The 141,935-nt window shown below is 39.3% G+C and overlaps 10 protein-coding genes, 2 long non-coding RNA genes and 1 pseudogene across 17 annotated transcripts; 9 read left to right on the top strand and 4 right to left on the bottom strand.

Moving 5' to 3' along the window:
• The first annotated feature begins 23,934 nt into the window (after positions 1-23,934).
• On the top strand, positions 23,935-28,136 carry atf3 (activating transcription factor 3). Its single transcript, XM_085247435.1, has 4 exons — positions 23,935-24,075; positions 25,246-25,504; positions 25,636-25,743; positions 25,915-28,136. Exons 2-4 carry the CDS (start codon positions 25,247-25,249, stop codon positions 26,215-26,217), a joined length of 669 nt encoding a protein of 222 aa, XP_085103561.1. The 5' UTR covers positions 23,935-24,075; position 25,246; the 3' UTR covers positions 26,218-28,136.
• A 16,948-nt stretch (positions 28,137-45,084) lies between these two features.
• batf3 (basic leucine zipper transcription factor, ATF-like 3) lies at positions 45,085-47,382 on the bottom strand. Its single transcript, XM_085245781.1, has 4 exons — positions 47,184-47,382; positions 46,739-46,843; positions 45,716-45,760; positions 45,085-45,539 (listed from the first exon to the last, which is right to left on the bottom strand). The coding sequence occupies exons 1-4, from the start codon at positions 47,256-47,258 to the stop codon at positions 45,396-45,398; spliced, it is 369 nt and encodes a 122-aa protein (XP_085101907.1). The 5' UTR covers positions 47,259-47,382; the 3' UTR covers positions 45,085-45,395.
• Positions 47,383-48,256: 874 nt separating this feature from the next.
• nsl1 (NSL1 component of MIS12 kinetochore complex) lies at positions 48,257-56,363 on the bottom strand. 2 transcript variants are annotated; one of them, XM_085245779.1, is made up of 6 exons: positions 56,113-56,363; positions 54,473-54,545; positions 54,235-54,368; positions 53,924-53,978; positions 49,137-49,204; positions 48,257-49,042 (listed from the first exon to the last, which is right to left on the bottom strand). In XM_085245779.1, exons 1-6 carry the CDS (start codon positions 56,302-56,304, stop codon positions 48,785-48,787), a joined length of 780 nt encoding a protein of 259 aa, XP_085101905.1. In that variant the 5' UTR covers positions 56,305-56,363; the 3' UTR covers positions 48,257-48,784. The 2 variants fall into 2 exon arrangements, with proteins under 2 accessions (XP_085101905.1, XP_085101906.1); XM_085245780.1 differs by having other exon boundaries at positions 54,235-54,365.
• Positions 56,364-56,414: 51 nt separating this feature from the next.
• tatdn3 (TatD DNase domain containing 3) lies at positions 56,415-62,727 on the top strand. Its single transcript, XM_085245778.1, is given in 10 exon segments — positions 56,415-56,561; positions 56,709-56,741; positions 56,964-57,037; positions 57,471-57,555; positions 58,605-58,667; positions 60,496-60,605; positions 61,015-61,070; positions 61,139-61,251; positions 61,342-61,422; positions 61,510-62,727. Coding segments are annotated over 10 exon segments (807 nt in total). The 5' UTR covers positions 56,415-56,504; the 3' UTR covers positions 61,645-62,727.
• Positions 62,675-65,976, bottom strand: spata45 (spermatogenesis associated 45). Of its 2 annotated transcripts, none has more exons than XM_085245783.1 (2): positions 63,925-65,976; positions 62,675-62,813 (listed from the first exon to the last, which is right to left on the bottom strand). In XM_085245783.1, the coding sequence occupies exons 1-2, from the start codon at positions 64,163-64,165 to the stop codon at positions 62,794-62,796; spliced, it is 261 nt and encodes an 86-aa protein (XP_085101909.1). In that variant the 5' UTR covers positions 64,166-65,976; the 3' UTR covers positions 62,675-62,793. The 2 variants fall into 2 exon arrangements, with proteins under 2 accessions (XP_085101909.1, XP_085101908.1); XM_085245782.1 differs by lacking the exon at positions 62,675-62,813 and adding an exon at positions 63,422-63,523.
• A 190-nt stretch (positions 65,977-66,166) lies between these two features.
• Positions 66,167-81,652, top strand: flvcr1 (FLVCR choline and heme transporter 1). 2 transcript variants are annotated; one of them, XM_085245776.1, is made up of 10 exons: positions 66,167-66,850; positions 67,317-67,461; positions 68,205-68,345; positions 70,991-71,058; positions 73,048-73,151; positions 74,081-74,191; positions 74,594-74,699; positions 75,029-75,140; positions 75,289-75,356; positions 77,194-81,652. In XM_085245776.1, exons 1-10 carry the CDS (start codon positions 66,167-66,169, stop codon positions 77,290-77,292), a joined length of 1,638 nt encoding a protein of 545 aa, XP_085101902.1. In that variant the 3' UTR covers positions 77,293-81,652. The 2 variants fall into 2 exon arrangements, with proteins under 2 accessions (XP_085101902.1, XP_085101903.1); XM_085245777.1 differs by lacking the exon at positions 77,194-81,652 and adding an exon at positions 76,619-77,174.
• A 990-nt stretch (positions 81,653-82,642) lies between these two features.
• LOC146558374 (uncharacterized) lies at positions 82,643-94,442 on the top strand. The gene is made up of 10 exons (XM_085247785.1): positions 82,643-82,688; positions 83,747-84,076; positions 84,517-84,834; positions 85,474-85,750; positions 89,868-90,000; positions 90,855-91,153; positions 91,722-91,903; positions 92,062-92,163; positions 92,241-92,269; positions 93,807-94,442. Exons 1-10 carry the CDS (start codon positions 82,643-82,645, stop codon positions 93,888-93,890), a joined length of 1,800 nt encoding a protein of 599 aa, XP_085103911.1. The 3' UTR covers positions 93,891-94,442.
• Positions 94,443-94,447: 5 nt separating this feature from the next.
• LOC146558373 (uncharacterized) lies at positions 94,448-98,376 on the top strand. 2 transcript variants are annotated; one of them, XR_014888456.1, is made up of 5 exons: positions 94,448-94,940; positions 95,355-95,418; positions 95,777-95,929; positions 96,296-96,386; positions 96,981-98,376. It is a non-coding gene; the product is annotated as an uncharacterized LOC146558373 (long non-coding RNA). The 2 variants fall into 2 exon arrangements; XR_014888455.1 differs by having other exon boundaries at positions 94,448-95,418.
• A 116-nt stretch (positions 98,377-98,492) lies between these two features.
• On the top strand, positions 98,493-106,096 carry LOC146558372 (uncharacterized). The gene is made up of 8 exons (XM_085245787.1): positions 98,493-101,344; positions 101,689-101,997; positions 102,440-102,721; positions 102,860-102,973; positions 103,235-103,263; positions 103,457-103,498; positions 104,728-104,799; positions 105,081-106,096. Exons 1-8 carry the CDS (start codon positions 101,299-101,301, stop codon positions 105,165-105,167), a joined length of 981 nt encoding a protein of 326 aa, XP_085101913.1. The 5' UTR covers positions 98,493-101,298; the 3' UTR covers positions 105,168-106,096.
• Positions 106,097-106,124: 28 nt separating this feature from the next.
• On the top strand, positions 106,125-109,889 carry LOC146558371 (uncharacterized). Its single transcript, XM_085245788.1, has 5 exons — positions 106,125-106,189; positions 106,940-107,245; positions 109,070-109,180; positions 109,261-109,289; positions 109,711-109,889. Exons 1-5 carry the CDS (start codon positions 106,144-106,146, stop codon positions 109,789-109,791), a joined length of 573 nt encoding a protein of 190 aa, XP_085101914.1. The 5' UTR covers positions 106,125-106,143; the 3' UTR covers positions 109,792-109,889.
• Positions 109,890-110,617: 728 nt separating this feature from the next.
• On the top strand, positions 110,618-119,445 carry LOC146558370 (uncharacterized). The gene is made up of 3 exons (XR_014888457.1): positions 110,618-112,389; positions 116,489-116,557; positions 116,768-119,445. It is a non-coding gene; the product is annotated as an uncharacterized LOC146558370 (long non-coding RNA).
• Positions 119,446-122,403: 2,958 nt separating this feature from the next.
• Positions 122,404-127,604, top strand: LOC146558369 (uncharacterized). Its single transcript, XM_085247784.1, has 9 exons — positions 122,404-122,460; positions 122,665-122,885; positions 123,696-123,760; positions 125,248-125,337; positions 125,441-125,469; positions 125,608-125,655; positions 126,452-126,508; positions 127,075-127,135; positions 127,328-127,604. The coding sequence occupies exons 1-8, from the start codon at positions 122,404-122,406 to the stop codon at positions 127,090-127,092; spliced, it is 585 nt and encodes a 194-aa protein (XP_085103910.1). The 3' UTR covers positions 127,093-127,135; positions 127,328-127,604.
• Positions 127,605-129,620: 2,016 nt separating this feature from the next.
• On the bottom strand, positions 129,621-133,746 carry LOC146558368 (cytochrome P450 2K1-like; annotated as a pseudogene). Its single transcript, XR_014888686.1, has 8 exons — positions 133,538-133,746; positions 133,269-133,431; positions 133,017-133,185; positions 132,944-132,950; positions 132,375-132,516; positions 132,026-132,207; positions 131,540-131,681; positions 129,621-131,466 (listed from the first exon to the last, which is right to left on the bottom strand). The product of XR_014888686.1 is annotated as a cytochrome P450 2K1-like (transcript).
• Between the last annotated feature and the right edge of the window lie 8,189 nt (positions 133,747-141,935).

Below are 141,935 nucleotides of genomic sequence, written 5' to 3'. Positions count from 1 at the left end.
CACGAGCTGTGGGTAGTGACCGAAAGAACGAGATCGCGGATACAAGCGGCAGAAATGAGCTTCCTCCGAAGGGTGGCTGGCCTCTCCCTTAGAGATAGGGTGAGAAGTTCGGCCATCCGGGAGGGGCTCAGAGTAGAGTAGCTGCTGCTCCACATCGAAAGGAGCCAGCTGAGGTGGTTCGGGCATCTGACAAGGATGCCCCCTGGGCGCCTCCTGGGTGAGGTGTTCCAGGCATGTCCCACCGGGAGGAGGCCCCGGGGCAGACCCAGGACACACTGGAGAGATTATATCTCTCGGCTGGCCTGGGAACGCCTTGGTATTCCCCCGGATAAGCTGGAGGAGGTGGCTGGGGAGAGGGAGGTCTGGGCCTCTTTGCTTAGGCTGCTGCCCCCGCGACCCGGCCCCGGATAAAGCGGATGAAGATGGATGGGATGGATGGGCTTCCGGCTGTACTGCGTAAACCAGCAAGCATGCAGGTTCAGGACATGCTGTTAAAACAACAGTGGGTCATATGACTCCTTGTATTATGTAATCTTCTAAAAAAGGAGTAAAATTCAATCAGGTGTCTTGGAGAATCTTTTACCTTCACCTACATCAGCAGGGTGGAGTTTATAAAATAAAATAAAAATAACGAAATAGTTTAAAATAAAAATCCCAGATTTACTTTTATATATTATACATTCCTATCATTGGAGCAGATCACCACTGCTGGGAAGAAAAAAAGAGGAAAATTTAGGAGTACAAAGGAAAAACATGAAGAAGAAATGAAAGGGAATAAAAGGAGGAATCACACACTGGGAAGGAAGAAAGGGAAGTACTGTTAAAGTACTCTAAACCTTTCTGTGTGGCACTGACATGAAGTCAGCTCGCCAAGTTTAGAGTCTCAAAACCACAAAGTCACCGACAGCATTACCAACAAACTATACTTACATCGTTGTGCCAGTGTTTGTGTTTTCATATACGAAGACACAAAGACAGAGTGCAAATGTCACAATTATCCGACTGAGCTCAAAAACACACATAATGACGGCAACATGTGCAAGAAATGACTTTCATGCAAAAATAAGCAAACATAAAGAAGCCAGAAGGACACAGCAGTCACTTGTTTCTGGTTTACTGCTGAACTTTCTCACTGAATTAGTACGCTGATTATTACAGAAATTTAAAAAAAGATGTCCCTAATAGGAGAAAAGAATGTTTTTACTCCATGTTTATCAGCTTTTACTTGGTTTTGATTAAAATTATTATTTTTTCAGCAGTTCAACAGCTAAAACACTTTCAGATTATACAGTTTAAAGCTTTGTTAATGATTACGCTTTCTTTAAAGACTAGGGGAGAGAGGGCTTTTGCTGTGGCTGCACCCAGACTGTGGAACAGTTTACCTCCTCACATCAGATTCTCCACAAGCCTAGAAACTTTTAAAACTGCTCTTAAAACTCACCTCTTCTCATTGGCTTTTAGCAAGGTTTAACTTACTGTATTAACTTATTGTTTTATCAGTGAGGTGTTTTATGTACTTGTGTTTTATTGTATTTTATATTTGTATTTTATTGTACAGCACTTTGGTCAGCCTCGGTTGTTTTTAAATGTGCTTTATAAATACATTTGACTTGACTTTAAGGTCCAGCGTTTCAGATTTAGACTGCTTTTGAAAGAACTGATTGGAATGACAAAGTATAACCTGTCTGACTGCTGATCAGTGAGTGCTGTTAAATACATTTAAAATAATGAAAATAAAAGGTGGTGATTACACAATAGGAAGATATGTCCGTGAAGGTTCTCAGTCATCCAGGTCATCGTAGTCAAAGGAGCTTGCAAAGAAAAGCGTCTGGACTTCTTTAAGTTACTTGAAGACGTTTCACCTCTCATCCGAGAAGCTTCTTCAGTTCTAAGGTCAAATGGTGGAGAGTCCCAGATATAAACCTAGTGGGAGTTTCCCCCCACAGAGGGACAAAAGGACCCCCTGATGATCCTCTAATCGCCTGAGCCAAGGTGTGAAACTGGGTGTGGGTCCCAATCAGCCAGAGTTTCGGGTGTGTTCATTGTGAAACCTGGCCCCACCTTATCATGCGAATTCCTGAGATCAGATGGCCCAGGATGTGAGTGGGCGTTAAGGCGTCTGGGAAGGGATCTCAAAACTGGATTATAGATGGCAGAGAGTTGGTGTCGTAAACCCCCGCCTCTGTTCAAAGATGGTCGCTCACAGTGGACATAGATGGCTTCTTTCACTCCTCTTTCAAACCATCTGTCCTCTCTGTCCAAAATGTGAACATTGGCATCCTCGAAAGAGTGACCTTTATCCTTAAGATGCAGATGGACTGCTGAGTCTTGTCCTGTGGAGGTGGCTCTTCTGTGTTGTGCCATGCGCTTGTGAAGTGGCTGTTTAGTCTCTCCAATGTAGAGGTCTGGGCATTCCTCGCTGCACTGTACAGCATACACCACATTGTTAAGTTTGTGTTTTGGCGTTTTGTCTTTCAGGTGAACCAGTTTTTGTCTGAGCGTGTTACTGGGTCTGAAATACACCGGGATGTCATGCTTGGAGAAAACCCTCCTGAGTTTTTCTGATACACCGGCTACATAGGGGATGACAATGTTGTTGTGTCTGTCCTTCTTATCCTCCCTCGCTGGTGTCTGATCTTCTTTTCTGTGCCTCTTTGCTGACTTTAAGAACGCCCATTTAGGATAGCCGCACGTTTTGAGTGCTTCCTTTACATATGTGTGTTCCTTCTTTTTTCCTTCAGGCTTAGAGGGAACATGTTCTGCCCGGTGGTGTAGGGTCCTGATTACTCCAAGTTTGTGTTCCAGAGGGTGATGGGTCACCTGGGTTCAAAATCAAGACACAAGAAGTGGAATCCTTCACTGCGCACATTAACGCTGTGGATAAAAACATCAAGTTCACCAGGGAAGACACAAAGGACAACTGTTTGCCTTTCCTGGACTGCGCTGTGCACATTGAAGAGAACGGCAACCTCAACATCGAAGTTTACCGGAAGCCCACACACACGGACCAGTACCTCCTGTTTGACTCCCATCACCCTCTGGAAGCACTCAAAACGTGCGGCTATCCTAAATGGGCGTTCTTAAAGTCAGCAAAGAGGCACAGAAAAGAAGACCAGTCACCAGCGAGGGAGGATAAGAAGGACAGACGCAACAACATTGTCATCCCCTATGTAGCCGGTGTATCAGAAAAACTCAGGAGGGTTTTCTCCAAGCATGACATCCCGGTGTATTTCAGACCCAGCAACACGCTCAGACAAAAACTGGTTCACCTGAAAGACAAAACGCCAAAACACAGACTTAACAATGTGGTGTATGCTGTACAGTGCAGCGAGGAATGCCCAGACCTCTACATCGGAGAGACCAAACAACCACTTCACAAGCGCATGGCACAACACAGAAGAGCCACCTCCACAGGACAAGACTCAGCAGTCCATCTGCATCTTAAGGATAAAGGACACTCTTTCGAGGATGCCAATGTTCACATTTTGGACAGAGAGGACAGATGGTTCGAAAGAGGAGTGAAAGAAGCCATCTATGTCCACTGTGAGCGACCATCTTTGAACAGAGGCGGGGGTTTACGACACCAACTCTCTGCCATCTATAATCCAGTTTTGAGATCCCTTTCCAGACGCCTTAACGCCCACTCACATCCTGGGCCATCTGATCTCAGGAATTCGCATGATAAGGTGGGGCCAGGTTTCACAATGAACTCACCCGAAACTCTGGCTGATTGGGACCCACACCCAGTTTCACACCTTGGCTCAGGCGATTAGAGGATCATCAGGGGGTCCTTTTGTCCCTCTGTGGGGGGTTACTCCCACTAGGTTTATATCTGGGACTCTCCACCATTTGACCTTAGAACTGAAGAAGCTTCTCGGATGAGAGGTGAAACGTCTTCAAGCAACTTAAAGAAGTCCAGATGCTTTTCCTTGCAAGCTCCTTTGACTACACAATAGGAAGTGTTAATATGGTGAGGAAACAAAACAATTGCAGAAAAATGTGGTTATTTATGAATAGTTTAATATTTCCTTGGTAATGATAAATTAAATGAACCCTACTATTACAATATAAATACTTTTTCCCCATCTTTAATAGTCTGGGGGGGGGGGGGGGGGGGGGGGCAATCTCCTTCCCCTGTGAAAATATACCACTACGCCTCCCATCTTTTATAACACACCATACAGCATATCTGAGAGACCCTGTCCTCTGTTCCCCGTCATCATGTTTTACCATTACTTCTTAAAATATGTAATTTCTTCATTTCATGTTCTGATACTTGCGCCAGTTAAGTAAATAAGTGAATAAAGCCAGAGAGACAAATCTAGCTTTAACAACTTGCTGGTGAACAGTTACCACGTGGATAAATTATGACTTTGCAGTTCCTGCTAGGAATCTTGCATACTTTGCATGGACAGTCAGTAAATGTCACTGCCACATCTTGCTCTTCTTCTGTGGCTTCATACTGTCACGATAGCAGAAAACATTGAGCCAAAATGGAGAGAATGATCCAGGTATTTCCTGCCCTCAGGATGTTTATGCATAACTGAAGATGTATGCTTGTGGCTTTGTCTATATGTGTGTGTCTGTGTTTTTTTTTTTTTTAACCAAGTTATTTCTGACTCCTCAGCTGTTTTTAATTAACCTATTAACCTACCAAATTAAGTCAATCACAGCTTCACTGCTGTAAGGTCAGCCTCTGTGGAAAAGAGAGACTTGGCTCAAACCACACAAGCCTAGAGATCATCCTTCAGACTCCTTAGCAACCACAAAAAATAGTGTAAGAATAGTTGCCTGCAGACAAGTTTGTGAGTTCCATGCAATCTACTGCTGACAGCTGCAAGCTGCTAGCAATCAAAGAAATCACTAGAAGACTTTCAGTGCATTAGCACAACTGCTTTGGGACTGATTACAACCAGGCGATTGTGGCTCAAGAGTTGGGAGTTCGCCTTGTAATCGGAAGGTTGCCGGTTCAAGCCCCGGCTTGGACAGTCTCGGTCGTTGTGTCCTTGGGCAAGACACTTCACCCGTTGCCTACTGGTGGTGGTCAGAGGGCCCGGTGGCGCCAGTGTCCGGCAGCCTCGCCTCTGTCAGTGCGCCCCAGGGTGGCTGTGGCTACAATGTAGCTTGCTATCGCCAGTGTGTGAATGTGTGTGTGAATGGGTGGATGACTGGATATGTAAAGCGCTTTGGGGTCCTTAGGGACTAGTAAAGCGCTATATAAATACAGGCCATTTACCATTTACCAATGGCAACCATTCACTGACTGGTTGGGGACTACACAGATTTCCAGAGCAACTAGGGATTGTCAGTGGAGTCAGTGGCCAGTCTCTAGGCCTTTGCAAATCGGTTCTTATCCATCCATCTCAACTGGAGGGAGCCTTTCGCCAGCTGAGAAATATAATAATTCCAGCGAGTTCTGAGTCTTCCTTGGGACCTCCTCCCAGTAGAGCATGCTCAGAATACCTCAGGAGGCATCCAGGAGGCATCCCAGTCAGATGCCCAAACCACCTCAACTGGCTCTATTTGATGTGGAGGAGCAGCGGCTCTACTCCAAGTCCTTCTTGAGCTCTTTATGTACGGACAATGTTTTCATTTTGCTTGTTGGGAGTGTGATTTGAAAAACTTCACTTTCACTTTAATTAAAATAAACAATAATAATAATAAAAAAATTATCTGTGACCCTTTATAAAATGCTTTAGATTTATCTCATCTAGAACTGATGAAACACAAATGACCCACACAGTAGTAGCAGGTTTCCTCTTCAGCAAATATCCCTTCAAAAATGGCATCAGATGGATTTAAAAAACAAAACAAAACAAAAAACAAAACAAACGGACACAAATGAGGATCTAAGGAAAAAAGTTTTTAAAAATCTAATATTTCCTGGTCTTTCCCTTTGGATTTTTTTTTTATTTTAAAAAGCAGTGAAACATCAAATAACTTTAGTTATGCTGCATAACTCACGAAACTGATGTAACTGACATAAACCACATAATGATCATAAAAAGATTCATGCCCATGCAATGCTGGTTCCTGTCTCTGCCGCTGCTGCCCACAAACACACAAGCTTACACACAGAGACATACATGATTTTACTGTGTTACGCAATCGACATAATTACATGTCTGTAAGCACGGAGTTTTCACTGTTGAGGAATTAGGCCAGATGAGTTCAATTCTGATTACAAGTCAGCACTTGTCACTTGAAATATTTTACTGCCAGCTTCCACTCCAACTCAGTTCAGTTGCATTTATATAGATCCAGTTCATAACAACAGCCACCTTGTCACACTGTGAGGCAAAGACTCTACAATAACAGAAAGAAACCATAGCAAATCACATCAAAGGTCATTTGCATTTTATATTGACTCAGAGAGTATTCAGTCCATTAATCAACTTGTATATTCAATTCTAAATGGATGAAGTTGTTTTTTGTCAATCAGTACACGTTAACACATAATAATATGTAAGGATGCAAGTGTACGCATGATTGTAGACATTTATGCATACCTTGAAGTTGAAGGTAAAAAAATATTGATTTGATAAAGATCTTATATATCTTTTGTATGCTGTTAACAGGTAAATATAAGTCATGTAAGTCATTATTTTAACTTGATATGTATGTATAACCAAAAACAAAACTTTATTAGCAAATTCCTTAAGTTATTCTGCTTAACAGCTATACTGCATGTTATGTCATGTATTCATTAACCTCAAAGTTCAAGGTTCCTTAGTTGCCAGCAGTCGAGCCACATTTGAATTTTTGTGCCCAGCATCTAATCTGTCCAGGATTATTCCTGCCATATTTTCAACAATAATAAATAAGGTGTGAAAGATTTAAATGCAGCATCAAAATGTCCTTGAAATAGTTTGTTGAAAATGTTTTTTACGAGCAATGGCATGTTACCACATGTATATCATCGTTAAAATGTCAGTTGTTTTCCTCATTAACATTGCTCAACATGAAATGTCAAAACTTGGCATAACCTTCCACTGAAATAAAAGCAAGGAAAACACAATTAACAGTGACTGGCATCAGTTAAAACATCGCAGGTGAGTTCACCTACGCTCTGTCATAAATCACTGAATCCACTTGTTGGTTTAATAAAAAATAAGCAGATGCAGGAACAAGTCTAACGAGAAGTTTCGGGCCCAGAGGCGATCGCAGCAAAAGTGTCTCCAGCAGGAAGGTGGTGTTTCCGTTTAATCAACTGACATGAAATATGAACATCAGGAACTTCCTGTTTGGAATTTTATTTTATTTTTTGCCTGATTGGTAATGCATGGAGAGAGAGGGGATGAGAAGAGTGAGAGATGAAACATACATGAAACTTTAATCAGCCCTCAGGGGAAACGGTGTCACTATTGCAGAATGCACCTCAAAGAAAGAGAGGTCTTTCACATTCAAGCTGCAGAAACTGGTTTGGTTTTCACTTCCTCTCTGGGACATTGAAGAGACAAATTACTTCTAAACAAATCATGTAGGACACGTCTCTGATAGAATAGAGATCCATGTTGTTCTTGAAGACTGAATACTAAAAGGAAAAAATATGCAATAAAATATAAATAAAATGGGCAAAAACACTACAGCTCAACCTGGAAACACTGATTTAGTCATTTGCACGTCAGTAAAAGTCTAAAAGAGCAGCTTTTTTATTGATTGTATAGAATTCAAGAGCACCACTTCACTGTGAAGCAGATTCTGCCAACACTTTGTATTAAAGTAATTAAAAACAAGTTGATTTACTGGATTAAGATCTGATGACTCTGGAGGCCATTTGAGTACAGTGAACTCACTGTCATATTCAAGAAACCACTTTGAGATGATTTGAGTTTTGTGACATGGCCTGCTAGCCTGTTGGAAGCATCCATCGGAAAATGGGCGCACTGTGGTCATAAAGGGATGGACACGGTCTGCAACAATACTGTGGTGGACTGCAAGGTGGTTAAATGATGCTCAATTCGTACTAAGGGGCCCAAAGTGTGCCAAGAAAAATTAAGACGTCATTACACCACCAAGTGTTATTACAAGGTCGGATGGATTCATGCCTTCGTGGTGTTTACATCAAATGCCGACCTTACATTCAAACTTAAGACTCATCAGAGCACGGCTGACCTTTGCTGACGCCCAACTCACAGTCACGTTACCTTAACATCCACGGTCAGCTCTGTCACAGAAACACAGTGTTTTCACCATAATGAAAAAGGCAGAAAATGAGGAACAACAAAGAGATGTAGGAGGAAAGACTGGCAAGGAGAAGGAAACAATGATGAAAACCAAGAACAAAGGTTAAGACTAAGAGAGAGAAGGTCATAAAAGGATTTCATAATGGAAAGTTTGAGGAGTAATGTTCAGTAATGTTGTATTTATAAGTATAGGTAATAGGTAATAGGTAATATCCACTTCAAGTGCAGTTGCAGCTTTACATCGTACAAACTGCAATGAGCAAATGTCAAACTTTAATTCATATAATGCCAAATCACAACAACAGTTGCCTCAAAATTTATTATATTTTAAGGCAAATACCCTAAAATAACACAAGAAAAGTGAGAAAACACCAACAACAGTGAAAACCCCCTATGAGCAAGCACTTTGGCGACCGTGGGAAGGAAAAACTCTCTTTTAAGAGGAAGAAACCTTTAGCAGAACCAGGCTCAGGTAGGGGCAGTCATCTGCCGCGACCGGTAGGGGGTGACAGGATGTAAATAGTACATAAAACAGTACATAAATGTCAAACTCAACACGTCAGTTTCGGAGCATGACTGCAGTGCATGTCATTTTTTTTTATTTTTTCACATTTACCAGCATGCTCACAATGAATTTATCATCACCTCAGGGTCAGAATACCCTGATGTGTCTGAAAGGGGACATTCACACTTGAAAACTAGTTCATTGGCCATGCTAACACAACCTTTGCTCTCTACCAGACTTACTTATTTGTGACTTTGTCCTCTACCCCGAAATGAAACTAAAGGTTTGCTATTTTGAACCATAGATGTAGTAATACTTCAATACTTGAAGTGTTACTGTGCTGCCACAATAGTACCTATAGGAAGAAACTGGACAAGTGTTCATGATTTGCAGTGAGAATGTCTGAAGAGGCCAAAATGAATAGTTTCCTTTTGTTTGATGTTTGTGTTCGGCATGAAGGAAACAAGCTGAAAGGCTCTCTTGTAATTTTCATGACCTTGAATCCAGATAAAGACCACACAGTAGTATTTGGCAGCTTCATATCAGGCCAGATTTTTTGTCTGAAAAGCAGCCTTCCAGACAAAACTTGTTAGTCTATCAAAAAAAGTTGCTCTATGTACTACAAGTGGAGTATATAGAACGGATGTAGCGGGTGTTTCGGCCTCTTGAGACTTTGTGCAAATTTAAATCAGTTAAGATTTTAGATTTTTTTAATGGGTGGAATCATTAAATTTGCATTGAAATCATATAAGCCACAAACAAAGTCTTAAAATAACTTTTATAGAGCCTGAGTCTGAGTAGATTTGGGAAATTGGATATAACATGGAGTAATTATGCTTCACAGAAACAACACAAATGACTCCTGACTTTTAACTTGCAAAACATTTAGATTTCCTTTGCGTTGGCCTCTATGGACTTCTATGTGCTGAATTTTTATTAGTTACAGGCATGAGTCCAAGTCAGCAAGGGCATTACAGTAAACATGAATTGCGCACAAGCTTCCTGAGTGTGATAAATCACTTTTCTTATCTTTGCTGCCGAATGGAAAGATTAAACTACGGCACACGGCAGCACAGCGACGTTGTTGTTTTTGTTTCAGTGAACTTTTGAAGAGGTGTTAGAAACACTGGGAGAAGACCAGGAACACACCTCACACGACCTGTTCAGGTGTGGTTTGATAAAGAGAAACTCAAACAGTTGAACCCGTCTGGGCAGTGAACTGAACTGGGATAAATGCACAAACAATGAATCACACTGCTTGTCCTCCATGACCTTAAGCTTACATTAGTCTGTGCAATGTGGTTGCTCTATAATGATAACAGACTGTACCTTTGACCCATTCAACTCCATTCATCCCACAAACGACGCCTTCGCAACCATAACCACCCACGGCTTCAAGTTCAGGAGCAGGACAACAACCTCTAAAGGAAAACCTTTACTTCTGATCTAATGTTTTCGGGCAACTGGGGTTTGTTTACTGCATGAAAGAATGCCTCAAGGTAGCAAAAAGTATTTATAAAATAGAAAACAATAATAATTAATTGGATAGATCAAACACATGCTGTAAGCAGGGAAGTAAAGAACTAGTACAAGGACAGTTCGTTAGAGTGCGTTGGCTCGGGATTGCACAGTTACCTCTGGAATCTGAACAAGCAACGCTGCCGCCCTTGATAATGTCAAAATTATAAATATGTCCAATCGTCCATCCAGCTTCTTAAACATCTTTTTAACTAAGGCTCCACAGGGGCTAAAACCTCAGCTGGCTTTGATTAAACCCCGGACATGTCTCCAGCCTGTCACAGACTGAGAGACATAAAATAACTTAAACAAGACGCAGGCTGATCACAAAAAGTGATAAATGATCATACAGACTTAAAAAAAATGTCTGGAAGGAGATGAAGGGCTCAAAAAGACTTAAAAAAATGGTCACATATAAAATGACCACAAAGAGACAAATGACACACAATTTTAGAAAAGTGACGACAGAGACTCTAAATGACCACAAAAAACTGAGAGTGACTTCAAAGAGACAGAAAAAATCCCACATAGGCGCAAAATTTAAATAAAAGACAAAAAAACAAACATCCACAGACTAATTGACCGAGCAAAACAAAGCATGAAATTACCAGAAAGAGACTGAAAATGACCACAAGGCAAAAATGACCATGTAGAATAAAACAATGGCTACAAAGACTGGACAAATGACTAAAAAGAGAACAAAGACCATGCAGAAAAATGGCCACAGAGAGTCAGAGCATGACCATAAAGATCTAAAAGAAAATGCCAACAACAAAGAAACACAAAGAATCCCCAATCAGATTGTGTGACTGCTCACATGGACCTAGTCCTAAACATCATACAGTCAATTTGTGATTACATCAGGAGACAGAAGAGAGTCAAGCTGAATAAATCCACAGAACGGTTGTGACATGTTCTAAAAGAATGCCAAACATGCAACACCTACAAAGTCCTTTTGAAGAAAGTGCTACAAATAAGTCAGACATCAAGGTTAAAGTTCACAAAACACTGCTTGTCATCTCTTGTCACGTGAAACTGCTCACGTTAGCACCATAAAAACTGAATCATCAGCCTGCTTTTTGCCTTAATGCATTGTAATCATGACGAATCATAACCACAATACAGTTTCACATAGGGCCTGATCTTTGTCTCTGCTTTCTGTGGTGAATGTCACCGTTCACCACAGAAAGAAATCTCCACAGATATCAGTTCAAAACCTGAACGACAGAATGATCATTGAATCTCAACAGAAAGATAGTTTAAGAACAACCGAGAGTAAAATTCAGTGAAACACAGACAAAGGAATGACGTATGCGCAAGGGTATGATATCACTGTACTTTTATTATTGAATTTCAAACCAAATTATAAACACTGTGATAGCAAATAACAGTCGGACTATAGGACCATAAAAAGTGAATGACTACACATATACACACACACAAGTCTTTGGTTTCTTTTCAACTTTTGTAAGAATAAGAAACTTTGCATATTTTTCAATTCATACAGTAAATGCACAGTTGGCCTAGAGCCACAGAATCACTCCAAAAATCAAATTTACTGCATAATCAGGTTATTTTGATCTGTTTTAATAACTGCAAATAAGTCTGCCGCATAGTATAACATCAAGGCAGGTCCTTCATTTATACCCAGAGTCTCTGCAGAATGTTCTGCAATCTTGTGTTTATAGATTTTGGGGTAGGTGCTCTATCAGTCTACACTTGGTCACACATCATGACAACATGAGAGCACCGAGAGGGTTTTCAAAAACTTTTACTTACAAAACATTTGCTAAAATAACATTTTGCAATTCAAATTGGAGTCACTTGTTTAGAACAACCTGTGGGAAAGTGAAGGTATTGGGCAAGTTTTTAAATATTCTCATTACATGTCAGGACAAAAATCTAAGCTGTGAAGATAAATAAACTTTCTGCATACCCCAGCATAAAATTTAGTGAGGGCAAAGGTAAGAAAAAATGTGACATGAAAGAAGTTTGGAACAACCAGGACTTTACTTAGAGTCGAGCATCTGGCCACACTGACTAGCTTACTTGGAAGGGGCTTGGTGAGTGATGTGACCAACCCAGCAGTCCCTCCAAGCAGCATGCCATCAACTGGGTTAAAACCTCACAGAGCCCTGAGCTGCAGTCAGCCCTGAGAAAATAGGATGTTCAGCAGGATGTTCAACAGGGTGTTTTACATACAAGTTAATGCTGATTAAGAACTTTGATAAGAGAAAACACATCTCAAAACCTGTTGCACGAATCCCTAGAATGATGTTCAGCTCAGAGACCATAGCCAGAAGTTCACATGTGGTTCCACTTCTCAATGTATTCCAAAGAAAAGGGAATAAACACAGCGAAACAACTGCCACAGCTGTACTTCTGCCGTGCAGCTGTGGCACGAATTAAAGGTCTAAATGTTCTTTTATAATGTTTAAGAAACTTGCAGTATTTTAACTCCAATGTTCGTGTAGCTTGATGGACAAAATCTACAAGACATGGAAGTGTGCAAAAATAGAAAAGAGGTGTGAATATTTTGTGAAAGTCTTGTTTTTTGTAACGCTTTCATTAACGCTCTTCAACAGGTGGCACAAAATAGTGCGGCGTGTCTAACAGAGTAATGGCAGAGTAATAAATTCAATGTTCTGGCAACAAAACATACTCTTAAATCCATCACTTAAATGCTACAAACAGATTTGCATAATTATATAGAAACTATGTAGAACTGTTCATGTGCAGAGGCCTGCAGATGGAGGGGCAGTAAACGTGTGAGCAAAATCACCACAATAAAGGAAGAAACTTGGATTTAACACAAATCACATTTTAAATAACCCGTTTTTGCTTTATATAATTCCTTTTATGTTTGCATGCAAACATTTCCTGTTTCCCTACAAAATAAGGTTTAGTAAGGTTAACAGCAGTCAATCGATTTAATACCAAAGTTAGTAGTTTTCTGTCTCTCAGCTAATTTAATGACTAATCACATCAGCATAACAAAAAAAAGACGCTCGTATCAGCTCGTATTTTCAAAGCAAGAATGAGATACTATTGTGGAAATAATATTACACTGTATATCCCTTCGTGGTTACCTAGCATGTGGGCCACAGGCTAATATTACAGGATAATGTAAACTGGCTGAAATCCCTTATTAAGAAAATTAAGTGAACGATCTTCCGTTTAACAGGAAAGTAGGACAGCTGATGTCAGATGATGTTATGCCTGTTTCTAGAAATAAGCATGAATCTGCACGGTTCGTGATGTAGCTCTCGGGCATCCGCTGGTGCCGCAGTTCCATTTCAGCGAAATGCAGATTTACCAGAATGCGTTGAATCACTCAGATCGAAAGTGCAAATGATCCGGGCCGGCTGCCGTAAACTCGAAAACCCGTTTACCACATTAACAATATACTGTAAGCCTCGCATTAAGCATCCACCCAACCGCCGTGTTTCACGCCCAGATTCTCATCAGTGGGAGGAGGAAGAGGAGACCAGAAGGGCGGGGGGGATTTCCCGGATACCCCGTGAAGATAATGAAGAACACGAAACAAAAGACGGGGAGGAGGAGGGCGAGGAAGAACTGCAGCTTCCCGGAAAGAAAGGGAAGGGCAAAATGAGGACATGATGAAGAATTAAATTAAGCAGATTAATAACACAAAATAAAGTTGGGTTGTTTTTTCTTCTTTTTTTTTTTGTTCTTCATTTTAATTCACTAAGAATATAAAATGTCATGAATTATGATAAAATATATTGTTGTGTGCTAAAAGGTATATGGTACGAATCTCTACTATGAGCTGCATATGTAAGTCTATTGCGTTTCTTTAAATATTAGGGATTCTACTGTATCCTTTCCGTTAAATTATAGTAATGATTATAAATAAAAAATAAATGCAAATAAATACAACGCAAGCAAGTTGATGAAAATGACTCCAGTGGAAATCTTGTATAAATTAATATTGTTAAATTATAAATAATACACAAAAAGTAGTTCATGTTTCTTTAAAGATAAATAAATAAATAGAGTACAATTTTTAGAACAGCTAAATAAGGCTTTAAAAATACAATAAAATGTATTGTGCTTGTTTTTGTGTTTTCTTCAGAATATTTATTTATTTATTTATTTCCCCCTTGTGGTGTAAAAACTGTAAACAAAAGCTCCTCCGCCTCCTCATCTTTTATTATTCCCTCCAGGATTACGTCACCCTTTCCGGGAAATAATGCCCCTTATCCTCCCGGTGGCTTTACCAGGCAACCAGCTGGGAACCGGGAAGAGACACCGGCAGGATAAACAGCCTCCTCCTGTTCCAACACTTATCGTTTTCACCATAAATACTTTTATATTATTATCGGAACATTTTAAAGGTGAAACAGGAAACAGGAAGGCTGATCTTCCCAAAAAACAAATCATTTGTTCCTAATCTGGAAATTTGAGTGAGGAGGTGTATATTACGTTATAATTGCTATATATGTTACTGTTTTAATATAGATTTTTTGTTTGTTTGTTTGTTTAAATTGAGCTTTAAAACTGCAGGTTTATATGGGTAGATTTCTCTGATACATATGCAAAGATGAAAACGATGTCCGATCATGCTCCATGATTCAATTAAACAGTGCGGGACTCTCGTGAGTTGTAAGTGTCTCTGAAAAGTGTTCAAATAACTGAACGTGGCCTGTTGTTGGAACAAAGGGATTTTTTCATCCCACTGTTATAAAGGTAATAAGCATTCTATGTGATATCGCTATATCAAAGTTATGGACTCATTTTAGCTTTTGCACCTCATTTAACTTTAGAAAATAATTACAAAACCTTTCTGTTTATTGGTAACTTTCTTGTGGACAAGCATACTATACAGACACAATCCACCACATATATCACAGCATCATTAAACGCCAATCATGGGTTTGTGCTTGTAAAATACCCTGTAAATAAAGGATGGATGTCACCAAGTGATGTTACCAAATAATTTCATAATTTTTCACCTTTCGAAGTGAGAATTAATCATATCTCGACAAATGGGTGCTAAGATATCAGTTAACACAGAAATTTGTCAGATAATTAAATTAAAAGTGGTGCGTGTTCAGTGACTCCATTCAGCACAGGTAAACCACTGCAGGTATGCTCACAGCTTCCTGATCAACACACCTGCCTGTCAAAGCAGTGACACATTGATGTGTTCAAAACAATATCTGTGTAGTTGTCATCGAACTTTCCAATGATGCGCAAACTGTCTTCTGTACCAGGCAGTGAACTCACTATTTATTGCTTCACAACTGGACATTTGAAGTTGGGAGGAATGTCAGGCTCCATGATTTCGGTCCTGAATACAACATATTCATCTTTTCTCTGAGAACAGTGTTTGCTGTTGGTGGACTGTGTCTTTCAGCAGCTGCAAGTGGGCCGGTGGGTTTCTGGTTCCAGTTGAACAAATTCAGCCTGGAATAACTGGTGGGTGGATCGTCCTCTGTATGAAGGAGGCTGAAAAACTAGGCTCTCCCTTCCAGATAAAGAAACTCTCCCGCATTCTTCTTCTTTTTTCTTTAGTTTCTTTCTTTTTGAGGGCAGATGATTAGTTTATTTTCCTCATTTCTAGTTTACATTATGCATCATTTAAGTCTGGGAGCTCCTTTTCCCCAAAACCTCAAAATCATTTAAATTATTTTTTTCTAGTATCATCTATAAATCTAAATCAAATGTTAAGGAACTGAATTTAACATAACCTCTTAGTGTTGCTGTTACAGACAGTTCCATTTAATTTTATTTATATACCACTAAATCACAACGACAGTTGCCTCAAGGTGCTTTGTACTGTAAGCTAAAGACCCCCCAACAATCAGATGACCTCCTCTGAGCAAGCACTTGGGAAAAACTCCCTTTAACAGGACGAAACCACCTGCAGAACCAGGCTCACAGAAGGGCGGCCATCTACTGTGATCTATTGGGAGTGAGGGGAACATAACTGATTGAGCCCTAACTATATTCTTTAGCAACAAGGAAAGTTTTAAGCCAAATCTTAAACGTAGAGATAGTGTCTGTCTTCTGAATCCAAACTGGAAGCTGGTTCAACATAAGAGGGGCCTGAAAACTGTAGATCATGGATCTTTTCCTTTGATTGTTGCAACACTGCTACTTATATTAGTTATTGATTATGACAATTTCCCCATGCCTCACTGGGTCTTGTGAAATTCCAAATTGTAAGACTATGAAGCTACCATTTGTTCAATCCAAGTATTGATCTCAAAGAGTTTTTAAAAAAAAAACTGCAGCATTGTCCGGTGAATGCGGAGGAAAAAAACAAAGAATTTATAAATGAGTATCACCACATGGATATATAGATGGTGCTGAATATGAGGCGTGTCCATGAGTTTTCTGTCTGAGCTAAAATTACACATGTAAGGGTCGAGATAGGATCTGAAGAAGATTTCATTCTTCATACAGTTCAGATTAGAGCCAGAACTATTGTTTTATTGATCTGTTCTCCATGTCTATTGAAGTTATACTAATAACAAGACAAGGGAAAGCAAAAATCCAGACCATGAGACCAAAAAACAAACAAAACAAGGAAAAAACTAAAAACTAAAATAAATAAATAAATAAAATGGGGGTAAATAAAAAAAACTAAAATGAAAATAAAAATGCCCAAACAAAACAACCCTGTTTCAGAAAAAAAGTATGCCATCAAGCATGTGAAGCTTTTTATTTTAATTGAATTTTCCCATCTCCTACACTCAGAAAAGGAAAGCTAAAGTGGTTTATTCCCTTTTTCTATTCCTTTTTTCTGTTACAGTAACTGTGACAACCGTTAACGGTCAGTTACTTTTCTGTTTGCTAACCGCCTTTGAGTTTCAATAGCCATAAATCACATTTTCAGCCACAAGTTTCTTGTGACACGTGCACTCTTGTTGGTAAAATATAGAGCCACTGAACATGCAGGACATTGTCTCAGTATGCGGCGTGCTGTCACACAGCAGCAAAAGCAAAGCCAGCCTGTAAAGTCCTAAAAGGAACCCCCGTTGAATCATTATTAGGGCTGCAGTGAGTTTTTACTGCTATTTAACTTGATTCCAGTGCAGTGGGTTTGATCCCTTTCTTTGTAACATTTTCTTACATTTTGATTAAGTTAATCCAACATGTAGCCCTTTGTTTACTTTGTCTGTGCAGCCATTGCCCCAGTTCTACTCACTGCCCCACAACCCCAGTTAAGGATCTGAGGCTGTTAACCTGCTCACGCGGAGGTCAGTATTTCTGTCATGTAGCTTGAACGCAGACGCTGACACACTTTAACACTAAATCTTAAAATCAATTCCAAAACGTACAGGGTGCCAATGGACAAGAGCCAGGACATGTGACAGCATGTGCTAAAACCATTAAGAAGCTGCTGCTGCATTTAGAACTGGCTGGAGGCAAGAAGGTGACTTTTTTAATAAGACACAGTTGCAGTAGGGAAGCTTTTACTAAACAGAAGCATGAATGAGGTGTGAGTTAATGTGCAGCCTGAACCACGAATTGCAGGGTGTTTAGTGTTTAACTGAGGGTTTAAAAAGTAGGCTTTGCTTCTCTAGACTGCTGCACATGGGCTTACGAATTCTTCTTTGGTTTTCACTTTCTCTTCCACTGAGAGCAAACTCTCAGAATGAGAAACTCGCTCTTATTCACATTCCTTTCTGTCATAGTGAAACCCGTCCTCTGTCCTGTTTTCTTTATCAGCTCACATCAGGAACTGTTTTGGAGATTAGGTAGGAGTCCAGGATGTGAACTGTAAGCAGAATAGCAGGTGAAAGTGAGAGTTTTGTGGCGAAATCCTGCGGTGCCCTTATTTACAACTTGTAAGAAGAACTGTTTTTTTTTTTTTTAGGTTAAACTGAATAGAAACAAAATGATTTATTATCACAAGGAAAAGTTATGGTTAACTGGCCAAAGACCCACTTACATATTATACATCACCCTATGTACTTTCTGGGATTAATATATTTGTTTTCATATGTTTTTGTAATGTGTTTACACCAGATTTATTTAGAAACCAGCTAAAATTCACTGTTTATCTTTTAATTTAGCTTTTTAAAGTCCACCTGTTTCCATTATTGGATTTTATATTTTAAAAAGGTATGAATTTTTTGAAGTTTGACATTAAGAAAGTTAATCTGATAGACTGTATTTTCCTTTTTAAAAGCTGCCCAAAGAGCCTGCTCCTCCATACTGTATGTGGATATGAGCACACGTAGCTCTTTGGCATGAAACACTTGAAACATAAAAATAGAGAATGCAATATTTAGCTGAGGAGGGTTAGCACTCCGATCATATGGTATTAATAAGCGACAGTGTCAGCAATGACTTCATGTCGCAGCATCAATCTGGATGACCACACTGACCTCATAAACTTTTCAACACTCGTCTGGCTGCTCGCGGAGAAAGACAGAGGAGTGGAAATGCGAGCGTGAGCATTTGTGCCATTCAGCTCGAGCATTTTGACGATTGTCTGGCGTACTAAAAATAAAAACTACAACTCCAAGCGTGTCAGCTTTTAATTAGATGCAGTGTAACATGGATGTATTTTGAGGCGAGGTCAAGCATGCGCCACAGTAGATCTGTGAAGTGATAATCAGCACAGGTAGCATTTCTAAAAGGCACAGTTAACTAATGGTACGGTTTAAAATCAGAGCTGGGAACAAACGACACTGGACTTTATATGTCGAGTATTTCTCTGGCAGATTCAAGACAAGTTGACAGAAATTCAACTAAACTAGATGTGAAAATAGCTCAACTAAAAATATTTTAGTAAAACCTATAACATCTCTATTCATAATGTTTGTATATATTATTGTGAATGACTGTGATGTTCTGCTCTTACGTTAGTTGTCTGGGCTGGTGACCTTTTAAAGGAAGTTGTCAGCTGTAAAAGATTAAATATGTTTCTTTGGAAAACTCTGGCGCATTTATGTTGGAAACACCTCCCTCCTCCCGAGCACCTTTCCAACGTCAGGCTGAGGAAGGGGAGTACTGTAACTTTCCAGAACAGCGTGCACACCCGGGCCTGAAGTTCTCCATCTGGGGCTCTGAGCTATGAGACATCACATACTATAGGACATAAACATATTTTGACAGGTGGATAACCAGAGCTGGTGGGAGTTTGCAAAATGTGTTGCAAAAGCCAAGGCTCCGCATTCCACTGAATGTATTCACTTTGATAGCAACAAACTCAAAACGTGCGAAAACACTTTTCTTTTCTATTTTTTTTTGCTTTTGTCAAGATAAAAATCATCTTTATTTATAGGTTTTGTTGGTTACGCATTTTTGCTTTTTATCATAAGAGTTGTTCTGAATTAAGAATAAAAATATATAAATAAATTTCCCAATGAAATGAAATCATCACTACAAGCTTAATGTTTTAAAACCATCTAAACAGTATTAATATAACCAGTTAAACGGGGAAAAGTAAACTGAAACCAGCGTACCTGAGTTAACTGAAACTACACTGAATCAAAGCATACATTGAGTCTCTGCATGACTCACTGTTATAAATGTAAGTGATGGCTAATTCAGATCATGTGACTCTTTATGAGGTTCAGAACTGGACGTCATTTCATTTCCTTCAGCTAAATTCAGACGAAACTTGCCACCAGGTCGTAGGTCACGCTGAACAGATTCTCCCACCGGCTGCTTCTCGGCCTGAAAATTTCAAGCTGGTTGCAAATTATCTTGAAATCTGATTTAATTAAAACCTAAATTTCGAGCACCACATTGTGAGACTAATGCAGTCATGCTTTTATCATCTTAAAAATTAAAAAAAGATGTCATTTAAGATTTAAAAGTGTGCTTTTACATGTGTCAGCCTTTTTTTCTTTCCTGAACTAAAACTCTATTTGAATGACTGTAGACTATAAAGAAGTCAGCAGCCTCCCATCACTCCCATTTTGGCATTTTTAAACTGGCTCCCAGTATGTTCTGGAATAGTCTAGATTTGTCATTTTGATTACTTTTGAGGCTCTTCCTGCTTCCAGTAGAGCAGCTGAGCAGCTCAGACTCAGTCCCTTCATTTAATTTGCCCCTAAAAGTGTTCTTATTAATATATTACTCTTCTTACTTTCATTTTTATTTAGCCTGCCTCTGATTTGTCTGTAACAATTTATGTTTTCTTTCTTTGAGTGAGTGAGTATTCTTCGTTGGAAGAGCTTTTTAGGATCCTAAGTTTGCTTTGGAAACCCCCTCCCCTATCCTCTGTGATGTCTGATTGAGCAGGAGTTCTGAGTCGGAGCATTTTCTTAACTTTCCAAACAGCAGTCACTCTGCATTTATGTTTTCCATCTGGACCAAAACTAAAAGCACAAAATCAAGCCATGTGACTGTGAGTTAGCACATACATTACATGTCACATGCACAGGAAACGTAGACAATGCATTGAAGAATTCAAGGGCATAAGTCAATGAAGTCACTTTCATTTAGTCTGAGGCCGACAAAAGCATCTGTGGTATGTTTTTATTTATAAGAATATTTATGCTGGGTTAAATTATATTAAAATAATTTTTATTAGAATTTATTTTAACCTATTTCAGGGTTTCAGATTTACAGCTTGGGGAAACAGCAGATCTTTTCTTTCAGTTCCTGGCAAAGAGAAATATTTCCCTTGTTCAACTCGGCCTTCAAACTCACCGTCTAAAAATGGAGAAAACACCTCAGCAGGTCACCACTACATAACCTTCTTTGTCAGGGAGTGTTTTTTCAGAGGTTCACATAAGGCCAGATGTTTTCCTTAGCAGTGGAAACTCATTTGTTTAATTATTAACCATTTTATGGCCTTTACAACTGGGTGGGATTCATAGTTACATGAATTTCTAGATCAGTCATGGCAGTCATCGTTCATGTGACAAGTCATGTCTCCTTGGCTTCATTTCAAGTAAAGTTAAGAAAAGATGAGATGCAAACATAGTGACCACTTGATGATCACTCGATTTTGACATTTCATAATTTCATGAAATAGTGAAGCAATATTGTTTCCAAGAAAGTCTTGAGTTGGCAAAACTGAAAGTCAATTTTGTTGGTACACTCAGAGAAACTGGGAGTTTCAAAATTACAAAACCGAGAGGGCATTATACTGAAAATGGCAGGAAATGAGAAAAGGAAGGAAAAGATAGAAAGACTACAAGGAAATAGGAGGGAAAGAACCTTTTCTTCAGTGTGTGAAATCACTCGAACAAATAAAAAAAACCTATGACACTTACAAGTTAAGCACATAAACTGCAGTAGAGGTCAACAAGATGCCCAAAAGCTTGCATCTTTTAATCAGAATTAAAACATCCTCATGAATCAGGTCACTTAAAATCTAGTAGGAGTAATCTAGTGGAAGCAGGATTTTACAAAACTGCAGAGCTGTTGTTGCATGGTTCGTGTTAGATAACAATCTATCAGGAAATTATTGTATCATGTACGCAAAAGTTGAGCCGAGTTTTCTGCTTTGACAGGATATGTAGGCATCATAACAGACACACACACACAAAATAATAACGTTGTTCTGTTTTCTGACAGAAATATTTGAGACAAAACAATCTGTTTCTTTTCTTTTCTTTCTTTTTTGGAATGATTCTGAATCAGGATGACGTCAGCATGCTCTGCTTGTCTTTGCTAGATATGTGTGCACTTTAAAGCCATGCTGCTTTCTGCTTTATGGCTGCACATTAAAACAGCCCAACATAAACAGCTGCACCTGATATGGGTCAGCCCATATGGAAAAAAATAAAATAAAATAAACGTGCGTTTCATGAACCATCTTCTTTTCCAGTTTTGGACAATTCAGTAAGCATAAAATAAACATTATGTTACAGTAGCAGAGTTTTATAGCTAAGGTAAAACCCTTTAAAATGTATTTTCCTTTAATCTGACTGCTAGGACGAGGACATTACTGCTAGTGCTGAAGTTGCAGGTGTAACTTTGAAACTATTATCAATAATAATACATAAAACTAGTGTGAAAGACTGCTAATAATATCGATTATTATGTCTGAATATTATTAACATATAGATGCTTACTAGTTGTGTATTTCCACAGCTGCCACGACTTACAATTTAAATTTAGATGTTAAATAGTGAAAATTCGCACATATTTTTGTATTCTGAAGCCAAAAACCAACATTCTCACAGGAAATCTGTGTCAGCAGTCGAGTAAACAAGATCATCTGATTACAACTAATCAAGAAAATCCCTGCGTGTAGATTACATTTACTGGCAGTCTACAAATCTGTAACACACACACACATGTAAAAGCACAAGTAGTTCAGAAATGAAAACATGCAGAAAGTTTTCTTTACCTGTCCTCACATGACAGGTAAATGTCATCATATCATCAGACAGGAAAAGGAAAATCATTATAATCCTTCCATCCATCCATCCATGCAAAGGTCCATATCTGTCTGCATGTCTGTCTAACCTCTTTTATACCCCAGCTGGTGAGTGTGGTGTAACCGCACAATAAATAACCGTCCACTGTCACTCAGCCTGAACGGCCTTATTCACTCGTTAGTGTGGAATGCCTGGAATGGAAATCCATGTCAGTGTCAAAACAGGGAGAGATGACAGAGAGGGAAGGGAAGCGTGTGAAGAGGTGATGCTTATGGAAACAATAATGGAGGGCAAAGAGGAATAATAAAATGAGGCTGATTAGTACAAGACGGGACATGTATGGGGGTGAAAAAAGTGGAGGAAAGAGAGAGAAGAGAAATAAGATAAAAGAAGTAGAAGAAAGAGGGCAAAAGACTTCAGGTGAATAGAAGAAGGAAAGATGTACAAGTACTATGATGAAAGAATATAAAAACATGGATAATTAAGAAAAAAGTATCAAAGTAAATACTGGGAAAAAGTGAGCAGAAAGAACTTGGAAATATAATGATGGAGGAGTGAAAAAGGAAAAGACGTGAAGGTTTTTAGTAGAAAACAGGAGACAAAATAAAAAGGGAATAAAAGAAACTGCAATTTTAAAAAGAAAAAGATCAAACAGGTTAAACTGGTTATCTGTAAATACCATCAACCTACCAGGTGTCGCAGAGGAAAATTAGCCCGTATTTCTAAATTTGGTAAATTTACGAGACAATAACAAAAAAAGATTCAAGTGATTAGTGGAGATGCGTGTGCAGGAGGTACAGCAACGAGTGGAGAAGAGACAACTGGAAATAGGATGACAGAGATTAGATGGGAGGGAAGATAAGAGAAAAACATGTTATGAGAGTGGCAAAGAATAGAGGGATTTTGGGACATAAACCATGGAAATTTGTGAAAAAGGCCAAAGCTGATGGGGGGGATTAAAAAAGGAGGGGGATAGAAACTATACCAAAAAAGAGGATTGGAGATGATGAATGAAGTGTTGAAAAAAGAGACAAATATAAAAACAAAAAAGGAAAAAAAAGATTAAAAGATTGGGAAAGGAATAACGCGTTGGTGGGAAGAGGGTAGGAAGCAGAGAGGAGGAGGAGGAGAATGAGGAAGAGCTGAAAATCTGCGGGAGGATAGGCAGAGGAGGAAAAAACATGAGGAGGAGGAGGGAGGGGACGCCTGTCCTGTTATGGCAGAGAAGAACACTCGGGGTTGCTAGATTGCATCATCGCCGGATCAGCCTTCTAAAAATAGGATGACGTCACCCCCCCTACTCTCAGGCTCCCAACCCTAGCACCCTCCCTCTCTCGCTCTCTAGTAGCGTTGCGTTGCGTCATGTGTCCCGCCCCTTCAACCAATTTAAAAGCGCGAGGTGACGCAACGTAAAGGCCACAAGAGCAACCGTAGCCAACGAGCAGGAAGCCGACACAGGAAGAGCGGAACGCACAGACATAAGAGAAGGTTTATTTTCTTCACGGCGCACTTCATCCGATCCGGACACTCACAGCTTTAACAGGTAGGCTGGAGATCTGTTTCCCGTGGAGGAGGACGGGGGTGTTTGAGCGTGTGTGTGAGGGGCAGAGAGGCGGTGTTGTCGCTCTTTGATCCCGGTGAGAAGCGCAGAGAGCCGGTGTCTCCGTGCGCTCCGAACCGGGACACTGAGAAAACTTCCGCGCGTGTTTTTGCGTGAAAATATAAAATATATAAACAAGCGCATCTTTTTGGAGCAGTTTGCACTAACGATTTTTCTTTTTTTCTTTTTTTTTTAATTTTAGCGTATTTTGTATTTATAAAAACTTGTTATTGTTTTTGTTTCAAATATGACATCATGCGACGTTTTTCTTGGATTCTGCTTGAATGCATTTTGTTACACTTTTTTTGTAACTTATTTATAATCAGGTATTTCGGATTTTTGCACTTGTTTCCTCACTTTTGACGAGACTTTTAATATTGTTGTTTCTTTTTTTTCTTCTTTCTTTTGAGTTAACTTTATAATAACAAAACCAAAACAAACATATGAATAGCACAATTCTCTTTTATAATTACCTGAACACATAATAACGAAACTGAAGGGAACAGAGGGAGGCGGTGGTAAAATATTTGTAGAGCTAACAAGACTTTTTAAAACTTTTTTTTTTAATTCTAAGAAGGTGCAGCTGTGTGCAGACTAATACAAACCATATCATTAATGACTTCGTTGCAAATGATTTATTACTGGAGAACATAAGAATATAATATAAATGTGCTTGTTTTGGTTTTGGTCTCAGAGCTGATGTAAACACCTTCTTATCTGGCTGATGGCCATAATTCAACTCTTTTCACTTCTCCGTTTAGATAACAAACATCCACACCTCCCTAATTAATGAGCCTTTTTTACAGCATGTTTTCCACAAAGCAAATATTTGCTCAGTTTTGAATGACACAGCTATTTGTCTTGTCATCACAATCTGTTTGTCCTCCTTAACATGCCATGTTGACCTTTCAAACCGATCTTAGCTTTGGATTTCCTTCTGACATTTGTGTCATTGTTACTCAGCAAAAAGTTGAACATTCCTTTATTATTCTTCCCACATTATTTATCTTGTGACTTTCAGCGTTGGGTTCATAATGACTTTAGCTCAGTTTCTTTTGAATTATATTAAGTGTTTCTAACCCACCTGATGATTTTCATCTCTTGCGTTTACAGAATGATGCTTCAGCACTCGGGTCCTTCTCTGGCTGACATCAGCTGCTCCGCCTTGGTTCCTTGCTTCTCCCCTCAAGGCACACTCACCCTGGACGACTTCACCAACTTCACACCCATCGTGAAAGAGGAGCTCCGGCTGGCAATCCAGAGCAAGCGACTGTCCAACGGGCTTAGCACCGACATGAGCTCCGATGGTGCCAGCTCCAGCTCGGATCGAGCCTCTGAGCTAACTTCATACAGGAACGGGGTCAAGCGAGAGGTAAGGCAGAAGGGGAATTACAGCATGTAGTTATCTGTAATGTGTCTGTTATATACATACATACATACATACATACACAGAGAGAGAGAGTATTTTTTTCTTAATGGTCTATATTTCTCACTTTTTTTTAGTTGACATCTGAGGAGCATGAAAGAAGGAAAAGGAGGAGGGAGAGAAACAAAATCGCTGCCGCCAAGTGCCGCAACAAGAAGAAGGAAAAGACTGAATCACTCCAGAAGGTAGTTTTCCACTTTCATCAATCTGAGCATTGGTTATTCTGCACCTACTCTTAGCTTTTTGCACCCTCACAGTTAGACAATTTATAAAGCATGACATTCGCAGCTTGCGGTGAGAAGTAGCTTATGTTTCTCGGGTGAATAACAGTCTTCTTCTTCCATCCTTCTCTGCAGGAGTCTGAAAAGCTGGAGAGCATCAATGCCGACTTAAAAGCTCAGATTGAGGAGCTTAAGCAGCAGAAGCAGCAGCTGGTCTACATGCTCAACCTGCACCGGCCGACGTGCATCGTCCGAGCCCAGAACCCCCAGACGCCCGAGGACGAGCGAAACCTTTTCATCCAGCACATCCAGGAGAGCACCTTACAACTCCACAACCTCACCTCCACCACCACCTCATCCGCATCCACGTCCACAGCAGCGCCTCTCGGCGGAGGACTTCTGACTCTCGATCATGTCCAGTGCCCCAGTCACTTATGATCGCCCAGAGTGTTATCTAGGGCTTGCAATTCTTCCATCTCCTGCTGCTGATGTAGGACTGACTGGTTTCGCAGGAGGTGGAGTTGCCACATAAAAACTTATGACCTGAGAATGAAACGCCACCTATGACTCCTCACGCCCACCTGCCGTCCATAATGCTGCTAGAGAAAAAGAGAGCGGTGTAAAGTGACCTCAGCACCTTCCGCTCCCTGAACCCGTAGCTGCTGATTGGACAGGAGTGAGAAATGATGGACAGCACTTTGACTTGCATTGTGTTTCTTTTTTTTTTTTTAACATTTTAAACAGTCAGGGCCAAGAACAGATGCTAAAGCACTTAAACAAAGTTCAACAGCTTTTCTTGATTTATTAGTATTTTGAATAGTCGATGGTCTGATTTTTGTACCAAAGCACGATTTCAAGGTGATCAAGGCACATTATTTAAGAGTTCACCCCGACAGTAAGGAGATTCAGAATGACTGTGTGAGTGTGTACAGATGCAAGTCACTGACTTTAAAAAGAAGCGGTCTCTGTTTAGTGTACAGCAAAGATGACATATTTATTAAATGATTACTGTATGTTAGGATGTTGCTGTTTTAACCCTGTCTGCTTGTCCTGTATACAAAGTGAATTACTAAAAACGCTGCTACTACTAACCACTCAGGACCTAGGTATGCTATAGACGTCCGTTTTGTTATACATAATATGAGATGACTCGTCCAAAAGCATGAGTACGGGTCGGGTTCCTTGCTGTGAGTGTAGCAGACACAAAAGGGAAATGTACGTTGCAGGCAGGGTTTCTAATTCTGCACTTAATGAAAAAAGCCTAGTACAAAAGACAGTGTAATCACATGTATAGATAAGTGTTTTGTTGTGGGGTTTTTTCTTAAGAATTCAATATTTTATGGCAATCACAATTGCCCAATGGACACTTTATTTATCACTGTGTTCTCTCTTAAAGCAAAGGGGATTTTTTTTCAACCTGTTCTGTGACAATGAAGCTACATAAGTGTTATTTTACAGATGTGTTTTCTACCCAGTGTCTTGTATAAAGTATCAAATGCATATTAACTATGTGCTGCTGTATGTAAACACCAATGCCTCCTTTGGTCTCAACAGAGCAAAACCAAAAGTTATTTTTTTAAAAATGTATTTATTGAAAACATTTGGTCCGGATGTTGTGTTCATTAGATATCGTTAGCTAGGTATCAGAAGCGCTGCATCAGTTTACTCTGAAGTTATGCAAGATTTGTTGACACGTTAGAATCTAAGTGTGTCGTGAACTTCCACTGTTTGAAAACGAACTGCCAAAATAGTTGTTGTTCACTTGCACACCCTTTTCCATTGTAAAAAAAAAAAAAAAAAAAATAGCCCAAGGAAAAAAGCAGTTTATTGCTCAAATTGCTGTTTGTTGTTTATTGGCAGTAAAATAAAGCCAAACATGAGATCAGAAGCCCTTTATTCCTGAGCGACACTCTAACTTCTCATTCTCAATCAAACTGAAACTCTGACGCACAAAGCGAAGGATGAGTACATACCAGAAGGGGTTTCCTTTGACAGAATAATAATGAATTTTGTAGACTGAAGTTGTATTCCTCTGTTAGAAGGTTTATATTGTTGTATGTGTTGTGTGAGAGTCACATTGTTAAAGGGACGCAGGCGTCTTTGTGGTCATAGTACTTTTGTCACCTGTTGTCCCGATGCTAGTCATTACTAGATAGTCACTGAGCACTGAGTGCATGTATTCATATTGTGCCTATTTCTACTACTGAAGACTTTTTTTTTCTCTATAGCTGTGTCATAGCAGAAATAAATAAAGGATGTCAGGTACAACTGCACTGCTACTATCACTGTGTAACTACTTCCATCTCTGTTTTGATTTTTGATACTTTGATAATTAAAGATGTGAACTGAAAATGCGACCTGTGAGATGCCTTTTCTGGAAATGGATGGGCAGATGTGACATCAGGAGTTTCTGGTAGAGAGCAGAATTCATGTTTCCATCAATTACAGCAACCAGTGAGGTCCTGAAACAGGACAGCAGTCCCAGACCGTCACCCTGACACCACCATGTTTGGCTGTCGTTTAATGAAATGCTGTGTTAGTTTCACACCAGATGTAACGGGACTCATTATTGAAAACATTTGGCTTTGTCACCCTGTCCAGACTGATAGATGTTAGCGACTAGTTATCTCTTTCTAATATTATATTTTGTTTGATGATCTGAAACATGTAACTGGGACAAAAATGCAAAAAAAATTGTTATTAACATATCAGTAGTACATAATAATAATAATAATGGTTAGAGCTTAATAAATGTGCAGCAATAATTGTAGAACCAAAAACAAGCTCCCTGAAGCTCAGTGGAAGTGGGCTGAGTAGCTGATTTCTTATGATAATCTTAAATTAAATTATGATATGATTATTGCTACAGTGAGCTCACATGATGCTGTTGGAAAAAAAGCTGTGATAGTACGTTGATAACACTAAACAGAGCAGAAACAGAAATATTAGTGCCTTGCTCTTCACTGTTGGAGCTGTACAATATCATATACCTATAGACTTTCTGCACTTATGAAAACATGTGCCATCTGATGCAACACGTTGTAAAACAAATGTTTGCAATGCTTATCATCAATAATCACCACTTTCTGACAATGCAGTTGACCGGTCAGTTGCTTTGGATTGCATCAGATCAGTTTTGAAACAATGATTTTCATTTTGTAGCCATTAACCCGCTCGCGTATGTCTCATGTTCTCCATGTCTGAAAATGACAACAGCAGAACTAACAAAACTCATGCTTGATCTTTAGAAAACTAACTCTGCAGCTGTGGTCTTCTGCTTTACTTTAGGAACACAGTTACATCAGCACCGGGCCCTCTCTCATTAAAATAAAGAGTGTGTTATGAATATCAGGAAAAATAACACAGTTTCCTTGAAGGATACTCGGTTTTAAAATGTTTTAAAAGCTTACATTCCCAGATGTACTAGCAGCTTCCTAGTACCCATGGGTACTAGGAAGCTGCTGTACTTCTATCACCATGTTTTTTTTCCACAAGTGGAACAATTTCACAACATAAACGTTTGCTTACAAAAATCTCCGACAGAATTCCTACATGTAATCACAGAGCAACTGTGCATGTGATGGAGCTGAAGGACAAGACTGAACATGTTCTCTTCAAAGAGGTAGAGGCAGGCAGAAGGGTGAGGTAACACTGCCTTGTTAGATATGACTGGATGTTTTCTACAGTATCTGTCCAAGAAGGCTCTGACATGCAGTTCAAATAACAACAAACCCGCCCAATAAGGCCACTGGCCTTAGAGATGTGCGGTACATCACACCGTAAACAAGCGTGTTCAAACACGAGCCAATATGTGGAATGTGCAAAATCAAATCCATTTGTTTCCCGTCTTTTTTTTAATACATAGTTATGCCAAAGTTGCAACATAGAATGATGTGAATGATGTGATAGGGAATTAATCCGATGAAACCATTCAAATGAGCTTTCTGATGAAACGTGACATATGTGTTCTAAACAATCCCGGCAAACTGAAAGTGTATAAACAGATAATTATGTGATTACACAAGAAGCTTCATGCCCTCAAGCATCAAATCTCACCCACCTGCACCAGGACGTTAAAACTCACACAGAAAATAACTTGTTCCAGGTCTGCCAGCCCGAGATCTGCTATGGTTTGACCCCACCTAGCTGTCACTGAAAGTGGATGAAAGCAAACATCCAGGTATACAATCACTGTAATCAATACTTTGCACCTGTCCTAGTGAGTTTCACGGTACCAATAGTTAGTATTCCGGTAAGCTGCCCAGAACCTAGAGAACACATGACGTTCCGCCTCTTTCCTATCACAAGTATTCTGATTTCCTGTTAAACTCCTTAAAGAGCAAGTCATCTCATTTCAGGAAACCATGCATGGAATAAAAGAGTGAAAACAATCAATAAAGAAAGAGTTCAGTTCACAATTGTGCTGATATTTTCAGAAGAATCCTTGTGAGTAAGATTCTCATAAACCAAGCAGCGTGAGAAAAAGTGGGTGGGGCAGCATTTTACCGAAGGTGATGTCTAAACCTGCCCATCAGTTTAATTTACACAACTGGTATGTTAATTACAACTCATCACAAACCAAAAATAACATTCCAGTTACTCTCAAGTTTCTTCCCGCTCTGTTTCCATATTGACATTTTAATAATTTCCCCAAATACTTCTCCTAATAGGGAGAAGCAAACCTTTTTGATGTTGAGCTCGGTGGCATTTTTTGTGTTCACATGTCAATTATTCAAGGCCTTTCACAACAGCTCTTATCGTTTATCAATCTAGTTGTTGAAGTGATGAAATAACGACACTCTTTGAGTCTATTGTACACTGCAGCCCTACAGGTGGTGTCCCAGCCTCCAGATATATGTGGACATCAGTAGTATCAGTCTTGGGTTACCTAAGATTTCAGTGGATATTAAGGTCAGGTTCAGGATCTTTGCGCCCATATATAAATCTCTAACCTTGTGCTGTGTGTGTGCTCATCTCAGGCATTTCTTGGCTGGCGTTTAGTCCATTTTTGATGTTTTTATGCTCTCAAATGATGTTTGAACATGAGAGACTTTCAACTTGTTGACATTTTAGAGAAATGTATCCTTCTACAATTTCCTGTAAAAAAAAATAGCTCACAGATCATATCTGCCGGCTAGTCCAGGTTCACTGACACTCACTTCTTTTGATACCTGTCTCTGCTGACATTCAGAGTTGTTCATGAGACCGCTGGGATCTGCTTGGCTCTGAGTCATCAGACATTGAGACCGAGGGTCCATGTGGATGTCTGCATGCTTGCCAATTTTCGTGACTGCACAGACTTGTCGACAGATCATTTACATCACGTTACAATGTACCGACCATACGATATGACAACTTTTTTGACTTCAAAGGAACTACTTCTCCAGCTCCGGCAGCAGAGTACAATTGAGGCCTGGATTTTGGATGTAGTTTTTTATTTTTTACAGATGGAGCTCCCAGACAGAAGGAGGAAAAGAGGAAGACCACGGAGGATTTGTGGATGCAGTGAAGGAGGACGTGCAAAGACTTGGTTTGACAAAGGAGGATGATAGGGATAGAGTTAGATGGAGGCAGATGATCTGTTGGGAAGACCCCTAAAGGGAGCGACTGGAAGAAGAAGAATTTATCTTAAGTCCAGAATTGAATCCACACCCTAAACACTCCTGTCTATAAATGCCTCTGTGCCCACATACGTTTCTCATTGTTTCTATGCCCTACCCTCTCTCACGCGCACTTTGTCAAAGGTATCAGTCAGGGAGCTGCTGCCAATACTTCATAAGGCTCCAAGCTTTGTTGCTTCATTATTATAAAACATTCACATGTGGGGTTTTGGTACTTGCTAGTGAATGATGAGTGCAACAAATAGAATAAAAGAGGACTCCACTCCTCATTATTCAGTTTATTAGAACGCTGGGATGAACAACAACGGGGCTGTGACCAATTTATCACATCTGTATAAACACCTTAGTTTCATTATTATCATCTTGTAAAGAGATGACTTCAGATTGGCTTAAGGTATACTCCTGTGTCATAAAAAACTACAATAAAAAGTTCAAAACTGTGTATGGGATCTTTTCAGAGGTGAGCCAAGGTTCAGCGTTCTTCAGCTGCAGGCTGTAATTAACAGGTTCAGTGGGAATGTCAGGAGGAGATACATCAGCAGAACAGCATCTCACATGAAGGCGTTTGTAATGCAAATGGGATTTCTCCTTTGCTTTTGAGAAAAAAAAACAGTTCCAACTATTTGGTCAATCTTTTTGTGCGCTCGTTAAAAAGGAACTAAGATTGCACTACTTCACAGTATGCAGGCATGGGGAGTGTCGTTATGCACTGATATGACAATAGTTTTCAAACTCATTAAAGTGTTAGTAATGGTAACTAAGGTGAACTCCCAACTCTTGAGCCACGATCGCCCCGCAATCTCATTGCACACAATCACAAAATTAACAAACATTGCTAAACTGTTATAGTGTAAGGGCATAATATGTGGCAGATAACATTATTTCTGGCCCATAACTTTTAAGTTGAGTTTTTATGTTGCTTGTTGCCATGCAGGAATGTTTACTTTTGGCAGGTCAACAAAGTTGTTGGGACAAGTTTAATGGCAACACCATTAAGGGCAGGGTGGCTTACATAAGTGTTATGGTTTTATAAGCATGCACACATCTGTTTGGGTCCGAGTTGTGCTCTGAGACAAGTTACGAAAAAATTGTGCGTCCGTTCTTCAGCCTGATTCTAAACAGACTTTAAAAATAGACAACTACTTGTCCCTGGCTCTGTTTCAATTCATTTGACACTATGTGACATAATAATCAGTTTGTTTGAATTTGTACTTCCCCTCCTCTACCAATCCTAAAGTTCATTGCTCTATAGTGCCTGCGACCTGTTGATTACAGTGATGTTTGGCCATGTTTTAGGAAATGTCAGACACCAATGATGCTGGAGATTTAAGAATATTTTCCTTCTGTAATCATTATAGTTTGTTTGAACATTAGTCTATGAATAAAAGTTTATTTACAAGAAGTGAAAATGGCTGATGTTTTCAACCTGATGAGAACTGTTCTGCTTCATTGCTCAGTTTAATGTCATTTTGAATTCATTAATAATAAATAATTAAGTTAAAAAAAATAAGCTGCTGAAATAAAGTTTTATATTTTCAACAGCAATCAATCTGTAACTTAACTTAACTCAAAAATAACTGAAACACAAATTAACATCCTTTATGGGTTGTTTCTCTTTAAATTATTTTTTTTTCTTTTTAAAAAGTAACTTTGTTTCTCAAATTTCAAGCGGAAGTAGAAGTGGGAAGTGCATGCTTTGACACACCCTGAGTGCTGCGAAATCAGAGGACAGTTTATCCTTGGGTCTTTTTGGGGTCAAAAGGTGACATCATGTTAAGTCATTCCAGAGGGCGAACTCAGTTTCTACCTCTATGTTTGATCATAGTTGGTTGTTTCACTGGCAAACACGTATTGCTGCCTGTGGTCTCAACTGCTGGTTGTTTGTCTTGAGTGTGTCCCATGAGTTGTTGGCTAATATGGAGCCAAAGTACACACAGGCAGGAAGAAGGGGGGTTGTAATGGAGAGGAAGGATGGTTGGTCACTTGCTTAAATGAGAGGGAAACTGAGGCAATTCAGTGACAAACAGAGGAAAGACAACTGATGAAACAGCAGTGTCATAATCTCTAACCAATGTCATCCTGTGTGGTCAAAAGGTCCAATGAAGACTAAAAGGTCATTAAGGGAGCAGTTCACGGTTAACGAAACTACATTCAGTGCATTCGCTGTTCTAATCATCACAGCTGCTTACTTAGCTACTGACGCATTAACAGAATACGAGAAAGATGAGTGTGAAATATGAGGAAAATCTGGCATCCAAAGGGCTCCATTTTTCAAAGAATCTGTCTGGGTAAGTATCCGCTAACATCTGGGAAATGATTTGGTAACACTGGAATGTATTGCATTATTAATGTAGGAGTATCCTGTCAAAACATTTGATTTAATTAATATAGTCACCCTGGTGTCAAAACCAGTTTCAACAGCTTTGATTGTGTATTTTGTATTTTGTGGTAAAAACACAGCACATCCTCTTATAAGGTTTGATTTAACAGCACAAAAAATATTGGTCATTATGAGGTTTTAAAAATTACAACCTGTGTCATTATCTCTTTATTTGTCAAAATACAGAAGGAGAGTGTAGATAAACGGTCTGATTTGGCAATGGCCCAGGCAAAGTCCACATCTTGAACTGATTGAAATGCTGCGTACAAATAAATGCCTGTAGTCCTCAATGAACTGACGCAATATTATCAAGAAGGGAGGGCCAAAATCCCCCCCCCCCCCCCCCCCACTGAAATGTAAGAGATAAAGATATGAAATTACACAGATGAAATAATAAGATAAAATTACACAGAAATGTATCACTTACTTACTCAGATTCTTGTTACGAAGGGTGGTTCTACATTCCTGTTCCTAGTAATTCAATTCAATTCAATTCAATTTTATTTATATAGCACCAAATCACAACAAAAGTCGCCTCAAGGCGCTTCATAGATACAGAGAAAAGCCCAACAATCATATGACCCCCTATGAGCAAGCACTCCCTTTTAACAGGAAGAAACCTCCGGCAGAACCAGGCTCAGGGAGGGGCGGCCATCTGCTGCGACCGGTTGGGGTGAGAGAAGGAAGACAGGATAAAAGACATGCTGTGGAAGAGAGACAGAGGTTAATAACAGATATGATTCAATGCAGAGAGGTCTGTTAATACATAGTGAGTGAGAAAGGTGACTGGAAAGGAAAAACTCAATGCATCATGGGAATCCCCCGGCAGCCTAAGTCTATTGCAGCATAACTAAGGGAGGATTCAGGGTCACCTGGTCCAGCCCTAACTATATGCTTTAGCAAAAAGGAAAGTTTTAAGCCTAATCTTGAAAGTAGAGATAGTGTCTGTCTCCCGAATCCAAACTGGAAGCTGGTTCCACAGAAGAGGGGCCTGAAAACTGAAGGCTCTCCCTCCCATTCTACTTTTAAATACTCTAGGAACAACAAGTAGGCCTGCAGAGCGAGAGGGAAGTGCTCTAATAGGGTGATATGGTACTACAAGGTCATTAAGATAAGATGGGGCCTGATTATTTAAGACCTTGTATGTGAGGAGCAGGATTTTGAATTCAATTCTGGATTTATCAGGAAGCCAATGAAGGGAAGCCAAAACAGGAGAAATATGCTCTCTCTTTCTAGTCCCTGTCAGGACTCTTGCTGCAGCATTTTGGATTAGTTGAAGGCTTTTCAGCGAGTTTTTTGGACATCCTGATAATAATGAGTTACAGTAGTCCAGCCTGGAAGTAATAAATGCATGAACTAGTTTTTCAGCGTCACTCTGAGACAGGATATTTCTAATTTTAGAGATGTTGCGCAAATGGAAGAAAGCAGTCTTACATATTTGTTTAATATGTGCGTTGAAGGACATGTCCTGGTCAAAAATGACTCCAAGGTTCCTCACAGTGTTACTGGAGGCCAAGGTAATGCCATCCAGAGTAAGAATCTGGTTAGATACCATATTTCTAAGATTTTCAGGGCCGAGTACAATAACCTCAGTTTTATCTGAATTAAGAAGCAGAAAGTTAGCGGCCATCCAGGTCTTTATGTCTTTAAGACATTCCTGCAGTCTAACTGATTGGTGTGTGCTATCTGGCTTCATGGACAGATAGAGCTGGGTGTCATCGGCATAGCAGTGAAAATGTATGCTATGTCTTCTAATCATGCTGCCTAAGGGAAGCATGTATAATGTAAACAGAATTGGTCCTAGCACTGAACCCTGTGGAACTCCATAATTAACCTCAGTGTGTGAAGAGGACTCTCCATTTACATACACAAACTGGAGTCTATTAGATAGATATGATACAAACCACTGCAGTGCAGTACCTGTAATACCTACAGCATGTTCTAATCGCTCTAATAGGATATTATGGTCAACAGTATCGAATGCTGCACTAAGGTCTAGCAGGACAAGCACAGAGATGAGTCCACTGTCAGAGGCCATAAGAAGATCATTTGTAACCTTCACTAAAGCTGTTTCTGTGCTGTGCTGAGCTCTGAAACCTGACTGAAACTCTTCAAATAAACCATTCCTCTGCAGATGATCTGTTAGCTGTTTGACAACTACTCTTTCAAGGATTTTTGATATGAAAGGAAGGTTGGAGATTGGCCTATAATTAGCTAAGACTGCTGGGTCTAGAGATGGCTTTTTGAGTAAAGGTTTAACTACAGCCAGCTTGAAGGCCTGTGGTACATAGCCGATTATTAGAGATAGGTTGATCATATTTAAGATTGAAGCATTAATTAATGGCAGGACTTCTTTGAGCAGTTTTGTAGGAATGGGGTCTAAAAGACACGTTGAAGGTTTGGAGGAAGTAATTATTGAAGTTAACTCAGAAAGATCAATTAGAGAAAAAGAGTCTAACTTAACATCAATGGTACTAAGAGTAGCTGTAGATAATATTACATCTGTGGGATGATTACTGGTAATTTTTTCTCTAATGATAAAAATTTTATTTGTGAAGAAGTTCATGAAGTCATTACTAGTTAACGTTAAAGGGATGGTTGGCTCAAAAGAGCTCTGACTTTTTGTCAGCCTGGCTACAGTGCTGAAGAGAAACCTGGGGTTGTTCTTATTTTCTTCAATCAGTGATGAATAGTAAGATGTTCTGGCTTTGCGGAGGGCTTTCTTATAAAGCAGCAAACTATTTCTCCAGGCTAAATGATGATCCTCTAAATTTGTGACACGCCATTTCCTCTCCAGCTTACGAGTCATCTGCTTTAGGGTACGTGTTTGAGAATTATACCACGGAGTCAAATACTTCTGATTAGAGACCTTAGTTTTCACAGGAGCTACAGTATCCAGAGTCGTACGTAGTGAGGAGGTGAAATTATTAACAAGATAATCGACCTCTGTTGGGGTAGCGTTCAGATAGCTGCTCTGCTCTGTGTTGGTACAGGGCATTGAAGATGATAACAGTGGGTGGATTATATTCTTAAACTTAGTTACAGCGCTTTCAGAAAGACATCTACTTTGATAAAAGTCTACTCTCCACCGCTGTGTAATCAATTATTGTAAATGTAAATGTTATCAGGAAATGATCAGACAGGAGAGGGTTTTCAGGAAACACTGTTAAATGTTCAGTTTCTATGCCATATGTTAAAACAAGATCTAGAGTGTGATTAAAGTGGTGGGTGGGTTCTAAACAAACAGTAAACAAACAGCTACAGGGTGGATTGTTCACATGTTTGTTTCAGTCTTCACCCCAAGGCTAATTTAACATTGCAGGCATGTAGCTTTAATTTCCGAGATGTGTCAAATCAACTCGACCTGACCTTATTTATTTGTGAGGGGACCAAGTCAAGTTGTGGGCGAATGCGCTGGGAACAGTTTAAAAAGCAAAAAACTACTGAAATCCAATAAAGTTTACCTCTAAAAGCAGTAGTATTACAATATACAGTTTGACTGTGGTGTTCAAAAAGATGATGCCTGAAGGGACATGTGGCTATTACATTACATGACTGGTTGTAGGATGTATTGTTTTTAATTTGCTATCTCTCTAAATAACATTGGAACGAATGGTATAACCTTCCTGGAAAAAATTCGGAAAGACTCTTTTGTGCTCAACGGCACATGAATCCACTGTAGTTGCTCAGGTAGTTACAGGAAGCATGGTTTCTCATGGTGTCAATGACGTCCAGCATCAGACCTGTAAAAAAAAAAAAAAAAAAAATGGAAATACCGCATATAAAAAATGAGGGCACCTGTCTGTGATGGCCTTTACGTGGAAGGTTAACATTGCATTAAAGTGCAAGAGGTTCCAGTGCAAAGACAGAGACACCATTTTGCTTTGGCTTTGTAAACACGTTGCTAGAAGCAGCAAAACAAGCCCTCACTTATAATTCCAGAGTTAAAAGAGGATTTGAGTGAACTGTGTGATGAAAAAGGCATTCAAAAAGCTTTCAAAGTGTTTATAATTATTTAGTGCTGCTTGCACTAAATTAAATCTATTTGTGAGTTGCAGACCAAAACTTTAGACACTTAAACTACTGCAGAAACAGATGATCTGTCCATTGGCACAACCACTACTCTTCTAGGGAACTTACTGAGAATGCAGTTCATATTTCAGCAGAAGTGTGTGTGTGTGTGTGTCTGTGTAGATGCGTTGGAGGTGAATGGAATTTTTATGTCAGTATGTGGGTGCATTGTGTCTGTGTGTGAGATAACATTTTTTATTTTTTTTATTTTTTTATTTTATATTTCTATTTTCCCTCAGCTTTCCATCAGTTTTTGAGAAGTTTCTAAAGGAAACTGGAATTACTCCAATGCTATTTCATGCACCCCACCACTCAGCAAGTTAGCACTTTATTTTAATGTCTCATAATAAATCTAGTGAAAGCTTTATTAAATAGATGGTCACCAATAAACTGATAAAATAAATCATTTTAAATTTATAATATGTTCATGATCTCCCTTTCTATCCCTGAATTATGCAACTGAGTAATTGCTAGAAACGTTATGGTGTAAGTCGACTTTAAAAAAGACAGAGAAGTTGTAATTTGATTTAATTTGATCTCATTAACATTTATGAATACATTTTATAATTCGCCTAGGAACTTTTGAGCTATGGTCACTGAGGTCACCCATTAGCTTACTGAATTTTTCGGACCATGAGGCGCACAAGATTTTAAGGCGCACTATTGATGAACACGTCTGTTTTCATGCATAAGACACACCGGATTATAAGGCGCATTAAATGAAAGAAAACAGATAAGTCAAACTTTACTCAACTCTTGCTTCCTCTACATCCGTACCATTGATTCATTAATGGCCAGAGGGGCCGATGGCGCGATATGGCAGCCTCGCTTCTGTCAGTCTGCCCCAGGGCAGCTGTGGCTACAACCGTAGCTTGCCTCCACCAGTGTGTGAATGCGAGAGTGAATGAATAGTGGTATTGTAAAGCGCTTTGGGTGCCTTGAAAAGCGCTATATAAATCCAATCCATTATTATTATTATTAATGTTGAATTCTTTCGCAGCTGCTCTGTTCCCGTGTTGTTGCAGTATATGAATGACTAACCTCGTATTGTGGATACATTACCTCAGTTGTTCTCCTGACTGAAGTTTGGTCCGTTTATAGCATCCTGCCATGCGATTGCATTTGTCCCTAACCATCGGGAACCCTTGGGTTTCCACCCTAGTGGAAAAAACGTTAGCATTCATCTTCCAGCTTCACTGTGTTTATGTTGTGCTAACATAGCTGTGCCGCTAGCGATCACATGGCACATCATTATATACCAGCTAGTCCAACTTCAGCAGCCCTACAAAAGTAACTGCTGTTTAGTTATCTGTCTTCATTTATGTTGAAAGTGATAGCAGAGCTGTAAGTTTTAATTATTTCAGAAATCTCTCAGTCAGAACATGGTATATCATGTTTACGTGGAAACTAGCGAGCTAACTTCCTGCTAACTGTGAACTCCGTTAAATGTAATAAATTCTGTTTTCGTGGTTGCCTGGATGTGAAACTTAATTGTTACACCTGGTAAAGCAGCAACGCTGATCATTTTATTAAAGAAAGAATTTAGAAACAATTTAGACAGTTTTTAACTCTCAGTGATGCCGCAGTGTTCTTTTGAATTTGGGACCTGAAACAGACGGAGTTTTGGACCCAGATTACTCTGCGAGGCTCCTGACTACTCTGACAATCCATCAAGCAGTGCAGCTTTGTAGCTTACCAAAGTCGTACTAAAACATTTTTTTGAATGCCGCGTACCACATAAAATTGGTTTGAGGACAGTAAGTATAACCAGAATTCATACATAAGGTGCACCGGATTATAAGGTGCACTGTGCCTTATGGTACGGAAAATACGGTAGTGCTGTAATTTAGTATCATAATCATCTATTTTATGAGTGCAGCTCACAGAGACACATAATAAAGAACTTTCATTTCACCCACAAAACTGAAGTGCAAGCTTTCCAAATAGACTTTCATTCACAAAGAGCCAAATTATATGTCAGATAATTAAAAATCAGTCAATTCATATAATTCAAAGACTTGTGTTGTCAAAAGTAAAGCTTAGTAGTCAGTAATCAGCAACAATGCTTTTTTCTGGCAAGCCCGAACATCCTAGTGTATTGCATATAGTTATAGAAACACTGTAGATATGTTTGTTTCACAGCTGAAGATGGACATTTTAACATGAGAGACTATGGTGACTGACTCACTTTTGGAGACAGCCTCATGTGACCATTGGAACTGCAGTTTTGGCATTTCTGCACTGGCTTCACCTTTTAACCATGAAGGTTTCCTGTTTTTTTTATCATGTCGTTCTTTGTGAAGCCACTTCGATCTTTTAAAATCAGTTAATCAGGTCACGGCTGTCCCAAGAATAACCAATCACAGTTTGTAGCAGGATACCAACACAAAGGGAAATAAACTGTAGTCTGTGAGAGACTTGGTTTAAAATATAACAACGCCTAGGCTAAAAAAACATGGACTTTAACAAATACAAACAAACAGCTATAAATTTGGTAGAATTTGAAAAGTTTAGTGTGGGGATACTGTACAACATCATACTGTCTAAACATTGTCAAGCTAAAAGGCAACAATGGGACTCAAACTGTACTCTCCTGAGTAAATGTCCTCCTTTAAAACAAACACTTGATCCCATTCCCATGCAGAGTTTGTTTGCAATTTAATATCGGTCACCTCTGTCACTGGATAAACTTTTCCATTACAGTATACGTTTCCTGAAAAACTGAAATTTTACTATGGAATTTCATCTGATTTATGATCTCAGCATTTCTAAAACATTTCCTACAGCCCTGTTCTCATCATTCTTTATCTGTACACAGAATGAAAGATTGTATCAGAATTTCAGCAGAACTCTGTGGATATTTGTGTGTGTGGTGTTACTTCACAGCTGTGTAGGTGCCTGAATGCCTTTATCTTTGTTCTGTGTGATTGAACATATATTTGTAGCTTAATTATCTGTCTCAGCAGGCTGCCTACTGGATTCCTCTGAATAAGTCAGTGACATATTCGTTTCCGCCTGGGCAGCGTTTCCTTACTTATTGTGCAAGGTGAGTTGTTTTAGAGAATGGTTCACTTATACGTTGGTCTTGGCTCAGTTTCATAGAGTCTGTGCTGCCAGTTTCCTGAGGATGTCTGAGGAACTGGAGAAGCCAGGCCAAATATGGTTTAATTTGTGTAACTTGGAGACCTTGATGGGTGGAGTTCAGCACAGTAAGGCAACTGGGAGTTGTCCAAGTTTTTTTTTTCCCTGAAACTGTTGATCTGTGTTTCATTAGAAAACATTTTGTACTGTTTTTTGGCCAGTGGTGTTTACATTGCAGCAGATTAATGAGTGGATGTACGGTAGGTCAGCTTTTTCTGGGTCCTAAGAATTTTTTTTTCCAATATCCTTGCAAAATATTTTCTCTTAAATTCAACAGCTTAACATGATTCGTTTCTTCAGGCTGTAAAAGGTAAAACTTCCTCATTTTCCAAAGTATTCAGACACATGGACAATAAAATGAACATTAGAAATAATTTAAAACCACTTGTGGAATATTTTAACCTTCACGCTGGGGGAAGCAATTATTTGATCCCAACTGAATTTGGCAGAAATGACCAGTCTCTCATTTTTACGGTAGTTTTATTTTAATGAAAAGAGAAAATATCAACCAAAACTCCAGGAAAAAACACATTACATCGAAGTTATAAATTGATTTCTGTGTCATTTAGTGAAATAAGTGTGTGATCCCCTACGACACAGCTAGAATTCTGGTTCACACAGGTGCAGTGTGCCCATGTGACACACAGATTCCAATCAGTCAATCAACCAGTAAATCAGATACTCATGAGCTAAACTTGTTATGTGTACAAAGCACACCTGTCCACAGAGTAAGTTTCTTCCATTCCAACCTGTCTATCACCATGGGCAAGACCAGAGGAGGCGTCAAAGGACATCAGGGACGATCCGCACATGGCTCGATTTGACAATATGACCATCAGCAAGAAGGCAAGTGAGAAGGTGCTAGCTGTTGGTGTGATATAAAATAACCCTCGGTCTGGAGCTCCACGCATGCAGAAATGGGGGGGGATCAGCCCAAAATTACATGGAGTTTTTTAATGATCTGATAGATTGAAGTCTTGCAGTGCCCCGCAAGGTGAGAATGACCCAAAGAGCACCATCCCCGCAGCCAAGCACGAAGGTGAAAACATTATCCTTTGGGGCTGTTTATCTTTTAGAGGTACAGAACTTCACCGGGATCAATGGACAGGGGCGTGTATCGTAAATTCTTGGACCACAACCTCCTTCCCTCAGCAAGAACACTGAAGATGGGTCATGGACATGTTTTCCAGCATGACAGTGACCCAAAACATATCACCAAGGCAACAAAGGAGTGGTTAAAGAAGAAGCACATTAGGGTCCTGAAGGCATACCTCAGTGCCAACTACTGGAAACATCTTATCGCTGGCTTTGCCAACAAGGTTTTCTCCACTAAGTACTATAACATGTTTTACGTGGGATCAAATAATTATTTCTGCCACTATACATAGAGTATGGGTTAAATTTGACCTGCTGCAGCCTATCCCCACTACCATAAATTCTTTTAACCTGAAAATTAATGACTTCTCTTAAAGTGTGCAAAGAGGCTTTTCCCGGTCAAATATGACCTGTATGTGGTTAGATGGATTTTAGAGGGAAAGTTTCAGGGAATCCTGAAACTGTGAAAGCATACTATGGGAGGAAGTGGGAGTACTTGGAAAGAACTTCCTCAGAAAGAGGGAGAACATGCAAATTTCACATAGAAAGGCCCAAATGTGAATTTGACCAGGACCTTTTTGCTGTGAAGTGACATATCTCTTTAAGTGTTTATTTAAAAAATTCCACCAATGTTAAAAAATATCCAGAATCTAAGTAGATTTAAAGTTTTAAAGAAGTTTAAAACCTACTATTCATCACACCTCTTTAATAATACATATTATTATAATTTATTCATTATGTAGACATCATTAATGTTGTTTTGACTGATTTTCCATGGAGCCGCCTACTGCCAGCTGTAATTCTAACACGCTGAAAACAGCTCACCTTCCCACTTTGTTTCTTTTTGTCTTCAAAGAATTCATCAGCAGGTTTGTGGAAGAAAAGCATCCGTTTGGCTTCCCTGAAATCTTTTGCTACGAAATGGTTGGTCTCTGGTGGTTTGCTTCATCATATTCTGTGTCGAAATGATCCACTCACCTCTTCATGTGAAGGGGGAAGGAAGGAAGGAGGAAGGAAAACTGAAGTGGGCTCTGTACTGTGCTGTCTTAAACTCTGATGCAGTTGCGGTCAAAATGGAGAACTGGTAGCATTTACCAACTTATAGATTTCTATTCATATGCTCAAAATGACCTCAGGACTTCAAGTAAAAGGATGTGATGTCCTCAAAGACGTTTCTGTTACTTAAACTGATGATGGTGAGCATTAGCTTCGCAATTAGCCCGTGACACAATTGAGAGATTTTGCAGTTTTCATACATCATGCAGGTCTGGTGAGCTTGACCTTTTGTGATTTTGACCCACACAAACACACACAATTCACGGTGAGCAGTTTTAACGTTCTCGTTGTTTGGTGTGGTGTCACTGTGGGACTTTGAGAGGCAAGCATGGGAAGAACATGGAAACTCCACACAGAAAGGCCCCATGTGACCAGGAGATTTAAAACCAGGACCTTTATGTTGTGGGGAGACGGTGTGCTAACCGCTGCACCACCGTGCATTAGAAAACAAAGCTTTGATTCAAAGTGTGGTCTGTGGGTTTAGTACTTGACATGCTAACATTTCATGTGTCTCTTAAGTGCAAAATAAAGTGCATTGCTGTGCTTTTCTTTCAACCAGGGCTCATGGCGTATTAGCATATAGCAGCACAAAATAATGCTAAAGGAACATTTTACTTCAGTGTCAGCTTCTTTAGGGATTATCATAAAATTAGGTTTTAAGATTTGACTTTTTTTTAATCACTGGCAGAGTGAAACAGCTACTGGAAGAAGCATTCTCACAGAAACTGTCTGTCTCTGAATTAAAGTTAATAAACAGGTTATTAACGGGGTTTTTTAATATGTCTTGTGCTTTAGGAAACTGTATTGCCACACCACGTAGACACAGTCAGAAAAACCTGCTGAAGTTCAAGCCAAGCATCGGAGGAGGAAAGAAATCTGATTTACACTACATTGCACTCAGTATGGTTGTTAGTGCCAGATAGGCTGGTCTGGACATTACAGAAACTGTTGATCTGCTGGGATTTTTCTAAGGCCATTTCTAAGGTTCACAGAGGATGGTCTGAACAAGAGAAAATATGCAGTCCTCTGGGCAAAAATGCCTTGTTGATGTCAGAGGTCTTAGGGGAATGGCAGACTGCTTTGAGCAGACAGGAAAGAAACAGGAACTCAAATAATTACTCATTACAACCAAAGAAGGCAATATCTGTATGCGCAACAGGTCCAATCTTGAAGCAAATGTGCTCCAGCAGCAGAAGGCCACACCAGCTACCACTCCTGTCAGCTAAGAACGGGAAACTGAGGCTACCGTTCACACTGGCTCACTGGGCTGGTATTGTATTGTAGAATCAGTATTTGGTGAAAACAACATAAAGCATGGATCCATCTAGCGTTGTAACAGCAGTTCAGGCTGCTGCTGGTGTTGGAGATATTTCCATAGCACACTTTGGGCCCCTTAGTACCAAATGAGCAATGTTTAAGCCTGAGCAGTGATTATTGATGAGTAGGGTGTGTCACGATCTAGCAGGATAACACACCCTGTCACAAAACTCATCTCCACCGGGTTTCTAAAACATGACAGGGAGTTCGCTATACATGGATGACGTCCACAGTTACCAGATGTCAATCCAATAGAGCATCTTTGGAATGTCATGAAACAAGAGATTCTCATCACGGATGTGCAGGACCTGTGTGAGGCTATCACATCAACTTTCCAGCACCTCGCTGAAGCTACGCTACACTATGAAGAATTATAGCAGCTCTGTGGGTTAAAATAGGGTCCAGTCTTGTACTAGTGAGGTGTACCTAATAAAGTGGCTACTTAATGTGTAATTTCTTTCAATCCCTATCCCTGATTAAACTAATGTTGTTTTATGAGCAAAGGCTTCAGACTAGCTTCTATGAGAAGAAGAAGGAGATAATAGTAATGGCCCATCTTTCATCATTTAGGAACAGTGAAAATGTATAACCAGATCCTTTTTGTTAAACATATGTCCACATACGAATGAGTCAGTATTTTATTCTGATCACAACAAAGATAACAATATTACACTGACGTTGCTTTTCGACTGATAGCTTCGTATTTGCTGCAGCTCAGGTCTGCTCTCAGTAACATGATCAGCTCTATAACAGCACCACCAGAGGACGCTCTTCACCTGGATTTCAGATCAGCAGCAGCTCGAACCTGTTGCATCGTCACTGTGTGTAAGCGTGGTGAACAGCGCTCTCTAGAGGTTCACTGCAGCATTACAGAGACACCAACTCTCAGATACATTCAGAAGTTTAACTCGTCTTCAGAGACTTTGTTCCCTGCCTCAAACAGAACGGGCTGCCATGTTCTCGGGCTGCAGGGTGGAAGAGGTGGAGGAGGCAAAGGAGCAGTGCATGATGGGACAGAAGGGCTCGTGGGCTCTAAGAGCTTCGGTCAGCAGGTGCTGCTCCTCTGACAGAGAATCCACCTGGAGATGAATTCACTCTGTTACTGCTGTGTAAAAGCAATGGAGGTACACCAGAACTATTTGCTTTCATTTCTGCTGTGTTTTATGCATTTCATACAAACAGGACTTGCTGCTGTTTGTATAAAATAAAATTGTCTATAAAAGACGAACAGAGACAGAATTAGCAGTGTGTTTACCTCTCTCCTCAACTTCCTGTTCCTCTGCTCTAGCAGCTCACAGGCCTGGAGGTGAAGAGGGGGAAACAATGTGGGAAATACATGTTACATTAAAAAACAAAAGCTTTCATATGAATAAAAAAAAATATTTATTTGAAAACAAAAGCTAGACTGAACATTTCATCTTTGGGGTATTTTGAATGGGATTGTAACTTTGGAAATGTGATTTTTGCATAGACACATAAATGGGGCTGCCACACATTCATTGCATAAATGCACAATGGGATTTTTATTGCTGCAGTCCCAGCTTGTAAGCACTCAGTCATCTCTGGATTTGAGAATATGGAGACAGAGAAATCAGAGAGCACTCTCCTTGCCCTATTTCAAAAGCCAACAAACAGTCAGGAGACACGCATCACTTTTTTTTTTATTAATAAATTAAAAAAAAAAAAAAAAGCTATAAAAGTAATATTAATTAACTCAATTTCACTTCATATTTTTATCCCGGTGGTCCACATGTAAATTTGCTCTTCAACTGACAGTTTGCTTTAAACCAGCAGCTTCAAGCAAGAAAGGACCTGTCAAAATACTCACTCTAGTTTATCAGCCACATACAGCCCAATTTGATCTGAACTGTAGTAAAACCTAAAACAGTTTGAGAAACAAAACAGCCAGCCAGAAACACTCCAGCTGTAAATCAAAGAAACGTGTTGGCATGGTCGTTGGTTTAACCACCTCACTTTAGCCGATGTGTTATGGTCAGTAACAAGTCTGTAAAGGTGAGCGGGCGGTCATCTGGCTGTGATGAAATTAACGTCTCAGACAACCAGTCTCAAAGACACAATCTGTTCTCAGTGACTTGCAAAATAAACCTTCATGGAGGAAAAAAATACAGTGCAAAAAATATTTGCAACATTTTGCAAACCTGTTAAGAGCCCAAAAATAGACCTTTTGGTGGGCCACTTTGGGCCCAAGTGCCGTATGTTTGACACACCGACTTAATGCATATATCAGAATCTGATCAGCAGAAATACGTTCACCCACCTCGTGCAGCAGGTCGGCTCTCTGAGTTTGTCTTTTGCGGCTCTTCTGAGCTGCAACTCTGTTCTTCTCTCTCCTCTTCATCCTCCGCCCCTCATCCTCCGAACACTGACACAAACAAACAAACACTATAATCCGTTGACACGTTCTACAATTGTGATATTTTACGTCTCGTTTTTTACTGCTTAACCAGAGTTTGTTTGTGCAGATTCATGTGAGGACACTGGCAGCGTTACATCACATATCTGCCTATTTATCACACAACCTCCATGTGAAGCACCGAGGGCGACCATAGCGATATCAGCCTATATACACAAGATGTTTTAAACCATCTTTAAAACCTCTTGACCCTTGACCTCCCCGTGGATTAATAGGAAGGTAAACAGTAAAAAAACAAACCTAAATGTACACGTGTTAAGAAAAAACACGATGACGTGATCTTTCTTACCTCCCATCCTTCACAGAGCTGGTTGGTGCTGATGTTATTCTGTTGAGACTGGCATGAAAAACCAGAGACTGACATCACAGGCTTTAAAATCAAAACCTAAAAGGAAAGACGACGGTGTTCTTAACACTGGTTCTGTCAGGAGACTGATAGGTGTGTGTGTGTGTGTGTGTGTGTGTGCTGGGCACTGAGTCCAGTCAAGTTCAAACACACTGGGTAGAAAACTAGCTCGAGTTTCACTTCAGCTTACTTTTCAATTTCGCTGCCTTTTTTAAAGAAGTGGCCAGCACAGTTAATGTAAGTCACGTGACTTGTGGGGCCCCATGGTTAACCTGTATTTAGCATATGGAAGAAGTCTGTCTTCAGGACTACCAGACAGCCAACTGAGATAATCAACAGACGAAGCAGATTCTATTTAAAAACAACAAACTGGTGAGACTCAGGACTTTCACCCTGGAGGTTAGGGTTCAGCTACTGTTTACACTCACACATTAGATTTATGCACCAAAACTATTTGGTTAGATTTACAGAATGAAATGTTGTGCATTAAAATACACACTTCTTCCATTCATAAACATGTTTTAAAGTTTCTGTTTTTACTGTGCGCACAGATCATTCCCATATTCTGCAGGTGACAACTATAAATCCACTACTTACAGTTTCTCTCAGTTAAAGTTTTGAAAAACAGAAAAGGGATTTAAAGAGTTATGACATAACAATATATTTAACTAAGCCGACAGCTTTTACGGAGTTTTAACCATAAATTTAAGGTTTATGAAGCTCTTTAAAGTGGATTAAAGTGACCACAAAGTGACCAATATGAGAAAGAAGTACAAGCAAAGCCCCTGGAATTGTATTATATACACATCATGCACAAGATAACAGAAATGACATAAATGATTTCATTTGATTCAACACTAATCAGTTTTTCCTTTACAAAAATCAATTTAGACTAACAAATGAACAAATCTGATGCTGATCAAGTTGAGATAATATGCAAAAACATGCTGCACGTAACTCCACAAGATTAAACCTCTGATGCTACTTTAGTCCTTGCAAGTGGACAAACAAATCAGCCAGTTTGAGGTATTTTTATTTGTGCTTTTGACTTGCCAAACAGTATCTCTGTTGCCGCCCACACATGGAACTGAAACTTCTGTTTGGCTTCATGGAAAAGAATGATCATGTTTACACTTATTAATTTCAGCCACAGACTGGATATTAAAAAGGGATGTATCCACTTTGACACAATCTGGTATATTTTAAGGCCCCAGTGTTGCTATTTTGGCCACCACAGTGCTGGTGAAGTGCTGACAGAGAGAGCAGTGAAAAGTTTTTGGCTAAGTTTGGACGGCAAGCTGCATACAGACACAGACCAGATCATACTAAAGCTAAACCTTGTACAATTGTTAAAGAGGGTGGAGCAGGTTACAGAGAGCAAAACATTTTTGTAGCAGCTTGTAAAGCACATTTATTTCCGCTGTAAAGTTAGACATTTTAATGTGGGAGTCTATGGATGTGCTGGCTCTTGGGATCAGCCAAGTGGCCATTAGAGGAACTGCAGTGTTTGGGAATTTCACACTGGTTTAATGTTTCTTGAAGTGTCACTCGAGCTTGTCCTCTCCCACGCAGCACTCTGGTTTCTTGGCTTGGGGCACATAGCCCTCTGCGGCTGCTGCTTCCTCTACAGCTCTCTTGATTGGTTGCTTGTTTCCCATGGCTCTTTTCGCAGGAGGAAAAGGAGCCTCTGATTGGTCATTAAAACCAAACACTTCTCTGTGTATCTCCAGAGAGGCTTGGCTGGGTTTCATTTTGAGGATTTCGCATAGGCCTTCAACTTGTGTTTGCAGAGTGTTGATTGACTGTAGAAAAAAAAATATGTGAGTAATGACTCCATACATGAAGGTGTGACTCTATACATGAAGGACAACTTGCTAAGAGCTTTCAGTGTGTTACCTTTATGACCTGGATGGCCTGCTTTACCACACTAGGAGCGGCTGCTGTCAAATCATTCATGATGTTCTCTGGTAAAACACACAAGAACGGCTCTGTTATCGAGGGTAAACTGCACGTCAGCTGTGTCTACAGTTAGTCTTGTCTGTCTGCTTAGGCATTGTGGAGATTTGCTGCAAAATAAAAAGAACTGTCCACACTGATTTAACACAAAGAATATCACAAAATAGTCACAGAATCATTGGAAATACTGAAACTAAACTTACTCTAGGTGTGTGCAGAAGGGAATACTGTCTGGTATAAAATTTGTAAGGAAACAGTGACTATATCTGGACAAATACTGCGGTTTTATTTATATAGGACTGGATCGAAACAACAGTTACCTTGAGTTAAAGACCCTACAATAATACAGAGAAAACCCAACAATCAAACAACCACCTACAAGTAAGCACTTAGTGACAGTGGGAAGGAAAAACTCCCTTTTAACAAGAAGAAACTGCCAGCAAAACGAGGCTCAGGGAGAGGTGGCCATCTGCTGCGACCGGTTGGGGGTGAAGGTAAGAAGACAGGACATACTGTGGAAGGCAGCCATTGATGAATAACAACTAATGATTAAAAGTAAACTGGTGGAAGAACTCATCTATTTATACACCATATAAACATATCTGCTTGAGCCATTTGCTCCTCAAGCATCATTTATCGTTTTCAAGCTAATGTTGATTCAAATTTATTTTAAAGCGATTGATTCGGCGGCTGTGGCTCAAGAAGTAGTCATGTACTAATTGGAAGGCTCCAGTCTTCATCTCCAAGAATCAATGGGAAATATACTGAATCTCAAGTTTCACAGAATGATAAAATGCACTAACACGTAGGAAAACGTGAAAGTGTGTAAATGAGTGATACCTTATATATGTATGACTGATAAAAATTTTGAGTGGCAAAATAAGGTAGAAAATTCTGTGCATTTACCATTTAAAGTGGTGCTATATATATATATATATATATATATATATATATATATATATATATATATATGTGTATGTATGTATGTGTGTGTGTGTGTGTGTGTGTGTGTGTGTGTGTGTGTGTGTGTGTGTGTGTGTGTGTGTGTGTGTGTGTGTGTGTGTGTAGCGGAAGGGGCTACATGAATAGGATGACGGACCTATGGATTCTTCGATACCCAACATCCACAATGACGGCGAAACAACTAGTAGCTCAGTGTTCCAACATTCGAAAGAAGGGACTGCTCTCACAGCTAGAGATTGACGAGGTACAACACAAATGCTACGGCAAGGAGGAGTCAGGACGCCAGGTCAGGGGGGAGATATCATCACCCCCACCCGAGATTGGGTACATAGCCCCAAGTGCGATAGGAGAAGGATCGTTGAGTGCGAGAGGAACTGACCTGAAAAATAGGATCATGGCCAAGCTTGAAACCTGGATCCCCCGTAGCCGGTTACCAAGATTACGTGAAGTACCCTCAGAAGGTCTGCTAGATGATGTTAATGCAGCACTACGGACAATACCTACAACCACAATTACCGACACTAACAAGCTGATCTACAATACGGCAGCAGTGATCAGTGAGATGCTTGGCTACAAGTTGAACAGCCACAAGGGGCAGTACCCTCCATGGAGAAGGAGGCTAGAGGGCAAGATCAAAGTAGCACGGAGGGAGGTTAGCCAACTAACGGAGTTGCAGAAAGCTGCGACAAAGAAGGTGCATAAGAAATACAGCAAGCTGTCCATACCTGAGGCCTTGGAAACTGCCAAGCAAAGACTCACAGCCTTGGCCAGCCGCTTGAGGAGGTACACCAGAGAGATAGAAGGCAGGAGAATAAACCAGCTGTTCTCCACAGAACCAGCAAAGGTGTACTCTCAGTGGCAAGGGAACAATAATAAGAGAACAGCACCACCAAGGCTGGAGACGGAGCAATACTGGAAGAGCATATGGGAGAAGGACGCAACCCATAACGGCAATGCTCAGTGGCTAGTGGATCTGAGGGCAGACCACAGCGACCTCCCTGAACAGGGTCCAGTAACCATCACAGTGGCAGATATCCAAGAAAGGGTCTCCAGTATGAAGAGTTGGACAGCACCAGGGCCCGACATGGTTCACGCCTACTGGCTAAAGAAGCTGACTGCACTCCACGAGCGTCTGGCAGCACAAATGAACCAGCTGCTAGTTAACGAGAGACACCCGGAATGGCTAACCGAAGGTCGGACGGTCCTGATCCCCAAGGACCCCAAGAAGGGACCGGTCCCCTCCAACTACCGACCAATAACCTGCCTCAGTACTACATGGAAGCTCCTGTCAGGCATCATATCGGCTAAGATGAACAGGCACATGGGTCAATACATGAGTGGGACACAGAAAGGAATTGGCAAGAATACCAGAGGCGCAAAACACCAGCTACTGGTAGACAGAACAGTCAGCCGAGACTGCAAGACCAGACTGACCAACCTGTGCACTGCCTGGATTGATTACAAGAAGGCCTATGACTCAATGCCCCACAGCTGGATACTGGAATGCCTAGAATTGTACAAGATCAATGGGACCCTAAGAGCCTTCATCAGGAACTCAATGGGGATGTGGCGTACAACACTAGAGGCCAACTCCAAGCCCATAGCACAAGTCACCATCAAGTGCGGGATCTACCAAGGAGATGCTCTGTCCCCACTGCTGTTCTGCATAGGCCTGAACCCCCTCAGTGAGATCATTAACAAGACTGGCTACGGATACCGACTACGGAACGGAGCAGTTGTCAGCCACCTCCTGTACATGGATGACATCAAGCTGTATGCCAAGAGTGAACGAGACATCGATTCACTGATCCACACTACCAGGCTATACAGCAATGACATTGGAATGTCGTTCGGACTGGAGAAGTGTAGTCGGATGGTAACAAAGAGAGGGAAGGTAGTCAGAACTGAGGGGATTGAACTACCAGAAGGCAACATTGCAGACATAGAGGACAGTTACAAGTACCTGGGGATCCCGCAGGCAAATGGGAACCATGAAGAGGCCACTAGAAAGGCTGCAACCACCAAGTACCTGCAGAGGGTCAGGCAAGTCCTGAGGAGTCAGCTGAATGGTAAGAACAAGATCCGGGCCATCAACACTGCCACACGTGATCAGGTACCCTGCTGGGGTAATAGGCTGGCCAAAGGAGGAGATAGAAGCCACTGACATAAAGACAAGAAAGCTCCTTACCATGCATGGAGGGTTTCACCCCAAGTCCAGCACCCTGAGGCTGTACGCTAAGCGGAAGGAAGGGGGCCGGGGACTGGTGAGTGTCAGCACCACAGTCCAGGATGAGACAAGGAACATCCAAGAATACATTGGGAAGATGGCCCCAACTGACCGAGTGCTCAGTGAATACCTCAGGCAGCAGAAACCCAAGAAAGAGGAGGGAGACGAGGAACCATCATGGAAGGACAGGCCCCTGCACGGTATGTACCACCGGCAGATAGAGGAGGTGGCTGATATCCAGAAATCCTACCAGTGGCTGGACAAAGCTGGACTGAAAGACAGCACAGAGGCACTAATCATGGCAGCACAAGAACAAGCTCTGAGTACAAGATCCATAGAGGCTGGGGTCTATCACACCAGGCAAGACCCCAGGTGCAGGCTGTGTAAAGATGCCCCAGAGACAATCCAGCACATAACAGCAGGGTGCAAGATGCTAGCAGGCAAGGCATACATGGAACGCCATAACCAAGTGGCCGGCATAGTGTACAGGAACATCTGTGCCGAGTATAACCTGGAAGTCCCGAGGTCAAAATGGGAGATGCCCCCAAGGGTGGTGGAGAATGACCGAGCTAAGATCCTGTGGGACTTCCAGATACAGACGGACAAAATGGTGGTGGCTAACCAACCGGACATAGTGGTGGTAGACAAACAGAAGAAGACGGCCGTAGTGATCGATGTAGCGGTTCCGAAAGACAGCAATATCAGGAAGAAGGAACACGAGAAGCTGGAGAAATACCAAGGGCTCAGAGAAGAGCTCGAGAGGATGTGGAGGATGAAGGTAACGGTGGTCCCCGTGGTAATCGGAGCACTAGGTGCGGTGACTCCCAAGCTAGGCGAGTGGCTCCAGCAGATCCCGGGAATAACATCGGAGATCTCTGTCCAGAAGAGCGCAGTCCTGGGAACAGCTAAGATACTGCGCACGACCCTCAAGCTCCCAGGCCTCTGGTAGAGGACCCGAGCTTGAAGGATAAACCGCCCGCAGGGGCGTGCTGGGTGTTTAAGTTATATATATATATATATATATATATATATATAAACATTTTTCATGGCAACTGTATGAATGACTGTGTGACCTGCGATACTACAGTAAAACTATTGTTATCGCTTCATGAGTCATTTACAACCTGCCGATATGTTTTTATTCACAGCCTTTGCTTCATTCTACTAAAAACGGTGAACAAGAAGTACTGATGTGTTTAGGTATTTCACTTCAGTGATGCTGAAACTTTCATGTCTGCCTTGAAAAAGAACCAGTTCTTCCTAAATGCACTTTAAAATAGCAAACACCCCCTCACTGAACAAAGGGCGCTTTATGTGTTTTTCTTTTTGACTCTACACGTAACCATAAGATGTCTAAATTTACTCTCCAAAGTAAGACAGTAACACTGTCCTGAGCCAGCAGTACAGCACTCTGTAGCTGGTGCTCAGCAATTCAAGTCAGCTGCAGGTGAACAGTCACTGGTATACCTGTAAAGATTTGGGGAAGAAGCTAAAATAAAAAATGTCTGTGTCTATAGAAATGATCAGAGGCTACTACCTTGATCAGGATCTTTGACCACCTCTTGAGGTTTGATGGCCTGCTCATACAGCCCCTGAAACATGAAACAGTTTGTTTCAATCTTTAGACAAATATCTGTTCATGAAAGATTCTGTGAAATCTATAATTAGCAATAAACATTTTATCAAAGATAGAAAATACTCTTTGCTTTGAAAAACACTTGCCACTTTTGCACTTTAGTTATTCAATATATTTGTTTATTTTTATACAAAAAACTCAAATTGAGAGTAATGCACAATAATCAGAGCTGGTAAATCAAAAAATAAACAAGGAGAAAAAAAAAGCCCCACCATGATTTTCCGTTCAGCCTTGAGGGCATGCACCACATGAGGAAGGATCTTTTTGGGGAATGTACGGCGCCTTCTTGTGGTCTCAACAATAGTATCGTCCAGGAGGCTTTCCAGATCTACAGCTTCATCCTCTGCTGAGGGTGTTGGTGGTAGAGAAACAGACAGCATAGTTGACTTAATAAAGCTTTCCTTAAAATATAATAATTGAAACAAGAGTATGAAAAGGGCGAAGGATCACCTTCATCATCGGGCGCCTCCTCCCAAGGCCGTCCATTCACCAACACGTTAGCCTGAACAGCAGCCTCAAAATTCTGCACAGTTTCAAATAAACAAACACACAATCAGTGGCAACACACATTAAAATATGATGTCAGCTGTTCAACTGCAGCAGGATCAGATCAATTTGATAACGTTTCTATTTTGGTCAACACAGGAAGCCATATTACACTTTATTTTGCAGGACTGTCCTGATTAATCTAGTCCCAAAGAAGACTACCAGGATCATTTTCAGGAAACTCTGTTGCTGTTATTATATGAACACTGTACAGTCCTCCATACAAAGGTCAAACGTTGATCACAGTTGTTTCTGTACTTAGTTCACATGAAGCTTAAAGTGGGCTACAAATAATCTGCACAACTGAAACACTGTTTTCCCCAAATTTCCATGAAAACTTGGTTTCTTCTGCTGCAGCGTGATGATGATTCAGTATGAAGCACATAGCTCGAAATACGTGGGATGCACTTACTGTGTACTTAAAATAATAGTGTGATAAAAAGACTAAAACAGTCATGCCTGTCTTTGAGGATTTAGTCAGTGCAAAAACTGACACGAGTCACAACATAAACTTCAAACGCTGCGTTGGTTACAATAAAATAATTCGTTAGAATACTGACAGCCGGCAATATCTGTAGATTGTAAGTTTATAACGCAAGTATCCACACAGCAGTCAGCACAACTTAAAACACAAAACAAACAAACACACAGTATTTACACACTCTCCATTTAATTATTCTCCATCCTAGAGCATTTAGACTACCCCTAAGTGAAATTTAATACTGTCACCATATCAGATTTCCTCTATGTAATTAAAAAAAAAAAAAAAATGACCATAGTGGCATTTTTTCAGCTGTCTGTCTGTTGTCTCTTTTTGGCACAGACAGTCTGTAATCATAGGTGCATAAAGGATTTGTAAAAATAACTAGATCAAAAAAATGGGGTCATCACAGCATATCATCTGTCTCCATCTCATCCTAACCCATGCATCCTCATCTTCTCTTCAACTCCATCTTCAACATCCATTGTCCAATAGAGCCATTATCCCTCCTCTGCACTTTTCCACACCATCTGTACCTCACCTTTCCAACTTTGTCTCAAAATGCTCAACCTGAGCTGTCCTTCTGATGTACTTATATCTAATTTTGTCTCATCACGTTCAACTATCATCTTTTTCCACCTCTCGCGTGCACTGTCCATTTCTTTGAAAGGTGACCCCAGGTATTTAGGCTCCTCTACCTTCGCTACATCCGCTCCTTGCATCTTCGCTGCTACACCTGCCTTCCTCTCATCCACACATATCTATCCTGTCTTGCTTCAACTGACTTTCCAGAGCATACCTCCATTTCCCCTCTTCCACCTACTCTCAGTGTGGTCTGCTAACATCACAGCCCACAGACACTAATGCCTGACCTCATAACTATTACTGGTGAGCTTAACAGATGTGGCTTAATAATATCAAGCTGTAAAGTATATATGCAAAGATTTTATAAATACGCCTTCATTAAAACAACTATCAGCGGCCTGGCATCTACAGTTTAGCATTGCCCACATCATGTTCAGTTACAGTCAATCCCAAAATGTGAGAAAGGACTCGGACTCACTGCCAGCAGCTCCTGCAGTAAAACTCGCTTCGTCTCCTCCGGAAAGTCCTCCGGCTGCCCGTCCAGAGCCGTCTTTAAAAGTTCTTTGTATTTGTTCACCTGCTCACTTACTACTTTCTTCGAGGTTACCTGGACCCTGTACTCTGGATTTGTTTCCTCACTTGGTAAGATTTCACTCTCTACAGCCTCCATCTTTACCGCCAACTTGTTTATATTTTTTTTTAACGCAACCCGGAACTGAACAGAAACGAACCGGTCCTTCTACCATAAATGACCGTGAAGGAACGTTTATTTTTGGAGGAGTGTTCCGGGATGGTTGTTAGCTATGCTACTAACGCAGAGAAGTTATTCTAATATTATTTGGTCTCTTAGCTTTTATTTGTTGATTTTCAATGGAGAATGGCTTCGTTGATTGTCACTGTCATATCTCGGCTCATGAGTTTGAAGAGGTAAATTGTCACATGTTGGAAATTATCCGTCACCTCTTCATGAACTGCAGGAAATTTGGAGCATTATTTACTCTTTTTATTTACAGTCTGATTACAGCTCCTAGCTTTATATATACTACTCAAATATAGCCTTTCTTTTACTTTTAGGATTTCGAGGATGTGATCCTGAGGACGAGGGAGGTAAGCATAATGAATTCCTTTTATACCTTCACATATGCCTTACAGATCTTGGCCATTTGAAACCTGTAGATATTTTCAGAGCCATTTGGAAATACAGCCTGAAACTACAGATGAAGAAAACGTGTAGTTGTATGTTTCATCTTGTTTCACACAAGTACAATAAGTGCAGTTTAATATAATATTTAAAATAGTAAGCATGCAGTTATGTGTGTCTATGTGTAGGCTGGTGTGAAGACTCTGGTTGCAGTTACAGAAGAAGTCTGAGAGTTTGCCCGAGTTCTCCAGCTGCAGGAAAGGTCTGCACGTCTGCAAAGCACATTGTCTGTCTCACAAACATATATTATGCTGCTTGCTTTTTATTGAGAGGACACCAAATTGAAGAAAAACGACATCAACAGCATAAAGCCTAAAAGAATCATTAAGCTGAAATAAGACAGGAGAAAAAGAGACAAAATTTCAGTTATTTGCTGATGAAATAAATACAACTATCCAGGAACTTAGGTGCAACTAAAGGTTAGGTTTTCTGAACTAATATTTGTATAGTAAAAGTACACAGACACACTGAGGTGCGCTCACAGTAAGAACAGAGCTTGTGTTACTTTTCCTCTAAAGTCAGTCATGCAGAGTGTAAAGAAAACAAATGTGTATATACTGTTCTGCACAGCTGTTCACAGCTGGAAAGCATTGCATTTATTATCTTTGATGTTATGTTGAATTCCTTTCTCACAGCTATCCAGATCTCGTGGCTCCGTGTTTTGGCATCCATCCGCTGCAGGCTGCCGAGGGCCCTCAGCAGCGCAGCGTGAAACCTCAGGTAGTGAACCAATGTGTAGCGCATCTGTCTTTTAAATATTTTACTTAAATAATCATGAAAAAATGGGAAGGAAATCTGTATCCAGACTGTATCCAGTGATTCATGTAGTTTGCTTACTATGGTAGAAATCTGCTTTAATTCTTCATGGCAGCAATTCAACCAGGTGCTTGAAGTATTCCTCAGAGATTTTGGTCCAAGATAGCATTATCCATCCAGTACAGATTTGTTGGCTGCAGATCCATGATATGAATCTCCTGTTCCACCGCACCACACCCTAAAGTGCTCTGTTGGATTGAGATCTGGTGACTGTGGAGGACATTTGCATACATGTTCAAGAAACTAGTTTGACAAGGATGTACCAACCAGCTTGAAGCAACCATCAACAGACAGGCACACTGTGGTCATAAAGGGATGGAAATGGTCAGCAACAGTAATCAGAAAGGCTGTGATGTTTAAAGGATGTTCAATCTGTTCTAAGGTGGTGCAACGTGTCAAACCATTACACCACCGCAGACTTGAACAGTTAATACAAGGCAGGATCCATTTCATGTTGTTTATACCAAATTCTGGCTTTCTGTTTTTCAAATTTATTGTTGTTTAATTTTAGCGTCAGTTTTCCTTTCTTTGCTGACGGGAGCGGCAGCCCATCAGAAACAGAATGCTTATTAATCCCTAAGGAAATGATGTAATCAGACCACCATTGTGGTCTTCTGCTACGCATTTGCTTCAAGTATCTGTGAGTGCGTGTCTGTGTGCTCAGAGATGCTCTTCTGCACACTTTAGCTATAACAAGTGGTTGTTTGAGTTATTGTTGCAGCAGTCTGGCCATTCTTCTTTGATCACTGTCATTAACTTCACATTTAAACTCACAGAACTGCTGCACACTGGTTGTTTTCTCCTTTTCAGACTATTCTCTGTAAACCCTGAAGATGGTGTGGGAAATTTCCAGTAGATCAGTGTTTGCTGAATACCCAGAAAAATATTTTTTTAATGTTTTTTTTTTTTTTCTTTTTTAAACCTCACCTTTAATAAAGAAATATGTTCTACAGGATCTGGACGTCGCCCTTCCACACTTCTATAATCACAAAGAACGCCTGGTTGCTGTTGGAGAGGTAGACTTTTAACCTCTAACTGAACCTTATAATAATCTCTTTTATTAAACTATTTTTAATTTTTCTGCGGATTTAATAAAACATGTTTATATGTCTAAGCTAAACGTCTTTTTAAATTGACTAAGAAGTGTGCTGCATCTCAGACTCCATGAAATGGAGCTCAGTAGGAAAAAGTTTAACCAAAGTTTTATATAATAAATAATTCCATGACTGGAAGACTTCATAGATAATTTAAGTTATATCAGCTTCTGAAGGCTTAAGGGTGGTCATGGATTCAACTGTTACAAACACACACACTAACACACACTGTGTCTGCCCCATGTTAAAAAAATCTTTACATTGTTAACGTAACCTGTCTTGAAGCAAAGCAGATTAAACTTGTTAAAAGCCCCGATTTACCTGCTAATCTCGCTTGTAAGAAAAGGTTAATGCACACGGTCAGTAACAATCTTTCTCAGGCTCACAGACAGTCACACACACTAACTGCTCTCCAGCAGGCGCTGATGGTGCAGGGAATTTCTACATGGTCTCAATGAGGAATGTGTGTTTTTTCAGCACATTTCAGGCGTCACAGGGCTAAATCGACACTCTCCTACTGCTGTTTCCAGCTGTTGGATTAGGTTGGAGACGTAGAGCTCCATCCTCTGCTTCACTGAGCACATTTTAGTTCAGCTACAGTTTGAATCTGTAACCTTTTCCCTCATATCTGGTCTGGCAGTTTTTTCTTTAATCTGCGGATGCTTGAGTGGTTGAGGGTACTTTGTGGTTTTAGGTTGAGCAATCAAACCAGTTTGACTCGACTTCATTTGGACATAAGCTCTGTGAGAACTGACTCACTTGAGAGATGGCGACTTAAACCTCTTCCTTGCCAGAGGCTCATGCACCAGAGCAGGTGTCAGTTTTTAAGGTGGCACACACAAATCCAATGTAGCATTTGGTGCGCCTCATTTCTGTTTCTTATAGAAATTTCTTATGTTTCTTCTCTTATGAAACTTAATCAGTAACGATTCACTGACATAGATCAAAGTTGAGAGTTTAAAGAGCGAACCTGAGACCAAGGTTTAGTTTCTACCGTAGCATGCATAAACCCTTTGAATACTGAACTTGTAGATCAGTGCGTTAAATGTTTATGTCAAGTTAATGGTGAGCATTAAGATGCTAGTCTGAGTGTACCTTTTCAGGAAATGAAATTTTGATTAAATTTGTTCTAAAAACGACTTAAAATTTGGAACGATCATAGTGAAAAAGAAATGCAAAGTGATTCTGGTCTTCTAAAACTTTTCCTACATTAATAGTAGTCTGGGATGGGATGACTGATTAAAAGAAAATGTATTTATTTTTTACGATTTGGGCTTGGGGTGTGTAAGGTCCTACTTTCAAATCCCGGATCAGCCCCAAACTTTTACGTACTCTTAAAGGGTCCAGGGGATGAGGGAAATATCTAAAGGAGACGTGGGAGGCAAAATGGTTAAATTAAAGGGTTTTATTAATGTTTTTATTAGTAATTCAACTAAAAGAGACGGACAAGCCCTATCACATTTTAAAGAAGGAAAACGACAAAACCCAGTAGTTGGTCAATAAACTGAAAAGTAAGTCAAAAAAGGGTTAGTCACCGAAACACACTCCTCTCCACAGAGCAGGCCACCTACAAAACCCAACAAGGCTCTTTGGCACTAGACCTCACCTGTCTCTGGTCCTAATTGCTGATTAGAGTCAGCTGTGCAAAAAGGGTGGCACCTACGGTAGGAGAGAGCAGGACACACCCACACAAGTTCAATTTCACAGGAGGCCCTGCTAGGGCCATAACAGCCTTCTTTTAATTTTTCAGATTGGTTTAGACTTCACTCCCTGGTGCGCCCCGACTCAGCAGGACAGAGATGACCAAGTGACCGTCTTCATCAAACAGCTCAGCATCGCCAAGGAGCTGGACTTACCTGTGTGAGGACTAATTAAAATAGCTGTTGTTAGAGTTCAAATTCAAGTTCTTTCCCTTTTCACAAATATAACACAGGGTTTATATTTGTGTACTCCACTGTGTTGAATTCCATTGTTTCAAAGTGTTTGAACTTTTAAATGACGGATTTCATTTAACACATTTTAGGACCAAACAAGATCTTATAGCTTAAAGAAGTCCTAGTGCATCAAGACTCAGTGTAAACATGAATGAACAAATCATGCAGAGTCCAAGAATAAAAATATGAAGCTCACATTGAGCTTTTTACCCCGAGCCTGTGTTTCCCAGAAATAATCAAACAGTCAGTCTGCCGAGCATGCACAAGTCGCTAAGTGAAGGTTTTTAATCCACATAGAAGTCTGTGTAACGTGTCGATTGTGAATTTCTGTTCAGGAACGTCCACTCCAGATCAGCTGCTAGGGTCACGATTGAGACCATGAAGGAACAAGGTGAGTGTTAGATTCCAGCGAACCGTGCCGACATCTGAACGTTATCTCATGTTCTGTTTTTCTGTCAGGCATCAGCCGAGCTCTGCTTCATAACTTTGCGGGGAAGCCATCGGTCGCTCTGGAAGGTGTGAAGGCGGGCTACCTCTTCTCTTTTCCCCCCGCCGTCTGCAGAAGCAAACAGGTGAGATGAAAAATGTCGTCCTGTGGAAAAACATTTTTTAACATTTTTTGCTGAGTCACCTGAATAAACAGTTTTAGTACCGCCACACAGAGAGACAAGTTAATCAAGCAGATCCCATTGGAGCACATTTGTCTTGAGACCGACTCTCCTGCCCTCGGGCTTCACCAGCATGTAAGTTTTAAAGGCTTTAAAGTCATCATCATATTGAGACACAGCGCCACAAGTGCAGACATGTTTAATCTGTCTTTTGTCTGCCAGGTGAGGAATGAGCCCGCTAACATCATCCTGCCATGTCGCTACATCGCCGATGTCAAAGGTCTCCCTCCAGAAACTGTTCGGCTGGTCACCGCACACAATGCATACAGACTCTTCCCCAAAGCTAAAACACGCTGACAGTGACATGAGCGTGATTTCGAAATCCAAGGCTCACCCAGTGTGTGACGTCATGGAAAAGATAACTCCCTTTACTACTTAGGGGTGAATCAATTTTTTAATATAAATTTATTTTGCCCAAAACGCCAGAATCTCAGGTTAAACCTCACAAAATTTCAACAACCACCAAACAGCTAAAACAGTAAATGCGAGCAGGAACACGGATTCTGCACAAAGACGTAAACACAAAGCGCGGACCTGCTGACGAATCAGTGAGATGTCGCCTTTCTCACCCGACGGCACGGACACGTTCGGGGCTGAAAGCGGTCGCGCTTTGTGTTTACGCCCTTTTTGCGCTGATTCTAAAGCTGTTAGTTTTATCTCTCTCCAAATATATTGACTGAACCAGCAGCAAAAGAAGATCCAAACGCTTCACATAAACAGTGTCATGAATTCACTCTGACTTTTGCCGTTTTGCTTCCACCACGATAAAATCACACTTCATGCACAGCTCTCTCTCTCTCTCTGTACTGTTTTCTGCATTATTCGCTTGCTTGTTACGCACAAGTCTACCGTTGTTTACAGCGCTGTCGGCTCTGATGCTCACACCTATATATAATATTTCTGACTGAGGCAAAATTTCCCAGATTCAAATCGAATCGAATTGAATCGAATCGATTCGGGACCTTGTGAATCGGAATCTAATCGATTCTAGAGATCAGTGACGATGCCCTATTACTACTGTCCGCCTCTCAGTGTTTCACTGCGAGGCTGTGAACTTTTTTAAACACGTGATGAACACTGCTAACGTTTGAATATCAGAAAGGTTTTTCTTTACTTTTGAGGGTTTTTTTTAAGTTTCACACAAGCTAGAAGCTTTTTGCAAAGTCTTGCAGATGATTTTAATAATTAATGAGATGTGTCTTTCTTGACCAAAGCGAGTGATGCATGGAAATTATTTTTTAAAAATGAGTTTTTAATTTCGGTACTGTCAATAACAAGTACAATCAAATCTTTTAAGACCTCATGTGCCATGATCTCCAGCGTATTTGGGGTTTTGTATCACGTCATATATTAGTTGTGAAAATAAAATATTGAAAGTTGCCCCACGTCTGGGTCCCTGGTGTATCTGCAGTATGAGCTCAGGTCATCTTCTAAGGCTGCAGCTCTCTAGACCAGGTGAGTTTTATCTGGAAGAGAAGAGACAGATCTCAGGAGTCAACAGCTGCTCATTTTCTTTTTGATCACTTTATAGAAAATCAAATAATACGGCTGTTCTCAAACTTGTTTTTCAAACAAGTTCTATTGAACATTAACAAAACAATACTTAAGTAGAATTTCAGTTAAATAAAAGCAAGAAGAATAGCATCAGTTTTGTTTTCCTCCATAAATCATTGATACAGCATAGTTCCACCTCATGTTTTTGATAAATATGTTTATGTCAGCCTGATCAAGACATGCAGCAATTAAGTGGTGCACTACAGATTTTAAACTTTAAGCCAGTTAACTACAGTACAAGTGGTAAATTTGCATTAGATGATTGCCTGGGTAAGTGATGTGAAACTCATTTTACTTTGTGGGCCACATACCATCAATTTAACCTTAAGTAGACTGGACTGGTAAGACCACTGCATCAAGTTTTTAACATCAAGCTAATAATAATACGCCTCGTTTTTTACTTTTCCCGTCTACTGTTAGAGAAAGGCATCAGCGTGGCTCCTAGGTGTAAGTAGATTAGTAAGGTGTTGTATGACACATTGTGGGTAAAATCTTTTAATGAGAAGGCTGAGAAACTGACCATGATTCAGGGTTGAGGCTCAGATTTAGCACGTTAAACAGCCATGCTCTCCTTTTCTGCAAAACCATCCAATGAGGTGGAAAGGACCTACTGAGGCTGGGTCTGTCAGCAAAAACATGTGGGCCACATGTTTGACAACAGCAGTCATAAAACAGGTGACCTGTAGGGTCCTAATGTAATGGCATGTGTGCAAACTATCTCTCATTACTAACATTTCATTTCTCTGTACTGTGGAGCAAATGAAGGTACTAAACAAATTTCATCTTTAATAACGTAATACGGGAAATTGGAATATCTGGAAAGTGGGATTCTTTGATAAACTAAATAACTGTGGATACAGGTTTGCTGTAGTTTTAAAATATTGAATCTTTCAGCCTTTTAGAATTTAATTACCTAATTAAATATTAATATCTTTAAAGTATTTGGGACAGACACACAGTTTCTCGTGTCCATATCAGATCTACAGAAACATTTCTGTAAAATCTTCAGAGAAGCCTTCTTACAGCCCTCCTCGAAGTGCCTTCTCTCCGGGAGCTTGATGGGGGCAGGCCGCTGGGTGCAGGCCTCTCTGCGCTGCGGTCCGCCGGTCAGAGCTGTAAGGAGAACCGAGCTGGACTTCAAGTGACTCCGGTAATGTCTCCTCTGTGATCTCTCCCAGCCCTGCCGGGGGTTCATCTCCACCTGACACCACGTCTCCCTGCTCTGATTCAGCTCCAGCAGAGCCCGATCCTCATACCCGGACATTACTTTTTATCTTTGTAGGAAGTATTAATGTGGACTAGATTTCCTTTCATAAATTATCCAAAGGTAAGCTGTGAGAATGCACTAGTTACCTGGGCAACAAGAAACCGGAAGAGGGGTCTCAAAGATAATTTATTAAGGGAGATGAGCCACTCTGTGCGAGCGAAAGTAGAACATCCCTCGCCTCGAGATTACTAGAATGTAGAGTAAGAATCCCACATCAGATATTAAATTTCAAATTTAGTCGAGGTGTGATCTTAGTTTCCTTTGGTTTTGTTTTATTCTTTAGTTGTCAGGCTTTCATAAAACACTGATACATGAGAAAACAAGCCTTGTACGAGATTCAACCTCAGGTATTCTACAGTCTGCAGAACCTGTAAAGCCAGCTGCATAAAAACAAAATAAATAAAACCAACCACTGTGTATAATTAACGTAGTTGTGACGTCCGGAGTGGACAGAAGTTTGATTAAGCCCACTGAGAAAGAACCTAATAATAATAACTGGGATATTTACAAGCTGGAGATTTATAAATGATTGCAAGCTGAATATTTACACATTGTTCAGTGAAGTCAAACAACACTGCACTGCCATTCATTGGAAAAGAAACACAGAAAGGGCTGTGAAATGTTGCTTGCTTTGCATTTTAAAGTCCAGTAAAGAGATCAGATGCGTGTAGATTTTACTGTAGGTGTGAATCACCTGTAGGATCAGACTTGTGATCCAGTCTCACTGGGTCACACTAGGATTAGAGCAGATAATGCTCAGCATATGGACAGGCTACTTTGAGTATATGGAACAGGCAGCGTAGCTACAGACTAAAGGAACACTGATTAGTTTTATATTTTTTCTATCAGTTCTGTTCATCTTTACTTGTATACCATTTACAGTATTAGAGGAAGAACCCCTGCAATCTGATAATCCCCATTAAGGTAGGGCTTGGCGACTGTGGTGAGGAAGAACACTGTTTTATCCACGTCTCCCATAGGCTCAGGGAGGCACAACCATCTGTTGTGACCAAAGAAAGAGGAGTGTAGACAGTGTAAACATAAAATCCACGAGAGAGTGGCCAAACATTAGTCGCATAGAGTAGTGGCATATTAGCAGCAGGAGTAAAAAGAAAAAGAAGGAAATGCTTAGTGCATCATGGGAAGTCTCCCAGCACCCTGGGCATACAACAGCATAAATATCAGGTGAGTCAAGCGTGCCTGCTCCAGCCCTGCTTTAAACAAAGCAGCCTCTACTTTGTTTAAAGCAGGGCTCTAAAAGTAGAGGGTGTGTCTATTGCTCCCAAACTGAGCTGTTTCCACGGGAGAGTCTGACAGTTTAAGGCCGTGTTTCTAGGAGCCGCTGACTATGGTACCGAGAGATCTCACAAGAAGCACAGATTACATGAAAATAACTCACTCATCTAATTTGGTAGAAATTAGAAACAGTCTAACATCCACAAACATTTAAATGTTACTTTTTTGGTATTAGAAAGCAGATTAAAGAGAAGATGATTTAGTGACGAAACTGACTCGTTTTGACTTCCTAGCAGAGACTTTTCTTTACGTGTGCATCAGAGCTTCCACGGTTACCATTCACACATACGCCCAGACAGGCAGCACTACTAGATACTACTACAAGCTCATGCTGCTCTGCTATTGGCTCATCGTTATCGAAAGGCTTTGTGTCAGAGTCGGCTTAAAAGGTAGAGAGACGTATTGAAACCACCAGACAGGGAGAGAGAGAGAGAGAGAGAATCAAGTGTGTCAGACCGGGAGCAGCACGCTGTTTGACAGAAGCCGGGTATTGTTTTCTAAGGAGTGTTGAGTGTTCGAGTATTTTCATATTTAAGGATATGTAGTCAGCAGTTGTTCATATTTCAGTCATCTGCAGCTCAGCCTTCTTTTTCACCGGTAACCAAATGAGGAAACCTCTCTGTTTCCTGCTCAGCTCGCCTCAGTCGATCATCTCTGGACTCAGCATCGCGCAAAAAGAGCAAAAGGCTGCGAACACGCATCATGGTCGCCGGTGAGCTCGTGCAGGAGCATCTGCGCGCGGGTACCGGCGCACCTGACGACATCACGGTCGGCAGGAAGGAGCCAGAGGACGAGGAACGGCCAAACGAAGCGGCCGGGGAGACAATCTCAAAGCGCGCGCAGGAGCTGGAGGAGGACAAGGAAGCTCCGCCTGATGAAAGAGAGGTGATGCTACCTAACGGAGGAGGAGGAGGAGAAGGCGAGGAGGAGGAAGAGAAAAGGCTGGAGACCAGGGTGTACGCCCGCCGGTTCGCCGTGCTGGCCGTTTTCAGCCTGTACTCCCTCGTGAACGCCTTCCAGTGGATCCAGTACAGCATTATCACCAACGTGTTCACGCAGTACTACGGGGTGACCAACGACAAGGTGGACTGGCTCTCCATCGTCTACATGGTGGCCTACGTGCCGCTCATCTTCCCCGCCACCTGGCTGCTGGACCGAAAGGGTCTGCGCTTAACGGCCCTGCTGGGCGCCGGCCTCAACTGCGCCGGCGCCTGGCTGAAATGCGCGAGCGTGAACCCCCAGCTGTTCGCAGTCACCGTCACCGCGCAGGTCATCTGCTCCGTGGCGCAGGTGTTCATCCTCGGCCTGCCTTCCCGCGTGGCTTCGGTGTGGTTCGGACCCCGAGAGGTTTCCACTGCGTGCGCCATGGCAGTGCTCGGAAATCAGGTCAGCGCGTGCGCGTGTCACAGATTATTGATAGGTTAGGTTTGTGTGGAGTTTAGTGAGCAGACCGAGTCAGGGGGGGATAGAGACGTGATTCTATTTTAGTGATCATTCAAAGTTTTTACAGCAAATGAACAACAAATACAATAATAACAGCCAAGAACTCACTGACAATTATTGACCCCCCAAAAATCATTGTACCCACGAACGAACAGTCTAAATTCCAACATTTTCATTACTAGAAATAGAGAAATTAGAAAAACTAGGGACCAGTGGAACATACTAGGACTAATAAAACCTAAGAATAGGCCTATAGTAGATGAAAAATAATTTCTTAGCCACAGCCAACTAATGGACAACACTATCATCACCAGATTATCAGCTCTTTATATGCTCAGTTTAGCAATAGTAATATTTGTGTAAGTAAATAATCTCTTCTTCTCTCTCTTCCTGTGCCTTTTATTTGTAGTTGGGGACAGCCATTGGCTTCTTGTTGCCTCCTGTTTTGGTTCCTAACACCCCTGATAATGTTGAACTCACAGGTCACAACATCATGATTATGTTCTACGGTACAGCTGCCGTCTCCACGGTCCTCTTCGTCCTGGCAGTGATAGGTACACATTTAATATCACACAGTCGCACGCTGGCTTACATTATGCAAAGCAGCATACGTTTTCTTGGTACTGCCAAATGTTTCAGTTGCCAGGGAGTGGTGCTCAAACTCAGACTTCTGTTGTGTACATGTGTACAGAGGCCTGCAGGTACAAAGAACACTGGCACACCTCTGCTTCCAGGTACACAGGTGTGCAAGTATGCTTTTGTGCATCTAAGGGCCAGGTTGTCTTCTTGAGACTAAGATTATTGTAAATATTCTAAAAAACACTAAGCATCCAGTTCAGGATCATGAATTGGGTTTGAGATTAAGATTCTGCATCATTCTGTAAAGTGGGGTTAATAGTAGGTGTCTTTAAATATCTATGACACCGTATGTAAACACACAGTGTTGAAACTGCAGCTGGTTTAAAACGAGCCAATCAAGAGTTGACATATTATCAAAGTTCCATTGCAGTAATTTCAGGAACTCCTGGTTTTGGCAGCTGACTTCCTGAAACTACCTCAGACTCTATAACAAATCTCTGATTTAACCTCATACTTGAATTGAGTCAAAAATAATCTAAATAAATAGTTTATAATTCAAAATGTGGGCTGTATGTACGCAGATGTGTATTATTTACATTTGATACCACATATCAATAATTTCCTAACTTTTCTGGTTCTTGTATGCTCACAGAGGCTCTGATTTATTTTCTTCTCACATAAAAGGTCCATGACTTCACTGTTTCTGCCTTTTCCACAGTCATAAAAGACAGACCTCCTCTCCCTCCCAGTCAAGCACAGGCTGTCTTACCAGACTCCCCTCCTGAAGATTACTCTTACAAACAGTCCATCCTCAACCTGGTGAAGAATAAAGCCTTTGTCCTGCTCCTCATCACCTATGGCAAGTGTAAAACACCTGACTTTTACATTGTTTGTCTTTATTTTTGGTAACATTTTGGAGACTCTTTCAGGTCAGCAGATCTAATACATTACCATTAGTCAAAACAAACCCTGGCCACACTCAGCATATTCAGCCCTGATATTTCCTCCAATTATTTGATATGATATGAAGCAGGAGTCCAGTAAAGATTGCGTAATACTACGATCATTACCTATGTTATCCGGACTTACGGCCTATGCTGTTATCATCATGATGAATAGTAGCAACTTCTTCTCACCCACCATTATCACCTATACAGATTATCATTACAATGTCACAACCTTATCACTATAAAGTTACTCCAGATAGCAGCATTACCCACAGTACTGCTACACATATTTTCTTTCATTTGGTATGCTTTCTTTTTATGCTAGAATTACTTCTCTATGCACACCTCTGTTTCTGCATTCTTAGAAAACAGCTGACCGCTGTCTCACCTTTGATAAGCTCCATTAAACAAACACTGTGGCACCAAAGTTGAATTTCATAACCTTTTTTTGCTAGTGTGTAAATTTCAAGATGCTTGGGGCGATTTGTTCTAAAAAGAGCAGCACTGGGATACTTAAATAATAATAACTGGATATGCTAATGATAACTGGGATGCTCACTTCATCTTCTCTCCAGGTGATATTTGAAGAGTCATTAATAAAACATTGTCTGAAAATCACTGAGGGTATAAATCACATCCTTTATAAAGAGTATGAGTTGAAACCCTCAAGAAAAAGGTACAGGGTATCAAACTGTTATCTTACATGATGTGTTTTCCTCATTTGTCCAAGACAATTTTCCCCTAAAGGAGACAATAAAGGCTAATCTAACACACACACACACACACACACACACACACACACACACACACACACACACACACACACACACACAAACAGAGCTGTGCATTTAGTAATTTTCCATCAAATAAACATTAACTTCTAAAGTCGCAGCAATTCATTCTTGTGCTTTGTGAGTGAAATCAGTCTGAGGCCTCTGCATCAAGCACCCTACATGAGTCCTACTGCACTGGCAAGAGGACATTGTGGGCTTTGTAGTGATGCATCCTATCTGAGGGTTGGGCTAACAGATCACATATTTTCTAAAATCATATCAGATTGTTTCTTCGATATGGGGTGCGTTAATTAAGTTTAGTAGGATTTCAGAAATATACATCAGTTTTACCCTTTTAAAACAAAGGGTATTCCGTGTCCTTGGCAGTGTACGTGGATAAATGACTTGCTAACTCTTGGTGTCAACCTACGTCCCTCCTTCAGGAAGCTGAGGAAAGAGTGAGGTAGAAAGGATTTTGCTCAGAATTGTAGAAGGAGAATCAGACCTATTGTAGTCAGAAGAGGAAGTGGAGGAGGGTAGGAATTAGAGCAAGATGGTGAAAGTGCAGAGGAGGCTGTACAAGTTATTGCAGAGCCTGAGCAGAGAAAAAGTGACAGCACCGTTATGGGTAAGAAGCAATTTGTAACCCAGGGCTTTAAAGCTTTTTGGGATTACAATGTGTACACTAAACACACACACACACACACACACACACACACACACACATAAATGTAGAATGCATAATGAGCTAAAATTTAGCTTACATTAAAAACTTTTTTTGATTTCTGTCATTAGTAATACATTTGCTAAAAGTACATTAAAGGTTGGCTCTGAGGGGAAAACAATAATGCCCTCTGGAAGGTGAGACCTCTCTTAAACGGACTGCAACAGGACTACATCAGTGCTACATCAGTAGCTGAGGAGATGTCCTGTTCTCCACTTTGTGCCAGAGAAACCAAATCCCACAACTTCAGCCTAACATACACAACACTTCGTATCAGTAATAAACTTCAGGTATAGTCATTTCCTCAAAAGTTAGTATTCCCTCCTCTGAGCTTTCCTGTTTTGCTGTCTGGCCCTTCTCTACCTCGTCTCCTGACAGCACTAAGTCTGAGTCCCCTTTCACAATTCTGAGTGAAATCCTTTCTGCGTCACTCATATCACTCTGTCATGTCACACATGATCAGTGGGAGATATGACCTAACAACCTTAGTGATAATCAGGTGTGCCGAACGAAGTTTAAGCTAAAACTTCTTTGTTAAAATCATGTTTTAGTCTTCAGACATGTTACCTTCACCTAACTGTTGATGTCCATGAAATAAAAATACATTTTACCAGAAACCCACACAAAAATGAAAACAATATCATTACATTAAACCATTCTGCAGTCAAGCAAGACCAGATGTCCTTTACATAGGACTAAAAATAAATATTTTTTTTATTTTACTGTCACATATTTCTTTCAACCACAATACTTATATTATATAAAAATAAATAAATATCAAAAACTTTGATATTTTGCTTTTTTTTGGGGTCTCAGAGGCTCAATGAAAGAAGAGCTATAACATCAATTTACAGTACATCACTACTACTAATGCTACTTTTACTGTTTGGTTCTTATTTTAATGTCTGCTTTGGGTGTTTACATTCAGAATTATACTTATTATTTATTATTTATAATTATAAACATCCAATTCTAGCTCAGTCATAATCCTCATGGATTATTTCAATTTTAAGCTAAATGCAAAACTGTGCTCACCTTTGCCTTTGCTGTCTGTCTGCAGGTATAATGACTGGCTCCTTCTACTCTGTCTCAACACTTCTCAACCAGATGATCATGGCCTGTTATGAGGTAAAATCATCCATCCGTCCCAGCTGAGACTGGGCAAGATGACTCTGGAGAAGTTATGAGTATCACGAGGTCATTTTAGAAATGCCAGTTAACATAACATGCATATTTTGGGACTGGGAGTTATCCATAGCACCCGGAGGCAAACCAAAGCAGGAACAGGGAGAGCAAACAGACTCCACACAGAGAGGCCCCACAGAGCATGTGAGGCAGTTAGTGCTAACCGCTGTTACACATTACAGTACAATAATGTAGCAGACATCCATGACTACAAACACTCATCACAATCAAGTTGATTTGATTGTGAAGAGGTTGTTATTAATAATTAACATAGTAATCGTTATTCTGAGCTCTTAGCTCATGACGATCTTCACAGTTTTGTAATTTTGATCAGGTTGATTGGTTCTGGTGTCATTAAACTGGTCAATGGATTGCTCACTAGTTTGATATACTAATAAACATATTAATAAATCTTGTGCAGACATTTTGATGTTTGCACAAGATCAAGCCCAATAACTCTGGAAACCCACTGGTTTGAAATTTCCATCTTACTTATTCTGATACTTTTGATGTTAAGAAGCTCTTTCGTTTGGTAAAAGCGCTGGAAACTTGCAATCAACATGCTTACTTACTTATTGGTAAGATAACTCCGTTTTCTTATATAGCAAGATGTTAAGTAATACCACACAACCTACTAACTTTATTCATGTTTATCTGGCTTTTTTACTTAGGCTAATAACTGTGATGCATCTGTTTTTGTTTTGATGCTTTTGAGACTTCAAGAAACAAGTAAAAGCCACCTAGAGACCAAAGTTGGGGAGTCATGAATGTGAGACATAAATGCTTTTAAAAATAACCCAAACAATAACTGGTGACAGTCAACAAAGCTAAACACCTCTCCTCCTTGCATACAAGTGTCTAATATATATACCGATTTCCAACCTCTACAACACAGAACTCAATAGACTCTTTAAGCATAAAAAACACTTAAATTACACATAAAACCATCTGATATTGCACTTTAATATCAGCAGCTGCAGTTCTGTGTGTACTGTATTTTGAGCCAAAGGGCAAAGTGAAGCCTTCAGTTCACTGTTTCTCTTTGATTTGACCCTCATGTTCTTAAAGGTTATGATGAAAAGAGCGTGAGTGTGGACGCAATGTGGGTAAAATACTGTCATCATAGTGGAAAATTGTTACTCTGTCAGCACATATGTGCACCAGCTGCTCCACTTCGACCACTGTAAACCATGTTTGTGTCATTTATGTTACTCTGGTGAATGTAAAATGCAGATAAAACAGGTGTTAGAAAACTGCAGAGTGGATGGAGAGGCTGAGAGGGAGAAATATACAGAGAGGTTATTGAGAAAGCAAAGAACAGAGCAACTTGTGACGGCTGCGATGAGACACGAGGTTATTGTCTACGGCTCTGAGTTCATTAGCTGCTTTCATGCATGCCTGCATCCCACCATAACACACACACACACACACAAAGCTAAATCAACAGAGAGCGGGCTGATTCAGTCACTTTAAAAGACTCATGTCTTTTTTTCTCTGTCGCCATCAGACACTGTACACACACTGAGTGATGGAAAAGCTGATGCTCATTCAGCTGCTGCTTGTCTCAGCAATACAAACACACACACACACACACACACACACACACACAGATCCTCAACCTTACATGACCTTAAAAAACTCTCCGTCTCTTGGCTAAACTGTTAGATGACTTTGCAGCCCTCTCCCACCAGAAGCATTTTAAACCTCTGACCCCCCTCCCCCCAGCCTCCAATTAACAGCCATCATACTGACAAAACATGTGACTTTTTTTTAATCTCCACCTGCAACTGAGATACTGTATGCTCAGTTTAAACGGAGGCTAATGCCTTTGAATCAGCTGTCTGCACTGTGGCTATTGTAACCTCTCCTCTCCTCTCCTCTCCTCTCCTCTCCTCTCCTCTCCTCTCCTCTCCTCTCCTCTCCTCTCCTCAGAACCAGGAGTTGAATGCTGGTAGAATCGGTTTGACTTTGGTTGTTGCTGGGATGGTTGGATCTATCCTCTGTGGCCTTTGGCTGGACCGCACAAAGTTGTACAAGTAAGCGACACTTACACACTTACACAAGCTATAGATATAGTTTATGTTATAGGCTGGTGTCAAAAATATGACCCATCAGCCTGCAGGATGGTTTCTGGATGGCAGAAATATTAGTGTATTTTGCACATCTTTAAGAACGGTGATCCATTAAAGGCAGAAAGACTTCCTAATAACAAAGACATTACCTTTGATCTGGCAAAGGACACTGAAGTAAGACTGTTAAACCAAGGAGCTGTGCCAGTGTGTTTCTGAGGGATATTACAAAAGGTTGATTGATTTAAGAAAAACTGAGACATATTGCTGAAAAGTGAAAAGTGTTTTTTCAGCGGTTATTATACACTGCAGTGTATAATAACTGCTATGGCATGCTATGGCATGCTATGGCAGCCTCCTCTGCTCACTGGACACTGCCACAGCAGCATTTGCTTGAATTATAAGGTCTATTTCACATTCAGCACTTTTGAATGTGTTTGAGAACAGGCTCTGAACCAACGGAGGAAGCATTTTAAGGTTGAGACAGGAAAAAACCCTCCCCAGAGAGCTGACATAACATTACTAAAATATTATTGTGAACTGTAGCAGTAAGATTCCCCTTCATGACAGCTAAGAAAAGGCTGCATACTTTTGATCATATAGAGGGATATCAGAGTTGTTTCATATGTCTGACACAAAGAGTGGTAATCCCTCAGCCAGGAGGGCAGGTACAGTAAATTAAAGCAGTCAAACACCTGCCACTTTGGCCATGATTCAGTTTCTGCAATTAAAGCTCTATTTTAATGTTTTCTCATAGTTTTTGTCAGTTTGTTTTGGTCTGTGTGGGAGAAAAAACAGTTTGATATGTTGAGAAGTATGAAGGCTGTGTTTGTGCTTGGTGACCATAATCAAATGAGTACGGGGGCTCTCATGTTCGCGCTGTTGCTTTTTCACAGGATCACCACACTGATCGTGTACATCCTGTCGTTTGTGGGCATGTTGGTCTTCACCTTCACTCTGGACCTCAAAAACATCCACTTGGTCTTTGTCACTGCTGGAGTCCTGGGGTAGGTCCAGCTGTTCTTAAGAAGCATTAAAGAAATATATATACATAGAATATATTTAGTGTTATAGTTATATTATTTAATAACAACAACAACAAACAAACCAACAGAGAACAGGCTTTACCTTCCTTTTAAACTGAGTATACAGATCTCAGTTACAAACTGATTAGCTGCTTTTCATTTTGCAGGCTCTGTTGCTGATGCTAGTACGTTAAATTAGCTTGTTTGCAGGCCACACATCTTTCAGTGTTTTTTGTTGAAACACACCCCACCCCTAGGGAGATACAGTGCCGATGTTTACATGTAAATACCAAATGAAAATACATATTCTTGCACATTATGTAGATCAGGTCATTGGATTTTGTTTTGACTCTAAACCTCGTTTCTGTGACTTCTGTGTTTCAGGTTCTTCATGACAGGTTACTTGCCACTGGGCTTTGAGTTTGGAGTGGAGATCACCTACCCTGAGTCTGAGGGAACATCATCAGGACTCCTCAATGCCTTTGCTCAGGTACTCCAGAAGCTGTGCAACACTTTCTCATACTTAAGGAGCGCCTTCTATTTGCACTATGGGCCACATCTGCAGTAAGAAAACATAAGATTGGACCTCTTTCTCCAAACAGCTTTTGATTCCTCTAATAATAAAACATTTTTTTTATCTGAAGCATTTATTTAAAGAAGCTAAATATTATTTTTCATTTTATACCTTTTGGCTACAAATTTTCCACATCTTCTTATCACTTTGCCAGTGATCAGAGACTGGAATGTTTTTTAAGGATGTAATGTACTTTATTAGCAATTGTTGCTAACATGCTATGTGGGTGTTTACTTATCTTGCAGATATTTGGGATTATTTTCACTCTGATTCAGGGAAAACTGACCACAGACCATGGCCCACTGTCTGGAAATCTCTTTCTCTGTGCCTGGATCTTCCTGGGAATAATTCTTACAGGTAAGCAGTGTGTGTGTGTGTGTGTGTGTGTGTGTGTGTGTGTGGGGGGGGGGGGGGGGGGGGGGGGTTATATGGATGTCACTATGTGTTCATGTGTTCATTAAATGAAATATTAGATTTCTAATATTTCATGATGTTTTGTTTTCAGCCTTAATCAAATCAGAACTGAAAAGACACAATGTGAACATGGGAGCAGACAGCAATCACCTGAAAGCGGTAAGTCCTTCCAGGAATGTTTCAACTAGATTAAACAGTTTAGCTAAACAGTAAAATAAAATATTAGTATTATAAAATGTAACCTAATAAAGTTCTTTGCCTCTTGAAAGTAGAGTCTTTATCCGGAAACAAACAAATGTAAATTCACACGCTTACAGAAAATAAAAATTATATTTTTATTGTAATGGCAGAAAAGTAGCAATAATTGATAGTAAATGGAAACCATTCACAGGCACCTTTCAAAATATCTCTTTTACATTATGTTGTTGGCTTTCTGTGTCCTGTACAGCTGACTGTATTTAGTTTGAGTGTCTCTTTGTGTGATATTTTAATGTGACCTTCAGAGGTGACAGATTCTTGAACCTTTCTCTACTTTCCCTGAACATTGAGTCTCTTTTTGTTTCTGTTCTGGCATTTAGCCTTGCAAATTGTCCTCTAAGCAGACAAGGCTTTAAAACCCTATCTTTCGCACATTATCTTGCTGCCAGCTGGTTGTTTCTAATCATTTTGCTTAAAACCCTTTAGACAAGCCAGGCCTTTAAATCTGTTTAAGGACTCTCCATTCAGTTGATAGACCACCTTCCCACCATCCTGCTGAGTCACAGTTGAAGCGCCCTTTAGAGACCCGAGTTTATTCAGGCTCTCCTTCGTTGCTTTTATCACGTTTGAAGTTTTTTTTAAAAAAAAAAATGGTTCACACAATCTTTTGTAGGTTATGAGGTTACCACAATTTAATAAATGCAAAAAATAAAATAGCAAAAATGATTTGTCCAACTGTTCCTTTGCTTCAGGGGTCACAAGTAATGCCTGCATGTTTTTATTGGTGCCATCTGGTGGCAGTGTTAAGAATAACGTTTTAGTAGGTGCTAAATAGAGCACAGGACTGTGCCAGCTTCAATCAGAACAGAGATTTAATCACACAAAATCTACAAATAGTAGATAATAAATTACATAAAGAGTAATGCTGGATTTGGATAAAACCCTGAATTGCCACATTTCTGAAATCCACAGCTCAGAAAAACCTAAAACCATGAGAAGAGATGTAAATAAGGAAATTGTCACGGTCTGGCTAGGGCAGACCGTATGTTGCAGGGAAGGACTCAAGCGCAGACCAAAATGAGATGTGAATAACAAAACAAGCCGTTTATTAAGGCAAGAAATGAGGGTACAAAATAATAGGGAATCGATGAAAACTAAACAATGACCTAAACTGGGTGAACTAAAACGAAACATACAAAACTCTAAACATAACAAACTGACAGGGATACCTGGAGCGGAGACATAGGAAACAACGGAACAGTACAACGGACGACCTGACAAAGAATGACTGAGAACACACAGACTAAATGGACACAGGAGGATAATGAGGGAAGTGGCAACACATGGGAACCCAGCTGACACATAAACATAATTACGTCACAGGGGGAGAGTAACTGAACATGATGAACACAGACACACCAGACCTCTTCACAATAAAACAGGAAACACAGTGAGATATAGACATGACAACCTGAACTGACAACATAAGCCACAGACATGAAATACATGAAAAGCAGGGGAGACTTAACATAGTGGAAACACGAGGGGAAAATAACTAGAAACACCTAGGCATGATTATGATGAACTTAGGAAACCTGAAGGCTACATAAACTAAACACAAAACGCTGGGTCAGCAGACCCAGGATCATGACAGAAATATCTTATAGTTACAAGAGTCACAGGAGTTGTTCTTTTGTGGGTTATTTGGCAGTTACTAGAAAAAGCCCAAAAAGAGATGTGTGCATCAAGTCTGATTAATTACATTACAGTTCATTTTGATTTCTTGTTTGTGTCCCAGCTTACTACTGATTGTCCTGGAGACTGCCCTTCAGAAAAGAAATCCAATGGAGACAAGATGGAGCCCTCAGTCAGCTTCTCTCGTGAAACCTCACTGTGACCTGCCAAGTCACACAATCACAAACAAGTGAGACTATCTCCCTGCTCCCGTGGGAAACAAGTTGGCATCAAATACCTACAGCAGTACCTGCTTTTTGTTGCCAAAAATCTCCTCCTTAAAACTTGGAAAGTTGAAGGCGCCGGGCGTGAGCCAGGTCTAATTAAAGACAGCCACAATCTACAGGTGATTTAGGACAGGTGTCTCATGGATGGGATTGGTTAATGTTGTAACCAAGCTGCCTGACTCCTTTCAAAGCTCCTGGAAAGATTGTTGTACACTGACATGCAGAAGACACTCCATTGCACTTTACTTGGCTGTAGGTAAAGGCTGGCACTCTTAGCTGGTTAGTGAAGGAAAACTGGCTGGAACCCCCCCCCCCCCCGCCAGTCCCAGACGACTGTGACACTGGTTCCTTCAGTTTTATACTGCCACAGATGTTAGGCCACCATTTCCTGAGTTTACTTGAATTATTCTTTGAAGCTCTACTCTAGATGTGAATCTCACTGTAAATATCTATTAAATTTTTTTACATGGCAGTAATCAAAAGGTCCTTTGACTCAGATTAACTCCTGGAATCTGTTTCAAACCTGCTTCAGCAAAGAATACAGAACATGTTTACTGTTTTCTATAAAGCAGCATGAATTGACTGTGTATAAAGGATGGATGTAGGCACTGTGACATCACCAACCCACAGTTTGAAACCTCAGCATTAGCAATTTGGAAGCTTCCACGCCGTGTTTCTTTTGGAGTCAGAAGTGACCATATTTAGATGAGAGGGTGGGGTGCTAGCTAGGGCTCAGCTAACTTTCGTTAGCAAACTGCATCCATAAAGTGCACAGGTCCACAAACACTGATCCTAAATAGTTCCAAGTAAAAGACTTCAAATTATGAAAATAATAATGAATATTTAAGTTTCACGGACAGCTTGGATGGGCTTTTCCACACAGACAGCCATTAAAAGTCTTTCACAAAGCATCGGCACAATGGAGACGTCAATTTAGGGAAGTTGGTTTAAAAGATTCAGTTCAATGACATTTTATTTATACAGCGCTAAATCACAACAACAGTCGCCTCAAGGCGCTTTATATTATGAGGTAGACCCTAAATTTATACATACAAAGCGAAACCCAACAATCATATGACCCTCTATGAGCAAGCACTTTGGCGATAGTGGGAAGGAAAAACTTGCTTTTAACAGGAAGAAACCTCCAGCAGAACCAAGCTCAGGAGGGGCGGGGCCATCTGCTGCGGCTGGTTGGGGAGAGAGAAGGAAGACAGGGTAAAAAGCATGTTGTGGAAGCGAGCCAGAGATTAATAACTAGTATGATGACTAGTATAATGCAGAGAAGTCTATTAACACATAGTGAGTGAGAAAGGTGACTGAAGAAGAAACACTCAATGCATCATGGGAATCCCCCAGTAGCCTATGCCTATTTTAGCATAAGTAAGTAAGGATTCACGGTCACCTGGTCCAGTCCTAACTATATGCTTTAGCAAAAAGGAAAGTTTTAAACCTAATCTTAAAAGTAGAGATAGTGTCTGTCTCCCAAATCCAAACTAGAGCTGGTTCCATAGTCGAGGGGCCTGGCAGAAAGTTACTTGCCTGTGTGGCACACCTGTGAAATAAAGGAGCCACACCCTCACTTTAAGCCTTTAACTTTATCCAGATGGATGGTTATAGCTAAAAAGAAACTCAGCTCTAGTTTAGTTGTCATGGTGGGAGAAATTAGCTTCGCCCAGCTGTTTCTTGTAAATATGTTATTTTCATGTCATGCTGAATTTGGGCATTTCAACATGGGCGTCTCTGGGAAATGACTCGTTTTTTGCGCCAATGGCAAGTGGCCAATCAAGGAATTGCACTTCTTTGCTAGATGATGTCTAAAAATCACCATGAAGACCTCATTGCGTTTAACTGTAGTTTCTTTTTACCGCAGCATTGTGTATAGATGTGTGCTGTTTTGCTGGACACATTTAAAGCTCCAGTGACATTTCATGGTGACTGAATGCACCTACTTGCTACGTCCCCCCCAAAAAGGTTCAATAGTTAAGGAAATGAATAATCCCTGAGCATTGTACCTTCTTTCTTCTGTTTACACACAAAGATAGTGTAGGATCAGAACACTTGATCTTAGAAGCTCTTTTTATAGAGACGCACACAATCATATCCTAATGTGAACACATGCAGTCACAAAGAGCAAATAGTTTAGTTATCATTTGGAGGGAAGGCGAAAGCTGATGACATGGTAACTCGGCGGTAATATCGCTCAATAAAACAGATTGTGGAACTCATAAATATGTGACAAGTGGAATGTGCTGCAGTGTTTTCCAAATTTGGACCAAACAGAATGTAGCGCACAGTTCAGCGCACAATTTTAAACACAGGCACAACTTTAGGCCTTTTTCTGAAATACATGATTTCAGTTTTAACTCTATCCGTTATGCATGTCATGGCTGGTCGAGCTGCCGTTTGTGGGACGAGGAAAGCAGAGTGGACAGGAGAAGCACAAAAGTTTGACATCTGAATATTCTCAGTTTAATATTCCTACTGTATCCATAAAAGTTTTTCTTTTTCCTTTTAAAGTCTTGCATAAACGCAGATACTTTGGTCTTAGCTGACACGTAGCCTTGTTTCATGTTTGTGTCCAAGCTCGTAAACCTTGTAAGAAACATTTGTTTTCACTTATTTTGACCTCATAAGTCCTGGTCTATAATGTGAAATGCATGAAGTCAGACTTCGATTCTATTTTTACTTAAAAATTGTAAATTAGAATAAATAACAGACTTATTGAGTAAGTCTCATTACAAATGTACTAAATAGGATGCAACAAAGCACAACAAATCATATGCACCAGGTGGCCTCTTCAGTAGATGTGCCGCACTTGTCAACCTTAGGGCTAATTTGTTATGGCTACTCCTCATACTTGATCGGTAGGAGGGCTTAAAAAAATCGGGCTCACCATCACAGACATTTACCTGTCCATTCTTGTGTTCTTTTAATTCAGCTAAGAACTGAAAAGATGTAGAAAGAGAGCGTTTGTCTTCCTCCTATGTGCAAGATTTTTTGGTATAAACATTTATTTTTCTGCTTTCTGCTGCAATCTCACCAACTCTTCACTCCAAGAGGATTCATGTCAGTTGACAGGGTCTCTTTGTTTTTCTGGAATTTGTAAGTAAATAAATATTGATTGACAATTACATATTGATACCACAACCTCAAACATTTTACTTTTTTATACCCTTACCTTTGAGATGGTAGGGTATTTCTCCAAACAACTGTTAAATCCTCCGTTAAACCTTTCTTTTTTCTCAGAATCTTTAAAATACTTTTATTTTATGCATTTTTCCTGTTTTCTGGCTTCTTGTTAATCAAGATATGTTTTGTTTTTTTTACTTTTTCTGACTCACTGATGTTTGTCATTTTTATAAACTACTAAAAGGTTTTATCTGGAATATAATTTGATTTTATTTATTTTCAGTCTATTTATTTTCCTGTGAGTATGTTACAGAAAACAGCACTTAACAATTACAATGATGAGGTGGTGAATAACATGGCCTTGTAGTCTGAAAAGACTTCAGCCTCTGGGGTAAAAGTATTTCATATTTTGTCAGCCATATTTTACACTGTCAACATCCAGTTTTGAACATTTCTTCATGGAAATAAATTATGTGAAATCAGTAAAGCATTATATGCTTCCTTTGTCTTGGGGATACTGTTTGCATTAACTGGGTCACTGGATTTAGTGGCTATTTTATATCAGCATTAGAAACAGTTTTTATGCAGCAGATGTTTTTAATGCTTTTGCATGATTGACAGTTTCTGTTTTCTGACATGTAAAAATCAAGTAGTTGAGGGTAGTTTGCGACTTTTTGTTCCCCCACACAAGTTTAATCTTTAAAGGCTAAATAGACCAAAACAAGCTGCTGCACATCGCACTGCATTGAGCCCCTAGCTCACTGGTATTCTCTCAAATGGTCAGCCAAAAGTTAAAAATAAAGAAAACTGGTTAAAAATTTGAATTTTTGCAAATGTGGAGGACTATTTTTTTTTATCTGTGGATGGATACAAGAGATGTACATAAAACTTTTACCGGACTTTTTCTTGTTTTGGGTCTTTGTAGAGAATTCTGTTTTGACTGTAACAAAAATATGAATAATGTCACTTACCCGTGAAACAAGGATGTATATTGTAAATCTCAATGCCAATTATTGTTGAATATTTTCAAAGAAATAGCACAGTAGCCAAAAGTAGCTTTTATTTTCAAAGAACTTGTTATCCAGACAAGTGAAACTTAAAATAAGAAACACCAAGAAAATATCTTGTTTTTCTTCACTGTCAATAAAAGCATTTTACTGTAACATATTTGTTCTTACAGACTTTTTCTCGACTCAATAAGTAAACCCAGAAGTGAACAATCAAGCTGATCTACCTATAAGTTCATTTACCTGAAAGTAACAGACAAAATAAGTTGCGTGCGAGCGACAGAGGAAAGTTGTTGTTTGAAGCTGTGGGCAGTTTGATAGTATGAGGTTGTAAGAATGTATTACGGATATTTACCAGAGAAAGACAAATACTTTATAAGACACTGCATAAAAATAGCATACTGAGGTAGGAGGGTTCTTCCAGGAACTGTGACACTGTTTTCCAGAGAACTGATCAGTAGGCGGTGACTTTGTACCTGTGTTATACCATAGATGGTTACAGCTGCGGTCACAAGTTTATAAAAACTCATCCTGAGCAAGAATTTCCTGTTAATTCTGGACTTTTAACAATTTCTTTGAACTGCTCTCTTTCCAGGATGCCATGATTGTAGTATGTAAGCCTTTAATGACTTTAATAAATAAGAATTAGGTGCATATAACAGCACAGTGGTGCAGTGGTTAGCACTGGTTTCTGTGTGCAGTTTACTTGTTCTCCTCATGTTTGTGTGGGTTCTCTCTGGGTACTTGGCTAATTGGGGATCTTAAAAAGGCCATAGGCGTGAATAGTTGTCTGTCTCTGTGATAGCCCTGCGTCAGAGTGGCGACCTGTCCTGGCCCCCATCCTACGATAGCTGGGAAGGACTATCCTTGTGTATGTGTGTACATTTTCCAAAGAGGGTGTTGGTTTATGTATTGGTGAATGTGGCTTGCAGTATCAGTACTTACCAAGAAAGGTATAAAAGTCAAACCAAGACAGGAAACGCATTCAAAAACTCCAAAGTGACCAATGTCAGTGGTCTTATAACATGCCCTTTCAACCTATTTTTGGCTGATGAGTTGGTGCTGTTACACAATTCTTTACTCATAAATACAACCATCAACAGGAAACACTATCACTTGTGTACCAGGAAGCCCATTTCGAGCCTGCGAGATGCAAGAACCTGTAATAATCCTGATTTTTATGCTTCCGTTTGAAGGTAATTATTCCGATTTTCTTTTCTTGGTTCTGTTATCTATGTTGCGATGAAATATATACATTTTAATTGATTGTTGTTGCCATGTGGAAAAAAAGAAATACCAACATGTAAAGTATATTTTTAGGTTTTGGATCATAATTAGAAGAATTCCATTGAATTCGGTTGACAATAGAATGTAAAGGGTTTTTAGATATCATAAATCACTTGACCCAAAGCATAAAGTGCACTAGGGATCTTACCCTGGATCTTACAGTGCATATTCTTTCACTGACTGTTCATTCCAGTTGAATATAAAGCAGCTGAAGGAAGAAAAACTATTAGAAAAACTCAAAGCTTTGATCTTTTAAACGTTGTTTTAACTTCCTAAGACCCGAACTCTTCCACGGCATGCTTTTTAATTTCTCTTTGATATTTGGGCTGATTGGGACCCGATGAATGTAAAAACAAGAATTACCAGATTTTTTTTTTTCTAAGAAAAATGAGAGCCACATATGAGGATAAAAATTTCAATAGAACAGTAGCAGTATAATGTCCTTGTAAGTGGATATCAGGCCCTTGTAGAGCAAAATTGAGTATTTTGGTCTAAATAACCCAAATAGTGATGTCCACATATGTGGACGCCAGGTTCTAGAAGGTTAAGAGAGAAATACAGTTCGTTCACAATTTTTTAGAAAAAGACACAAAAAAGTTAGTACTTATGGCTCTGTACTCCAACACCGATGAATTCATTTGTATTTTATTTTCGTATTTTCTTAAATATAAGGCTCAGTGCAAGTTTAGGAAACCCCAGAGTTTCTCAAATCAAAGAAATGTAGTATTCTTCAAAACCCAAGAGCCACAAAAGAGCATATTTTCAAGTTATTAAATTCAAAAGTGAATGCGGAGACCCACAATGTCCATGTCCATGTTTTCCAGTCACTGTCTGCAAAATTCTTTCATGAAACTGTTAAAAATATATTTTAAATTATGTTCCTTTGTCCCGTTACTATTGAGTCATGGTGCCTTCCTCATCTTGATAATTGGGTAGACTAGAATAAACACATCTTTTTTCTTTGCAGTATGCATCAGTACATCAAGCATTCAAGCATACATCACTCTTAATTACCGACTTGGAGATGATGCCATTCTCCCCTGTGACAACGCACCCCCTTTGGATTCAACATGCTCCATCGTTAGCTGGTTTCACAGCCGAGAGCTACCTTGGACTACAGAGGTGGTTCACAATGGAAACATCATTGAGAAAACAGCCCAAGCCGCCAGGCTGAGTCTGTACAGTAACTGCTTCCTGGGCATCAAAAGCATCACTTTGAAGGACTCTGGTGTTTACTACTGTCGGCCTGGGGACAACAATGCACTGCTTACAACTGTGTATCTAAATATCCTGACAAGTGAGTACAATGACCTGAGCGAACTTGATTTGCTAGTGATATTTAGAACCTCCTACTGACTGATTCTTTCCCAAACTGATCCTATGAAACACACTCCATATTTATGTCTGTGTGATTCTCTAACAATTTTCTAGGCCAAAATGTGAAGATTATTATTGTTTTTATTTAAAACAGTTTCATTATGACAGATCATTAGAAGGATATGAGCATGATTTATTGGTGTGGAGAATTCAGTTTGAGGCATTTGGCTGTTCATTTAAAATTAAAAGGAAAAAATAACCCAAATGATAAAAATATGGCGAAAATACAGAACACAATATAATTTGATTTATGATTATTATACATGTTTCAAAGCATTAGGTTGAATAGGTTACATGGATTATTCCATTAGAATTATAAAAGAAATGAGTAGAAAGGTAAACATGTTTATTTCTTCACAGCGGGCATTGGTGTAAGATACTTCTACCTTTATTACAAATCGGGGCATGATGCCATTCTCCCCTGTGACAACGCAGCCCCACTTGACTCAAGCTGCTCCGTCGTTCACTGGCTTTACAGCAAAGATCGATCTGGGACTGCTGCCATAGTTTACAATGGGGCCATCGAGAAGAACTCATCCCGAGCTGCCCGGCTCAGTCTGCACAGTAAATGCCACCTGGGCATCCAGAACATCACTGCTGAGGACGCTGGTGGTTACTGCTGTCGGCCTGGCAAGAACACTGACCAGGACACAGTTGTGTATCTACATATTTTGAATAGTGGGTACTTACACTCTGCTGTAAAACACACTACATGTATTTGTGTCTTCTTCTTTCTTTTAATTCCTTAATTGGGTTGCCTCAGTGAATCATCTGCCTCACCCTTTCCCTACCATCCTCCTCTGTCATACCAGCAATCTGCATGTCCACCTATCCATGAATCTTCTCTGCGGTCTTCCTCTTTTTCTCCAGCCTGGCCGCTCCATAATCAACAGCCTTTGTCCAATATTTGTCCAATATTTCCTCGGGATGGGCCGTGGAGCGTTTAACATTTAGAGTTAGAAGCTGCATACATTGAAGTGTATTAAAAATTGTATGGGCTTTAGTCCCCATGACCCTAAAGTGGAATAAACTGGATGGATTGAAGACTTTTAGCATGCAGTAACTGGAAAGTAGCAAACTAAAAAAACAATGTTTTGACTAAACACGGATGATGAAATGTATTAAAGGCTTTTGTTTGAGTGATTTTAACACTTCAGATTCATGCTGTCCTTAGAAACAACAACTTAAGAATAAAGTCTCACTGATGAATCCAATGAAATGTGCATAAAGCTGTTAAACATTAGAATTAGTTTGAGATGTGGGAGCAGTTGTGATGACCTAATTACATTTACTTTGTTTATCACCTATTTCTCTCAGTTTCAGCATCTCAGACACTAAATGGGGATGGAGACTTCACATTAAAGTGCGCTCTGTTCAGATACTCTGACCTCCATCCTTGTGAAGAGAACAGCATCCGCTGGCTGGACGAGACGGGAAAGATGCTGCTTGACAGAGGTGTCACGAACACTGGACGGACATGTGTTTCACTTCTGACCGTGAAACATCAGCGAGGCCACAGAAAAACATACACCTGCCTGTTTTTTAAGGAAAACAGCGTGAAGATAGAGCGCTCAGTACACACCTGTCTTCACAGGTAGGATAAAGAACAGATTGATTTTGACATATAGCTTTGGTTTGTTACTGTAGCTTCTAAATGTTCAAAACATTGATGTTGCTGGACATTGACTATAAGGTTACAAGAAGGAAATTTAAGAAATTTAGGAATTAATATTTTCCTTCGTGTGTTTTTCACAGATTCCACAGATCCGTGTCCTCTGAGCTACATCATGTTGGCCCTTTGTATTGCAGGACTGATCCTAATAATTGCTATCATTGCTCTTATGAGAAACAGAGGTTAGACAATTTAAATGCTAACAGAGCTGCAGGATATAAGTTTTACTGCAGAATTTCAAGCACAGGATCAATTTGGAAGGCTTTCCTTTTGATTTGGATGTTTTTTACCTATATCAAGCATTTATTTCAGCATTTGCATCATATAAGGTTCGCTGATCAAAAATAATCAGACGTTTCAGTTTAATTGCTGTTCTGTTACTTTTTCCAGCTACTTTAAAAGCTTGAAAACACCAAAGTGAGTTGAAGCTTGAAATATGTAGGTTTTTCGATTTAAAAATGTAGCTAACGCTTACAGTTTAAGTTAGCAGTTAGCAGTATGAGTCATCTAAAGTGCCTCTTGAACAATTTGGTAGTTTTTGAAAACCTATAAACATAATACTGGATGAAACTAGGACTTTATTTCACAGTTTTGCTGTTACAGGAACACTCTCATGAGTTAGTACAGGAAAGACATGCAAACCTGTCTTATTGCAGGATTTGCTATAAGGAGGAGGCACCACCTTGTGGCATCATTCAGTACTGCAGCACATTTACATGACTGACTGTAGCAGCATACTAATCTGGTCTTTAAAGGGCCTTCAAGTTAGATAAGTGCAACCTCAGATGAACAGCAACATATGCCATTGATACTGTGTCATTTTTATTTAACAAAAATGAAACAAAACTGCATAAGCAAACATGAAAAAGCACAGCTTTCACTGGAGGTTCTGCCAAGAGAGAAAGCCTCTTGTCTCTTAAAAGAATATGGCAGCACAGTTTAGGTTTATAAAGTGGCACCTGAACAAACCAAAGAATATCATCATGTTTGCACAAAACAAGCAAAGCATATCAGTTCAAACATAGCAACCGTCTAAATTAACAACACAGGCATTATTTTTTATGTGTCTGTAATATCTAATACACCACCTGTTTTTGAAGATTTACTTGCGTTGTAGGGGAGACCGGGGATAGTTGTAACATTTTTGACATTTCTGTCTGTAAATTGGAGCTCGTTTAAGGTAGTGGATTCAAAATGTAATGCAAAGTATTTACATGTCTCGGCTATTAAATAGTGCAGCTATTTTCTCTGCAGCACAATTACCCATTGCATGGTATGGCCTCAAACACAAAGAGTGAAATGTTACAATTAACCCCATAGTCTGGGTTAGTTGTAACATATCCTGGGGTGAAATGTAACACAATGAAATAAGGGTACTAACAAAACATTAACATGTAATCTTTGTTTATTCAACACATGAATGCACTTAGTTGTTCACCAGCATCGCAATTCCATTACTTTTTATCATGGCTTACCTTGGTGTGGTTTGCAAAGTGCTTCAGAAAGATGAGGAAATCTGTTTCTTGCACCCATCCTGATTTATTTCCACTACCAGTACTTCCTACTGGTCCATCTCTGACACAGTGGTCTGCATAAGGTATGTGTGGGAACACAAACAGTGGAGGAATTGTGTTGCCAATGGCATTAACCGCATATACAAAAGCGACCAGTGAACCTCTCTCTGCTGATGTCGTTGCCCCAACTTGTTTAATATAAGTTAAAGTAATAGTGTGGTAAGTTGTAACACCTGCATTATTGTTACAACTAACCCAGACTGTTGCTGTTACAACTGACCCAGACTCCTATAGCCATGAACTAGCTAACATTACAGCCAACGGCTAAAACATTAGCACTAAAGACCTACACAGAATATATCCCCATAGGCATACAAATAACATAATTTAAGTTTGATGAGTTTAACTGCAAAGCAGATAATGCTATTAGAAATTGAAATAAAGTAGAAAAACTTACTTTTTGGCATACAAATTACTTTTTTTCGTGTTAAATTGTCTGTGTTTGACAAAATGTGCTGATTTTTCACATGTGATAGCAGAACTGAGTTGGGCATGCACAGGATGAGTCACATCATTTGAAACTTAGCCCTGATTGGAGAAATTGGAAGTGTTACAACTGACCCACGTTACAACTATCCCCGGTCTCCCCTACTTAACAGGTTGATGGTGAACGTGCTGATTTTGGTGACCCTGAAAAGCAGTGCTGAGCTCAGAGCACCAACTTTATCTCACCAGGAACAAAGAGTCATCATAATTCTTTTTAGTTCTTTATCATTTTATAAATAATTTGTATTCTTCAGAAAGATCATGTTTACTTTCTCTTTCTTGTGCTTTGTGGCTTCTCAGTTCCTGCACAAATACATCATGAAACCTTTGGATACTGAACAAGACTGAAACACACTGTACAATGTGTAACTTCTAGAAAAATTAAATAATCTAGTAGAAAATGCTTCATCTTCTGCTGTGCTTCACAGTAAAATTTTAAATGTTTACAATGTGGAAGAGTTTACCCGTAGCCGATGTTAAAATGAGGTTGGTAAATGAAGTGGATAATTTTCTCCCTCTGCTTTTTTAGGGCAATTTTTGTTGCTCACAGTGAGATATGTATTTGTATTCTACAGTCAACTGGATAAAAAAATGGGGGCTTGGTGCTTTTTATGCTCCTTTTTCATGGTGAACAGTGATATTGGAAGTCTTTTTTCATTAATTATGCCCTGATCAGCTTTTCTGAAACCAAACTTTCTGAAATTTCCATCTCAGAGTTAAGACCTCAGGATCCTGCTTGTGCATATGTGTTGACAAGTGATCAACACATATGCACACATGGTCACTGAAAAACCATGTGTCTCTAATTTGAGTAAAACTAGGTGCAAGTCAAATTTTAAATAACTTAAAAAAAAAAAAATTTAAAAACGTAAACACATCATTGGCCAGCTAAATCGTTTTTTCCACCAATAACACAAATAAAATATAGTCAGATGCTTTTTGTGTCATTAAAGCATTTTCACTCCAACAAGCTTAAATGACATACATGTAAGGCAGAACCTGCATTTTTTCCTTGGACTTAATTTGCTGCAAACTACACTGCTGAACTAAACAGTCTATTTGAAGGCCATTTATTACTAAGAATAACCTTTGACTTTTTAAATAGATCAGATTTAAACGTTCAGAATTCCATCTATTCTCTTCTGCTCATCCAATTCAGGGTCACAGGGGCACCAGAAGCCTGTGCCAGCTGCAATAGGGCAAGAGGCCGGGTATACTCTAGAGAGGTCACCAGTCTGTCACAGGGCTAACACAGAGAGACAGACAACCATTCACACGTTTTTTTTCTTCTAAAAAAAGAGTCTATTAACTCATTCACTGCCATTGACGTCTATAGCCGTCAATTGCAGTGAATGAGTCAATGGGTTTAACTCATTCACTGCCAATGGCTGGCAGTGAATGAGTTAAACAACTGTTATAGCTGCTAAATTCATGGCCCAAAGGGCCAAAAGAGACAGGAGGGAGACAGTCAACAAAATCAGGTTTCTAGCTAAACTAATGGAAAAAAAAAAACAAAACTAGATTGTGATTAACTTGTAATTAAAATACACAAATAAAACAAAAAGGTAATACCCGTGGTGAGGGAGGAAGAGAAAGGGAACAAGATGTCAGCTGCAAACTTCCACGCTCTGACTTCTCTGGCTTTATATACGTGGACGAGTATTCTGCGACCAACAGAGCTGGTTAATGAGATGACAAGAAGACAATAAAAGGATGATGAATAAATCAGTGGCCCACATAATACCAGTAATCCCAAAGGATCACTGAAGCATTGCTCTGACCTATAGTGCCACTAGTGTGTTTTTTTTCTCTTCTTTTTAGATAATTTATTAATTAAATTTATCAAATGCATATGCATGCGTTTGGCGTATTGCATTTCCAGGGAAGAACTTTAATCTAATTTAATACAGAGAATAACAGAGTTCTCAGCATATTTTGCCTTTCCTTGTGTCTTATCCTGTATATGTATTTAATTGCAGCCCAGAGTTTGAAATAATGAGTATGTGCAAAGCTCACCTCAGGCACACAGCTCTGGATGTGACAACAGTTGTTCGTTCAACTTTTGGTACATGTGTTGATGAGGAGCAGCCAATCGGAAGAAAGCTTATAAAGGTATAAATGAAGACGTTTTCTGTCAGACAAAAGATAAAAAGGGGCTATACAAGGAGTAAGTATGTATAATTTGGCCTTCTTGTCCTTCTTTTGTGGCATGTATTTTACAGACTTTTAGAAACTCTACCAGGTTAAATTAACCAAGACCTGTTTTTTCTTTTGTTTGTTTTACTTGCCCCTGGGCTTCTATTGAAAAGCCAGTTATACACCGCACTGTCCCCATAGCTGATTTAGCATCTACTGTGACATAAGATTGACCTTGTGGGTGAAACACTTCAGGTAACATGGTAAATGAATGGCAATGAGTATGTTGGGGTCCTGGGTCATTTTGACCTAGCACTCTCAGTTTTGTTGCGTTTCTGTATCATGCTAAGATCATTTGTCATTCTAAGGAGTTATTCTTTGTTGTTCGGTTTAGTTGATTGGATTTCCCCTTGTGTCTTTACCCCCTGTGTCTCCCTCTGTGTATTGGAGTTCTGGTGCCTTATTTTCCCTCCTTGTGTTTTATTCCATGTTTCCCCAACCCATCATGTCTGTGCTCTCCCTCGTGCTCCTCAGTGTTCTCTCTCCCCCTCAAGTCTGCCTCTCTGTGTATTTCCTGTTTTACTTTGAAAGTCTGTGTCTTACGTTAGTGCATTCTGCTTTGCTTCCTTGTCTCTTTGTGCCCAATCAGTTCTAGCTGTGTTGCCACCTGTTCCTCATTCCCTCATGTTCCCGTCTGTGTATTCAGTGTGTGTCATCTTGTGCTCATTGCTGGTTCGTCTGTGTTGTTTCCCCAAGTCTCCCTGCGTCTCTGTTTAAAGGTTTCTGGTATGTTTTTGTTAGTTTTTCCAGTTTAGGTTATCTTAGTGTAGCCAGGTGGAAGGTCAGTATTATGGGACATGCCACTGGATGGCGCTGTTTCTTTTGGGGTACCTCTGAGAGCGCAAGAGATGATGATGGGGATCTACAGAGACATTCACGGAAGTGCTAGCTTGCATTGGTGTAATGTGGGTGTGCAATGCCCACAATGTAATCACGACGGTTTTTCGCTGCGTGATCTGTTTGAAACGCAAAGTGTGGAACAGTTAAAGCACCAGAAGTGTCTGCAACCGACTTCAACCATTCATCTCAGAGGGATCTGTATTCCGTTTTTCTACTGGATTAATGCACTGTATGTATTTGAGTTCACACTTGTATTATAATATCTCCGTGGGTAAGAGGGAAAATGTACCTTTGTTAACTGTTTAATCTTGGCTCTGTCTTTCAGCAGGAGAAGCCACTACAATTATTTTTGCACTGCTGAGATTTTGTTTCTGGATGGGTTTATATCAGTCACACATTGACGCTAGACATCTTTGAGTTACAGATGCTGACAAAGTTGAGAAAATAACCTGCAGTAGCAGTGGGTTACCAGTGCACAAAGCTGTTACTGGATAAGAAATAAATGCATTTATTTTTACAACCTTTTTATTTCCAGCGCTTACTTTATCATTCAGATTAAAAGAACCCCAAAGATAATCTGTGTTCTGGGCTGGTTAATTTAGCCAGGCTACGTTCTGCACATGCTATCACCACTGCTGTTTCTACCCTCACCATAAAAATGAATCTTGCATCAGAAGCAGAAGCCTGCATCTTGGGTCCTAATCAGTGTTGGTCAAGTTACTTGAAAAAAGTAATCAGATTACAATAATGCGTTACTTCTATCTCTGCTGTACTCTCCCTCCTTGCAAACAAAACAGTATGCGTTGGGTGGATGAGACAGGAAGTGTGCTGTGGGACAGAGATGTGAAGAACACTGGACGCACGTGTGTTTCTCTTCTGACTGTGAAGCTTCAGAGTGGCAACAAGAAAAGATACACCTGCCAGTTTGAAGATAACAATACTGTGAAGATAGAAGCTCACTACACACCTGTCCTCATAGGTAGGATTTGTATAACAATTAGATCAGTTTGACCCATGACATTTGAACTCCTAGTATAAATAATAATTTGGATTTTTACAGCAGTTAAAGTTATTTAAATACTTTGACTAAAAGATATCAAATTTATAAAGAAATATTTTGAACTGTGTGTTCTCTAGGTACCCCAGATCGGTCTCCTCTGAACTACATCACGTGGGCTCTTCGCTTTGTAGGACTCACAGTGATGATTGTAATCACGGTTCTTGTGATCAGACACAAAGGTGAGACAATTCAGATCAGTAATGAGACAGATTACCAACAAAAAGACCTTTGAATTTATTCAGTGCTCTTGTTTTAGGAAGGAAAAAGCCACCTGAAGACACGAATGTGAGTTAAAAAAAACCTGAATTTTAAATACACAGGCTTTCTGTGGCTCACGAGTTGGGAGTTCACCTTGTAATCGGAAGGTTGCCGGTTCGAGCCCCAGCTTGGACAGTCTCGGTCGTTGTGTCCTTGGGCAAGACATTTCACCCGTTGGCTACTGGTGGTGGTCAGAGGGCCCGGTGGCGCCAGTGTCCGGCAGCCTCGCCTCTGTCAGTGCGCCACAGGGTGGCTGTGGCTACAATGTAGCTTGCCATCACCAGTGTGTGAATGTGTGTGTGAATGGGTGGATGACTGGATGTGTAAAGCGCCTTGGGGTCCTTAGGGACTAGTAAAGCGCTATATAAATACAGGCCATTTACCATTTTTACCATTTCTAATATAAAGACTTTAAATGGCACAGAAAAACATAATCTGTATGTTTACAATTTAATCTGCCATGATGCTTCATCGCAAATGTTTATAGGATTACTGGGTAGTTTTTTTTTATTATCTTGTTGCCCCAAATAAGTCTAGAGCGTTGTGTACTTTTTTTTTTCCATTATGCACCAGAAACAAACAGATAAACAAATAAACAAGTAAACAAATTAAAAAAATCATATTCAATCTAATTTAATTTATATATCGTAAAATCACAACGGCAATCACCTCAAGATGGTTTGTATTCAAAGGTAAAGACCCTACAACAACTAGAGAGAAAACCCCAATGATCAAACAACCTCTTTGAAAAACGCGCTTGGCTACAGTGGGAAGGAAAAACTCCCTTTCAAGAGGAAGAAGCCTCAGACAGAACCAGTCTCAGGGAGGGGCAACAATCTGCTGAGACCAGTCTGTGACCCAACTGATCTCAACTGATTGTTGTGTCCCTGTCACACACTTATTTCTCAGCTCTTTGGGAGATTTTTTTCTTTCTGCTGTAAATGGCAGGAAACACTATGACCTCATTTTTGGTTGCCATAATTATTTTTCTTCAGTGGCAGCAGAACATGTTTTTAAGACTTCAGAAATGCTCACAGTTAATTTAAATCTTTAAGTGATAGTGAAATAGCCATTAGTAAGTAAAGTTAAAAAAAACTAACAGTTGTATGTAAAGCATTACTGTCTCCATTCAAAAACAATCTCATACTGTGAGCAGACAAGCAGATACTGCAGCTAAGCATCTGGTGCATGCACCTCAAAGGTCAAGTGCTCTGTTTCCTGCACTCTTTAGCTGGGCTAAAAAAGATTTTCCAAAAACCTAAGACAACTATTTCGTCCTGTGTACTACACCTGTTATGGAGGACATCTTAACCTGAGTCTCCCAAAATTATCTGACATTTGTGTGAAAATTGCTTAACGATGGCAGTAGTACTAGTACTAGTACTAGTAGTACTGTGAAATTATGTAAATGTGCTACCCTCAGTCTCCACCAGTGTGATCCTTGCTAGCTAATTTAAACTAGCTAAGGATACCTTTTAGATGACCTAGTATTTTATTTTAAATATAATTAAATTTTGATCTCAATGAGTTTCCCTTGACGATTTACCTGTGTTGTTTTTCGCAGGTACATTATGTTGGTGACCGTGATGATGACACAGTGAACTATGAAAATGTGAGAAACAGGACAGCTGATCGTGAACTGGACTGAACGTCAGAGCACCACCTTCTGTTAACCAGAACAAAAATGAATCTTTGTTTTTAATTAGATTTTTCTATTTTAAAAAATAATATCGTTCACTTTCCCCATAAGTTTTTTTTTAATGCTTCATAATCTCATGACATCTTTTTGAATATTGACCAAACTACGTATAACAATATTGCTTGCGTAACAAAATATTGCTTATATGAGCAATGTCCTGAAATCAGGTTTCGTCATTTTCAGTCGAATTTGTGTTGCACTTACTGCAAATAATATGCTTCAAAACAAGGAAGTTCTCACTTTCCTATTTTGTAATCTGTTGTTCTCTTGCATTTCGTTTGAAAGTTTACCTCTCCACCTGTGTTCAAGCAGCCAGTCACTCACCGACCATACACTTTGTTGTTATGGTTGTTATTACCATACTCTTTGTTTAAAAGTAAGCAGCGACTGTGTCCTGCACTGCTTCTGAAGTCCTGCTTTGGACTGTGGACCCTGTTTTGGACGGTCACAACCTAAATAAGTTCACCACTAAAATAATGCCCCCCCCCCCCCCCCCCCCCCCCCCCACACACACACACACACACACACACACACAGGGGAAATTTCATCAGCCCTGTAGTTCTGTAGCCTTCTTTCTTTTCTGACTGTGAAGCATCAGAATGGACACGATAATAGATACACCTGTAAATTTGGTGAGGAAAAACCATGGGACGGTAGGATCTTGCTACCCACATGTCATCAAAAACACAATTGGAATGAGGTTTTTGCACACTGAAAAAAAGGGACTGGCCATCTCTTGGATTTATGTAAGCATCTTGCATGCATTTAACACAATTGCCTCATGTTTTAAAGTTAAATGTAACTATATAGTGTAAAAACTACATGATATGCAGAAAGGGTGTATTAAATTGTTCATATCATGTTCAGGTGAAGTAAGTCAATAAGATAGCAACGTTAAATCTCGTGAAACCACGCGTGATTTCATCTCGCGGGCTTTGGATCGTGGTTTAAAAAAGGCATCCATCTCAGTCAAGTCGAGCAGCCAACTCTACGTTTTTGGTATGTCTTGATTTTTTGAATTCATTTTTACCATATTTCAGCCAAATGTAGTTAAACGTCTAGAGTGTCGCCATGTAACATGCTAAAAAAGAGCCGTTAGCTTATTTGCTGTTTTATCTGTTGTCAAAGAATTGGCGCTTTTTCATTTGAATTTGTCTTTGGCACAAGAGCCGTAATATCACATTAAACCTAATTACGAGGCACTCATAACATAATTTGGTTTTCTGTGTGAATAGATTTGTCAACTGACTCTTCAGTTACATTGTGTATTTACTGCACCGTGGTGTTAGTGAGATTTTGGACATTGAACAGCTTTAGCTAATATCATCAGCGGCATTATGCTAGCTTACATCCCTACCCCTCCTGCCCTCACCTGCTGTCCTTTTGTTTTTGTTTTTTTTGCTGCACATTGAGAGATGACCTCTATTCTGCATTTCACCAGGAGTCAGCTGATGGATTGTGGGTTCAAGGTGTTATGGTAAGAAAGTATATTCTATTTTCGTTTCTGTAACTTAATTATAATAGGTTTTTTATAATTATTAGGTGCATGCATACTCACCCTATTAATACAACTGAGAGATCCAAAATCTGCCATAGGTTTAACTTATACCTGTATGTATTGCCAGAAAGGTGATTACTGGACTCGCATTAATGCACACTTGAACTGAAATGAGGTTGTAACTTGTGGGTTGTTGGGTTGCAAATCAGAAACAAACATCTTTGGATTTTTTTTAATCCCATAAGATCTGGAAACACAGTTTTTATTCAACAAAACATTACTGATTAACCAAGCACAGTGCCTGCTGTTATTTCAAAATAATTTTATGTCATTTCAGATAAAATGCAGCATTCCAGTGCATCCCAACCATGCCTTTACAGTCAAGGTTTCTGACGGAGCTGAGTTTTTCTCTGACAGTCTGCTGAAAGTGTTTGCAAAGTGATCAGGGGAACAGGGCACAAAGCTAAAGGATGTAGCTGCCATAATGACAGTAAGAACTTTAAAATTCTTTAACTACAAAGTGTATATGTATTGCATTAGGTCAGTAAAAGATTTTTATGCTACATCCATTGAAACAGTCAACTATTACCTGTGAGTAATGATTCCACTAAAAGGATGCCATAATTTTCGTCATGCATTTACTGGCCCACTGAGAAAAAATTATCTTTTTTTAAAAATAAATGTTCTGGAAACTATATATCCATAAAGTTGATGTCAAACAGGAACTTTTGATATTGCTTTGTAGATGCTGGTGTTGCATGTTGACTGGTTTAAAAAGTCAAGAGTTTTTGTCTGGGATCATTTTCTTCTGTGCTACTGAAAAGTTCACAAATCTCTGTTTTCTTTGTTATAATAGTCAAGGATGACATTAATGCTCGGAGTCCCTCATCAAAGTGCTCCGCATCTGTGTGAAAGACAATTGCAACATCTTGGTGCAGGAGTTCATGGTGAGTGTTTTATGAGTAGATTGTGGCTTTGCAACATTTAAAAATGCATTTAGTTATCCACTTGATCCTCATTGGACTGGTTAGGACCAGTAGTCCTCTTTAATAATTTGAAGTTCACATGAGGCCTGGTAGTGAACTCGGCCGCCGGCCCTTGAGGCCCCATCCCCACCCCTGTATTAGGGGTCACATCAGTGTGAAAAAACTTTAAATTTGTCATTCTAATGAACAAAGGAAAATCCCACCAATATTTATATTAGCTTTTGTTTGAAAAAATGACCAACTGACCAACAGCTAACCAAATTGTGGGGCTGAAAGTCTAAATTCTAACATCTTCTGAGTGACATAGCCTGGATTTCTGATGGGCCGGTGTCTTTCTAACAAAAACTAATGTAAAGCATTTGAAATTATTATGTTTTTCACCCTCTCTTAGAAACTCTGTTAGACCATGAATGGCAGCATGGCAGGCCACTCTTTGGCTATAGCTATTTACTATGTTGCTTGCATTGGTTTAAATTACTCTAACATTAGAACTGGTAGATTCAAAAGAGATGAGTTTAAAAAGGAATCTTAAAGAAATGTTTTGTGTTTAACCAGGACTTGACTGAGGCCACTGCACAGATTGAGAAAACCACAATGAACATCTGTCTCCAGAGGATGCACCAGGCAATGACTTTTCTGATGTTGTTCTTCAAGATCTGGATAACGTGACCTTTGCAGTAGCCATGCTGTTTGGACCTTTTTTATTCCTTCAACATGAGTTACCCATCACAACTCTGCTACACTTTTGAGGTGATTCAATGGGTGGTAATGGAGTTGGATGCAACTCAGCTCTCAAGAAAAGCTCACAACTAAGACAAAACTGCTCCTGCAACGAAGCTCACTGTTATGCATGTGAGGTGACCAGCTCTAGGTGAGAGGACATTTAAATCTCACACTTGTTCTGCTGCATTTTTGAAGCTCAATTCCAGGAACGGATCGCAGGGTTCATTTTTATATACTCTGCAACTGCCATGAGGACGAGCCGTTTTTTTGTTGTTGTTTGTTTTTCCTTTTGCTCTGTACAAGTTCTGTTTGTCTGTTTGGCAGCATTTTTAAATTTCTCTTTGTATTTTTTCTTTCTTTTACTAGTGAAGAGATGTAGCGTGAACAGTTATACAGTCTAAATATCCCATATGGGTCGTGTGAAATGGTATTTTCAGTTTCATTCAGTTGAAGTAAAGAACGTTGACTATTTCTAAGTGTGCTGTTTTGAACCAAGATGTCACAGTATGATCAGTGCTGTAATTTTTGACAGTCACTGTATCAATGTTATTTTTGCGTCTCTTGAATAAAGGTTTTGACCTGCAAGTGCTAATTTCTTTAGTTATTGGGGTAAAATGGGTAGTGTTAATAGGAAGGTGTTTGCCAATTCAGTAACCTAATTTAATGTTAATGGAAACTAACATTACCTCAAATTGTTTAGTTATAATTGTTGTTTAACTGAATCTTGACGTCAGAGGCCTTAAATAGAATGTTTTGTATTGTTCTTTCCCAACATTTTTCAAAAGAAACAGTCTAATTTCTTTGCTGCGATTGATTCCAGAGAACACGGAAGAACTGACATTATTTAACTGTTGATTTATATAGATTCAGTAGAGGAGTAATGTCAGTTTAATTCTTTACCTACTGCAGTGAAATTAGACATGTTGTTTTGAAAGGTTACTGGTGGATGCCAGCAACCATCTTGGAAGAGAACAATACAATCTGTTATAAGGCCTCCATTTGAAAATTGTGTATTTGATACTAGAATATAATAGCAAAATGTAATTTGAAGATAACATGTAGTATTTAAGTGACCAAGTAGTATTGGGTAAAAGTTATTGAATCGTGTTGGGATAACGTGAGAAAATTGTGAAGGATTAAAATATTCCAAGAGCTCAAATTACTTCATCAAAACATGTTTAAGTCACATTTTATCAACACAAATTGCACAAGTTTATTGAACATGAATAAATTGTGTTAATTTAATTCAATTGTTTAAGTTGCTGCCAAAGCAAAACATCTGTGTGCAACAAATGTCCACCATTGAATTAAGTAAATCCAACAACATATTTTTTTCAGTGCAAATGAAGATTCAAATAGTGCATATGATGCATTCTTATCAACTGTAATTTCACTATATGAAAAACATTGCCCTTTAATGAAAATCACTAGAAAGCATCACAGATCAAATAAGCCATGGATCACAAAGGGGATAGAAGATGCATGTAAAAAGAAAAATAATCTATATAAGAGATTCATAAAACAGAGGACAAAAGATGCTGAAATAAAGTACAAGTTATATAAAAATAGATTAGTAAATATTATAAGAACAAGTAAGAAAGAATATTACCACAAATTATTGGAGCAAAGTAGAAGTAACACACAAGAAACATGGAGGATATTAAACAGTCTAATCAAAAAGGGCTCAAAAAATAAGAATTATCCAGATTATTTTAAAAAAGATAAAGATATTGTGCTTGATAAAACTAAAGACATTGCAAATGAATTTAATGATTTCTTTGTAAATGTTGGCTTTAATTTAGCAAAAGAAATTCCAGAGTCAAGAAATAATAACGACCTAAATAAACATATTACTCAGAATGTGTCCTCCATGTTTATTGGTGCTGTAACTCATAGAGAAATAATTAACATTGTGAAGACATTTAAAAATAAAAAGTCCACTGACTGTTTTGGTATTGACATGATATTAGTTAAAAGTATTATAGAATATATAGTGCAACCTTTCGCATACATTTGTAATCTGTCCTTTCAAACTGGTGTGTTTCCCTCACAAATGAAAATAGCAAAAGTTATTCCAATCCATAAAAACGGAGAGAGATGTCAGTTTACCAATTATAGGCCAATATCACTACTCCCACAGTTCTCAAAAATTTTAGAAAAGTTATTTGTTAATAGACTTGATAAATATATTGAGAAGCATAATCTCCTAAGTGATAACCAATATGGCTTTAGAGTGAAAAGGTCCACTTCAATGGCAGTGATGGAACTTGTTGAAGGGATATCTAATGCAATAGATAATAAGGAATATACTGTTGGTGTTTTTATAGACTTAAAAAAGGCGTTTGATACAATTGATCATTCTATATTAATGAATAAACTCGAGAGATATGGCATAAGAGGGATAGCATACAAGTGGATGAAAAGTTACCTGGATGAAAGATATCAATATGTCGAATTCAATAATGTAAAATCTAAGCAGTTGAAGGTAACTTGTGGTGTTCCTCAGGGCTCTGTGCTGGGCCCTAAATTATTTATATTATATATAAATGACATATGTAGTGTTTCCAAACTGTTAAAATGTGTATTGTTTGCTGATGATACGACTCTGTACTGCTCAGGTAAAAACTTAGAACAGCTTCTGACTACAGCGGAAAAGGAGTTAAATATATTAAAAAACTGGTTTGATGTAAATAAGTTATCATTAAATATAAAGAAAACAAAATTGATTATTTTTGGCACTAGACAAGTGAAAAATGTATCTAAAATAAGGGTTAATGGAATTGAAATTGAAAGAGTGTACGAAAATAAATTTCTTGGAGTGATAATTGATGATAAGCTGAGTTGGAAGTCTCATATAAACCACGTGAAAACAAAAATGTCAAAAACCATTGCTATTCTCTATAAAACAAAGCATGTCCTGAACAAAAAATCATTATACACACTTTATTGTACTCTGTTGCTTCCATATATGACTTACTGTCTGGAGATATGGGGTAATGCATATAAAACGAACACTCTTCATATTTTCAAGTTACAAAAAAAAGCTATAAGAATTATAAACCAATCAAACTATATAGAACCAACTAACATTTTGTTTATTAATCTGAATACCCTGAAATTTTATGATTTAGTTGAATATAAAATGGCACAGATAATGTATAAAGCACAAAATAACTTGCTTTGCCCCAGTACTCAGAAGCTGTTCAAAGTCAGAGAGAGTCAATATGACTTAAGGGGAACAGATTTCTTTAAAAAAAACAAGATAAGGACAAATATAAAGCAGAGATGTGTTTCTGTTAGAGGAGTTAACCTGTGGAATAGTTATGACAGTGATTTAAAAAGGTGTAGTTCATTTTCCTTGTTTAAAAACATGTTTAAAAATAGAGTATTAGAAAAATATATATATCAAGAATGAAAAGAGCAAAAAGGAGAAAAAAAACAACCTCTTGATTCTTTACTTTGATGTAGTTACTTATCTAAGGTGGAAAGTTTTTTTTTCTTTGTTTTGTTTGTTTGTTTGTTTGTTTGTTTGTTTTGTTTGGTTTTTGCTTTGTTTTATTATTTTCTTCAAGCCCTGTGTACAGGAGCTGCATACAAAAAGATATTTTGTGAAAAGGGTTGGCGTAATAAGCAAATGCTTCAGCCAATACCTTTTGATTAGCCTTGTCTCATGCTTTCTTTCTTTATGGTAGATTTTTGTTCTGTTTTCACTGTTTTTTGTTTTTTTTTTTCTCACTGTTTTCACTGAGATTTGAATTTGAATGCTAATCAATCAAATCAAATCAAATCAAATCATGGCCAGGATTATTTTAAAAAATTAATTAACCTAAGATATGCAAATTCAGTGTGGAGTTTTACTCTAGTCTCCAAGTGCTTTATTGGCTACAATAGTACAAGGAAAAGAGATGTATGAAAAAAAAATGTTTCAGCGATCATTGCAGCGATCAGGCCAAACCAGTACGGTTTTCATCCATCTAATTAAGGTGAATTTTTTTAAGCTGTGTTTGCAGGCACAGATGTTACATAATCCAAGTTCTTTTAAAATAATGTTGGTGGTTTGTGATGATGTCAAAGAGGAAATGGAAGCATCAGACAGACCATCGGCAGAGAAAAGCCTCATAACGTTTGCGCGCTGACAGAACGGCACAGAATGGTCCTGCTTACATTTATTCTAATTCTTGTGCTTCAGTGTGAAGGTAAAGCCTCCTTTATTTTTATTGCTTACTTTGATAACCACTTTGATAGCTTCATACAAGTTTTTTTTGTTACTTGTTAAAATTAGTCAATATTTCGGAAGACAGAATTGTGGCATGAGCGTGAGTTCAGTTTGGAAACAAATTTAAACTTGATTTGTGATCTTCTGACAAATCCAAAGCCATTTCAGTATAATACAAAGAAATCTTTGGACATTGAATGATTCTAAAAAGAAAAAAAGGGGGGGGGGGACAAACCTCTTGCACTCAGTTTATTCATTTTTTTGTTTGAAGATGACCATGTGTGCTATATACACATTTTTCTGAATGTGCTCTTTTCTTTGCAGTGGGGGTCAGTGAAACCAAACACGTCTTGTATCTAACACCTGGAAATGATGTCATTATGCCCTGTGACAATGTGCCTGATACATGCTCCATGGTTATCTGGGCTTACAGCAAACATGAGTCTCAGACAATAAATATGGTTCATAATGGAATTGTTGAGAAGAACTCAGCTCAAGCTGACAGACTGAGTCTGCACAGTAACTGTTCACTGAGTATTAACAACATCACTGCAGAGGATGCCGGTCAATACTTCTGTCGGCCTGAGGGGAACGCTGATCAGGACACAACTGTGGACCTAAATATTTTGACCAGTGAGTATTTAGACTTCCATGGACTTCCATATATCCATATCTGTGAATGACACCGTACATTAAGCATTAAACACACCCATTATCACCACACTTACTATTATACAGCATTGATTTCCCTCTACACGTGTCATGTAATTGAATGTATCACCTTCTTGGGGAATTAAAATTCTCGTGTTGAAACATGGAGACAGGTCCTTAAATGAAAAGAGTTTTTATTTCATTGGATGAGAGCAGTAAATCTGGCCATGGCTTATGTATTCATTTCAAATTTTATATTCTAAATTAGTAAAACTACTATTAGATAATCACTTATTTAAGCTATTAAAATACCAGGAGAAAAATAGAACTTATTTGTAATGTCTCATAAGGTTTCTCACATTTAGGAAGATAATCCAGATGTTTTGAACTTGCATAACTGTTTTCACTCGTGTTCTCTGCTCAGTTTCAGCATTTCCATCAGACACTGATCCAAAGGACGATGGAAACGTCACGTTACAGTGCTCTCTGTTTAGATACTATCCCTCTCCTTGTAAAGAAAACAGTATGCGTTGGGTGGATGAGACAGGAAGTGTGCTGTGGGACAGAGATGTCAAGAACACTGGACACACGTGTGTTTCTCTTCTGACTGTGAAGCTTCAGAGTGGCAACAAGAAAAGATACACCTGCCAGTTTGAAGATAACAATACTGTGAAGATAGAAGCTCACTACACACCTGTCCTCATAGGTAGGATAACATCAATAAGAAAAGTAAATTAAGATAAGATGGGATATAAGAGTGAGTCACTTTTAAAAAAGTGAATTACATACTTTTTAATGACTTTTGAAAGACTTTTAATGCTGACTACTTTGAATCCTCTGACAGATTCCACCCCAAACAAGGCTTTCATCATCATTGGTGCTGTGATGCTGGTGCTGGTGGTTGCCGTCATCGCTGCTGTTTTCATCAAATACAGGAGGCGTGCTAAAGTGACAGAGGGTTAGTAATTATAGTACATATAAATGTGGTCATTCTTGGGTCATCTACTTATCATCTAGTTCATCTAATATTATTATTACTATTATATATTATTACAAGAGCTCTATCCCATTTTGAGCAATCTGCAATAATTGCAGCTTAATGTTAACTTGTGAAAATGCTACATTTTCACTGCGGTTACTTCAGTCTAATATACTTTGCACTGGAAAATTGATTTAAGAAGCTCTACATTGTGATTATTGATTCTACTTTTTCTTCCAGACATTCAAAAACCCACCCAACCCAAACATGTAAGTATATTGATACACACTATATATGATATGTTTTCACATATAACAGAAATACCTTTGTTTAATATTAATATAACCTTTACAAATGAACTTTTTTCTTGCACATTATTGCCACTGATCACTCGGAAAATTGCAACATGCTGACCGTGCCACAGTATATGATGACAATGTGTTCTTCCCTTTTCTTGTTTAGAATGAGGAAATACTTCAAGGAGTCTTGGGCCAGCTGATCTCGGTAAATAGTTCATGTATCTATAATAAATATAGTAATGAACATAGTAATAAATTAAATTATTATTTATATAATTCATTGGCTTAATTTGCTGTCTAAAGTATTCCAGTTAAACCTGGATTCATCAGATTACTGTGTATGCTGAACCCGAATACGGTATTCGGAGAGGCACAAATAACGTGTTTTTTTACGAATACTTATTTCGAACAAATACTTTAAAAATATATTTGTATTCGGGAACAAGAAAAACTTTATATCAAAAAGCTGAGTTTCCTTATGAAACCGCTGTGCATGACTGGATGAGTGAGTGACGTGTGAAAGAGGTGACTGACACAGGCTGCTCCACACAACTACAGAGACAGTTCGGCTGAGCGAAAAAAGACTGAACTGCATCACTATTCTTGTTGAATAGATTTTTTTGTACCTTAACTGGGTTCCGGACGCTGTTTATAACTTTCGCGAAGATCGGGAGACTATTCCATTACGCTGCATTACTGACGACTGCAGTCTTCGTTCTGTTTACATAGCTCTGTTAGCTCGGTCATTTACAAATAGGCTGTTGACAGAGTAACGTTAACGTTCGGTTAAAAGGTTAGAACAATGCTTGTGTAGTTGTGTCGAATTTTATGCATTTGTGGAAACATTTTACAATCAGTACTGTAGGTGAAACCAAAGCGATATGTAATGTGTGCAAAAGTCAAATCGACAGTGGCAGATATATCAAACATCTGTCAACATCTGCTATGCATAATCACATGCATTTAAAGCATCCTCTCTTGGTACTGTCTTCATTATATTAAATTATTAAAACCAGGACACTACATCCATCTGTTATTTAAAGTCTGTATGTATAGAGAGGGGAAAAAATACATACCTGTGACTAAGTGGACAGGTGCACTTTGCAGCAGTTTAAAGCTGGTTTGAGATGCAATGAGTAACTGAGGAACAACAATTACTTTTTTTTGGCACAATGGCATAATAACCTCAGCCTGCTTGTAATTCCTCTTCTCTGACTTCACTGGTTTTAGTGGACGTTTTAAAAGGGTTTTTTGGTTAGTTTCACCCTTTTATACAGAATTTTACTAAAATAAGAGTAAAGCCAAAATCAAGTCTTTATTTGAAAGTTAACATTTAGTTTTTGAGACTATGTTTGATCATCATGTGTCTGAAATAGAACCTAAAGTAGTTTTCATTCATGTCTTTGCTTTTTGAACCACTGTGTTTGCTTTCAGGATGAGCCAGAGAGCAGCATCACCTATGCTACTATTGACCACACTGATCAAAATGCCTCACTGAGGAAAACTGTAACTATTGTTTTTTTGTTTTTTTACTTATATTCCATTTTAAATTACTTTTGGGCTATATAACAGTTGTAGATTCATGTTTTATTCATTAACCCATTTGATTTGAATCAGTGAATTTTTTGAGAAACAAAAAAAGCAAAAAAAAAAAAAAAAAAATCTACTCTCTAGTGTCTGTGAAGGTTCTCAGTCATCCAGGTCATCTTTGCAAGCTCCTTTGACTCTACTCTCTAGTGTTTGTTATGGTCTGAATTTTTTAAATCCTTTAATTTTCTGTTATACAGGTTAAAAAGGAGGAAGCGGTGACTTATTCTGCAGTGAAGACAAAGGTAGAAAGTGACCCCAGCGGCTTCTACAGTATCATCAGCTAAACTTACCAAAAATAAATCAGAGGAAATAAAACATCTCATAATGTCACTGCTTTTATTTAAGCTTGCTGTTGTCAGAGATAAACATAACCCTACATCTTTGTCAGCTTCAAATACATACAAACATGAAATATGGCAACATTACCGTAAAATACATGAGTTCATCCAACTAAAGAAGTAAAAAGTTGTTTTTGTATAATTGTGTGTGTGAGTGTTTTTGACATGTTATTTAATTTTTTAGTTTAAGTCATCCATAAATTAAATTGTTCTCCTCATGGTCCTGGGTATTTGACCTAGGTGTTTGAGCTTGGTTGACTTGTTCTTGATTTTTGCAGAATATTGAGTTTCCGATGTTCAGTGTAGAGTGCCTCTGTTACTTAAGTTCTAGTTCTTAGTTCCTGTTTAAATTAATTCCTTCTCCGTCTTTACTCGGGTTGTCCTCCTCAGCGTCCACAGTGTGTAGTCAGTCATGTCAGAATCATAGAACTATGAGGAGGAATAACAATTAGATGTCCAAATGGGGAAACAAGTCAACAAGTCCAGATTCAAAACAACTGATTTTATTTTTAGGTTAAGCTTAAGGTGCTGATAAAAATATATAGGAAAAAGAAAAAGGGGAGATGGCAGTCCCAAAATGGCAATAAACAAAGGAAACAGAAATAACAAACTATGCAAAGAAAAATTTTGCACTAGCAACAGTTCCTCACAACTGAACCACAACACAGTACTCAGCTGGGTAAATGATACTGATGTATATTTTAATTTTGGAAGACTGTCAGAGCAAATAAATCAAACAGCCTGTTAGCAGTGTCTTTCATTGAAAGCACTTGCGTGTAGTCTATTTGCAGACACGGATGTGAAGAAATCCAAACTCATGACAGAATGGGTGGCGTGTGATGGGCTCAAAGACAAAACAGCAGCAACATAAAGATAGAGAAATACCTCACAGTGTGTGCCTGCTGACAGGGAATGGTGCAGAATGGCTCTTTGGAAATTATTTCTGGTTTTTGTGCTTCAGTTTGAAGGTAAATCTGCTTTTTTTTCATGATGCTAGGCCAAAATAAAAGGTTGTTTTGTGTTTCTTCAGTTTGTCACCGTGGGTCTGCATTTGGGTCCTCTATCCTGCAATGCCATGACAGTTTATGTTAAATTTCTTTGAATAATTTTGCAGAAATGATAAAGAGATGCCACTTTCATAAGCTTCAGTAACAGTTTTTAAAAAGTAGCCAGTATTTGGGAGAAAAAAAAGAATAGTAATAATGACTGAGTTATATTTGGAGTGATTCTCAATTTTATGTAGAATTTATTTTTAATTAGTCTTGATTTTGGATTACATGAGATGTACAGTAAAGTTAGATATCATTGAAAGTTATTCATATAAGAACTCATGCACTATGTATACATGTTGCAAATGTTAAGGTCTACGTTCATTATTTGTTTAGTTGCATTTGCATTGTTGCCTCACAGCAAGAAAGTCCTGAGTTCAATTCCACCATCAGGCTGGGGTCTTTCTGTGTGGAGTTTGAATACTCTGGCTTCCTCCCACAGTCCATAGACATGCAGTTCGGTTAACTGGTCACTTTAAATTGCCCATAGGTGTGAATGGTTGTCTGTCTCTCTGTGTTAACCCTGATGGTGACCACTCCAGGGTGTACCCTGCCTCTCACCCTAAGACAGCTGGGATGGGCTCCTGCTACCCTGAAAAGGACGGGTGAGCGGGGAAGAGGATGGATGATGCGTGTCATTCATCACAGAAACTTTCCTTTCCTTTGCAGCAGGAATCAGTGGTGAACCATACTTTCTCTATCACAGACCAGGAAATTATGTCATTTTGCCCTGTGACAAGGCGCCTGATACGTGCTCCATGGTTACCTGGTTTTACAACAGAGAGCCATCTCAGACAACACAGGTGGTTTATCATGGAGATGTTAAGAACTCAACCCAAGCTGCCAGACTAAGTCTTCACAGTGACTGCTCTCTGTGCATCAACAACATCACTACTGAGGATGCTGGTGTTTACAACTGTCGGCCTGAGGGGACCACTGGCCAGGACACAACTGTCTATCTAAATATTTTGACTAGTGAGTACTTGAACATAAATGATTTGGGTCTTTGCAGAGTATCATGGTCATTAATATCCTTTAAAAAAAAAAAAAAATCTCTGAGGCCCTTTCCCTCAAAAACAAATTTGTGCATGACACTCCGCACTAAGGATTAAACATCCATCATCCCCACAGGCTCTGTGAGGGATCCAGCCTTGATTTTAATCCATCATTAGGCATATTTGGAGTAACTGAATGAATCCATTTTGGTGGAGTCTGAGCTTTAACTCGATATGCCTATGCAATAAAAGGAGCAAGATTTTACAGTAACATCTGGATGAAAGTTACATATATTCAATGTGCAAAAGTACTTTTTCTACAGGACAATCACTCAGTAAACCTGTGACAGTAAGAAGAAATTACAGAACTTGCATTTAAATTCACATTCCACTTTTTTCTTAATGCTGAGGTAACTGTCGTCACTCATTTTCAGTTTCAGCATCTCCATCAAACCCCGACCTACAGATGAATGGAAACATCACATTAAAGTGCTCTTTGTTCAGACTCAGTAGCCTCCCTTGTGACGAGATAAGCATCCGCTGGGTGGATGACACAGGAACTGTGCTGCTTAATAAAGTCAGATACACTGGACGCACATGCATTTCACTTCTAACAGTGAAGCTTCACAGTGACCACAACAAACGATACACCTGCCAGATTGTTGAGGAAAACAATGTGAAGATGGAAACTCACTACACACCAGTCTTCATAGGTAGGTTATATATAACGATTAGATGATTTTTACCTATTAAACACTGATGAACAGAGTCCACAGATTCCATAGCTCATTACACACCTCTAGGTAGAATAAATAAGCTGGTTAATTCTACCTAATATGTGCAAGTCGCTGCTATAAATACATTTTTAAAAAGGCAAATTGCCTTAGATTTGAAAAGACAATAAGTTCTATCGGTGACGAGGGGAAAACCACCATGGTAACTTGTGGGTTGGAAATTAAAGTCTGGCCAGTTCAGGGTTCAAGGACACCACACTCAGGGTTGTCATAGGTCTTGTGGTAGTGGGCTCCATGCTCCGACCTGGGAGTGTAACTGTCAGTCTTTTCCCACCCAAGCCTGCTGCCTTCCATCAGGTTGGCCACCACCTAAAATTGTGATTCAAAGAAAAAGACAAAAAGACAGTAGAAGCCAGACCAGGTTAAAACAATAGTAGTGTTTTGGTCCACAGCTGAAACCAAGGTTTCAAAGCAGCTGCTTCTAAACTCTACAACGCTCTTCTTTTTACCTTCCAGGGTGTCCTAATTTTCAAACAATTTGTAACGTCATTGGCAGATCTTACCAACATACAGGACCAGGTCTGAATCAAACTCTAATTAATGTTTTGGTCTGGTGAATCCCTTGCTATAGGAGGTGATTAAAAAAAGCATTTAAGACTTCTTTCCTTAGTATTTGAAGAATTCAAATAGCTTTTAACCTGTCCAGGATGAACCCCGCCTCTCACCCTATGGCAGCTAGGATTGGCTCAAACCCCTCCACAATGATGACTTGGATAAGAAAACAGATTGATAGAATAGCTCTAATAATCACATTCCAGTTAGGAACATTCAAGAAAAATTGACTGTTATAATGTACCTCTGGAGTACAGTGTAGTCTCCACTCTTACAGAAAATAAAGGCATACAATAACTTATATAGAAAAAAACCCCCAACCCAATGTTTAGGGAAATGGCCTCTTTTATTCCACAGTGCTGCATTTTGTAAAAATAACTTTGAGTCCTACTTTAGTTTCCAAATATTCAAACGCTGAAATGCATGAAGAAATACTGTGAACCATGTGCTTTGTGCAGACTTTAGAGAGTCCATGGACCAGTCTCCGCTGAGCTATGCCATGTGGCATCTTCGCATGGCAGCACTGATCCTAATGATTGTCATCACTATTTTAGTCATCAGATACACAGGTGAGCCAATTCAGATTACACATAATAACTATAATTACTGAAAGTATACGTTTGAATTAAATTGCTGCTCTTTTTTTAAGGAAACAGAAAGCTTCTTGAAGAGAGCAACGTGAGTTTAAAACGATCTTGTTTTAAATGTTATGTAGGATTTTTTCAATAAACAGTACACAGTAAGTGGCTCTGATAAGCAGATTTCATGTATACACAATTTGTCAGTGTGAACTGGCTAGTTTGAAACCTAGGAGGAACTAAAATAGCTTGTAAGACAGATGATGAGAAAGTTGGTTCACCGTGAGTTACCATTAATATAAAGCTGTTTTCACACCTGCATGGCAGTATTGAATTTTTCTAGGACTTACCTGATAAAGATGCATGTGAAAACATAAATGTCCTAAACAGTTAGACTGGACTTTAATCTTTAACCTGCCAGATCCTTGGTAACAATTATGTGAAGTATAATGAATCCTCAAGTTATTACTTCAGTGGCCACCCGAGTTTCCCTTAAACATCTGCTTGTGTGCTTTTTACAGGTCCATTATGTTGGTGACTGCGATGATGGCACAGTGATCTATGAAAATGTGGCAAGTCTGGCTGACTCTGAACTGCATTGAACTTCAGAGCACATACTTCAGCTCAACATTTTCTTAATCCGTTTGCAACTACTTAGATTCTCTTTAAGTCTTTTGTATATTAACAATAATGTAATGTACACCATCCAACTAAAAAAATAGACCTGTAACCAGGTTTAGTCTTTTTCGGTCAAATCTTACTTTCTACCTACTGAAACTGCAGTAATAGAGTGATCCTGAATGAAGTTATGCTGCTTCTTGCTTATATAACTTTGGATTCCTGAAGATAAATAAAGCTGAAAACTGTGAATGGAGAAGAAATGCTCAGTGCATTAGCAGCCTTAGCCTGTAGTAGCATAACTAAAGGATAATTCAGAGTCATCTGAATCATCCCTATGAGCTTTATCAAAAATGAAAATTAGGAGTCTAATCCTAAAGCAGTGATGGCGTCTGACTTCTGAAATCCCAACTGGCAGCACAGGAGAAGAGGCCAACAGCTAAAAGCGCTGCCTCACATTCTTCTTTTGGAAACTCTAAATGCTGAATCTCAAAAGGTTGATTCTGTTCACCTGGACCCCACCTTTTCAATGGGAGAAACGTTTCGTCACTCATCACTCTCAGCTGAGACCTTATAAACAGTGCATTTGGACAATAACTGAAACCAGCCAACTAAATGAACAATGGGTTGTGAGGTCAGTTCCTTGATCATTAATATGCAAATTGTCATGACCATTGATCAACAACCACTGATCAAAGATCATTAATCAATATGCTATATGCTGAAAGCAAAAACACTTGGGTGCACCTCTCCATCATTGAACACAGCTTTTCTGGCAAGCCTCCAGTCTTCTTTGTCCTCCAGATGTATTTTAGCAATTGAGATATCATTCACAACAGATACTGAAACTGATCTCCATGTCACTGGTAGAACAAGGAGATGAAGCTGCGCAAATTAGAAAAAAACCCTAAAGATAGGATTGAATAATCCAAAAATGTACCTCCTTCTGAATCACATTTCTTTGATCCCCATGAATAAGGAGGTTGCTATCCCACTTTTACCATCGGCATGCTCTGCATTTAGAGGTAGCTTTGTCTAAGTGCGTCCAGTGTTGGGTGCTTTTTTGGTTGAGCCAATTTAATATAAGTTTGCTCTGATGATGTTATCTCAGGATGTTAGTGCAGGAGATGAGCCCTCATTTTTTTTTTAGCATTCACAGATTATTTTTTAATTTATTTAATAAACTATCATATCCCTGTGTGAATACATAAAATAGCTACAAAAGATATTATAATACCATCAACCCCCCACCCCAAACTCTAGTACTCACAGGAATGGTCACATTTTTTTTCGAGATAACTGATTGGTCAGTAGGTAATGACATCATACTGTAAAGATTGACCCGACAGACTGTGATGCTGTTCACTTGAGGAGTGTTTATTGAAGCACCACACATGTGGCTTTATGTTTTGGCACACTGTTCACCAACTTTTGAGTTAGTCATCTGCGAACACCCCTCCCTCTAGCTTCACTATATAAAAAGGGAGAAACCTTGTTAGGCAAATCATCGCCACCTGTCCCTCCAGCCTCCTTGGCACCACCCACTTGAGCCTAACTGCCCCAGTCCTCCCCTGCAGCTTAGCTAGCGATCACACCGCCGCCACACATACCTGTTGATTTCAGGCAGTAGAACCTGTTCTCTAACAATTAGAGATCTCTAAGATTAGTAGTTCAGTCCCAGGTTCCATCTGCTCTTGACTAGGTTTGATCTCCTAATTGTCCTGGATGTAGCCGTGAGTGTGTGTGACTGGTAGAAAAAGTGCTTGAAGGCCTATTTGAATTAATAATAATAGATTGCATTTATATAGCGCTTTTCAGGACCCCTCAAAGCGCTTTACAATACCACTATTCATTCACTCTCACATTGAAGGCAGGCTACAGTTGTCCAGCTGCCCTGGGGCAGACTGACAGAGGCGAGGCTGCCATATCGCGCCATCAGCCCCTCTGGCCATCACTAGTAGGCGGTAGGTGAAGTGTCTTGCCCAAGGACACAACGACCGAGACTGTCCGAGCCGGGGCTCGAACCAGCAACCTTCCGATCATAAGCCGAACACCCAACTCTTGAGCCACGATCACCCTTGGTGGTTTGTAGTAAAAAGCAGTATGAGAGCAAGTCCAGTTATCATTACCAAGAAAGAGACACAAAGCTAATTTTACAGAACAGAGAAAGATGAGGCAGAGAGCAGGAAGAGTAACACATGGACAGTAAAACAGACAAAGACTCAACAGTATCATTAGAAATTACTCTTACAAAAATAACAAAATCAAAATGGGAATTCAAATCTCAAACAATAAAAAAATAAATGAATGTAGAGCACAAGAACAGCAGTAAAATCAAACAAAAAAGTGCCCAATGCCAGGGACTGTGACCCACATTCAGATTCATACATACCCTGTCAAACTGCAGATACATTGGGTGACGAATGGGACTATTTCACAAGTTTTTCTCTGAAATCAGGAACAGGAAATGTTATCACTTCTGTTCTTCTGTGCCAGAGAGCCTAATTTGAGCCTGCAGAGAGAGATGCAACAACACATTTCTTCACTTTTAACAATCCTGATTTTTATGCTTCAGTTTGAAGGTAATTACTCAGATTTTCTTTTCTTACTTTTGTGCTTGACTATGTTGCTATGAAATATGAACATTTAAATTGTTGTAGCCATGAGGAAAATTATCATCAATTGCCAACACAAAATGACAACATCTTTGTATTCTTAGATTTTGGACCTTAATTTGATCAATTCCATTGACTTTGACCGCAACAGAAAACTGAAAAGGTTATGATCCAGCGCTTCACACAAAGCAGGGCTACTGTAGATTCTGCTATGCACATAGCAATCAATTAAGTGTTCATTCTAGTTGAATATACAGCATATTTCTCTTGTTTATTACTGTTTTTTCTATTGTTTATTAATTATTAATTGTAGAATGAAATCTGCATATCAGTGTTAGAATAATGTTTACATCTTCAGTTGGCTGAGAGGTGCAAATGACAGGATAGAAGCTACTAGAAAAACACTGATCTTTTCACAGGTCTTGATAGGGACGATGTAGAGTTAAGAACTTTATGGACAGATAAGATTTTTGTAGTTTTGCCTCTGTACATCAGTACCAGTGGATTTTAATTCAAACAGTCAAGATGTGATTGCAATGCTGACTTTTGGCTTTAATTTAAAGGCATCTTATAAAAATTGTGCATTAACTGTTCAGAAATCATAGCTGTTTTACACTTTCAGAGGCTTTGTAGAGGCAATTGTACAATTGACTGGCAAGTGGTTTCATGGCCGGGGGAGACTTTTTTTCTTTCTTTTGTATCTCATGACGAATAAAACAGATAATATATATTAATTTGATTCAAACTGTTGCTTTCCACTGGATTTCTAAATATGAGGCCCAAATAGAAGAATGGAAGTGATGGAGGACATCATTAGGCAGAAAAACAGAAACCTGTCAGAGAGCTGGTAAAAACTTCAAGGGCATGCACAGTTCAGAAAAAAAACTTTCAACAGATGAAACCATGATATCCTTAAACTTATGTACATTAATCGCACCAACCCAAAATTATGGTAAAACGTGCAGTAGAGATGCCAGTCCACCTGAGTTTTTTCATATCCCATATGCCTTGCCATGGAGTTTTAGAGCTGACGGCGATATCATTTTCTGGCGGCTTTTAGAAACCAACAACTGGGAATGTCATGACTCACTCTATGAAGTCTATCGCTGATCAGTACAAAATGCTGGTAGGTCAGCGCTGCATCAGGGTGTACCATGTGACCATCAATTTTTATCCATTGGTCAAAGGCTGAGTGCAGGGTGTCAGCATGAAATTGTTCTAGTAGGAAATCTCCTGGGGCGAGCAGGGCCTTGCTGTCTCCTCTCCCGGACGAGCCCGTGTCACTGCTAGGTGCAGCACAGCTGCTACATACTGTTAAAGGCCATGCATCCCCGCACACTGCCCCAGCAGGTTATTAAACCCTGGCCAGTCTGTCCCCAAAATTAAGGGATGCACAGTCTTTCCTCTAGCGTCTTGCCCTTATGTTTAATTTGCAGTGGCACTATGGGATATTTGGGTATGTCACACATCTAACTTCCACCAACTCAGCCTCCAACCTCCCTGGCTGAACCAGCGTTTGTTAGACAAGGGTCTGTGTACAGCCCGTGTCAACAATAGCCTGGCGTGTACCCCCTTGGGACCTTACTGGATCCCTGTACGTGCCTCCTGAGCCAGGGAGTCTTTTGGGACTTCAGCAACACCAAACACATGGCTGGCTTCCATGAATGGGCACTCCTGGTGGAAGTGTCCGCGCCCAGTCTTGACCTACAGGTCCTCTAGCTGCCTCCCATTCACAACTGCCTGCATCTGCCCATCATCTGGGCCACCTGAACTGGCTGCGGTACCTGTGGGTTTGACATGTCACACCTGGAAGTTGGGCACCACTGTAACACTCGTTACCAGAACCCCAGCTGTTTCTGGGGCCTCTTCCTCTAGGCCCCAGCAACTACTAGAAATAGGGAAGGTGTGGTTAGGATGATGAAAATCAACTGCGCCAGCAGGCCTTCCCTGGCACTGTCCATTGAATGCACTACTCCACCCCTCCCCTGCAGCTGAGCTGCAAACCACATCCTGCCACAGTAGCGTTATTCATTTGCCAAGTCAGGCATCTGATCTCAACCCAACAGAGCATATTTTTCCATTATTAAAAACAAAGCTGAATGCAGAGAGACCCACAAACAAACAGCAACTGAAGGCTGGACTAGCAGAGGATCTCAAAGGAGGAAAAACTGCATTTGTTGATGTCCATGGGCTTTAGACTTCAGACAGCCATTGACTGCAAATAATTTTTAAATGTTAAAAACAAGTGCTATATTTCAAATTATGTTAGTTTGCTCAATTATTTTCACTAACTCAAAATAAGGGGACCATATTTATAAATGGCTGTAATTCTTAAATTCTACAGAGAAATACCTGAGCTGGCCAGCGGATTCAAACCCAGGACTTTCTTGCTATGAGATATACCAACATCATACAGGTTTTATATACATGGTCCCCTTATTTTCAGGGGCTGAAAATAATTTAGCAATATAACATCATTTGAAATGTAGCAATTGCTGATGATCACTGTTGTGATATTTTGATACCATGGTAGCATTTACAGGATATTGTTTTATAGTGATATTATACAGGAAAACTGTTACTCAATAAGGCCCATTTACTAGTTGTTTTTCTCTTTCTCTGTGACCCAAGAATTAATGTGTAAGACTCACAGGCTGGTACCCCAAGGTACACTGGCCTTGCACATCTCCTCTTCTAGAAGTGCATGCTTAAATGAAGATGAATAAAGATTAATAAAGGTTTTTGTGAAAATGACTACTGAGTCCGGTGCCGTCTCTGGATGCCCGAGGAATAAAAGAACCGGGGTGAAACTGATTTCATAACAACATCTACACAAAAGATACCAAATTAAGGAATTAAAATGTTATGACTAAATTTAGGATCTTGTGTTATTTAAATGGTAATTGGGCAATAGTAACTACATAACTTCCTCTGAAATTCTGCCTTTTAATTCATAAGAAATAGGAAATGGCATCACCTTTTCTGATGTAAAGCTTGTTTACAGAAATCCAGCGACAAATGTCTTCACCAACCTTTTATAGAAGACTGTAGGCGGCCCAATGAACATAAGCTTTAATGCAATACTGATTTCATCATTAGGTTCTTTTTCTTTTGTAATGTCTGAATAATTTCCATTTAGAAATACACAGAGACCCCAACAATTAAACACTTGGTGAAAATGAAAAAGAAAATCTCCCTTTTCCGGCTCTACAGGTTTATTTATGATTGCATTTAATTATTAGTTTATTATTAGTGGCTAAACCTATAGACTATAGTGTAACATCTTGTTTTCAAATGGGTCCACATATGCTGTCTATTAGTTTCTGCTAGGGCTGCCTTGCTTAACGTATAGGTGTTTCCCATTAAGTAGCTGTTGGTAGAATAAAAGCACTGAAAAGTACAGCGGTACTCAATAAAGCCAAGTTATGATTCTTAAGCTTTAATATTTGTCATCACTTGAACAAAGTAATTCATAATAATTCCCCTGGATCTTCTTGCTGTGAGGTAACATTGCTACCTTGATAAATCTTTACGTTATGGCTTTGAAATATCAAATTTACAATTAACATATAGTAGATATTAGCTAGTTAGGTAATATCTATATTAGATAGATATCAACATTAATCTGATTAATCTGCATTTAAAAATATGATGGACCATTTTGAGGATAAACTCCAAATTTTTGGAAAAAATTGTACTTAGAGAAAAAAAAAAGTGCTATACTCTAGAAATCTCCTAAGATTAAATGGCATTTAACCTATTAAGATCCACCAGGAGACAGTGACCCATTGACCTGTCAGAAAGACAAATGAGGGTTATGGTTATGTTCACATTGATCCTTTCATATTGAATTTTCACCTTTATAGATTCCCCAACGTTTTTTTTAACAGAAAAAGGGTAAAGAGAAAATGCACAAACTGATAATTGTTAGAAATGCAACATATTGTAGTTTCTGAAAGTATTTTTGTTGACCTAAAATGGAATTTATGATGTCAAAGTTCTCACCCAAGAGCGGAGTTCTGTGTATTGATATTTATGCAATCTAAACCACTGTGTTTCTAATCAGAACGAGCCAGAGGAGAATATCATCTACGCCACAATTGACCACTCCAATCAAAAAACTCTGAAGTAAAAGGTAAGTTTGTCAGTTTTTTCCTACAATAATTATGATCTTATCTTAAATTTTCTTTGCAGCGCTATATAATAGGATGTATTACAAAGCATATATTTATCTTCAACTCCTCTGATTTCAGTCAGTGAGTTGTTTAAAAACTGAATAAAAAAACTGAACTCAACATCAAAATCTTTGTAACGATCTGACTTATGTAAATGTTGTGTGAAGCAGGTCAAAAACGAGGAGGCGGTGACTTATTCTGCTGCGAAGACGAAGGCAGAAACTGACCCCAGGAGCATCTACAGTAACATCTGCTAAGCTTACCAAAATTAAATCAGAGGGAATAAAACCTCTCATAATGTCAGTGCTATCTACCCATGCTGGTTCGGGTTTTAGCACCACCACAGGCAAGGTTATTATCGTTAACGAAAACTAACGAAATAACGAAAACTAGAAGTGAAAAAACATTTTCGTTAACGGAAATAAAAATAAAAACAAAAAAAGGAAAACTAACTAAAACTGTAATATGTGTTCACAAAACTAACTAAAATTAACTGAATTTATAGCAAAAATGTGTTTAGTTTTCGTAGATGTGTGTGTGTCATAGTCAAGGGTGAAAATGAAGTTTAGTTTCCAGATTTTTTTCTTGCTATGTCTCATTATGCCAGCAGGTGGCAGTATGTTAGTCGAGTCGTCTGTGTTGCTGCTCCGTCCATGCGCAGAATCATGTCAGGAAAAGTCGGGAGAAAGCGCCAGAGTCCAATTTGGGATTACTTTGAATATGACTGTGTTTTGGATAAAGCAAGTGTCTTGTAGTGGAAAGAGACAAATTATGAGGGACATTTCTAAAGGGGAAAAAAATCCCACAAACCTTAAAGTGCACTTGAAAAGCTCACACAAGAAGGCTAACCTAGCTTACCTTGAGAAGGTAAGGGAGCGCACTCAAACCTCATCCCCAGAAAACAGAAGCTAACCCCAGGCAAGGCAGCGTGATGCATCCCGAGACAACAGGACGGGGATATCTACATAACTGTGTGAGTCAATTGCCTTCAAAAGGTTTATCAATTCACTTGAACCAAAATTACGAACACCCGGTGCTGCAAGAGTTAATAGTCTCATTGGGGCCAAGATATAAATTTTATATTTGCCTGGTATCAATGGTTGTTCATCTGCCTTTATTTATTTATTTAAAGAACCCATAGGTGGGAATGTGAGTTGTCTGTCTCTGCGTGTTAGCCCTGCGACAGACAGGCGACCTGTCCAGAGTGCAGGGTATGGTAGCTGGAATAGCAACATACCCAAGGATAAGCAGAAGAGAATGACTGATATGATGAAACTGGGATTTTGTTGCACTTAATTATTGCAAACACAACTAAAACTATAACTGAAACTAATCAAAACTAAACTGAAACTAAGGATTTTCAAAAAAATAAAAACTAAACTAGCAAACAATTGGTAAAAACTAATTAAAACTGATATAAAATTGAAAATCTGAAGTCAAAACTAAATAAAAATAAAAACTAATGAACATTGCAAAACTATTAAAACCCTGACCACAGGCACCAACCACTTTGCAGCCACAGCTGAGTGCAGCAGCTTCAGCAATGGAGGTACTACCTTTTTATCCCAGTAGAGCACTTTGCTCTCAGACTGTAGGTTTACTTGCTGTTCCTAGAGTTTTTAAAAGACCCCTGCCATTTTAGGATTCAGGAGACAGACCATCTCTACATTTTAGATCAGGCTTAAAACCAATTATTTCTGTCCCAGGTATCAGAAAAAACAACCACAAAAAACAACAACCCAACACAGAACTTCAGAAGCACAGTGCCGAAGCTCGGTTCATCTGGTCAAAGTCACGTGATCAGTGATATCCAAAGCTCAATTCAGTATGTCACTGCTTCAGTACCTGATTCAATGGTTTACGAGGAAGTGAATCATTGGCGGGATTTGTGATGTGTTTAGGTATGTCCATCCAGAGATAGCGAACCAGTGTGTGACTTAATGACATGGAGCCAGTGAGGACTTTCGGCCTGTTCATAAATAAACAACAAAAATAATAACCTTATATCTGTTATGTTTGTATCTGTACAAGAATGACAACACCACGGGACAGAAGTTTGATACCATCATGGGGAGGCTCGCGGTTCTCCAATGGGAGATTGAGAGACCAGTGTCGGAGTGTTAAGAACAGCTTTGAAATTCTCCTGAGCTGCTCGCATAAAAGAAAAATCAACAACATCAACATGCGGACACCACGGCGCCAGCTGCACGGGTCCAAGGCTGGAGCCGAACAAAAACTCCCTGATAACAGCTGTGTGATGACTATTCTTCCCATCCCATGCAAGGCCACATGGGTTGGCTAGTAGACTGTTTACTTAGCCTGATAGGGTGAAGGACACTGTCTCAGCTGAACTACGGACACGCACACACATACACTTACACTGATAAGCACTCACACATCCCCCCTCCCCTTCCAATGCCTTCGATGCTTGTTGCCTCCTGGGAACACGAGGCGGGTCTGGGCCCGTGCTGGTGAGTCGGCGCAGTGGCAGGATGGCTGCTGTGTTGCCTGGGATTACTCCTTATCCCCTACCCAACCCTGTTGCTGGTCATGTGCTCTATAATGTTGTACTGTGGACATTTATGTGCTTTCTGTGCAGAGGAGTTTTTTTGTTTCCTGTTCACATGCTGTCCTCCTGTAGCCCAGCATGAGTAGAGGTCTCTTTTTTTCCTCTTGTACTTTTCCCATTGTAGTGTACATTTCAGTGTTTTTTTTCTGCAATGCAACCGTTCTCTGACTTGTATCCCCATGTGATGTCTGTGTTGTGTGTGTAAGGTCGGGGGGCGGGTTCATTTCACTGCAGGGCAACCTGCATGTGGCGAATAAATTTGAACTTGAACTTTTTATTTTACCCAGATTAAAAAAATAAATTAGAAATACATTATACATGTAAGTTATAGTATTTTATATATAAATGTATCTGTCCACTGGTTAATCACATAACCATGTGGGGGCAGAGACCTCACACCACAAACATACTCCCAACCTAGTATATGACTGTGTTGTGTATTATTATACATCATTGATTGATTTATTTTTAATTTATCATGTTTACAAATGTCAAGTAGTCACAGTACAAATGAGACCACATCATTTTACATGTTTAAACAAGGAAGGTTTATTAATTAATATTCAGATAGACATAACATTATTTTGTTTATATGTGATATTTTAAAAGAAGCTGTCAACTTAGATCTGTAGAGTGAACAATCATAATGAAAAAGTTGATTTTAATTTATAGACGCAAGCCGCACTTCATATTTCTGACCACCAGATGCTACTAAAGAAGACTGTGTTCAAAGGTTTAGAGTAATGAGCCCCTTTTGAATACACACTTCAATCCTTCAGAAAGCTTCATTTGCCCACCACTAGCTGCCCGTCCCTGAGACTGGTTCTGCTGGAGGATTGAGCATTCATCAAGACTGTTAAAGGGATGCTTTTCCCTTCCCACTGTCGCTACGTGTTTGCTTATAGGGGGTCATCTGATTATTAAGGTTTCCTTTTGATATTGTAGGGTCTTTATCTTCAGGTGACTGTTGTGAATTGGCACTATATACATAAAACTGACATGAACTGTATTATACAGACACAGTGTGAGACCAGATCAGATGACAAGGATATTCTGCTGTTGTGGATCCTTGTACCAATGTCTAAACACAATGCACACACACACACACACACACACACACACACACACACACACACACAAACATGTACAAAGCCTCTAGCAAATATTATATTTAGAGTTTAGCAACATTTTTTTTGCATTTAAATTTAATAAGTCTCACAAAATAATAATAGATCAGTTAGGACTGACATCATTGTTTTGATCACACCTGATGAATATCTTGTGATTTGTGACCACACTTGCCTGAGTGCTTCTCAGTTCTCAGAAAAACAGAAGCGGCATCATTTGTCACACCTCTAAAATAGTATCAGCATTGCCAAGTATCAAACATCCAAAAAATGGTAACTAAACAATGAAGTAAAATAATATGATTGACATAGACTCTTACAGCAGAAGCACAGTTTTGTAATGCTGTCTAATTATCAGAATCTGTGTGTTCATAGTCTGAGGCTGCAAATATAATTGCAATATGTCCACACAAAATATGCATGATTCCCATCTCCTAAAGTCAACTGTCGACACATTACGTAAGTGCATGTGGATGTACTATGTTTCAGAACATTTTAAATAAAAATGTTGTTTTTGTCTTTGGTTATGAATCAAATCTGAAAGAGATACTATGAGCTTACCTACCTTAAAATAAACAACACTATAGTCTCATGGGGAGGAGACATTAACCACAGGAAGTAGATACCACATTTCTGCTCATGACAGAGTGCAACAGAAACCTTTGAGAGATGCTAGACTGAGAACAGGAGATAAAAGAAGAAAAAGCTGATAATTTGGAGCAAAGATTTTTAATATCTTTCTATTTTAGATTTTTTTTCTTTACTTAAAGGTAAGGAAACAAATATATAACATATATTTAAACAACAATCAAAAACTTGTATTTATATTACAGTTTACTTTGTAAAGTATTAATTACTGACAGAAAGTGTTGTGTTTGCTGTTTCCTCAACAGCAGCACCTGGAAGAAATTAAATTTATTGTCATAGTTGGAGGTGAAGTCACTTTACCTTGTGAAAATGGAAAAGATGTTCATGAAAGATGTCACAATAATACCTGGCTCTAATTGATTAGAGAAACAATAAAACAATAATGCTACTGTAACACAGGAATTTAGCACCGGCTGCCAAAGATGCCACAGCTAAATAAAGCAGCGCGGGTGTTACAGAAAACCTTTCTCATGTTATAAAAGGACAAAGGTGAAGATGATGGTCATTATGACTACAGACAGTCATCAGACCATCAGGTCAGAGGTCAACATTTAATTTTATTTTATTTATACAGCGCCAAATCACAACAACAGTCGCCTCAAGGCGCTTTATATTGTAAGGTAGACCCTACAATAATACTTACAGAGAGAAACCCAACAATCATATGACCCCTTATGAGCAAGCACTTTGGTGACAGTGGGAAGGAAAAACTCCCTTTTAACACGAAGAAACCAGAACCAGGGAGGGGCGGCCATCTGCTGCGACTGGTTGGAATGAGAGAAGGAGGACAGGATGAAAGACATGCTGTGGAAAATAGGGAGAGATTAATAACAAGTATGATTCAATGCAGAGAGGTCTATTAACACAGTGAGTGAGAAAGGTGACTGAAGAAGTAGTGACATGACATGATATTTTAAATCTTCACATAGTACTTCCATTGTGTTGGTAATACATACAACACTAAGTAACAATCTTAGTTTCTAAGTTTATAAGGCTGTTTGGCAATTTTCAACCAATAAATTATTAGTTGACCTTTGTAATGGGGAAAATTTTGGTTTATCCTCATATTTAGATATAAGCATGCAGATGGCAATGCAGTGGCAAAAGCCCTCCTATCAGAGATCATCTCCAGATGGGGTATCCTGGAGAAAATCACAAGTGATGATGGCACCCATTTTGTAAATCAGGCACTGAAAGAAATCAGTGTGAGAGTGGGGTTTAGATTACAAACACATTGTGCATGGAGGGGCTGTAGAAATAGCGAAAGACTCCTTGAAAACCTCCAGCACACCTCAGTCCCTATGAAGAGTTGTATGGATGAGCTGCCAGAATGGGGGCTGAAACCCCAAAGTGGACAGGCGTGTCTACAGAGCTATGTAACAGTGAACTGATTGTGTATTGTCAAAATCTCCCCAAGACTCTCTCGCAGATACACCAGACAGCGAAGGCAGTCCCTCCCAGAATGGCAGAGGAACCCCTGCACCCTTTCAAGTCAGGTGACTGGTTGCTGGTGAAAGGCGTAAGAAGGAAACACTCGAAGGCAAAACGCTGGTTGGGCCCATTCCAATTCCTGCTGACCACACAGACAGCAGTGAAGGTCGCGGAAAGAGGCAAGTTGATCCACGTCAGCCATTGTAAGCTCTTCACAGGAGAATTGCCTGTGACACAGAAAGTACAACCAGACAAAACACATTGGGCAGAATAATCCTCGCACCTCATCCAGGTAGTAGGCTACCCTCTACCTGCAATGATGTGCCAAACCGAGAAGCAGCCCTTGTGCTATTCACAGGGCTGCCTTGTGGTCGAGCCTCTGGGGAGACCTGCAGCTGAAGACCTGCAGCTGAACACCATGCCAAAGCCCAGAGACATCCGTACAATAGGAGGAACTGCCAACAAGCAGAGAGACAAATCTCTAAGTATGGCGGATGCCTTGAACTACACTATGTATACTCAGCCACTCAAGATTTAAGTTTTGATCTGTGTAATGTGATTAATTGTAAGGGAAAGGGTGACAGTTGGAGAGGGTATGATTTGTATTTGTGTAGGCCACCAAAGGGATGGCCCGAACCTGGAGACCGAAGCTGGTGCAGTAGCTGGGACGATGTGTGGTCTCACTTGCAACCAAATTATTGGGGCCCAAACAAGGTACGAAATCTGCGCTTTTCTCATTAAAGAGAGGCCGGGTGGGACTGGGACCAGATCCAACCCCTTGCTATTGACCATAAATGGTCTGAAACAAAATCCCTGGTCCATCGCATATTCAGGACGATGTTATGATCTGTCTGAAGACTCATTTTACATGATTATCAGAGTAGACCAGGCAGGCACAGATAGCATGGGGATAATTAAGGTAGTTCTTCACTCTAAGGCGGAAACTGTCGGTGGGGGTTACATTCCAGTCAACGGCACTTCAGCACCACAAAGATTAAGGGGTGAATGTCACGGATTTGGTCTACGAGACCTCCAGAGACCTATTTGTGAGGTATGTAAACATATCCTCACCAGAGGACATGATACAGGTAGAAACAGGGTACATAGATAAAAACACCTGGCTGGATTGGATAACATACACAGCCAGTACAAACAACATGATAGAGTGTGTGGCCTGCTCTACAGCGCGCCCCACACTGTTCACTGTGACTGCCCCTTTATTGTTCAGGGAGGACAGGCCAGGATTTGACTGCATGTTACAGCTCCACATGAAGGAGGAGGTGGGTCATGACTAACAAATTTTAAGTGCACTTTTCCCAGTAGTCAGGAAGGGTGTCACTCCTCCTCTGTTTTCCCCAAGGGCCGGAAATTACACCTGTTTAACCAGGGTAAGTGTCACCCCTATAGGAAACTCAGACGCTGCATGGTGCAATGAGGTCATAGATGTCACTGAATGGGCAAATATGAGCAGCATTAATGTTGCTCGTGCTGACCGCTCCTGGTGGTGTGGAGACAAGACCGTGAGAGACACTCTGCCCAGTGGTTGGTCAGGAACTTGTACTATTGTGAGATTAGCGCTCCCTATAGTGTTAATGGGATCTCATGCTACTGCAGAGACCATTGTGAGTAGAACTGGTAGAACCATGTCAGAAGATTCTGATTTGACTAAAAACTCTCCAACTTACATAGATGCTATAGGCGTCCCTAGAGGTGTCCCTGATGCATACAAATTAGTTATTTCTTAGATGAAGGATGTGTGTGTGTGTCAATATGTCCTGGTGAAAAATGCTTAGCTATGCTTAATGATGTTTCAATATGTTATCTGCTAAATGTTAGATCGTAGAGGGACAAATTCTAGGAGGTTCCTGAAGCAATGTTAGTGGAAAGTCTTCCCTGCCCAGCAATAACCCAGGTGGGACGAAGTAAGCCCTTGTAGCTAAAAGATAGAGGGATAGCATTTTACATTTCCAATAAGTAGGATTGTGGGTTTGTGACTTACACGCAATTTAAAATTAGTTAGATATGACAGTGTGGTTGAACCTGATGCTTATTTTTGTCATGTGTATGGCACGCAAACAGAGCTGACATTAACCACAATGTCATCAAAACACCTCCTACCCTAGTACCCTAGTTCGCTTTCCTGACCTCAACAGACTGTTCTCTCTGTTGAGGTCAGGAAAGCGATTCCGCTCCCTGAAGACCAACACAGAGAGACTGAGGAGGAGCTTCTTCCCGCAGGCGATACGGTCTCTCAATCACACCACCACACAGTACTGACCCACACATGTGGTTCTTACACACACACTGGACTTTCTGGACTTTGGTTTTGCACAACACTGGTCACTATATTCTTCATTTCCGGTTAATACTTGTACAGCTGCTGTTATTGTGTATATATTTATTTATATTTAGATTTCTTCATACATTCTTATATAGTTCTATATTGTGTATTGTGTATTTTGTTGTACAGTTATTTTATTTTCAACTTTAATTTATATATTTATCTTTATCTTATTCTTCCCAGTTAAATTTACCCTTCATTCTAATTTGTGTTGTACAGTTATTTCATTTTTAACCTTAATTTATATTTTATTCCTTCCTAGTTAAATTTACCCTTTTTAATTTTTCATATTTATTTCCTATCTTATTCATAGCCTTTTCCTTTTTTGTTCTCTTTAGGTCACGAGCAGTTGTCCAAGCATTTCACTACATATCGTACTGTGTATGACTGTGTACGTGACAAATAAAAATTTGAATTTGAATTTGAGTTCTCAGAAAAAAATAATCTCATGACCACAGTTCTGGTTTAATAAATACATAGTATTGTAATTAATAGCTATATTTTGTTAATTTCTGAATAAAATTTTTTTTCCAGTTCAAACCAAACACATGCTGATCATTTTAGCAGGTGGTTTTCTAGTACTCTTCATAATCCTGGCACTCATTGGATGGAAGAGAAATAAAAGTGAGAACACCACATTTATATTTGAGAAACACAAATATTTTTTTTAAATAAAGTTGTTGGACTTAAATTGTTGTTGTTGGAATTCCCTATTTTGTCTCTTTAGGGAACAAAACACAGAAGAGTGATGAAATTGTGAGTTTTAAACTGAATAGTCAAAGATGTTTATACAGCGAGGACTTCTATAGTTAATTTCTCTGTGGCTATAACATCACTTTATTTTAAGTATCAGTGGTTTAAATGAAAAATATCTAACAACCTCTATTTGTTCAGGAACTGAGCATGAATTACTGCGGTATACCACAAACCAGTCAGAAGGGGGTGAGATCACACACCAGTGCAAATTACACCTGTTTCATATTTTACTTATGATATATTTATCCTCTAACACACACACACACACACACACACACACACTATACACTGAACCAATTATTAAAAGTAATGGTACTCATTACATTTCCATTTTCCTTAGTGTCAGGGGTAGATGGTTGGGTGTCCAGATACAAAGAATAATAATAATGGACTGGATTTATATAGCGCTTTTCAAGGCACCCAAAGTGCTTTACAATGCCACTATTCATTCACACACTGGTGGAGGCAAGCTACAGCTGTAGCCACAGCAGCACTGGGGCAGATTGACACCAGAGGGGCCGATGGCACCAGCACCAGAGGTGCCTCTGGCCAACACCAGAGGCACCATTGGCCCCTCTGGCCAACACCAGTAGGCGGTAGGGTAAAGTGTCTTGCTCAAGGACACAACGACCAGGATAGAGAGCCCGGGGATCAAACCAGCGACCTTCCGGTTACAGATGCACTTCCCAACCCCCTGAGCCACGGTCGCCCCTTACAAATTCCTTATAAATGTTTATAAGGAATTTGAAATCTATATAAAACTGACATCAAAAGACATTTGTTGCCTAAATGCAACTTCACAAAAAATGCAAATGATTAAAAAAATGTGTCACCTTTTTTGAATGGTGTTGGAGTAAAAGTACAAAATAGTTTGAAAATGGTAAAAAAGTATATACTATAAATGTACCTCTAGAAATTAAGTAATGAGGTGTATTTGAGTATTTATGTTCATTTTCTATATTTTTCTGACTTTACTGCGTAGGCTGATCCTGCTTACTATCATACCATTGGTAACAGAAACAAGACCTACAAAGCCCCAGTAAGCTGTCTCACTGGTTATACTTAATGTTAGTTTTGTTGCATGAAGACAAATTTCAACAATTAGAATTTGCTGTGTATAATTGTGTTGAATGAAAAAAAACTTACATTATGCGTTAGGATTTGTGTGTGTGTGTGTGTGTGTGTGTGTGTGTGTGTGTGTGTGTGTGTGTGTGTGTGTGTAAAACCCCTACAGCAGATTAAATCAAAGCATCAAGGGTGCAATGAACAAAAATAACACATCTCACACATGTTTGAAATTCATGAAGAACAAAAAAAGTATAAAAAGCAATGACTTCACCAGTCTGGTCTATTCAACTATTAAACTAGACTAGTTTATTGTCTCAAAAAAAAAATCAAATTTTTTTAAGTATGTCCCTCTAAAATAAATAATAGATAATATCTATCTGCAATCATTACTTTTGAGATTTAAATGTCTGTAAATTCAATCTAGAAATCTTTCTGAATCTGCACACTAGGAAATACTAAAAGAAGGCACAGGTTAATCACAAGAAATTTGATATCAAAAATATTAACATATCACCTCTGGTTATTTTTAATGTCTAGGCTAATTCCTGCAGTTGATGTTTCCTATTCCTCCATCAAAAAGTCCAGGAATAAAACCCAGGTAAGTACCAGTATTGATCAAGAACAAATCACAGCAGCAAAAATTTTGTATAGATATTTTTTTTTTTTTCTGATGACTGAAAAATTATGCAGTTTTTTTATGTGTGTATTTATTATGTATTTATGTGTGTGTGTGTGTGTGTGTGTGTGTGTGTGTGTGTGTGTGTGTGTGCTGCTTTCCTATATTTTACAGGTTCAGAGTAATGACCATAAAGATGATGCACTGACTTTCTCCACCTTTGGCAAAGCCTCCAATAATGATAACAGGATCTACATGAACATGAAAAGCATACAAAAATCCAGGGGCAGTTATTTTTAATGATCAGAATATGCTTTATATTATTTGATATTACTGTGATGATCATTTAGGAACCTACATAAATCCTTTTTTCCCCTAAATGATTCATAAAGACAAATTTCAAAAATCAAAACAAAAAACAACAACTTATAATTGTAACATTTTTTCTTTTTCGGACATCTTATGTTTAATAAAAAAATGAGATATTTTCTGTCAATTTACTTTGCGTGATCTGAATTCCAAACTTTGCTAACAGCCAAAACATTTTACACTTTTAATTTTTTTGCTATATTTTGAATAAATACTTATATTAATCAGTGGCAGGGCGTGGCCTGCAGTGCCGCTGCAAGAGAGGTGGTCACACCTGAGCGTCATCCACAATCACGCCTCGCTGCCTTAAAGTCTGTGCTGTCTCTGCTGTTGTGTTATGTGTCGGGCTGTGTGCTGGAAAGCTAAACCCAGCTGCATGTGTACAGCAACGTGTGTGAAATTGATCAACAAAGAGAAACTGTAAAACATGTTCATGCAAACATCGTCGGGTCTGCCGTGATATCTTTACAATAGGACTTCTGCTCCTGAACCTCTGCGCACAGCTTCTGCAGACTGGGGCTGTACAATGTCACTTTCATCTTTACGCAGGACTGTAAGCTGTTGTTTGTAAGGCATGAGCGGTTTTTGTTTTTATCATTGTTCATGGTGGGGAATAGCTGCTCAAACACGTATGTGGATCCGAAGATCGACAATCCACAAATTAGGCATACTGTTAGGCAGCTCTCGTCAGAAGTAAATAAATCTGCACAGGCATCATTACATCTTCTATTTTCTTCAGATATTTTCCTTTTCTTTTTTTTTACATTTCTCCATACTTGGCCTACCTGGGGTTGAAAGTCTCAATAAATGCACGGCGGGTTTCGGCTGGTATACCGGCTTCCACGAGTGTGACTCTTACTTTGAGCAACGAAAAATAATAAAATATAATTTTATTTTTATATTTCAAGATCATGATAATCCTTCAATTTAGAACTACAAGTTAAAAAAGAACTAACACAAATAAAATACAATTCAGCTAAATACTTTTACAATTTATTCTCCCTAACCACAGGGCCACAGCATAAAGACTAAAGAGCCGCAGGTTGCCCACCCCTGGGCTAGGCAATGGTACTATCATGGCCTCTGTATGCCATGGCCCAAGCGATATATTCAGAGAACCCTTATTTTTTTGTGAAATACTTCCACCCTATTGAAGCAGGAAGTAAAACGGTGGGGCTCACTAGAAGTGAGAGAGCACATGGTACAGCAGGATGCTTATAATACATGATGGAAGAACAGCAGCACAAACTTCTCAGTCTGAGAGTTGTTTAGTTAACTGGATAAACTGGTTTAGATACAAAGAGGGAGGGCAGCATAGGCTCCCTGTGCCACGACTGAAAGAGCTGAACCCCAAGATGGACCTAGAAAGCAGATAAAGACCGAGATGCAGTTGATGTGCACAGCGTTTATTTACAATACCAAGGTAAACAGTGGAAGATTGCAACATGCGACTATTTACAACAGTGAGAGACTGTGGAGATATTTACAAGAATGTGACAGGAAGTGCAACAGTGAACAAAACTAGAGAATAAACAAATACATGGGAATCAATGGCTGAGAACGATTGAGGCACTATTTACATACACTATTACAAGGAACATGAAGTGCTATATACACACGCTGTGACTATAACCCTGAATAGGAAACAAGACACTAAATCTACATCAGGGCTGGGAATGGAGGCTGTGGGCTAGAGACAGAGTTAGAACCTGAGGGGACAGAGGTAATGAGCTGGTGTACAGGGTCATTGATGGCAGGTAGGGATGGGTATTGTTTAGGTTTTATCCGATACCAGTACCAAACCGGTACTTTTGAAACGGTGCCGGTGCTTAAACGGTGCTCGAACTGGTGTTTTAAAGAATGGAGAACACAAACTTTGTCCAAAAACCTCTCATAGTTAGCTGTTTTTTTTTGTAAAAAGATAACAATATTAGCCTTGCAGTTATAGGGCATATATTGTATCACTCTTGGCTGGAAGCAGTGCTTAAACACTGGAAAAAACACCAACTTTGTCCAAAAACCTCTCATGTTTAGCTGTTTCCCACTTTTTCTTTGGTCATCGTTTTAGAGTACCTCTGAGGAAGACTAAAAGACTCCAGGTTTCTTTTATCCCTACTGCATCTTGTCTCCTTAATGGCAAATAACCGTCCTTGGACTTTCTATCACTACTATTGTCATTATTATTTTATATTATTGTTCTGTTTACTTTTATCCTGCTGCCAAGCTAATCTTCTTTGTCTGTTTTCTGATACATACAGGTTTATGAGTGTAAATGTGCTTTGCTTGATTTCAGCAATTTTGACAATTGATTCAAATTGTAGATACCGAATAAAAATAAAACTATTTAAGACCAGTGTTGGTCAAGTGACTTGAAAAAAGTAATCAGTAACTAATTACTGATTACTTCCCCAAAAAAGTAATCCCATTATTTTACTGATTACTTATTTTCAAAAGTAATAATTACTTAGTTACTTTTTAAAAACACGATTTACAACCTGAATAGGTGATAAAGCAATAGATCTTTCAGCCCAATTCTACTTTTTCTGCATAATCCATCATACAAAATGTAATCAAATGGAAAAGTCTCTTTTTAAAACTTGTTTTATCAGTTTTAATCTTTTATCTTTATGCATCAATCAAAAATGTAATTATATGCAACATTCTCTGACTGGAAGAAATTTGTTTAATATTTAAACCTATTTTCTGCAGATTCCAGCAAATAAAATAAAATATTTTTTGTGTTTACACTCAGTCTTTCAAATAGATGCAAGTAAAACCCAGCAGAAAATAAATAAAGTCAAAGACTAGTGGTCCTGTTGCTCTATTTTCACCTGTAAAGCAGGAGTGGGGTAGGCGGAGGTTTACCCTGGTGCAGGTGTGCCGCAGCAGTCAGTTGAAGAATCCGCGAGTTTCTTTGTGAGTTTCCCATTACGTCGTAGCGCACTCGGTGCTTGCTTGGAAGTTTAGGAATTTTTTTTTTCCGCTGTAAAAAGACGTTTTCTTCCCACGCACAACGGACACTAATGTTTTTGTCACTTTTTATGGAATCAAACTCAAAATAAGGTCAGTACTTCCACGCTCACCCAGACATGGCTGACCAACAATGCTAACAATAATAATATTGTTTTGTCAACCCACCTGTAAACCTCTACAGCATTGTGGGTATTTGCTAAGAAAAGTGAAGGAGTCCTCCTTTGGGAAGGATACACACAGCGTTGTCTGGACAGTTTGAATTATCAAAATGATCTAGAGAGGGCAGTAATGGGTATGACGTACACTGTTGCAGCATTTGATCTTTATTGTGGAGAAAAACCTTTAACATGTTACATCTTTATGAGCAAGGGAGAAAATGATACATGTGCTGGTGTAGCATTTTTAGATAATCAAAACATTCTGCCTTTATTGTCAGTCAAAACTTTACAGACAGCTACTCAGAGACTATTCTAAAGCAAACAGGCAAATGTCACATCTTTACCTACATGAGACTGGGCTAATAAAATTACCTTGAAACAAAAAGGAACAAATGAACTAAACATTTTGTAAATCAGTGACTCTGAAATAAAGGACACAGAAGGCAATATTCTGAAAAAAAATTAGGCTGATTTATTTTCACAGGGCATACAAACGGGAAACAGCAAATAATTTGTGAATCGAAGGGCTGAGAGTAATGCCCACAACTGGGGTCAGATCATTTTGGAATAAACTGAGGTGAATCTTTTAACCAGGAGACATATATTTTTAGAGAACATCTGTTCCTCACATTCTGGAAACAGCACACAGTTTGTGAGGTGAAGGGCTGAGAGTAATGCCCACAGCTGGAGTGAGATCCAATTCATCCTCTGAAACTCCAGGTGCAGGTGTGAAACGAAAACACTGTAGGAGGGTGGTGAAGAAGAGGAAGAGCTCCATCCTGGCCAGACTCTCTCCGAGGCAAATCCTGCGACCTGCAAGAGATGAATAATAATCAATTGTCCTGTGAAGAGATGTACCTCAGTGGTAATGGCTGAGCTCACAAACCTGCAGAAAATGGAATGAAGGCATCTCGCTTGACAAACTTTTTCTCTTTGTCCAAGAAATGAGCAGGATAAAAGCTGTGAGGCCTCTCCCACTCACTTGGATCATGCAGGACAGATGTCAAGAGAGGAAACACTGTGGTTCCCTGCAGATAACAGCTGATTTCAGAGATGCACAAAGTACAAAACGTACTAAGACAACACATAAAAACAGCACATACTTTTGATTTGGATTCAGTTTCAAACTTTCCCGTATTCCTGTGATTGCCCGTCCAAGATGGCATCAAGCTTCTGTTTTGTGCACTCAGTAAACTGATAACAACTGTTCCCACTCATTTTTACTCTTTTTGTCTGCATTTGTGTTTTTTGTAGCTTTACAACTTTGGCACTTCAACTCAGAGTTGACACAGGATGTGGGATGTAGTTACATTATTTCAAAACTTACTGGCTCAGTGCCAGGCAGCTTTGAATAGATAGCAATTAGTCTTACCTTCTCGATAAAGTGACCCTGAAAAGTGATGTCTCGGGTGGTTTTGTGAGGAAGTGCAGTGGGGGCGATGCTGCTCAGTCTCTGTGTCTCATGGATGACGGCGTCAGTGAAGGGAAGGTTTTTCCTGTCAGCAACCTGCATCTGTCGGTCTCCTATGACCCTCCTCAGCTCCTGAACCTCATCTAGAGTATGAACAAGAGTAGTGGACACATTTGATCCCTATTAGAGTAACAGTAACACTCCACCATACTCAATAAATGTACGATTATTGTGATATTGCTCTTGTCACATGTGTCATTTGATTTCCAGTAAAAGTGTATTCAAGTTGTGGATTATTTGAGCTCCTCACCCTGTATCTTTGGATATTTGGCCATTAGCAGAAGTCCCCATCTCAGTGTAGTTGATGTTGTCTCAGTGCTGGCAGCAAACAGATTCATGACTGTTATCAGAAGATTATCATCATGGAAGTGACTGTTGGTAATCCCAGATTCCTGCACATAGACATTTAACAGCAAAGTCACTCAAATCATCCTAATCCCAAAATTGGATGGGGGTTGGACAGTAGAAAAAGAAACATTGTAAATGCTGTTAAAATGTTCTGTGTAGATTTCATGACATAGATGACTGATTTATAATAAGCTACATAATTTCATTAATGTACATATAGTTTGTGTTGAAATGTCTTTATTTGAAATGTACACGTGTAAAGTGTAAGAGCTAGTGTCTCGTGAGAATACCCTTTACGAGAGTACAGAAGACTTTTTTCATGGACTGTGAGGGAGCAGATGTCTCTCATGAAGCCATTTTAAGCTAAAGGTTTACTAAAAGAAAAAGCAACACAAGGACTTAATATATACATATATATATATATATATATATATATATATATATATAGTATAGTATAGTATAGTATCAAACGCTTCTCCTGTAGCAAAACAAACACATACAGTCAGTATAAGTAATTGGACCATTAATTCAATTCAGTTCAAACAAATGTGATAATTTTTTACCTTTAAATTTCTTAAATACTTCAATGAGATGTTGACATTCCTCAATTATTTTGTCCTCACATGCTCTCTTGCCCATTCCAAAGTCTCTCAGTTTAGTCAATGCAAAGCATCTCATTTCTCTCCATGAGTCACCATTGGACCACAGAACTCCTGAGAGTGGTCATATTTTAGTTTGACAGTACCAAAATAGAAAAAAAGCTAAAAGATTTTAAGAAATAATATTATTCCTTTACCATGCTCTTTGGTTAATTCATGTGCAATGTTTGTTGGGCTTCTGTCTCCAAACTCTTCATCATAGTCAACAAGTGCCTCCTTCACCGTCCTGTATCCTGCCAGAATCACCACTTTGTTTGGACCCAGATAAACCGTGAAGACTGATCCATATTTCTTGGATGACTAAGAAAAACAGAATATGATCATATTTTCACACACATCAAAGAAACCAACGCTAAAAAGCTGCCTGGAGAACTGTATCTGCAGCATAGTTCAATTACTTTCTCACCTCCAGCAATGTTTTGTAAGGTCCTTTCAGGTCCAACTGTAGCAGGTTCCCCAGCACAGGAAGTGGTCTGGGTCCTGGAGGACCCTTTTGTTTTTTTTTTGAGAATTGAAGCTTGGAGTGATGATGAAATAGACAAGGAGGATGACTGTCAGTGCCCCTAACAAGAAGGCAGAACTGAGGGAATGGAGAAATACATCTAATATCCCCATGGCTGTGAAACAAACCATTAGGAGACCTTTTACTTTAGAGCCTCAGTGACTCATCATTTTGGATGAAACACGTCAGCACATCACTTTGGCGGCCAAACTGGAAAGCCAGTACAAGGGGGATAGAATAAACATTGGGAAGCTTCAGTAGTAAAGCAGTAAATCATTACTGAGTAAGGCGGTGTTTCGATCAGTGTCTAAACTTTTCATGTGAATCAGAAAAGTAGGGCTTTGCTTTTTAAAATATTCACAAAATGTTTCTAAAAGTTAAAAAATAAATTCTTAGAAACCATCTCCAGATATCTTATCTTCCTCTGGAGATGGTTCACAGTCCTGAATGGTACTGATGTTACACCCCTGAACAGGAGAAATAATCATATTGAAATGATGAACTGATGCTTCCTCACTGAGAACCTTTACTCAAATGGGGATACTGTGATTTCATGTAAGTGGGCAGAGACAAAAGTAGTAGATCTCAGGTGACCTCATTCTGACTTCATAGATCATTGACAAAATGTTGATTCTTAACAATATAAAATTAAATAAACAAATTCAACCCCCTGATTTTAACACAATGAGATTTTAATTTTTTAAAGCAGTTTTTTAACACATGTTGTGAAATATGTCATTTACCTGCATGAACTTTTTGAATAAACAACAGGATCTTTTTTGTTATTTTAACTTGTCACCCTGCTGGCTCTGTTAGAAAGATTAGCCAACACCGTTAGTGCAAAAAAAACTCCAAACAAAAACATGCAGATTAACACGCAGGTGTGTGTGTGTGTGTGTGTGTGTGTGTGTGTGTGTGTGTGTGTGTGCATGTGTGCTCCAATGATATTTGTCTGGACATTTGGCAAGGATACACACAGCGATGTCTGGACAGTTTGAATTATAGGGCAGGGCCAAATTGGAGGGTGTTTATATAGGTGTTACAGGCCTAAATTCAAAGTTTCAGAAGAAGTCCTTACTATTCACAGTTACCCGATTTTTGTTATCCTCCGTGTATCAAGACAACTCCCCTGGAGTTTGATTTGGTTACTGCACCTGGTGGGTTTTTTTTTTAAGTTGGAAGGTCCCTATATGTGTTTGTCAAAAATTGTGTGTTACACAACAATGGCCTTAAATTTATCTGTATCTATTCTAACTCTATCTATTAAAAGTAAAATACTACTTTCAGTTATGGTAAGCTAATTAAATGACTTAATATATCACAAATACTCCAGTTATGGTTTATTGATGGTTAATTTCAGCATTTTTTTTTTTCCTGTATTGTGCTCGTAGAACCCATTTTTTTGTAATTGCCTGTTTTTGTGCACTCTTTAATTCTATACACTTTGTGGAGAGCTTTATTTTGTTAAAGAGGCTTTGGGAATTCTTATGTGTGTATATATCATAGGTTTACGAGTGGTAACCTGTGATGTTGTCACGGTTCTGGGGGGATTTGACCCAGCATTTTGAGTTTATTATGTTTTGGTTTATTTTTTGAATTATGGATTGTTCTTTATGTTTCTCTGGTGCTTTGTTGATTATTATTATAATCTATGTTTCAGTTATTCTTGTTAAGAGATTAGTTCTTATGTTTGGTCTTTCTCTGAATTATGATTTGCTTGGGTAATGAGTAGTGATTCCTGTTTTATTGTGAAAGTCTTTGTCTTATGTTAGTGTGTGCAGCTTTGTTCCCTGTCTCATCAGCCCTGATCTCTCCCAGCTGTGTCTCCCTCCTGTTGCCCATTCCCTCATTATTACCCTGTGTATTTAAGCCCTGTGTTTTCCCGTGCTCGGTGTCGTGTCGTACCCTCAGATCCTGCCTGTGTGTTCCAGTTAGTGTTTTCATGTTTGGTTTCTGTTTTGTTGGTGCCAGCAATAAAGCTGTGGTTTTCAGTTATATTTCCGTCTCAGAGTCCTGCACTTGGATCCACATCTCCTCCTGCCCGCACACAGAGCACTGACAGATATATTCATTTATCAGGGAAGGGAAGACTTCTGAAGAGCTGGGATTCCTCCTCTCTGATGCCAGAATATTTGTTTTGCACTGCAGCATTTCACACCCACAAGTTTAGTTTCTTCCATGTTTATAAGTATTTTGTATTACTTAGATGCTCTTGGCTGCCATATCTGACCTGCAACCTCACAAGCTAGAAACAGAGTTTACCCCTCTCTCTAGTGCTTCGTCTTTACCTTTCCAAGAATCCCTCATGTCACAGTTTTACTCTACAGTCATTTGAAAGAGAAAGTAAAAAGTCAGCTGTTAAAGCTACTATGCATGATGTAAGTACAAAAATCCATCAGTACATCAAATACGATGGCTCTGAGTGATGAGGTACTTAGTAAATAGCGCAATCAGCAGAAACAACAGTAAAAGAAGAGGTGGAGGAGCAGTAAGTGTCATTGTATTGTATCTTTATTTGTTTCAGACATATAAAACAAAAAACAATATATACACACTACATATATTTTCATTTACAGATACGAATATATATGTAGATATACACACACACACATGTATGTGTTCAGATAAACAAAAAAAATATAATGAAATAAAACAAAATCGTCTGACATAATGTAACAATGTTTGGTCTGAAAAGGAGTAGGAAGAAGTATGAACATACTTATTAATTCCTACCCCTGCTCAACATCTTATTGATCCCACATAATTCACCTAATTCCCATCATCACATACTCCACACAATACACGAGGAGAACCTATATAAACTTGGCTACCGTGATTGATATAATTTGGATATAATTTGATATTTTTATACATACAATGGGTGATCATCTTTATCGGTATCATATTCTTCCAAAATCAGTTTTCGAAGTATTTTCATGAACTTACTAATTCCTGAGCATTGCTGTAGATCTATAGTAAAACTATTCCACAGTTTTACCCCATAAATAGTGACACAAAAGGTTTTAACCTTTGACCGTGCTTTAAGAATCCTTAGATTCAATTTCCCCCTCAATTCATAGTCTCCTTCTCTGTCATAGAACATCCTCTGTATATTTCCTGGTAACATATTGTATCTGGCCTTGTACATAATTTTTGCAGTTTTATATTTTATAAGATCCATAAACTTCAGTATTTTTAATTTCAAAAACATGATGTTAGTATGGTCTCTAAATCCTGCTTTATTAATCATCCTGATTGCTTTTTTTTTAAATTTTACATATTGGTTGAAGTGCAGTTTTATATGTGTTTCCCCAAATTTCCACACAGTATTCCAAATATATATAAGTGAACAATAAAGTACCCGGAGTGATTTGGAAGGCAAAAAATATTTAACTTTACTTAGTACGGAGATGCTTCTTGACAGTTTGGCTTGTATATGCTTTATGTGAGGTTTCCAGCAGATTTTGTTATCTATTATCACACCCAGAAATTTTGTATCCGAAACTTCATCAAAGGACAAACCTTTGTAGGACAAACCCTTGATGTTCGTCCTACAAATTAGGGCTAAGCTATATCATACCGTTCACGGTAATACAGGTGTAATGTTGGGCAACGATAAGAAAATGAAATATCGCGATAGAATATGGGTAAAACGCGCATGCGCAGTGCCTTTGTTTACATACACACATGGCCACGATGCAGAATGAGAAGAGCGAAAGCGGATCGTTAAATGAAACGGATGAACCAGAATTGGTTTGTAAAAAAGCTGCAACTTCAGTGGTGTGGAACTGGTTTAGCTTTCATCCGTCAGATACACAACAAAGCACTATTTTTGGTAGAGCATGCTAGCGGGTCGTCGTTATTACCGTGTTTTGTGGAAAATGCGGTACACTTAAAATCAATCCTTTGATTTTTCTGAAAATCGACAGTGCCCCAATGGGCCTTATGTATGAATTCTGGTTGTGTTTACTGACCTCGAAACGATTTTATGTGCTACAGGGCGCTCGAAAATCTGTCAAATGTTTCAGTACGACTTTGCTAAGCTACGAAGCCGCACCGCTTGATGGATTGTCGGCGCATTACGGCTATCGTAGGCAGGAGCCTGGCGGAGTGATACGTACTGTGCTTCAACATAATATTAGGGGTGGGTTTTTATAATCAGTTTATCGATTAAAATCGATTCTGGCTTGGATAACGTAAAATCGATTCATTAAAATCCTGAATCGATTTTTTTTAATATAAATTTATTTTGCCCGAAATGCCAGAATCTCTGGTGAAATCTCACAAAATTTCAACAACCACCAAACAGCTAAGACAGTAAATGAGAGCAGGAACACGGATTCTGCACAAAGACTTAAACACACAGCGCGACCCGCGGATCAGAATCAGTTAGATGTCGCCTTTCTCACAGTCGGGGCTGAAAGCCGACAGCTCGTTGATTCTGATCTGTCGGCGGGTCCGCGCTTTGTGTTCACGCCCTTTATGCACTGATTCTAAAGCTGTTAGTTTGATGTCTCTCCAAACAATATTGACCGAACCAGCAGCAAAAGAAGATCCAAACTACGCTTCACATAAACATCGTCACGAATTCACTCTGACTTTTACTGTTTTGCTTCGACCACGATGCACAGCTTTCTCTCCGTCTCTCTCTCTCTCTCTGTACTTCAAGAACAGTTTCCCGTCTAAAAATCTGTTTTCTGCATTATTCGCTTGCTTGTTACGCACAAGTCTACCGTTGTTTACAGCGCTGTCGGCCGATGGTGTTTTTTTCATTTTATATACTTCCGAAAAGAAAACCTAATTTCTGCCGTTCAGTACTGAACAAATTTAAACTTTTTAAAATTATGCAAAATGCAAAATGCTTAGCTGTGTCTCTAATAAAACCTCTGTAACTTCAGAGGTAATGTTCATATGTTGATTAATGGTTTTCTTTCGTTTTTGATGTACTGCAGAATATTTTTATAAAATCCCAGGCCAGGAAAATCCCCTTCATGTTTTTCTGTGTTTTATCTTCAGCTACTTTGACACAAAGGCCTCTGCTGTGATGCTCACACCTTTGATAAAGTCTTGCGTGTGTCAGCTTCCTTTAGATACAAAAATATGTAAATGTACTGATCTGAATTATAATATTTCTGACTGTCAAAATTTCCCAGATTCAAATCGAATTGAATCGAATCGAATCGAATCGAATTAAATCGAATCATGGATCGAATCGATTTGGGACCTTGTGAATCGGAATTGAATTGATTCTAGAAATCAGTGATGATACCCAGCCCTACATAATATTACCGCATTGTGTGTGTATAACTTCTTTTAAAGTTTCGTGGATATTATACATGGCTATGCTGAGGATATGTCGGCCAATTTCCACTGGAAATGCCTTTTGGTTAAACTGTCAGCAAGGAATTTGCATTTGTACTGTTACATTTTTATATAACTTTAATGCACTTAAAAAAGCTGCTTGTTTAAGTGAAAATACATTGATGGGTTTTTTTTTTGCACTAATAAAGTTAAGGAGTTGTAAAATATTTTGTCTAGTGTCAATTATATCGTCAGTTATATCGTTATTGCAAATTTTCAAATGTATATCGTGATAAATATTTTGGGTCATATCACCATGCTCTACTACAAATGTCCTACCAATGGCTTGACAAAGCTGGACTGAAAGACAGAGCAGAGTTGCTAATCATTGCTTTAACTGCAAGTTTATTAAAATCCAATGTGTACCACACCAGGCAGAATGCCAGGCGCAGGCTTTGCAAAGATGCCCACAAAATAGACCAGTATCTATCAGTAGAGAGTAATATGCTAGAAGGCAGGTCCTATATAGCTTGCCATAACCAAGTGGCTGTTATACTACACAGAAATATCTCTGTGGAATATGGGCTGGAAGTCACAAGATCAAAATGGAGTCCTCCTCCAAAATGTAGCTAAGAACAACTGAACTAAAGTCATGTGGGACTTCCAGATACAGAGTGACAAACAGGTAATGCCAAATCAAACAGGGAGAATAGAGGTGGATAAATAGGGAAAAGAAGGCTGATTTAACATTCCAAGTGATAGCCACATGAGGAAGAGAGAACATAAGTTGATAAATGTTAAGGACTAAAACAAAAATAAACAATACAAAAAACAAACAAATTCAAGATCCATGAACTGAAAGCAAAAAGTCATTACAGGTCTGAACACAAAATAGAAGAATAGAATAAAATAGCGCTTTTTTTGTCATTGGACATGTACCAAAAAATATGCATGCTCCACGCCAACTTTGCAGGAGTGAAAGAAAATATCAATAGTAAAGTCATCAGGAATAAATAGCAAACAGAAGATATCATATGTATATATCAAAGGCGTAGATTTGGTTTTGGCATTGGTGGGGACGGATGATTCAACCACCGAACCCTGCCCTGTTTCTTTTTCTTTTTTTTCCTTTTTGTCTTTGCTTCTTGATTAAAAAAAAAAAAAAAGGAGGAATATACTTGCCTGCATATGCTATTCTACATGCTTTTAAACCATTTAAAATTACAATTCATAGCTTTATATGTGAATTATATAATGTTAAATTACAAGATACATGCAGTCACACATGTGCACCACCAAGTCATCATCCAATTTCACCTGTGATCTTCTGTCACCATTGCTCTCTGAGCTTTGTGTTGGTTCTTCTTGGTTCTTGAATAGTCTTAACAGAGTTAAGTAATTCAAAGTAAGTTATTTATGTCTAGTGTAAAATATAACACGCAGAGAAGAAATGTATCCAAATCATATTAAGACATGATAGTAGGTAGTCTAATTTATTTTAGCCTTTCAAGACAAATAGCCTATATTGAGCATCGTGAATATGAATAATAGACAATTGTGATATAAATTGTAAAAAAAACCCCAAAAAACATACAAAATACTTGAAGAGCAATATTATAACTTATAGGCAACATAGGCTAGCGCTTAAATGTTTTTTTTTTTAGCATCAGACCAGGAGGTTAACCAGTCTGATCCTGCTGGTGAACCCAGCTGGACATGAGGAGCATGCAGTCTATGATGCGGTTATGACTACAGAGGGGACAGGTAAACAGGATACCAGTTAACTCTTTAAAAACGATGTACATAACAGATGTGACTGATAGATTCAAAATGATATTCAGAGTGGTATAAGCACAGGCATAGGTGTTTTGACTAGACTAAGCAAAATTAATGTATTAAAATTGATATGATCCCAAATAAAATAGATTAACAATATTTAAGCATTGGCTGCTATCTCAGTCCATAAATTCCCAGAGCGTATGTCCTACGTTTTATAATGATATACATTATAGGTGAGTCAGATGCTGAAATGGAAGCTATAGAGCCCAGTGAGACAGTAGCAGCATTGCAGCAGAAGGTCCAAGATACTCAGGCAGCTGGAAGTATAGATGCGGACATGGAATTTGATTACGTTGCTCATCTTCAAGCGCAGGATCTACAAATGTTTTTCAGTTACCATCTACAACAGCCCACAAGTTTCCCTAAATTGTTTAACAACAAGCATGCCATCAACCACAAGTGGGTGACATTTAATGAAAAGAACAAACAATCCCTCCATTGTTGTTTTTGGTGTTTGACCTGATAGAAATTGATAATACATTCATAAAAGGTGGTATGAAAGCATGGGAACATATTCATCAGCTCATGAGAAAATTGGAGAGACAGTGTTGATGCATACTTTCTACTGGCTAAGGACAGATGTAAAATTCCTTCTGCAAGACAAAAATGTCTTTAAATCATGAGCATCAGATAATAGAATTTAGATGTGGCAAAAGTCATAGTGGACTTCGTTACAGAGGGATTAGAGGGTGCTTACTCTCCATAAAACACTGCAGTCAATCATGGCAACTTTCTAGAGTTGTTAACCCTTTTGAGGGGGTATGATATGTGCCTTCAACAGCACATTAGAAGTTGTACCAGCCAGATGGAATGACACAGGTGCAAAAGATAGGGGTTCTTTTGTGACCCTTATGTCAAAGGATATAGTCAATAAAGTTGTGGATGCTCTCAGAAAAGTGATAGAGTACAAATGCAAGTGAGACATGTTTTCATTTCAAATTTATATAACCAACAGATGTCAACAGACTAGAACAGTGTGCTATTGTCCTAAGATATGTGACAGACGCCATTCATGAGCACTTTACTGCTGTGGTGGGCTGTGGAAAATCTACAAGGAAGTATTTCACAGAGGCAGTGAAACAAACTTAAGATTAAATCAGTATTCATATTTGCACGTGTGGGCAACGCCACTGATGGTGCTGCCAATATGCAGGAACAACAT

Source organism: Mchenga conophoros, linkage group LG15 (assembly GCF_057382185.1).
Source record: "Mchenga conophoros isolate Kocher_MC1m ecotype Shallow Benthic linkage group LG15, M_conophoros_male_GT1.1, whole genome shotgun sequence".
Taxonomy (NCBI): domain Eukaryota; kingdom Metazoa; phylum Chordata; class Actinopteri; order Cichliformes; family Cichlidae; genus Mchenga; species Mchenga conophoros.
The sequence above is the reverse complement of the archived record's forward strand: the minus strand, read 5'-3'. Positions and strand labels throughout refer to the sequence as shown.

What these genes read in the sequence shown, in the direction of transcription:
- atf3 (XM_085247435.1), top strand. Translation starts at nt 25,247, where the DNA reads ATGATGCTTCAGCACTCGGGTCCTTCTCTGGCTGACATCAGCTGCTCC. An exon ending in GGAACGGGGTCAAGCGAGAG is followed by an intron (nt 25,505 to 25,635) that starts GTAAGGCAGAAG and finishes ACTTTTTTTTAG; the next exon opens with TTGACATCTGAGGAGCATGA. An exon ending in AGACTGAATCACTCCAGAAG is followed by an intron (nt 25,744 to 25,914) that starts GTAGTTTTCCAC and finishes CCTTCTCTGCAG; the next exon opens with GAGTCTGAAAAGCTGGAGAG.
- batf3 (XM_085245781.1), bottom strand. Translation starts at nt 47,258, where the DNA reads ATGTCAGTCTCTGGTTTTTCATGCCAGTCTCAACAGAATAACATCAGC. An exon ending in GAGCCGACCTGCTGCACGAG is followed by an intron (nt 45,761 to 46,738) that starts GTGGGTGAACGT and finishes CTTCACCTCCAG; the next exon opens with GCCTGTGAGCTGCTAGAGCA. An exon ending in ACAGGAAGTTGAGGAGAGAG is followed by an intron (nt 45,540 to 45,715) that starts GTAAACACACTG and finishes ATTCATCTCCAG; the next exon opens with GTGGATTCTCTGTCAGAGGA.
- nsl1 (XM_085245779.1), bottom strand. Translation starts at nt 56,304, where the DNA reads ATGGAGGCTGTAGAGAGTGAAATCTTACCAAGTGAGGAAACAAATCCA. An exon ending in GGAGGCGCCCGATGATGAAG is followed by an intron (nt 54,369 to 54,472) that starts GTGATCCTTCGC and finishes CAACACCCTCAG; the next exon opens with CAGAGGATGAAGCTGTAGAT. An exon ending in GGTCAAAGATCCTGATCAAG is followed by an intron (nt 49,205 to 53,923) that starts GTAGTAGCCTCT and finishes GTGTTTTACCAG; the next exon opens with AGAACATCATGAATGATTTG.
- spata45 (XM_085245782.1), bottom strand. Translation starts at nt 64,165, where the DNA reads ATGTCCGGGTATGAGGATCGGGCTCTGCTGGAGCTGAATCAGAGCAGG. An exon ending in AAGGCACTTCGAGGAGGGCT is followed by an intron (nt 63,524 to 63,924) that starts GTAAGAAGGCTT and finishes TTTTGCTGACAG; the next exon opens with ACCCAGCCTCAGTAGGTCCT.
- flvcr1 (XM_085245776.1), top strand. Translation starts at nt 66,167, where the DNA reads ATGGTCGCCGGTGAGCTCGTGCAGGAGCATCTGCGCGCGGGTACCGGC. An exon ending in CCTGCTCCTCATCACCTATG is followed by an intron (nt 68,346 to 70,990) that starts GCAAGTGTAAAA and finishes GTCTGTCTGCAG; the next exon opens with GTATAATGACTGGCTCCTTC. An exon ending in TGATCATGGCCTGTTATGAG is followed by an intron (nt 71,059 to 73,047) that starts GTAAAATCATCC and finishes TCCTCTCCTCAG; the next exon opens with AACCAGGAGTTGAATGCTGG.
- LOC146558374 (XM_085247785.1), top strand. Translation starts at nt 82,643, where the DNA reads ATGCAAGAACCTGTAATAATCCTGATTTTTATGCTTCCGTTTGAAG. An exon ending in GTATCTACATATTTTGAATA is followed by an intron (nt 84,835 to 85,473) that starts GTGGGTACTTAC and finishes TATTTCTCTCAG; the next exon opens with TTTCAGCATCTCAGACACTA. An exon ending in AGCCACCTGAAGACACGAAT is followed by an intron (nt 92,270 to 93,806) that starts GTGAGTTAAAAA and finishes TGTTTTTCGCAG; the next exon opens with GTACATTATGTTGGTGACCG.
- LOC146558372 (XM_085245787.1), top strand. Translation starts at nt 101,299, where the DNA reads ATGGTCCTGCTTACATTTATTCTAATTCTTGTGCTTCAGTGTGAAG. An exon ending in CTACACACCTGTCCTCATAG is followed by an intron (nt 102,722 to 102,859) that starts GTAGGATAACAT and finishes ATCCTCTGACAG; the next exon opens with ATTCCACCCCAAACAAGGCT. An exon ending in ATGCCTCACTGAGGAAAACT is followed by an intron (nt 104,800 to 105,080) that starts GTAACTATTGTT and finishes TCTGTTATACAG; the next exon opens with GTTAAAAAGGAGGAAGCGGT.
- LOC146558371 (XM_085245788.1), top strand. Translation starts at nt 106,144, where the DNA reads ATGGCTCTTTGGAAATTATTTCTGGTTTTTGTGCTTCAGTTTGAAG. An exon ending in TTTTGTGCTTCAGTTTGAAG is followed by an intron (nt 106,190 to 106,939) that starts GTAAATCTGCTT and finishes TTTCCTTTGCAG; the next exon opens with CAGGAATCAGTGGTGAACCA. An exon ending in AGCTTCTTGAAGAGAGCAAC is followed by an intron (nt 109,290 to 109,710) that starts GTGAGTTTAAAA and finishes TGCTTTTTACAG; the next exon opens with GTCCATTATGTTGGTGACTG.
- LOC146558369 (XM_085247784.1), top strand. Translation starts at nt 122,404, where the DNA reads ATGGCAGAGGAACCCCTGCACCCTTTCAAGTCAGGTGACTGGTTGCTG. An exon ending in ATTACACCTGTTTAACCAGG is followed by an intron (nt 123,761 to 125,247) that starts GTAAGTGTCACC and finishes TTTTTTTTCCAG; the next exon opens with TTCAAACCAAACACATGCTG. An exon ending in CACAGAAGAGTGATGAAATT is followed by an intron (nt 125,470 to 125,607) that starts GTGAGTTTTAAA and finishes CTATTTGTTCAG; the next exon opens with GAACTGAGCATGAATTACTG.